The 137,113-nt window shown below is 52.9% G+C and overlaps 7 protein-coding genes and 1 long non-coding RNA gene across 26 annotated transcripts; 4 read left to right on the forward strand and 4 right to left on the reverse strand.

Annotated features, from left to right (window-relative positions):
- The first annotated feature begins 6,561 nt into the window (after positions 1–6,561).
- WNT2B (Wnt family member 2B) lies at positions 6,562–27,516 on the forward strand. The gene is made up of 5 exons (XM_075174104.1): positions 6,562–6,725; positions 20,394–20,614; positions 22,288–22,565; positions 22,983–23,247; positions 24,326–27,516. The coding sequence occupies exons 1-5, from the start codon at positions 6,562–6,564 to the stop codon at positions 24,553–24,555; spliced, it is 1,158 nt and encodes a 385-aa protein (XP_075030205.1). The 3' UTR covers positions 24,556–27,516.
- Positions 27,517–33,317: 5,801 nt separating this feature from the next.
- Positions 33,318–56,999, reverse strand: ST7L (suppression of tumorigenicity 7 like). 7 transcript variants are annotated; one of them, XM_075174097.1, is made up of 16 exons: positions 56,727–56,949; positions 55,502–55,584; positions 53,762–53,921; positions 53,161–53,215; positions 52,440–52,555; positions 50,755–50,833; positions 50,077–50,231; positions 49,424–49,521; positions 48,687–48,801; positions 46,809–46,881; positions 46,053–46,155; positions 42,782–42,932; positions 42,540–42,632; positions 39,618–39,676; positions 34,082–34,160; positions 33,318–33,850 (listed from the first exon to the last, which is right to left on the reverse strand). In XM_075174097.1, exons 1-15 carry the CDS (start codon positions 56,923–56,925, stop codon positions 34,107–34,109), a joined length of 1,593 nt encoding a protein of 530 aa, XP_075030198.1. In that variant the 5' UTR covers positions 56,926–56,949; the 3' UTR covers positions 33,318–33,850; positions 34,082–34,106. The 7 variants fall into 7 exon arrangements, with proteins under 7 accessions (XP_075030198.1, XP_075030196.1, XP_075030195.1 ...); XM_075174095.1 differs by having other exon boundaries at positions 39,618–39,757; positions 56,727–56,940; XM_075174094.1 differs by lacking the exon at positions 34,082–34,160 and having other exon boundaries at positions 39,618–39,757; positions 56,727–56,940.
- A 260-nt stretch (positions 57,000–57,259) lies between these two features.
- On the forward strand, positions 57,260–69,310 carry CAPZA1 (capping actin protein of muscle Z-line subunit alpha 1). 2 transcript variants are annotated; one of them, XM_075174103.1, is made up of 10 exons: positions 57,260–57,345; positions 62,140–62,203; positions 62,463–62,514; positions 63,363–63,426; positions 64,674–64,880; positions 65,296–65,375; positions 65,822–65,900; positions 66,403–66,474; positions 67,112–67,174; positions 67,710–69,310. In XM_075174103.1, exons 1-10 carry the CDS (start codon positions 57,307–57,309, stop codon positions 67,731–67,733), a joined length of 744 nt encoding a protein of 247 aa, XP_075030204.1. In that variant the 5' UTR covers positions 57,260–57,306; the 3' UTR covers positions 67,734–69,310. The 2 variants fall into 2 exon arrangements, with proteins under 2 accessions (XP_075030204.1, XP_075030203.1); XM_075174102.1 differs by having other exon boundaries at positions 67,752–69,310.
- LOC142093179 (uncharacterized) lies at positions 58,861–71,405 on the reverse strand. 10 transcript variants are annotated; one of them, XR_012677323.1, is made up of 7 exons: positions 70,987–71,405; positions 70,729–70,848; positions 69,583–69,761; positions 69,245–69,468; positions 62,443–68,308; positions 61,300–61,635; positions 58,861–60,873 (listed from the first exon to the last, which is right to left on the reverse strand). It is a non-coding gene; the product is annotated as an uncharacterized LOC142093179 (long non-coding RNA). The 10 variants fall into 10 exon arrangements; XR_012677317.1 differs by having other exon boundaries at positions 61,300–61,760; XR_012677315.1 differs by having other exon boundaries at positions 61,300–61,940.
- Positions 71,406–71,471: 66 nt separating this feature from the next.
- Positions 71,472–78,555, forward strand: MOV10 (Mov10 RNA helicase). Its single transcript, XM_075174537.1, has 22 exons — positions 71,472–71,706; positions 72,858–72,954; positions 73,076–73,209; positions 73,303–73,541; positions 73,621–73,861; positions 74,089–74,211; positions 74,318–74,471; positions 74,552–74,706; positions 74,849–75,025; positions 75,103–75,250; positions 75,340–75,501; positions 75,596–75,699; positions 75,910–76,007; positions 76,100–76,219; positions 76,305–76,407; positions 76,614–76,737; positions 76,817–77,008; positions 77,139–77,213; positions 77,328–77,453; positions 77,641–77,729; positions 77,906–78,027; positions 78,275–78,555. The coding sequence occupies exons 1-21, from the start codon at positions 71,573–71,575 to the stop codon at positions 78,018–78,020; spliced, it is 2,910 nt and encodes a 969-aa protein (XP_075030638.1). The 5' UTR covers positions 71,472–71,572; the 3' UTR covers positions 78,021–78,027; positions 78,275–78,555.
- A 625-nt stretch (positions 78,556–79,180) lies between these two features.
- RHOC (ras homolog family member C) lies at positions 79,181–89,407 on the reverse strand. Of its 3 annotated transcripts, XM_075174538.1 has the most exons (6): positions 89,153–89,338; positions 87,839–87,911; positions 81,038–81,195; positions 80,644–80,764; positions 80,220–80,350; positions 79,181–80,035 (listed from the first exon to the last, which is right to left on the reverse strand). In XM_075174538.1, the coding sequence occupies exons 2-6, from the start codon at positions 87,843–87,845 to the stop codon at positions 79,862–79,864; spliced, it is 591 nt and encodes a 196-aa protein (XP_075030639.1). In that variant the 5' UTR covers positions 87,846–87,911; positions 89,153–89,338; the 3' UTR covers positions 79,181–79,861. The 3 variants fall into 3 exon arrangements, with proteins under 3 accessions (XP_075030639.1, XP_075030640.1, XP_075030641.1); XM_075174539.1 differs by lacking the exon at positions 87,839–87,911 and having other exon boundaries at positions 89,153–89,407; XM_075174540.1 differs by lacking the exons at positions 87,839–87,911; positions 89,153–89,338 and adding an exon at positions 82,268–82,705.
- A 1,776-nt stretch (positions 89,408–91,183) lies between these two features.
- Positions 91,184–100,633, reverse strand: PPM1J (protein phosphatase, Mg2+/Mn2+ dependent 1J). Its single transcript, XM_075174112.1, has 10 exons — positions 100,398–100,633; positions 98,905–99,031; positions 98,057–98,380; positions 97,393–97,505; positions 95,781–95,865; positions 94,082–94,200; positions 93,802–93,865; positions 93,516–93,623; positions 93,186–93,337; positions 91,184–92,893 (listed from the first exon to the last, which is right to left on the reverse strand). Exons 1-10 carry the CDS (start codon positions 100,631–100,633, stop codon positions 92,746–92,748), a joined length of 1,476 nt encoding a protein of 491 aa, XP_075030213.1. The 3' UTR covers positions 91,184–92,745.
- A 15,421-nt stretch (positions 100,634–116,054) lies between these two features.
- TAFA3 (TAFA chemokine like family member 3) lies at positions 116,055–128,196 on the forward strand. Its single transcript, XM_075173991.1, has 4 exons — positions 116,055–116,169; positions 124,506–124,655; positions 125,694–125,818; positions 127,203–128,196. The coding sequence occupies exons 1-4, from the start codon at positions 116,055–116,057 to the stop codon at positions 127,212–127,214; spliced, it is 402 nt and encodes a 133-aa protein (XP_075030092.1). The 3' UTR covers positions 127,215–128,196.
- The last annotated feature ends 8,917 nt before the right edge of the window (positions 128,197–137,113 follow it).

Below are 137,113 nucleotides of genomic sequence, written 5' to 3' on the forward strand. Positions count from 1 at the left end.
CGCTTATTCCACCTTCTCTTTCTCCTTCCAAATTCCCCGCCACGCCGAGCTGCAAAACTGCAAGCAGTTCAGCGGAGATTCATCCGGACTCGGTGACTACAGTGGGGCTGCAACAGGGAGCAGGCAGCCCGACACAGTCAGGTCTGTGCTGTTCACAGCAGGCCTGGGGAGGCTTGGCGTTACCTGCTTGGAAGGGCAGAACAAAAAATGTGGGAATTTTGATCACAAAAGCTGCTGCGATGCTGCCGCCAGCCCGCAAGCAGCTCCTCTGCTCACCCCGGGACCTGGCAGAAGGCCCCGGGGCGGCTCGATCCCGCAGGGCTGCACGCGGTGCTGGCAGCAGAACGGGCTCACAATGTAAAAGAAAAGGCAACTCACAGCTGCCGAGCCGGCACTGGCTGTGCCGAGTGAACCAGCCGCGGTGCAGTCGGGGATCTGGTGCCGCACGGTGAGCCGGGCTCGCTGTGTGAGCGCAGCTCTGGGTCAGCAGAGCCGGGGGGTTCCCACCTCCACCCGGGCAAACGTGAACTCCTTGTCTGAGAGCCCCGGGAGCGGGTGAGCGCCGAGTGCGGGTTCATGACAACAGCAATAAATTGTCATCACTGTCGGGCACTCGTCCGAACGGCATCAGCGGCTCGGCAGCATCCCCCTCGCTATCAGCTGCGTAGGATAAGAAATTTGCCTTACATTAGTGAAATGATTATTCTTAATACTTAGACACCAATCATATTCCCGAGGAAAAGGAAACATAAATCCTTCCTTGCACTGACAGCGACAACCCACATCCCTAGATATGAGGGAACCAATTAACCCTGGTCTTTCCAGCCAAAGCCCAACCAGCGTGTTTGTACAAGCTTTGCAGTCAAAGTATGTGCAGGATTTGGCCCTATTTCCCCATTTTTATTAATCACAGGAAAAATTCTCCATTTAGAAACAATGCTAGAGATATACCTGATAGATTTTTTTTCCCCTTGGCCACTTACCACTTGGCAACAGCGATGAAGTTCTGCCTTTGCAAAACATTTTAAAACCTGTTTTTGTTCCAATTCCAAATCACCCACCCCAAAGCTTTCCAGGTTATCTGTAAAAGAAAACCTAGAGAAATGGATGGCTTGAAATGCTTCAACTGATAAACTCTAAATATATTATTTTAACTGTAATTTTGCTTTGCATTATTAAGTAGAATGAAAATGTTAACAACCACAGGACAAAAAGTCATCGGAAATGGAAAAGGTTGTTTTGAAAATGAAGAAACGGAACATTTTTGCGCCCTTGGGACCACCTTCCCTTTCCCCCAAAGCTTGACAGAGTTTCACAAAACATTTCAAGTTTGATGTGTTGTGTTTTGGGGAGAGCCAAGCTGTCCCTGCTGGGGAGGGTGAGGAAAAACTCTGGGAGCAAAGAAAACAGCTGGAAACCCAGACACGGCGCACCAGTGCCGCAGCGGTACCGGTCCCTCCAGCCGGGCTCCAGTGCTCCCGCGCTGGTTTAGGCTTGGCTTCGGCGCTCCCGAGCCCCGTTTCAGCCTCCCCAGCAGTGTCCGGAGGAGGTGGAGGTGTCCCCGCCGGCGCGGGAAGGCAGCCGCTCCGCTCCGCTCCGCTCCCGTAAAACCCACCTCAAACCCTTGCCTGGTTATAAATAAAGCAGCCACCGACCTCGGAGATTAATCAGTGGGCCGGTGTCTCTGCGTGATGTCACCCCGTGTTTTTCCACAGGCCTGTCAAATTTCAGCCCTGTCTGATCTGCCGATGACAGCCGGGGCTTGCGCCTGCCAGACAGCACCGGGACGGCTGCGGTCGGTGGGAGGGAGAAGCTGAGAGCGGAGGCCGGCAGGATTTATGGCCGGTTTCTCCCCGGCATGCTCTCCCGCGCTCCCCGCCGCACACACAATACACAGATGCCTCTGGAAGATGATGGAAACCGGGGCTGCTTGGTGCAGCACGGGTATTTTTAGGTGTTATTGCACCATTTCTGGCCTTTGGTGACTTCTGTGACTAACGCAGCTGGATTTGCAGCAATCAGTCTGAACCCGGTTGCTCGTGCACACCGAGCCGCCTTTCGCCGGCCGAGAGGAGCCCGTTGGGCTGGCAGGCGGGAAAGGGAGGGATGGAGCCAGGTCCAAGCTGATGCCAGGGTGCAGGATGGGTCCCGCAATGGGAGATGAGCTCTTCCCAGGGCACCGCACCTGGCAAAGGCCTCTGGGAAGGCACAAAACCTCCTGGGTGGAAGCCCGCGTCTGACAATAGGCAGGGTTTTAATTTCACTGTTCAACCTTTACCCCTGCTTGCAGCTGGACCTGCTGCCCAAACGCCTTCCCACACTTACCAGGCAGGAGTTGCCCATCTCTGGCTGGGCACCGGTGGGCACACAGGGGAGGGGAGACTGTCCCCACATTGTGTGTGCCCAGATATCAATGGAGGCCAAAGGGTTATGCAAAGCCAGGCACTGCATGTCCACACAGGAATTCATCAATTAATCTGAGAAGGAACAAAGCAATTAACAGGGGAACCAGGGGATAGACTAACAAAGCATATGCCATCGCTCTCCTAAAAGGGCTGGCTTGTGCCTGTTTGTTTGGCTGCTGTTTCTATGGTGGTGGAGGCCGTTATGAAGGGTCAATTCATTGTTCTGGTTATTTGTAGCTATCCAAAATGTATTCTTAGCCTCTCAGACCTCGGAGAGATAGCGGGGGCTAACTGGGGACTGCTCGGCCGATGGAAGTTGTCGTTCTTTTGGGGGATAAAAGACCTTCCTTTCATAACCAAGCACTGAAGTCATCAGGGCTCGGCGTGCCCGAGGCTGCGGCTCAGCGCTACCCACATGGTCTCCTTTATCGAACCAGACAGACACGGTTTGCAGAGAGCACTCGGCTCTCATGGCCGTTGTGTCCCAGTCCTGTCCACCAGCAAGGAACCCCCGATCTGCCTCCAGCCAGCCTGGGACAGCTTCTCCCCGAGCATCCTCCTTGGTGCAAGCTGGGGGACGCGGGGCCCCGGGGCCAGCTCTGCTGGCAGCGGCAGCGCCGCGCCCAGCATGGAGCAGGACATGCTGCCGTGAGCACAGCTCTCGCCTGGGGCTCCGCTGGTGCGGCTGTGCTGGGCGGTGACAATGTCCAGCACCGTGTCCCCGCGGTGCCCAGGCCCTGCTGTGCTGTGGCCGGAGAGGAGACGAGCACGGCAGAGGCTGTGCCCAACGTGCTGGCCCTGCCAGCATGCAGCCCCTTCGTGGTCCCTTTCGCACAAGTTCAGGAGCTTGGCTGGGCCGCAGTGTCCATCCCAAAATAAGTTCCCAATAAATATGTTTATAATGGGGCTTTGTTGCCTCAACAAATAGGTTTACCATGAGGTCAGCAGGCCTGGCACTGAGGGTTATCCCAGGACAGTGATTTTTCCCCTTGGGGTTCCAGGCGGCTGCGATTATACAAGGCTCCGAGTTATTCCTGGGGCTGCCACAGGAAAGGTTAGCTTCCTAGCTGTGCCCAGCACGGGCATTTGGAGGTGCAGCAATCCCTCTGCAATCTCCGCTAGCTCTGCGCGCTCCTGGCGCAGCCCCAGCACCTGTGCCTGCACAATCAAAGCAGGAATCCGGCGCCACGGCGGGGGAGACAGCTGGGGAGGGAGAGCCACCTCCCCGCTCACGCCGCCAGAGCAAGCCCTGCTCACCCTCACCCTCACCCATGGGAAGACAGCATGGGCAGGCAAGACCACGCTGCCTTCGCCTCCGTGAAAAGATGGGGAGACTTCTACAGAGCAGGCGCGGATCTGGTACATGTCCCTGGCTTGCAAACCCTGCCCGATGGTGCCCCGAGCACGCTGCAGGCTGGAGGCTGGATGCCACCTACGGGGCAGCTCTTCGGGGCAGGGAATGCCACAGACCATCCTCACCTGCGCATTGCCTTACCCTGCACTCCTCCCAGGGGTAACAGGAACTGTGGATGTCCCTCTGTCCCTCCGTGTTGCACAAGGCATGACACCGGGCACTGCAGCGGCTGCCCCGGCTGCCCCGCATGAGCAGCCGCCACCTTCTGCACCGGAGCGAGTCTCCAGAGTGACCGACCTGCTAAGAAAATAGAGAGCTCGTTCCTTTGAAGTTAATGAATTGTGAAAGCTTTTGAAAGCAGAGCCTTGTTTATTTACTCACTGCAGCTCATGTGGACGAAGCACCCAGACATCCTGAGTGCACTGCTAATTTGAATGAAAGATCAAATGCGAGTCTCTGCCCGGCTGAGCGGCAACTGGAGGAGCGAGGGCTCCCCCAGCCTCCCCACGCTCCGCTGCGAGTCACTGCTGAATGCAGGCAGAGCCTGACACAAACCCAGGGAAGTCCAGCGGACAGTCCATGGGCTGTCAGTCAGGTCCTGCGGAGAAGAGCATCAAAATAACCAACCAGGTTGACAGAGAAATTCAGCATGCTGGGTGCAAAGCTCTGTGAAAGCCAGCCCAAGTGTGCCACTTCCACACCTAAATTCAGCTGCGACTCCCCACTGCAGACACCCACTGCTCTCCCCTCCCAGGGCTGGCACCGCTGCCTGCACCGACTGCCTCTTGCCTTCATCCCAGAGCCGGTTACAGCCCGACCCAGAGGTCTCCTGCCCAGCACCACGTCACAGTCAAGACCTGCACACCCAGATGAACACCGAGGAATGTGGCACTTGTCACCTTCTCCCCTCCCTTTCCCATAAGAGCAGCATACAGAGAACTCAGCCTCCTCTCTCTGAATGAAAACAACCCAGTAACAGAGAAAAGCCCATGAAACAGCAACAGCAGAGACCCCAGCACGCTATCTGCTATGATGGGTCTTCTAAACAAATACACAGCCTTCCACACAAGTCTACAAATATCGGCTTTTTCAGTGCAATCGCTTCATGAATAACCTGTAATGCAATATTCCATTTGGGCTCTCAGACAAAAGGACAGCACCCTACCAGCACCAGCTTTCTGTTGCTGCAGTTTTCAGATGTATAATTGGATTATAACCAACTGCGAGTTTCTAGTCCTGGTTTCTCTCGGGCCGGGGAAGACGCTCTCTGATCTGCAACAACAGGAATGGGAAGGAAAGAGCAGAATGAGCTGAGCTGGGCAGAGGGGAGGGGGCGGCTGGGGGCTCCGGCAATGCAAAAAGCACTTTGGTGGATAATGAGGTTTGCAATCCCAGTAAATAATTAGGCATATTGGGAAGTGCCAGCAATGAGAGGTTACCCATTGCAGCCTAATGCCTGCTCATCTCCAGGGTGTGGAAGGACCAGCCAGCCAGGGACCACATGGGGAAGAGGGAGCTCCCAGGTAAGGTTGGTCTTCACCAGCTACCAGCCAACACTTTCAGGGCGCCGAAGGAAGGAGAGCCTAGAGCCAAGGGCAGCTCGTCCGCCAGTCCTCCCTGTCCCACAGCCACAGGCGGCAGAGGCACGGCTGAGGTGGGAAACCACACAGCCACTCCAGGCTGGCACGAAGGGGTGCGGCGGATGCTCAGACACCGGCTGTCCCAGGGGAGGAAGGCGGTGGCCCTCGCCCCAGGGAGCGCATGTCCTAAGAACTGTTCCCCCGTCCCCCAGGCCGCTGCCTGCAGGTCCCCGTGCAGTTGCGGGTCTGCACCGCCCCCGACACCCGCGCTGAGACCCACCAGCGCCGGAGGCGCCGGCTCCCCGCAAGCCGGCCCGCGGGAGCGCTGCCCGTGCTGCCTGCTCCTGCCCGCACCGGGGCCGAAGCAGCCCGCGGGCGCTGCGCGGGACGGCGGCGGAGGGCGCGGGAGAGCCGCGGAGGCGGGCGGGCACAGCGCGGCCGGCGGCCCCCGAGCGGGGCGCGGAGCTCCGCGCAGCTCCGCGCAGCCCCGCGCAGCCCCGCGCAGCGCGGCCGGCGGTTTCCCACCCTGCAGTGACACCTGGCGGGGGCGAGGGCGGGAGGAGCCGGCGCCGGCCCCGGCCCCGGCCCCGAGCATCCCGCCGCGCCGCTGCGCCCCTTCCCCGGGCGGAGCCCGACGGGGCGGCCGCGGCCGGCGGCCCCGCGCCGCGGCCCCGGGGGTGCTGGCGCGGCGGTGGGAGCGGCGGCGGGGCGGTGGCAGGGGCAGCCCCGGCGGCGGTGGGCAGGAGCCCGGAGGGGGCTGTCCGACGTGCCCTCGGGGAGGTGGGGGTCGGTCCGGCCGGAGCGGCGGCTCCGCGCCTCTGACTCTGCCCAATGAGAGCCCGCAGCACGGCGGGCGCTGTCAATATTTGGCCGCGGCCCCCGCGCTCCCATCCCCAGTGCGTCCTCGCCCTCCGCGCAAGGACCTCTATGGCCCGGCCCGGCCCCGCCGCCCGCCCCGCGCCGCTCGGGGGGCGCCGGCCCCGCTGAGCGCGCCGGCCCGGGACCCCTCGGGGAGCCCCGCCGCCCGGCCCGGCCCGGCCCTGCCCTGCCGCCCCCCGCGCAGCAGCATGCGCCTGGGAGCGGGGGCCCAGCCGGGGCTCGCTCAGCAGCGCGGAGCCGGCAGCCGCGCCGCGGGGCCGTGACGGGCAGTGCCCTCGAGGGGAGCGCGGGCAGGACCCCCCTCCCCGGTCATTTCTCCGTCTGGACCCCGCCCCGGAGAGATATGCTCAGCCCAAACCGCCTGGAAGCTTCTCCTGGGATTGCCTTGGCCCCCGGGCGTACGGAGTGCGGAGCCTTCCCTCGGACGGCGGGCGCGGCCCCGCGGCTTTGCCTGCCCCTCGTCCTCCTCCTGCTCGCCCTGACGCCCCGCGCCGACTCCTCGTGGTGGTGAGTCCCCGCGACGGGCCCGCCGCCCCGACGGTCCCCGGGCTGCCGCCGGCGGGAGCTGCGCGGGGCTCGGCCCGGGACGGGGATGGGGATGGGGAAGCCCGGCCGGGGGCTGGGGCAGCGCCGGCGGGAGCGCAGCGAGCCCCGCAGCCGGAGCGCGGCGACCGACGTGCGGCCGTGGGAGCCCGGCGCGGGGCAGCGGGAGCCGGCGGGGACCGGCCGGGGACCGGCCGGGGCTGCGCGGGCTCCCGGCTCCCCCCGCGCCGCCGGGCGTATCGCGGGTCCCGGTCCCGGCTGGGACCCCGCGGCATGGCGGGCTGGGGGCTTCCCCCGGCTCCACCTGCGCGGCTCCGGCGGCGGCCCCGGCTCCCGGGGAAGCGCGGCGGGGGCCGGCCGGAGGGGGAACGGCCCGGGCCCCCAACCTGCCGCGGGGCCGAGGCTTTCCCCGGGGCGCAGCCACCGCCGTGCTCCCCGGGCACCCCGCGCCCCGAAAGCGCCGTCGCCGCTCGTCTGCCCCTGGGGCCGGGATTTGCCGCGGGGACCCCCCGGCTCCCGCCGCGTCTGCCGGGGAGCCGAGCCCCACGCGCCGTGGCCCCCCGAAAGCCATCCCTCCCCAGGCAGGGCAGGGAGCGGGAGTAGCACCTCGGTACGGTCTAGCCCTGGGAAGCGGCAGCAGCGAGCAGCTCCCCGATCCACCCTCTGCAATCCGGAGATCGCGCTGGAGCTCCCAGGTCCCGACGGGCTGCGGCGTTGCCCCGCGCACTTGTGTTATGGCTTCTCGTAAGCTAAGAAGTTGCTGTTCTCCCTCATTTGGGTAGGATGAGGCTCTGTAACAGATAGAAATCATGCCATAGAAAATACCAGCCTTCTAGAAATTAATCTCCTCCTGTCCCGATTCCTGTAACAATGAAAATTCATGTATGCAGAATGAGAGTAATTAGGAAAACAAGGACTGTGAAGTTCTCCAGGCGACCCCGTGCAGCTTCAGTACTTCAGTAATACTGGAGAAAAAAATAGTTTGCTGCAGAAGAGTTCTCAGTGTCCCCCACCCTATAAAAGTCCTCTCTAATCCTGTGGAAAACACTGTTTTCCACGCCAATCTCATCATCATTAGCACATCGCAGAACTTAATCAAATTCAACCCAACTGGCACCGAAAGAGAACGGTGGTTTCTGGAATTTCTCAACTACTGTGGAGCACGTTGCAAGGGGCCAGGAGCACTTAATAGTCATGCCGGTAACACAAGTATTCCTAGTGTTTGAGAGCACGTCTGGGCGTGTGGCAGTCGTGGCCACGCTGGCAACCCTGGGAGAGCGATTCCAGGGTGAGGAAGGCGAACGGGAAAGCTGCGGCGCTGGGAGGAAGCGGGGAGCCCAGGGGACGTGCTGCTCGGGCAGCGGGTTGCAGCCAGGCACAAAAGGTGGATCGTGTGAGGAGCAGCTTCTTCCAGAGGGCAGCGCAGGCTTCGGGGGGCAAGTATAATGCAAACTAGCAAAACCAATGCTGTTCCTGGCCATGCCCGGAGGTGATCTCCTGCAGCCTGATCTGCCCACGGGGAACTGAAATCACTGGGCGAGAAGATGAGTCACCGTGGGTGAGTATCAGGTCGATACAAGCGCTGGCCTGGCTTCCAGCCGCCAGATCTGCTCCCATCAGGGCACGCGAAGACAGGACAGCATCTGCGCGGAAGGTGATGTTGCTGATGTGCTAAAAGCTGAGAAAGGAAGAGTCTTAGGGCAGTGGAGAAGTTGGATTATTTCACTTGATTATCAAGAAGGCAAGAGAAGGGGAGGCTCGTTAGAGCTGAGGAGTGGGTGCATGGGGTAAAGAAGCTGGAAAAAGACAAGGTATGGTGTAGTCACAGCCTCCTCTGCCCAGAGCTGGGCAGTTCTGGTAGCCAGCTTGGATGCTGGCTGAAGGGTGAAAATTCTTTCTTTAGGAGGAGTGTGAAAAACACCTATTTTCCTGGCTGTTGTACCCCACTTCTCCCCACAATGACTCCACCGCGGTGTCTGCCCTAATTCCAAGCGCACGTCTCTTCCCAACAAGTGGGAGGAAAACCAGCCACATTTGAAGCCTCGGTAGCTGTGGCTTATTTGGAGGAAGCTAGATTTAACTCCCGCAGCAGTTTGTGTTAGCTTGCAGACCGGCTCCCCGGCTGGCAGCTTCTCGTTCGAGGGAGAAGGGAGAGCGGGGGCAGCCCCGGGGCGGCTGGGGCAGGAGCCCAGCCTGGGGCGGCCGGGCCGGGCAGCTCCTCCGCACAGCTGGCTGGCTCCTCGGCCGTGGTGCCACCAGGCACGATTCCTTTGAACAGTGTCGGCAAGCAGAATTAGTCCTAGGGACCTTAAGTATGTGACTTTAAAAAAAGAAAATTAGAAACCAAACACGTTATACTCTAAATTTCACATTTTCGATCATACTTTCTCTTCTGTAGACCAGAACATTCCTAAGAAAAGCTTTCACTGAAGCGAGCGTTGTTGTGCTGGACGTGTCAGTTCTGATAAAATAGCATGTTTAGATGAAATTGTGTTTTACTGAAAATGGTTTCAACCAGCTGTGGTTTGGGAAAAAGTTATTCAGTGATTTACATAGGTTTCCAAGCACATCTTTAGCACTACTGATATTACAGTAAATACATTTGGTGGTGCATCATCGTTCCTTATTTTTATTATTATTGCCAAATTCTTCTAGGGATTCACACACAATAAACTTGTGGAAATAGAGGAAATGCTTCTCATTTTCAGAGTTGACTTTTAAAGTAGATTAATAGAAAAAACTGGGTCAGTTCTGATCGCAGTACATGGAAAGGAAATATCAACCAAATGTTTCTTCTAAACAACTGCAAATTATTAATTTTCAGTGACGTCAGGCACGGCCTGCGCCGCCTCACAAAAACGCCAGGAATTGGTGAACTTTGGTGCTCGAAAAAGTGTCCATGGGTGCGCGGGTGTGTGCATGTGCTCGGAGCACGTAGCGGCGAGAACAGCGTTTGCACGGGCAGAGGGGACGGGCTCGGGCCAGTGCGGTTGCGGCTGGCGGCGCTGCCCGGGCTCCGAGGCTGCCGTGACTAAGAGCGGCAGCGGGATGGCCGTGGCTGTGGGGAGCAGCATCCATGCAGAAATGCTCCCAAATTGTACAGTGTTACTTGGCAACAAAATACCAGCTGAAACACAGACAGAAATTAAGAAGGAATGCAATGGGAAAATCCCTAAATCCCATTTACACTTGAGTGCGCTCGGGTAGGGAGAACAGCGTCGCCCGGGGTATGGCAGCTCTCCCCGGGCAGGCGCCCGCCTGGCAGGGCTGTGCCCCGCGTGCTGCGAGAGGACATCGGGCCCCAAAAGCGGCCTCTGAAATTCCTTCTGAAAGATTTGGAAGATTAGACAAATGTTGCTTATAAACATAAACTGTGCAATAAACAAACTCGGTGTAAATAACTAAGTAGAGTTTACTCACTATTGAGAGCCCCGCTGGCTGCTCTGGTGTGGAAAGCCATTTTAAATTGAAGGTTTGGTTAAAGAAAAATGTACACAAAGCCGTATGCACACACACCCCTGCACCCCACCCTCACACATACCCACTTGCCTGCAAGCCCACATGAGCCCCCCCAGCCCCCAGGCGCACCAAATCCTCGTTAGCTAACTTGTTTATTGCTAACCACAGCCCTTGGAAACTACAAATATTTAATTTCATCTGGCATTGGAACAGATGGGAGGCATCAGGCTCCCAAAGAGATAAAACAAATCTGTGGAAGGAAGACTAACGCAAGCTTGGGCGCGGGTCGGGGAGGTGCAGGAGTCTGGCGGCCACGTGGGGCTCCTCAAGGCATCGGTGGGTTTCAGGGGCTCCCGGGGGAGCTGCTGCACCCTGGGGCACGATGCCCGGACGGGCACTCTTAGGGATGCTCTAGCCGCCGTGGTCCAGCTCCCTTCCTTGGCCAGGGAAGGAAGTCTGTGTTCACGGGCAGGGGGAACGCACCAAGGGCAGATCGTGAAGCAAGAGTGCCCATCACGCCCTCCGTGCTAGAGCAACCAGGAGCTGGTGTCAAGCCCTTCCCGAGGGCTTGGCAAGGACACCCGCGTTGCGGGTGGAGAAGGGGATGTTCCCACCACGCCGGGTAGGAAGGAGCAGTGCTGCTGCAGCCGTGCCTTTCCGGGGTTTGCCGTGCGTTTCCATCGTGACACCAGTGCTGGGTCCTGGTCCAGGCGCAGTGGATGGGCACAAAGAGCGATGGAAAAATCGAGCCACACGTACGCGTGGATATAGGAGAGAGGGGCTCATTTAAACAGGCATCACACTGAGGTGTGTGGGAGGGGAAATAGCATCAATAGGAATGTTTGAAATTAAGCCAAGGGAAAGACAGCTGCATGGAGGAACTCCACAGCCAGCCAGTGTAACCCCTTGGGGCGCGCGGGGGTGTCGCTGCCTCCCCTCCGTGCCAGTCGCAGGAGGGCAGACCCGCAGCAGCCCCAGGAGGGCTTCGCGAGCAGAGGGTCTGGCAGCTTACGCGGCGGCTCTGAGGACTGCGTGTCCGTAGCTCCCGATGCCATCCTGCACCGTGGACAAACTGTTTCCCTCCTCCGCGCGTGCCCCTGCTGCAGAGCAGCTCCTCATCCACCCGGTCTCGGCCCCGGGGCTGTCGCAGGCGAGGTACCGGGGGGACTCGCCATCTCAAAGGGCGGACGACGTGCAGCCCGGCAGCGCTCGGGGCACAGGGGCTCTCCGGGGAGTTTGCACCGGCTGTACGTTTGCTGTTGCAGAGCGCTTTGCACGGCAATAAAAGCAGGAGGTCAGCGACCAGGAAGTCTTTATCCCGAGGCGCTCCACAGCTCCGGCTGTCCAGGCAGCCGCGCTTTGAAAAATAAGTTTTAAAGTAACGTCAGACTGATGGAGAGTGAACCCTGTGGCCTCTGCAGCAGCCCTGGTGTTCTTTGTTGGGGCGTATTGAACAGATGGGTTCTCTCAATCACTCTGCGCCGTTATAATAATCCTAATTGTGTTTCTTAGTTCATTTTTCATTAGGGTCACTTTCACCTATAGGAAATCTTTCTTACAAAGAAATGCAGAAGAAAAAATCCTTCTGCTCTTCCAAACTCATTAGCTTTTGCTATTATTAATACCGATTTCAGCAGTGCCTGCAGCCCACTGTGAGGAGATCTGTGCTGGGCTAGGTCCTGTAGAAACACGCAGCCTCTGCTCTGAGCAGCTCGCACCCAACACACAAGATAACGCCATGGACAAGAGAAGAATCCTCCATCCTACTTTATCCCTAGAGACTGTCTTACTTAGACACCTCAGCAAAGTGCTTTGAAATTTTGGGAGGAAAAAAATTGATACGTAAAGCATATTTTTGATGAGCAATTTGTATTGTACTCATACATCGCCAACAATGCCTGGAAGGAATAGCTTTCACCCAGCGCAGAGCGAGATTTTGTCCACTGTTGCAAAAGGCACCGGAGTCCTTTTCTCCCTGTGCTTTTATAACCTCCCACCTTCACCCCTCCTCTGGCTCTGCAGCAGCCCAAGCACTCGGGGGCTTTGCTGCTCACCCGATATGTTCTGCGCACGCCGTATCTCGCCTTTATACCACAGCAAGCAGAACGGACCTCGATTTCCAGGTCACTCTCGATACAAGGTGCCAACGGCAAACCCTCCCACGTCAGCCGAGGGGACGGCAGGGCGGCGCTGACCGGCGCAGGGCAGGGCGCTCGTTTGGGTCCAGCTCCCCGGGGCTGCAGCGTTTCCTGGACTTTCAGCCCTTCCCACAGAAACCGCATCCCACTGACTGCACACGGGTGCAGGGAAACCGCAGAGAGGGGACTCCGACAAGGAACCAAAGGCACACAGCTGGAGAAAAGGTGACACACAAGAAAAAATAAAAGATCATAGTGCAGAAAATGAAAAGTATGTACCTGGAATGGCACTGGTAGTGGCTCAGCATTATGATATTAAAAATTATTCAAGTGAGACTAACGCTCTCAACATACAGAGTAGTGGCTCTAAGTGAGGAAATTAGGACTATTAATCATTCCAAGGCGTTAACAATTCCAGCAGTCCAGGATGGCCCCGTTCCCAGTGGGGCTTAATAAAATACTCAGGGTTTATAATAATAAAATAATATCTCAAATGTCTATAGCACCTTGCAACCCAAAGTGCTTTGCAGTTGGCTATAAATTGTCTGCCCACAGGCAGGGAGAGCAGAGGAAGGAAAGTGCAGCATCCTTGGGAAGTATGCAAAGAACTTGAGGAGGTGAGATGCTGCCAGGCACGTTGGAATTTGCTCTTTATCAGGCAAGAGGCAGGGAAGTTGGATTTGATCCTATCTGAACGAGGTGTCTGCAATAGCTGCCTAGGGCTTTCCAGCCTCCCACCAAAAGACAGATTTCGAGTCGATTCAGTGGGATGGGAAGAGAAGAGAAGCCGAGGTAGTTTAGCTCCCAAGCTGATCTTTCAGGACTATCAAAGTAGTTATGAGAGCAATGGGGAAGTGAATCAGTTTTCCCAGGGGAAGGACTCCAGGAGCCTCTGATACCACCAAGAAGGCAGGCCACGCTCTCATCTCAACCTCAGCAGCAGAGCTCTTGGAGCAGAAGTCAGCGGCGACAAGGCTCTGTGCAAAACAAGCTCACGGCCCCAGCCCGTGGGACGGATTGCACAAGAGGCTGAGCATCTCCTGCCCGAGGAGACAGGGACCAGGGCTTCGGCAGCTGCGGGGCAGCACTGCCTTCCCCCAGCGCTGATCCAGGAGAAGAGGCTGGAGATGTCACCACGGGCACGGTGCTTGGGCACACGTTGGGTCAGAAAGGCACGGCTGGACCACACTTCCCCCGGGCACGGACAAGGGGAACTCACAGCACTCTCTTTGCAGAAAGACCTAGAGAAACCCCCAACGCTGTAAGTGATTTTGGAGCCTAAGCCAGCGCCACGCCACCCTCCCAGGGCTGTTTTCGGGAGCAGGCAGCGTTCGTGGTTGACCACAGCACGGCACGCTCAGGGGCAAGAGCAGAACTGGTGCCGAGGGGAATGTCCCAAGCTGGCACTGAGCCCCAGTTACAGCTCAGCTCACGGGCGTCTGATGGCACCGGCTGGAGCTGTGGAGGGGCTCGAAGCTCAGCATTTCTTCCAAATGATGCTGAGGTTATTTGCCTGAGTAATATTAGGTGGGAGAGCTGCATGTGACAGGCAGTCGGTGGCCATCAGAGGATATTGGGTTGAGAGGCATGCTTAACGTGGCCAGGAACAACACCTTGGTGCTTTTCTTGCTTGCTTGCTTTTTTGTTTTGTTTTGTTGCTGTTTTAAATGTGGTTTGGTCAAGTTCAGAGCCCCCGGGTGCTGCTCTGCACAGCACCACGCAGTGCGAGGCTGCCTGCATCTCTTTACTGCCAGTAGCAAAAGAGAGAGCCTGTTAGGGCCCCCCGGGAGCAGCTGACATGGCTGGGGGTCCGGGGATTTAAGCTGTCCGGATTGCCTTGAGCAAGTTGAGAGCACCCTGCACGTGATGGGGAGAGGCAGTACCAGGAAAGGCAAATTCTCAAGCTGAAAACCTGTTAGGTGGGATGTCAGAGCCGAGCCTGCCGCCGTGCCAAGACCCAGCTTCAGGTCGGAGGAGCATCTCTCGGTGATTTCAACGCCATCGAGCTGACAGGCTTCAAGGTGCTGTGTCCGGCCAGAGCACCTCCTGCCCCGCCGGGCGCTGCATCCCCCCCGCGCTCCCGCCCTGCTCTGCCGCCAAACAAGGAGTTACAAACGGTATGCAAAACATTTTTGGGATCCTCGGGAAGAGAGAAGCCACAGGAAGGAGAACTGTTAACCTGCCATCGTTTTTCAGCCATTAACTTTCTCTGCATTAACGGGTGACAATGAAGAAGCCTCGTGCCTGGGCTCTCCCCGTGCCGCAGCGGGCGGGCGGCAGCGGTGGCCCTGCCGGGGAGGTTTGCCCTGCGCCGGGGAGCAGGCGGAGGCACCGGAGCTGCCCTGCGCCTGGAGCCTGGCTACTGCATCACCATAGCTGCTTGCACGGACATCCTTCTCCCAACGTATAGTTAACCTACGATACCTATTTTAGTTAAGCTCATTTTATATTAATCTAATTTAAAATTGGGCCTTTAATGCTATTGGTGCAACCCCAATTTCCCCACAGTGGAAATGTCCAACGTTTCAGCAGCTGTTTTAATTCTAAAGCAGAGCACAAAAAAATTAAGATTTTGCGATTTGTCTAAGAATGGCAATTCCAAAAATTTCCCTTTTGAAGGAAAGTAATGCTCAAATAGGTTTTTCAATGCCATATAAAATACCGTAAAATGAAATATTAGATACAGCAATGTGTCTAGCATGTCTTTCATTAGAAACTGAATCAGCGCACTAACATATTTCTCCACAACACCTTGGCATTACGGAAAAGCGACAAACGAGAGCAAGTTCCGATTCCACTTAATTTACACATTCCTATGAAATGCTTTCCTTTCTTCAAAACCTCTCTTTCCAAGAGACATTTTCCACCCGATGTCTACTAGTGAGTCCAGAACAGTGGCATGACCCCAGCTAAGCCTCCCCTGGTCTCGGATCTCACCACGTCGCCGCGATGCGGCAGGCAGCCAAGGCAGAGCCAGGGCGCGTGGTCGGCGCCGGAGGAGAGCAGCCCTGGATCCGGGGGAGCCACAACTAGAGCTCCCCGCACCGACACGCCTGGGCAAAGGCCGATACCACGCAGCGAGGCAAGCCCTGGGCTGGCACCGGGAGGACACGCAGAGCTTTCCCTGGCCACCGCAGCAACTGCAGCCCCGCAGCGGCGGGTATCTCCTTGCAACGCTCGCCCCAGCCCTACGCAAAGCTAGCCGGGCACGCTGCAGAGATACGAGGCTTCGCCTCTGCCGGGCTGACTTACCGACTCCCCGGAGAAACGCTGTTGTGGCGGGTGACGGTCGGAGCACACAGGGGCTTCGCTGCCGTTGCCTCTTCGGGCCTGGAGAGCTGCCCCCACAAACGACTGGGTCAGCCAGTTGGGCTTTAGCAATTAAGCAAAATATTACTGCCGACAGCTCCGAGTGACAAAAAAAAAAATCTGGAGCTGCCCCAGGTCTGTATTGCAGGTGGCTGGTTATTTATGAGAGGAAACTGCATTCCCCTTCGCAGCATCTTCCTACTTTGATCTTTAGAGTCATGGTTCCCTCTGACCGCTGGTTTTGCAGAACAGCCCCCAAGCTCCTGTAAACGCAGCGTGGTGCTCCCGGGAGCCGGAGAAACCCCTCAGCAGCCGCACAGCGGGTCTGCTCACCGGCCAGGCTCAGCCGACACGGTTGGGGCAGGCTGGCTGAAGTTCCCACCTGCCCATTGCTAAGGTGCCTCAGACTCTGGCCATGCTCTTGGTCTCCCCACTGCCCCACCTGGGGTACGGTGCTTTTCCTGAGTCTTTTGGTCTTTCCTATTAAAGAGCTCAGCAACTGGGAAGCTGCATACACTGTGTCAGTGCCAAAAGCACAGTTTAGTGATCCAGAAAAAGATTCCAGCACGGTGAAGATGGAGAAGGAGCGAGGCGTGCTGGGATCTGATCCTTGGGACAAGATGCAGCGGATCCCAGGAACTCGCAGCCCACATGCAACTGCGGAGATCCCCTCCCAACCCGCGGGGAACTGCACGTACAGGGAGGAGAGCCGCTGTGGATAGGAGAGCTCTGAGCTGTTGAGACTTTCACCAGAGCTGAGGGCAGAGACATGACATGGGCCACACGGTTCTGCGAGAGCACCCTGAGGAGTCTGCAAGTCCTTTGGGAAGCTGGGCAGGCTGTCGTGGGAAGCGCGGGAGCAGGACACAGACAGCACGGAGGCAAGCCGCGGAAGGGAGTTAGCACAAAATGCCTGCTGCCAAGTAAATAGATGCGTCTGCCTCTGATTTGCATGTTTATCTTAGAAGCAATTTAGGTTTCTCCTTGTTTACAAGAGTCGAAGTCAGCAGACTCTTAGAACAAGAAAAACAACTGGGAGCCAACATGTGACAGTTGTCTCCTGTTCCCCCAACGCGTCGGGGCGGCCGGCGCTCCGGGGCTGTTGAGAAAGAGCTCGCTTCAGCTGCGCCGGTGGATGTGTCTGTGCAGCAGATCACTCGCAGAGAGGAGAAGGGCTAGCAGGGAGCGAGGAGGGCTTTGCCTCCTTTACCTCGCAGGCTCTGAAGGCGCTTGCCTTTGTAACGTGAAGTCTCTGGTCTCTGCTGCTGCTGCTGTACAAGTTGCTCCTTGCAGGGAACGGGGAAGGCGGGAGGCAGAGGTCCAGCGCCACGCGTGGTAGCGCAGCGTTTCCCGCAGCACTGCGGCTCACACCCACCTCCTGGCAGCTGAACTCTAGGAGCAAATGGGAAATACAGCAAGCTTGATTGCACGCTGATTTGCACGAAGTAAATGATGCAGCATCACGCAGCCAAAGGCCGTCGGAGGGGTCGGTGCCAGCCCCTCTGCCTGAGCTGAGCAAACAGCTCTGCCCTTAGCAAGAGGGCGATGCAAGGGCTCCATGGGCACTACATGAGGACCTCGCAGGAGGCAGCATCCCGTGGAACCCCATTTGACAGGGCAGGGGATCATTATCTCCACATGCACTTAATTATTAACTCCCTCCCAGCTCCTCCTCGCTGCAGGCTGCTCTTGCCTCTCCTGACCATGCAGAAGTCCAGGCCCGAGCCGCCTCCAGCATCAGGAGCAGTTCCCTCTCACAGACTTTTCTGAACTCAGGGCTTGGGGTTTTTTTCCTGCTGTAAAAATGCAGATTCCCCAAGAGTACAGCATTTCACAGAAATTTGCCACTTCCAGCACAACTTCATTTTTTAAAAATGAAGTTCTGATAAGGCAGCTGGGGCCTTCTCAGAACATCCATTGTCTTCCCTATTTCAATGTTTTTAAAATGGCATAGATTTTTAGAAATAAGATCGGAAGGGATGCTTTAATCAATCCAAAACAAATGTTTGGGTTTTTTCCCTCCCAAAATTCTGCTTGGCAGAATTTTCTGATGTTCCGTGTCTCGCTCCATTTCAGAGTAACTGAATGCGACGGGAGCATTTCTGATGAAATGGAAGATCTCGGTCCCGCCGAGATAACCGCAGCCTTTGCAAGACACGTGAGGAATTTTCCCCCCGTGTTGTGCTGTGCCACTTTCCAACACCACAGCGATCGTGGGATGGATTTCAGTACGTAATCTCAGCTGGAGGCCTGTAGGTCCCGCAGCAAATATGCTGCTTGTTTGCAGCCACGAGCAGAGGGAGATGCAGCCACCGACCCCGGCGGGGGTCTGGGACCCGGCCCGGCGAGGTGCTCCCTCGGCGGTCGGTGCCTTCGCCCTGCTCTCCTTCCACTTGCTCCTGCTGATAGTGTTTGCTCTGAACTGGGTATTTGGCAGGAGAATTAACGAGAAGTAATTAGCTCACAGTGTGAAAAAGGGAGTGCCTGGTGTTTATCTTGTCTGGAGGTTTTTCCTTGATCTCAGTCTCCCAGGGGACGGTGTTAGTGCTTTATCTGCCGGCTCTCCCGTCGCGGAGGCAGCTCCGCTGCCAGCGTGTCTCCCCAAAGCCAGCCCTGCTTACAGCCCGCCGCCGTTACCAAAGACCAGTGCCGCAGCTCAGCAGCGGGAGGCGGACAGGGGAAGGGGTCCCCGCAAGGTCCCTGGTGAGGTGGCCCATCAAAGGACATTTTACCTCTTCCAGCTTTCCCAGCATTTCTTTCCCCCAGTGAAGGGGAGCTTTGGCCACTGCCGCGTCCTCCATCCTGCCACACCGCTGCCTCCCTCCCAGCTCTTGGCAGCGCAGGCAGGGACACGTCAGCGTCCCCATCCTCGCTGGGGCCAGGCAGGCTGGGCAGAACAAATTCAGGGCCAGGGTACCTGGCCATGCTTCCCCACGGCATCGCTGCAGCCCCACTCGAGACCGCTGGCCTGTGCCATCGTCCAGCTGGTGGGATGCTCCTCATCCTGCTCACCGCGGGAAGGAACCGGCCGCTCTCGCAGCCCAGCGTGAGCGAGGCAATTAAACGCCCACAGTCAGCATTGCTCAATGAGCTCCTGTTGGCTTTTCTTTCCTAAACGGCTTCTGCCATCTCCCTTGTCCCTCTGCTGCAGGATGAAAGGCTGACGAGCAAGCCTGTGAAAGTAATGCTCGCTGGCCCTCGGAGTCGGGGCTTGCAAAGCCATGGGGAGCCGGGTTTATTATCCTCAGCTCCAGCCTGAGATGACCTTGTGCTTCTGCCAGCATTTAAACAAAATATTTTAAAAGAGGGAACAGATCCCATTGCTTTCTGTGCTCACAGGGCTTTCCTGAGCCTGTGAGCTCTCTCTGGGGCTGATAGAAGTGATAGAACATGGCCAGAGAGAGACAATGAAATATTGCCCAAGCTTATTGCTTTTTATTATTATTAAAGGGAGGTTCTTCCTTCCAGTCTAGGGGGGTTGAAAAACTTGAATCTCACCCAGACCTCATCCCTTCCAGCCAGAATCACAGCTCTGCGCTCTGTGGCAAACATCGTCCTCCGGCACAAGCAGCCGCTGCCTGGCTGGGGCGAGCGGGCAGCGCAGGCAGGGGCTGACCGGGGTGGAAAATTCCACGTTGCCACCATTGTCCGGGCTGGTGCGAGGCTGCGGGGCAGAGCACGGAGTCCCTCCCTCGTGTCCGTGGAAAGCTGCCCGTGGGGCTCAGCCAGGCTCTACCAGACTGTTGTCTGCGCATTGTCTTTCTGCTCTGCGCTCCCGCCCTCTCCCCACTGCTGCAGGGAGGGGACCGGGATGCAGGCAGGGTACAGGCAGCTCAGGAGACACAGCGTAGTTCTCCCAGTTACCCAGCTTCAGGGCATGATCATAAGCATTCACCAGTGCCAGAGGTGCACAGAGAACTAGACAGCCAGGGGATAACGGTGTGAACGAGGACTGCAGCAACAAGAGGTGAAGCCTGCTCCTCTTCCTCCCCAAGCTGAGCATCGTGCGGGTACCTGTGCCACAGGCCGTTGTCCCCACAGCGTGCCCCAGCCAGTGCACGGGCAAGAGGCATTGCAGAGCCTGCGCCAGCTCCGCTGGTCTCTATCCTGCTGCGTTCAGCAGGGCCGGGCTGCAGAGTGGGGCTGGGATGTAGAGAAGAGGGTGGGAGGGAGGTTTTGCACAGCAGCAAGTTCCTCCGCTGCTGCCCCAGGAGCTCACAGAGAGCCCAGGCTCTCAGGGGCGCGGGCCCCACGACTTGCAGCACCCATAGCTGGCTGTCTCCTGGGGGAGATGGGCTCCACAGGGCCCCCTGCTCCCTGCCGCAGCGATGCACACACAGAGCAGAGCTTTGCCCGCCCTGGGCTGGTGCGGCTCGGGGTTATTTTGTTAAACACAAAGACCAAAGCCCAGCGGCTGCGATGGCTCAGCAGTGCCCTGTCCCTGCATCCTGTCTGTCTGAACCACAGCACCGGGCAGGTCTCGCCGCGCAGCCAAGCAGCGTGCTCCGCGCCTCCCCCGGCTCGCCCACGCCGAGGGGATGCCGCACGGAGGGCGCTGCGGGGGGACGCCCTCGGCAGAGCCCAGAGCAGCTGTGACACAGCTAGAAAGAAAAGAGGGAAAGGTGGGCTTCAGTGTAAGACCCCCCCCAGCAGGGTGAGGACCTGGGGAGCCAGAGCCCCGCACCTTCCCCCTCTGTGGGTAACGCGGCACCCTTCTCTCTCGCAGGTACATCGGCGCGCTGGGCGCGAGGGTGATCTGCGATAACATCCCCGGGCTGGTGAACAAGCAGCGGCAGCTGTGCCAGAGGTACCCCGACATCATGCAGTCGGTCGGGGAGGGAGCCAAGGAGTGGATCCGGGAGTGCCAGCACCAGTTCCGGCACCACCGCTGGAACTGCAGCACCCTGGACCGGGACCACACCGTCTTCGGCCGGGTCATGCTGCGAAGTAGGTGCTTCCCCTTCCCACCGCCGCGTGCCTTGTCTCCCTGGGAGAGTCCCTCCTCTCGCTAGGCTGCCGTGCCCGGTGGCTTGGATTACTCCCTCAGGAGAGCTTTGCCTTTCTCTGTAAATTAATCAAGCAGTAATGGGAGCGGAGCACTGCGTTTGGAATAGTTGCACCAGATGAGATGGAGAAGGGGGAGCACTGGGGGAGAAGGGGGAAGGAGGAGACACCTCCGGAGAACAGGCTCATATGTAAACAGTAATGGGATATATAAATATTTGGAGAGCAGGATTGGCCAGGACTCAGCAGTTCACGTGGGAACTGGCTGTTCCCTTGCATGGCAAGGGAGGCAAGGCAGAGCCGCGGCTCCAGTCCTCGCTTCAGGCTCCAAGGTGGAGGAGGATTACGGCTTCGGGGCAGACGCCAGCCCTGCACCAGTGGCTGGGCACAGACCCTGCCCGGGAGGGACCTTCCCGCTCCAGGTGAGGGACGGATACGACACAAGCAGGGACGTACCCAAGGAGTGAAGAGGAAAGGCGCGATGGGGACAGGGACAGGGACGGTTCCAGAGCAGGAGCAGCATCGTGGGCGCCAGCCGCCCCTGGGAGGGCTCCGGCAGCGAGCGGACCCCGGGAGCCGGCATGAGTCCCGGCGCAGGCAGCGGCGCTGCGGGACAGATGCTGCTGCGCCTCGTGACGTGCCAGGGCGCATCCAGCCACGCGGCCTCCAAATCAAAGGCATCTGGGAAGAGCCTTTCCACTCACCAGGAGCGGCTCATATGGAGGACATGTGAGCGCCCGCGGAGGCAGCCGGGGAGCGGGGGGCTTGCTCCCAGCTGGCGGGGGGATGGGGCAGCTGCCCGGCGGGGCGGACAAGCAGCAGCGCCTGCAAGCCAGGCCCCCGGAGGGGAGCTGGCTGGAGGGAAGGGGGCTGTAAGCGCCGGGACGCAGCACTCACCCTGCCATGCTGCAGCCTGCCTGGTCTCAGCCTCTCCATCCCCGCGACGGCACCTTTACTCCCACCCGCATCCTCTCCTGGCAAAGGACGAGGAATGATGAAAGCTCCTCGCCACAGCCCCATCCTGCGAGGCCCAAAGAGAGCTCTGCTCCCTTTGAAGTTGCTTTCAAAGGCTCTCAAAATGAAGACGAACATGGTTTTGATTTGCAGCTTCTTTTACAGCATTATAAAAACAGCTGCGAACTTGAACCAGAGACATAAAATAGCAGGCAGCATGCTATGCTGCGCAGGGAACGCCGAGCCCGGCCAGAGCTGCCACCAGCTCCTGCGCTGAGCATCACCCCGGGAGGGCGGCAGCCCCGGCCGAAGGGCGCTGCCTGGGTCCTGCAGTCTCAGCACCGATGGGCACCCGCATGGCCCCTGAGCCGCAGGTCAGCGCGAGGGACCGGTCAGGCAGCCCCGAGAGCAGCCCAACACCCCGAGCTACCGAGCCCTGAGGCTCAACGTGAAATTCCCCTTAGTCTGAAAGGTGCCAGGGAAGCGGAGGCTGGGCTCGGTGGCCAGCAGAGGTGGCTGGACTTGGCTTACCTGTGTGCGGGATGGTCTCGCCCCCCAGCCGCGAAGGTGCTGCCGCACGGTGCCCTGCTCCTTGGTGGGCTGCGGGCGCCCAGCGCAGCCCGGCGCGCTCACTCCCATCCCCGTTTCTCTTCCCGCGGCAGGCAGCAGGGAGGCCGCCTTCGTCTACGCCATCTCCTCGGCTGGAGTGGTCTACGCCATCACGCGGGCGTGCAGCCAAGGGGACCTGAAGGCCTGCAGCTGCGACCCGCTCAAGAGGGGCCGCTCCAAGGACGAGCGCGGGGAGTTCGACTGGGGCGGCTGCAGCGACAACATCAACTACGGGATCCGGTTTGCTAAAGCCTTCGTGGACGCCAAGGAGAAGAAAGTGAAGGACGCCCGGGCGCTGATGAACCTGCACAACAACCGCTGCGGGAGGATGGTGAGTGCAGCCCCCGCAGCCGAGCCCTGTGCCCGGCCAGCCGTCCCACCGGGACCTCCCGGCAGGGGAACGGGCAGCGGGAGCAGTTCGGGCATAGGAACGGGACCCTGGGTGGCCACGGAGGACGGGGACAGGACGCTGCCCTGCCTTCCCGGTGCCCCCCTGCACGCTCTGCCCAGGGAACAGCCCTGCGGGGATGGCAGGACCCTGCTTACCTTTGCCCGCAGCACGTGTCCTTGCTGATGCTGGCATCCGTGACCATGGGAACGCATCCTCCGTACGCAGCACCCTCTCCCGTTGGGAGCCCCATCCCGCACAGGCGAGGGCTGATAAGCTGTACCAGGGACAAGCAGACCCAGGCACGCTGTCTGACACCCAGGGTGACCGCAGGTCCTCACGGCATCCCTCTTCCCACAGGCTGTGAAGCGTTTCCTGAAGCTGGAGTGCAAATGCCACGGGGTCAGCGGCTCCTGCACGCTAAGGACTTGTTGGCTGGCAATGTCAGATTTTCGAAAAACGGGGGATTACCTAAGGAAGAAATACAACGGGGCCATCCAGGTGACGATGAACCAGGATGGCACTGGCTTCACAGTGGCCAACAAGAACTTCAGGAAGCCCACAAAAACAGATCTGGTGTATTTTGAGAACTCGCCTGATTACTGCGTGATGGACAAGTCAGCAGGTAAAAACCAAAGCTCCAGTCGTTGCCCAAAAGCAGCTCTTCCTCCCCTCCTGACGGGCCAGCAGCTCCCGACAAGCCCAGCCTGGCAGGGCTGCTTTGGGACGTCAGCTCCCCCACCGAACCCCAGTCCCTGGTGGGGGGGTTGCGCTGTGGGGGTCACCCAGGGGTGCACCCAGGGCGGTGCTCACTGGAGCGCTGGGTCCCCACAGCACCTCATGCCTGTGCAGACAGGACTGGGTTTGCCCAAAATCCCCAGGCTTAACACCAAACCCATTAGGCCTCTTGTAATGAATGTAGTGCAGCATTTCCTCAGAGCCTTTCTCCTGCAGAGCAAAGCTCCCTTAAATAGGCAATAAAGAGTGCATTTCATGCAGCGGGCTGCCGGCTTCTCCTCTGAACACTGCCCGAGGCTGGGATGAGAGCGGGGAAGGCGGTGTCAGGGCTGCTCGGCTCCTGCAGAGAAGATCAATGGTTTCCAGCCTGGAGCATCCCTGGGTTGGGGGTTCACAGTAGCCGTGGGGGCTCGGTGGGGAAGGCAGCATGTGCTCCTGCCATCCTTCAGTGAGCCCTGAGCCCAAGCAGAGGGGGCATTTCTAGCTTTGCCAGCTGCAAAGCCTGGCTCGGCGGGCACACACTGCTCCGGGGCCCCCCCGGGCACAGCGGGGCTGCACAGAGCCCGTCCCCGTCCCCCCCTGCTCTTGTGCTCTGGGCAGCAGTGGGTGCAGGCTCCAGTAGCGGGTGTGGGCAAGGGGCCGTGCAGAGGATGACCAAAGCTGCATCCCTGGCCAGGTTCGCTACCCACGCTGCAACCCGTGCCCTTACAAAGCAAGCACAGGCTCCGCAACCTCTTCCCCGCAGCCTCTGCCCAGCCTTTGGAGGCCACGCTGTGGCACCACGCTGTGGCAGAAACAGCGGGATTTCACCACTGCTGAGGCAGTCGTGTCCGAGGTCTCCATTGCAGATAGTAGATAGATACCCAATCTTACCACTGCCAACAACCGTGGGGCAGGGGATGGGGGAAGCATTTGAACAAGATGGAGGAGGAACACCCTGACCCGCTCTCGCTTCCTTCCTGCAGGCTCCCTGGGCACAGCCGGTCGCGTGTGCAACAAGATGTCCCGTGGGACGGACGGCTGCGAGGTGATGTGCTGCGGGCGGGGGTACGACACCACGCGCGTCACTCGCATCACCAAGTGCGAGTGCAAGTTCCACTGGTGCTGCGCTGTGCGCTGCAAGGAGTGCGAGGACACTGTGGACGTGCACACGTGTAAAGCGCCGAAACGGGCCGAGTGGTTGGACCAGACCTGAAGAGTCGGGAGCACAGAGGGAAGAATCCACTGCCACCCCCCCTTGCAATTTTTTAAAACCCTGTGCCCTGAGGGCCATGACATTCTGGGAGCTGTAGTTCAACTGCATGGCTTTTATTTAATTAATTCTGCAAAGCACTAAAGAAAAGACTACATTTCCCAGGAGGTACTGTGGACCCTTCTATTTGCTCAGCAAAACCAATCCCCTGCCTAGGAGGAGTCTGCAATCCTTGCTTAAACTGTGAAACTGCTGTTGCCCATTGTTCTTTTTGCAAAGGGATGGTGCAACCGATATGGACTTGGAGGACCGATTGTCAGGATGCGATGGCTGAGGAAACCTGCACCTCCCCAGAGAATTTACGTTGCAGTAAAGTTTCACCAGCGAAAAACACTAGTTCAGAATAATCCACTCTTGCAGAAAGCATTCTTGCTTTTACTTTTTTGCAAGGCCAGAGGAAGGGTGTTGCAAATCCGTGATCCCTGCATTTCCCTCGAGCAGACCCGGCACACCGCTCCTGGCCACACTGCTGACCCCCCTGAGCAAGAGCAACCTCTGCATGAGGCTTCTCCCCATCTCCCCAGCGAAGGTGACAAGCGGAGCTGTAAATTGGAACTGAAACCTGAATGACTGCACAAAGACAAGGGCCACCCCTAGATGCAGACAGAGAGGGCTAGAGAAAGCAAACAAAATCTGTGAACTTACTGGTAGGTTCTGAAGTCAACAGATACAACAGCGTCTCTGTAAAACTCACTTGTATGTTGTGTATACTGCTTATTATTTTAAGTCAAAATTCATTATAAACCTATATCAGAAAATGATGCTCTTTGCTTTTTGAATTCCTACACCCTGAGTTGGGCACTTCCCCCGGAGCGGGAATCAGCCCACAGCATTTCTTCTACCTGCTTGCCTGCAGCTCCCACGGTCCTAAAGCACAGACCTCCCCACCCCGGGAGTTATCTGTTGTTTCCCACAAAGCAGAGCCATGGCATCCAGCGTCCAAAGCCCCAGGGGAATCCTTCATAAGCAGTAGCACGCTCCAGAACATCTAATGACATAGCACTGGGTCAAGCAGGAGATGCTAGATTAGCTTCCAAACTTTTCCTGTTAAAAAAAACCAAACCCAACACCCAAAACTTAAACTATCAACTAAAATTGAAGCTGATGAGAGGAGGGGCAGGCAGGTGCAGAGCTGCCAGTAGATAGGTTACAGAGATCAACCTCTCATATCTCTAGAAATTTCCTCATTTTTTTTTCCCCCCAGCTTGGGCAAGCAGTCATTACAAAGATGCTTTATTTAGTGTACAGATATTTTATAGAGTCTGGTCAAAAGGTACCAATCCACACAAACAGACCTAATGTACAAGTAAGACAGCTGAACCTGCAAACTAAATTGACCCAGGTAAAAAAAAAAAAAAAATTACCTTAATCGTTGCAATTCCTGAGCATAAGCTGAAGCAGATAGGGGAGCTTCTACACTTCCCTCCCAGAGCTCGGCTGCCCGTTGCCCCAGGCAGGCTGTGCTTTCTCCCTGACCCAGAAAAATGTTGTTAGTTTTCCTAATGTTGATCATCATCGTGCTGATGGGCAGGTAAGGATGTTTCACACACTCAAAGCAAGTTTTCATGAAAGTTATAAGCTTACATCAACAACGGGAAAGGACAAGTCAACAGTAACATTCACCTGTAAATACTTCTAACTGGGGTCTGCTTTCACACTGCTATTGCTGCTAGAGGGGCTGTTGAAGCTCTCCGAGGAGGAGTCGGGGTTTTCTCCTGGCTGCAGCAAGATGTGTGGGCAGGGGGAGCTGAGCAGGCTACAACAGTGATGTCTGAAGGAAGGTCAAAGTAGCAGGATGGGATTAAGGCAAAGAAGATTATTCTGGTCCTAAGCCACCCATTGGCTACTGCACGAAAAGCATCTCTGAACGGGGATTTTACCCAATGGCCCTGGGAAATCTTAGTTTAAGTGGTGAGGGAAAACCACTTTGAAAACTGCTTTGATGGGAACTGCTCAAAGAATTTAAAGAGCCTGCCATGGGCCAGCTGAGAGCACCTTACTCCATGCCAGACACTGAGACTGCTCAAGCAGAAAAAGGACCTTCAGCAGAGCTGCTGCAGAGCCACGGACAAGCAAAAAGGTGACATTTTAACAGAGCTCTTAAAACAGTTACAGGAATCCCACCTCCCCACTGCCTAACCCGTTTCTTACAGAATTAAACCATCTCCCTTTTGAATTCCGTACTGACAGCACGAGAGGGCTGAGCAGCACCTTTCACCCTCTCTGCTCTTGCAGAATGTGCACTCAAGCTGGTGTTTACCTGGGAGGCTGCCGCGTCTCACCCCAGGCCCTTCGAAGCCCTCTGAATTTCAATTTCCCCGAAGATTTGCTCCGTCTCGGCTGCGCCGAGGAATGCTGGCAGGTGAGCGGGAGGTCTAAGCCAGGCCAAAGGCATTTCAAGCCTGCCGTAGCACAGCGTCCGTCAGCGCACAGGCTAATCTACCGGGAAGAGCTCCCTCATTTATCTTCATTACTGCTCCACCTACCATCAATTTACGACAGACTTTAAGAAAATGCTGCCCCCTCGGCAATCAATCCAAGCCTCCCTCCCAGAGCAGGACACGCTCCGTGGGCTGGGAGGGACCCAGTGCCTGGGGACCCGGGGTCAGCCGTCAATAAACATTTCTTCCTCTCCAGAGGACCCCCGGGAGGTGTCTTCCAGCAGAAATACGGCTCCGTAGCAGATCTGTAGGCCCACCTGATGAATGACACCTTAATCAATGGCTGCTGCCAAAATATGTCTTCCCTTTGAATGCAGATGTTCAACATTTTAAAACACAGGAGAAAACTCCCGAGGACAGGTTGTCTTGGGTTTGTTGGCTTCCCCCCTTCCCGTATCATCACCAAGATACTAAAACTGGATGCCTTCAGCACTTTGTAGAATAACCATAGCTGAGAAGGCAACGCTCCATAGCCCTGCCGGGTCCACTGGCACGATGGGACTCCCTGCCCAGCTGCCTTCCCCTGTCACAGCACAGAGTAAATCAGAGGAGTAAAAATACTTGGAAACAGGTACCATTATTACAGAAGCACCTGGAGAAGCAGTCGTGGAGACAGCCCGACGAGCTCGAGTCTACCCGACAGAGGAGGTAAGCAAGACTACACTCACTTCTTGTTTATTAACAAGCAATTAGCAAAAGTACAATGCCTGGGGATCAGAAATACACTGGTTAGCTACAGCTAACTCCCAGTGTTTGTGCAAGATGACGTCCCATTGTGGGCTGAAGGAAATTCAGACTGGTCTATGTCTTCCCGGAGATGAGCCCTACCGAAGCTCCCCTTCAGCACACTCATCCTCAGCAAGCAGATGTTTTCCATCTATAAACGTTTATGAAGGCTGCAGTCTCGTCAGGGAACACTCAGTTCCTCTCACAAGCCCCTCTTAAGTAATCTGCCTAAAATGTGCAGGGAGCCTTTTTTGCAAGATCATCTTCTAATTATCCTCCAGTCAAAAGCATGTCTGAACTCAAGACAAGGAGCAGAATTAATTGCTTAATGAGCTTCTGAATAAATCACCTTCCCTGGAGAAGCTGGACAGGACACACAGAAGGCATTGGAAACACGGGATCCACACAAACTCAGGGTATTCTCTCCACTGAACCACGTGCGAGTGAGAGCGTGCCTTAGCCCAGGTGACACCACCGTTTTTCTGGATGGATATAGTGATAAAATTGATTAAGTTTTTGACGCCCAGTAATGCAGAGTGTATTGCTACACTGCTCAGCTACACCCCCGTCCTAAACCCTCCTTGTCGCTGCCGTGTGCCCTTTCTGTTCACCGTCACGTTCATACTCACACAAAAGGCTTTGCTCGTGTACCTGTGCCAGCGACAGCGTGCTCTGTGGGGGTCACCTGCTGTAACAGGTCCAGCTCTCAGGGACAGATTTATTGGGGTGTTTTAACATTTGCGTAACCTGTCAAGATCTGTGTGGGAGCTTTCACATCCCTTATTACGGAGGCCGAGTCACGGAGGGCTGCTCCAGCTAGCAGCAGGGGGGTTACTGCTCTGGAATCTCAGCTGATGAGTCAGTGCAGGAGAATGCAATAGTCACATACTGTGTCACACTGTTTTATAACTGATGATAACCTACAGCCAAATTAGAAAAGAAATCGAGAGGTTCTTAAGAGAAGGGTCCGAGCTGATGAGGCCACGGTATGATTGCACAATTCAATGCATCCAGAGTAAAAGGAAAATGTCACTGGCCAGAAATAACCAAAGCAAGAAGATCCCCAATGGAGAAACATACTCATCTTCGTGGATGCACCCTTACTGATGCAATAAGTGTGGGTGTGTTATCTAGCTTTCCCCAATGACCAGACTCACCGAAGGGCCTACCAAAAAGCACAATACAACAATCGAAGCTGGAAATGAGGAAAATTCCAAGCACATGAGCAGCATCCCTGCTCACTGTCTTCTTCCTACAGTGCTAAGGGCTGGGGCATGCAGAGCACGCCCCACCTAGGAGGCTCAAGAAAGGGAGGAGGGAGCCAGGAGACTAGAGTAGAGCTGGAAACTGAAGCTGCCTTTCCTCTCTATCCACCTTCATTAAAAGTTGGATGAATTCAGACCACAGAAGACTGAACACAGAAGCCCACTATAACTACTACTGTCAATTGGACCTGATGTTTAGAGGAGATTTTTGACCCATAAGTAGATCAGAAGAGCTCGCATGTCACCTATGGAACCATATAGCCTTAACTGCAGAAGAGAGAAGGGAGGAGTCTGTCTGTCCTTTTTAACAGCAAAACAGGGCAAGCTGGGTTCTACTCAGAGGCTGGTAGAGTATGAACCCCATCTGCTCCCTCTGCCCTTGCTACCAGTACTGTCCTCTGCTAAGAATAGAGCATCAGTGCACATCTGCTCCCCACCTCCACAGCTGGTCCCATTCTGAAATCTCAGCACAGCCTCATGTGGCTCCCAACCACACACCCCATATATTAGGAGTTCGGGAGGTGCATCTCCCCTCAGTGTGTCATCTCTGGGCAGGGGGAAGGGCAAAATTAATTTATGTCTGTACGAGCCCCATACGTACGTCTCCTTTTCTCTAAGGGAGTTCTTATTAATAAGCTCTCTTATTTAACCTCTTCATCCTGCTGGCACTGGAGGCCAATGATGCAGTTTGTAGAGAGGTGCAGGCACTTCACTCTCCCCCTCCCCCTGGAATCTTCCTCTCACTTGTGGTCCTTGGGATTCACCCAATGTTTCTCAGAAAAAACGAAGACCTCAAGACAAGTATGCATTTAATAAGCAGTGAGACAAATAAGCTCCAGTTATCCCAGCAGAATTACAACACCAGAGAACAATTTTCTGCATTCCTCTGAAGGCCTGAAGGAACCCAATTGCCTGCTCTCAGCCTAAATAGGTACCAGACACCAAGTGCTCCATAAGCAAACAGAGCCCCCAAAGTGCAAAAATGAAATAAGTAAAAAGCTTCACATTACATATAAACCAGCCGTTTGCACCTTGTTATTAATGGTCTTGACTATGACCTTTAAACCCTGCCTTGCTCAGAGTCATGGATCTACAAGCCTTGGCACCCTCACAACAATTCCAGGACGAGGAGCAGGGAATAAACAACCCTGGGCCGCGCCGCAGGAGATGCGGGAAGGGAACCGGCCTGCGACAAACCTGGACCGAGAACCACCCCAGTGCAGCAGCCGGGGCTAAGAGATGACCATCTCCACTGTGAATTTGTCAACATAACCTCAGTGACCAGTGACTTTCTGACAGCACGAAAAGTCCTGTTGCCACATATATACACGCATAAAAGCCAGTAACACACGCATCTATCCCCGGTTTCAAAGAACAAAGGGCTCACAGCAGAGTAAATAACTGCAAGAGGGCTCACTCCCTAGAGGATAATTCTGATGTGGTTTTTAAGCCCACATGAACTGGAGTTGCCCAGAAATATTTATTAGTCTGAACTGCCTCACTGCTGCTTTAAGGGTTTATTATAATAGCGCCAGTAGCCAGTGGAAAATTTTACCCCTTGAAAGCTGTTCAGTACAAAGTCACCACCTCTGGAGGAGACGACCCTGCAGCACCAGTGGCTGGAGAGCGCTCTGGAGACCCGCACGTGCTGGGCTTGCTCTTGCACCCTTCCCTGGGCAGCTGGTACCGGCACTACAGAGCTCTGGCAGCACCCGCTGCACCGCTGCGATACACTTGTACAAAGGGGCCAATTACAGACTGAAGCCATGGCAGTCACTCTTCCAAACTGATTAATTCATTAGATAAAGTAGGTATATAGGAGTGCTACACCTGACGACATTTGTCAGGCCCAAAGGGTTAGTGTGTCTAAATGACATCAAATAGCCAACAGCATTTAGGTATTAACTTCCAAATACTTCATTTAAGGTCAGCCAACATTAGAAAGTTGTTTCAGAAACAAGATAACAAATCACGCTTGTGTGATCTCTCCAGATGCATATGCAATAAAAGTCCTGATCCACAAAGATCTTTAGACACTTTTCATGAAAATCAGTGGTAAGATAGGGCAAATTCACACAAGAATTTAATTGCCCAATCGCCTCACAAACAATAGCTTCACTATCTGTGATAACACTTCCCTCTTTCCTTCCTTTCCTGTCTTTTTTGGAGATTACTTCTGGAAAAGCAAGAGGTTGGCAGGAAGAAAGGCAGCATTCCTCTTCCTGGACATTCTGATCAAAACTAATCTGTCGTGACATGGTGAGACACCGTGAGCAACAAAAAAAACAACCAACAAACCAAATCCAACCCAAACTCCAATCCTGCCTAAATGAATCAAAGAGACTATAATTACCCTGTTTTACAAAAACACGTATTAGCATCAGATATATAAATAAATGCTGATTTTAAAGTTCCTTGACTTTCACTGGCTACTCTGAATGAAATGAAAATTTGAGAAGTCCACTAACATCACATACAGCCTCGTGGGAAGGCTTTTGCCATCCCAATGGCTGTAAGGTCACCCTAGTGCATGTTTCAGGGAAATGGCAACAATCAACGCTTATCTGTCCTAAGTCATAATTGTCTTTTTTTCTTTTATATATATATACACACACACACGCATGCAAGTTAATTGCATGTGGACTGATACAGTATTACTGTGGTATGGATCAGCTGGTAAGTCCCTGCTCTTAAGTGGCAAATGAACGTTCCTATAAAGCATGAGCAATCCCACAAGGAAATCATACCGAGAGCTTCTCCTTCCTCAAGAATTACTGGTACTTCTAGAGAGACAGGAAGATTTTCATTACATAGCCTGTTGCCAGCTATACTTTCAGCATAAGCCCATCCCCTTTCTGTTACTGTTATGTCAGGGGAGGACAGTGAAAGAAAGCAGCTCTTGGGATGATACATGGGAGGCAGTGCTTCATTTATAACCCCACACAAATGCTGGAAAATGTTCAACTCTAAAAAGCATTAGGTTGGTTACCTTATGGGCCCCTGTGGACCAAGAAGTGAAATTACATGAACACAACATATCTATTAATCACCACAATGATTCCACAGTGAGAAACAGCCCCAATGGCATACATCCAACTGGAAAGAAAGTTGAGAAAATTATCTACTAGTAGTTAGGCAACTCAAAAAAATTTGGTAGTACCTTTCTGTAGGGCTCTCCTCTTGATTCCTCAATGAATTCAAGTATTTAACTTGGATTAAAGCCTAGTCAATAGAAATACATAGAAATGGCATTTCTACCTAAACATGTGTTTCCTCTCAGCCAGAGTTACAAATAAGCCACACTTATATGAGATGCATAAGTGACTGTCCACAGTACTTTGTTTACAAGGTAAAGAAGGATTTGGGGGGAAAAAAAAAAAAAAAGAGAAAAAAAAAACCATTCTCAGACTTCTGCATCAAGATAGATTACAGGTCAATTTGAATTGATTTAGGTATTATTTCAGAGACGAGAGTAGGCTACAGCAAGCTTCTTCCATCCAGGATTTAGAAACTAGAATAATTTACATCACCTTTGAATGAAGCCATCAACGTCATGGCTTACATCAATCCTTTAAAAAGATCAGTGAAGATTAAACATGTAAAATCTCCCCAGTTATTATGGGTAAGTATACGTGTGTATCTGTAAAATGTAAGGTGATGGACAACTTTTCATGTGCTCAGAATTAGCACTTATCCACAAGCCTGTGCTATTTTTATCATTTCCACTTTCAAGAAGCCTTGGCTAACACGACTTTGCTTCCTCAACGCGGAGCAGCAGACCCAAATGTGAAAAAGTAGACATCTTCTCTAACGGGGGAAAGTGGAAATGGAGGTCACACCAATTACCTCAAAACACTTGGCTGCCACAGCCATCTTTTCACCCTTGCAGTAAACAAACCCTTGTGTCTGGTCCATACATGAAGCAATTCCTTTGAAGAGTGCTCCACATCTCAGTTCTCTTCAAGTCTTGATATCAACAATGACAGTACTTCAGAATAACACTTGAAAGTTCAGGTCTCCCAAAAAGACTCCCATGCAGATATCACAATCACTTTTGGCAGTTTCAGAAACCATCCTGTTCTTCAAGGTAAAGCGGTTTGAAACACAGAAGATACACAATTAAATCTAAAAAAGTAATAATATGAAATAGAGGAGTTTATACTACCATTTCCTTGCATAATGCAAGCTTATAGGATACAGAAGAAAGAAATCTTTGTTTGCACACTATAATCTATATTAAACAGACGCTTAAGAAGTCAACAAATTCAATGTGTTAAGAAGCAACCTTTTAATAAAGAAAGCAGAACCATACTTTGCTGTTAACAAATATTTTGAAAAAGGCTTATAAAATTAAATCTAAGCCAATTATCTGGTGCATCTGCAGCTGAGAAGGAAGTGTCCAATACTCCAAACATCTGTTCAGTTTGTGTCCTCTCCTTTCTTACAGAGGAAGTATTAGCTTCCAGTTGTACAAGTGATTAAGAGAGCAATAAGGTATTGCCCAACAAAAACTATTTTCTTAGATGATTACAGACTAAGGCCAAAGAAGGAATTCATACGTTAAGCACCTTTACCAACATGGAAGCCCGTCAAAGATACCAGTTTGAATAGCACAGCTGTCTTCCTTGCCCCCCACGTCTAGAGGTCAGCTAACCGCCGGGGGTGAGGCTCGTGAGAACAAGGAAATCGAACCGTCATGGAAAGCACACTCCAGTCACACTGAAGTCAGCGGATGCCAGAGACTGGACGACAGGAGGACCTCAATGTTTTCCATAACGGAGCTGAAGGGTGAAGAGTCCCAAAGCACTGGAAGAAACAGAACGCAACAACAAAAAATCAGCCCAGTTTCAAAACCAACGTCCTTTTACAGGCTCAAGGTATGAACAAAGAACCACCTGCATCTTTGCCTCAAGGCAACAGAGTATGATCTCCTCAACGCTGACGCCATGAAATAGGCTTGTAGTAATCATTAAATATTAGCCAAGACACACAAAAGAAGAAAAAAACTCTGGAAGCCACGGCTCCTTGTCCACTCACCCCCTGTGCCCCCGGCACGGTCCACTCAGCTGGAGGCCAGAACGCTGGGAGCACTCACGGGCCACAGCACCCGCAGCACCTAGGCAGAAGCAGCATGGGTTAGGACGGCGTTTCTCTGTGCTACGACTCTTCCAGCTGCTCTGAGCACTGCGCCTTCAGTGTTGAACAGACTGGGGAGGAGGGTAGCGTATTTTCTTGGAAATTCAGGCATGGATTATTTATAAGTCATCGACTCAAACGTGTGAAAACTGAACAGACCATCCACCAAAACCGGCCCGTGCTTCCAGACAGGATCCATATTCTGGATGCCATCTAAACAGTTCCAGAAATAAAGATTAGGCTAAAACAAATGGTGCAAACTCTCCTGCACCTTCTCAACCCATCCCCCAAGTATTCCGCTGGGACTCGTGTTATCCTCGTACAAACACTCTTTTCATGAGGCAGCAATGACAGGACTCATTTACTTTGAGGGTTTTACTTTGGCCCTCCTGGCTTCTATCATAACCTCAAATATTACATTAAAAAGGCTTTTAAAACACAACATTCACAGCAGCGCAGGAGCTTTTCATTGCAGCTAGCTTCTTCCCTGCCTGTTTGCGTGTGGCACCTTCACATTAAGTGCATGAGTTAAGATGTAGATTAGCAAGGCAAGAAACCTTTGCCCTTGGCATCGACACTCAGCTGTGACAGGAAACTTCAGGCTTTTTTTCTATGAAGTGTAGAACCACTCATTACACATTGGCAGGGAAGTGCACATCTCCAAACTATACACATTTTCTCTTAGATAAGCAAAAGACTCAAGTGTTTATAAATATGAAAAGTTCAGCAGCTGGCTAAAAAGTTAATTCTTCAGTCTCACTTAATGAGCTTTGGGGAAAGCAGTAGGGGGATTTGTTCAGAAAGTAAAGCAAAGTGTCACAGAAAGCAGGACTTGCCAGACGGGGCTCTGTTTAGTCCTATTTTCTGTGTCTAGATGGCTGCTATCAGCAAAATGGCAAGGAATCCTCTAATGGGGAGCAACCAGAATGAGAAATGTTTTCTCCTAATCTTGCAATCATAAAAATTAGCCCATTTTTAATTTAAGTCCCATGACTTCTTTCTTTCAAGCAATCCGTATCAAAACACTTTGGAACATCGACTGTCTTAGGATTTTGTCCAATTCCCTGAACAAGGAAGTTGTTTTCAGTAGGGCTCAGCAGGAATACTGCTGCAATATTTTTTCAATACTTTAATATTAACTAATACTTGTCTATTCCAGTAGCATAAGGTTTGGACGTAAAAAATGGGATTGATTTGCTTGGAAGGTAAGCATGTTGGTTGTTCTCAGGAACTTCTGAGGCAGCTATTTACAGTGCCTGCTGTCACTCTGCCTCTCTAGTTTTCTTGAAGGCAGACTTCTCGGTGTCTTTATAAGGTATTACAGAAGGAATTATGCAACATCACTTTTGCAAGATGATACATAGCTACCCAGTTCTCCAACTATGTAATTTTTAAAAAATAAGAATTCATACTGAATGGAAAAATAATCAGACCCTTTTGTCTGCAGTTTCAACAGAATTTGTTTTATGTACCAGAATATTTTTCAGCTTGCTCCGTGAACTGTCTAGATGATTGTCATCCTTTTTGTGTACCTCGTCCCTTCGGTCACTTATTGAGAAAATTCTGAACAGCAACTACTTAAGAAACAGAGCGTCTCTGATGTTCAAGAACAGAGTGATTCTCCAAGAGATCAGAAATCTAGCTGAAACCAACAGCAAGGCTGAGCTCTTACCCACTGAGAGCGCTTGCACTCGTACTGCAGGTCATACGGAGCTCTCTACCACTGCCTATTCCCCTGTCCTCTCCTGCACTGACTCACATGGTACATCTTTCCTTAGTCACAGAATATTAGAAGTCCAAGTTCAGGAGAACTAATAAGCCACAGTCAGCTCTAACTGGATGTGCTGGTTTTGGCTGGGGTATATTTTCTTCACTAGTAGCTAGTACGGGGCTCTGTTTTGGATTTGTGCTGGAAACAGTGTTGGTAACACAGGGATGTTTTCGTTCCTGCTGAGCAGTGCTTGCACAGGGTCAAGGCCTTTCCTGCTCCTCGCCCCACCCCACCAGCGAGGAGGCTGGGGGTGCACAAGGAGTTGGAGGGGACACAGCTGGGACAGCTGACCCCAACTGACCCAAGGGATATTCCACACCATATGACGTCATGCTCAGCATATAAAGCTGGGGGAAGAAGGAGGAAGCGGGGACGTTCGGAGTGATGGCGTTTGTCTTCAGTGATGGAGCCCTGCTTTCCTGGAGATGGCTGAACACCTGCCTGCCGATGGGAAGCACTGAATGAACTCCTTGGTTTGCTTTGCTTGCGTGCGCGGCTTTTGCTTTGCCTATTAAGCTGTCTTTATCTCAACCCATGAGTTTTCTCACTTTAACTCTTCTGATTCTCTCCCCGATCCCACCAGGGGGGAGTGAGCGAACGGCTGTGTGGGGCTGAGCTGCCTGCCGGGTTAAACCACGACACTGGATCTGTAAATGCTAAGCACTTCTGCCAGCACCAGTCCCTAGTGCCTGCAAACTCTTCCACCTGTGCAAGACACAACGAAAATCCCTCTGGCGCCTGGCCCCACGGCCAGGGAGCGCAGAGGCAGGACTGCCTCCCATTCCAGAGGAGCCAACTCACAGCCGGTGCCAGTGCTCAAGTCTCCGTTGATGGTGTATTACGCTGTATACATTGGAACTAGTAAATGCTTCATTGTGATTTTTGGCCACTTGGAATATTTTTAGCAATTTGCCAAGGTTTGCCCTGTGATTTATTATGGAGGAAACAAACTCAAGCACTAACAAATGAAAATATGTAAACTCTGCCTTTTCAAGTCAATAGAAAGGTATTCAACTTCTTAAAACCCTTTAGAGGCATGCAGTCCGCTGTAGATTCAATTGCTGGAAACAACAGTTTGATTAAAAAGCAACTGAAATGTAATCTAAGTAGTCATATTTAAGTCACTTAGAGATTCATAGTGAAAAATTCCATATACACAATAGTTTCCAATTGTCATTCCTAAAACTGTGTTCTAGATTTGTTGGAAATTCAACAATTCAACAATTTGTTGGAAATATATTTTCTATCGTTTTTTCACTAAGGCCAAAGCACTCCAGGAACTGGAACCATCTGGAACTTTATTATCTGAGATTACTATATTTAATAAGTTAAAACACAGTATCATGAAAAAATACTTAAAATAATGAAATACACAGGGAAAAATATTTCATTTAGAAAGCTTAAAGCACTGGAATTACCTGCAGATTTATACACTAAACACAGCAAATAGTAATTGTGTTATTACTATTGTAATTCTTGGGTGGAGAGGCAGGTGTCATTAAAGAGAAGGTAAACTTCCATTTTCAGTACAAAAATTCAACTAGATGCTACTGCCACATACCTCTAGAACACAAGACATAACGCTTTATAAAGTGTTAGCAGCCATCACAGCATTATCCACAGTTAAAATACTGAAGCAATCCATGACTAAAATTGGAAATGTTAGTTTGATATCGAATATCATTGTTTCTTACAAATTTTCTGAAAGCTTCTGAAAACATCAGGAATGGGATCAAGAGTACAATAATCTAATAATTAAAATAAGGAGGAATACTAGTCATTAGAGTATGATTGGGAGTTAACATTAATTCTATCTAAAATAGCAGAATACTGGATGATGGTATTTCCTTCTCAGCTGTCAATCTCAAGAGATTAATACAGAATTCACTTCTTGTCTGTTTATCTCAATACACAGTTTCCACTTTTGCCAGTATTAAGCTAGCAGTGAGTGGCAAGAACTCCTTTGTCTGTGCCTGCCACCACTGTGACTTGGTTGGTGGAATGATGCAGCAATATGCATGCTTCTTGATCATCTTTTCAGCTGAATAGACACTATCCATCCTTTCCTATAGAAAATAACGAAATAAACGCACTGCCAAATGACCAAACCCTGGGAGTTTTTTCCCCACGTTTGGACATGTCACTTGACATTCAAAATGCCATTATGCAAAGCCAACTAACTCGTACAAAGTCTTTTTTTGGTTCAAGAAACCCAGCAGAGAGAACTTCACCAAGCAATTCTTTGTTAGCATAACACTTGACCTTGTATCTCTTTGGAAATCATACAATTTTGCTAATGCAGTCCTTACAGAATTAATCAAGCAGATAGTTAGACCCTAGTTACTATGAACCCAGCCAATTATGAGCAGCACTGAAATTTGTCACTGGCATGTCCAACTACATTTTCCAACATAAAGATCAACAGAACTGTGTGGAAATGAGGCCCCACTCGCAGACCTGCATGACTTGGATGCGGTAGACTAGAATCGCTAGCAAAGCCAATGCTTTTAGGAACAAAGTATTCTCAAGAAAAAAGGCTTACCTCCCGGGTCTCCATTACCTGCTGCATTAAAACAGCAAGAAAGCATAACACCTTTCACCCTCTATTTTGACTAGCAAGGCTAGAATAAATGATTCACTGAGAGTACAGAGCTCTTTATTTGCCACTCCGCTCCACTGCATGAGATCCACAGTTCAATAAAGGCCAAATATACTGCATGGCTTAGTTTGAGAAGTGGGGAGGGGAAGCTGCCTATGCAGTTTCTCCCTCTGTCGAAGCAAGACAGCACAGCTTTCAGCGTCCAGGGAAAGATGACAAGGTTACAGCCAGCAGCAATATTAACAGATAAGCAAGGAAAAGAAACCCTAAAAAGAGCAGGGCAGAGAGAAGGAGAAAGGAGATGGACACAGAAGGCACCCATAAGAACAAATGGCTCAACAGCAGGCATATTTAGATATATTTAAAGCAGCACAGATTAGAAACATATCTAGGTAAAAGCCTGATTGCCATTGTCAAGTCCAATTTCTATCCTTGAACAGGTACTCAAATGAGAGAACTGTGGTCACTGAATACGTTCTCCACCCAGTAACTGGAACCAGATGAGTTATAAAACCATTGGTCTACTTCCCAAAAGGTAAGTGACAGCTTACTAACTTCTGAACCTGGCTTGGAAGTTAACAGTTACTTTACCTCTGTTTTCATCCGTTCCATTCACATCATGCTACTAGTTTCCAATGATCAGCAAGAGACCTGTTTCTCCTGCAGTCCAGCCTGCCTTTTACTCACTTCTCAAAATCTCCAGTCAACAAATTTATTTTTTTGAGGCTCTCACACTGCAGTCTTCCACTTCTATGAGAATAAAATCCATACTCAACACAGTCCTCTGTGGCAAAATTTCTCTGGTGCTGAAATGCTGCTCTCTCACCATAAGAGTGCAAATTAAAGTCATGGTATATTATAGTAACAGTTCACCTTCTTGTCAAAATAGACATTTTGCCCAAATGTCAACAAGTGTTCGTCGCTAACTAGATTCTTACAAAAGGAGGTAAAATAATTCATGCCCCGCAAGCATGAGACTGACTAGAGCCTACTTCACCATGGACCTCAAAACTCCCAAAGATCCCACAAGTTACCTAAGTAAGCCCCATGATAGAGACAATACTTACAGCTTTAGCAAAAATGACCATCAGCTCAGGGAACTGGTGCGTGAGGAGGGCAAGCATTGCTGAAAAGGAACATAGGCCTGCTGTGAAATGGATGAAAAAGGGAAGTTCCTTCTGCGGGTAAACGGAAACTTCATGAAATGCTGAAAGGAAAAAATGAAGAATATTGACATTTGATGATCGAGGACAGTTTTATGAATTATTTACACAATCTTGTAACTCTGTTCTAGACTTTCAGAAGGAGTAAGTGTGGACTCAAGACTATTGTGCATTACATGTTAGGTCCCAGTACTTAACCTTCTCAAAAATTTTTCCCCTACATTAAATGTTTGTCTTCATTATTAACAGTCATTACATCTTTCTCTTCCTGATCTTCTTTTTCACTTGCATAGGCTTTATTTTTGAAGCATTTCATCGGACTTAGTTTTTGGTACCTACTCTTTGAACAGGACAGAGGGAAGAACTGTAAAATTCACAAGCTGTCAAAATTACCTAGACCAATTTAAACAATTCAGGTGTTTTCAACCCTCTGAAGCATTAATCCTGTTACCTGAAGAGAACAGCACATCTCCCCATTCTGTAAGAAGCTCAGCAAGTACAAAACAACCATCATGTTATATATACATGCAAGATAGCTCCTTAATACTTTTCAAAGATTTCTGCTTGGTAGGCTACAGTAAATTTTTTCAGAGCAGCTGACAGAGTAGACCTCAAAGAAAACAGTACCAGGACTAGGTTATAAATTCCGTACATAGCAGCTCCTCACAATTTCCAATCTATGGTAACAAAATCAAAAGAAGGTGATTAGACAGGCTAAGGGCTGGCATATGGAGCTTTCAGCACTCAAGACACTACTACTGGTTACTAGCTGAGGACCTGTTCCGTGAATTTGCAATTACTTACTGGCTCTGAATACCTGCAGCTCTGACTTTTATCCAATGATTTTAAAGGGTTTTTAAATGAAGAAAAAAATAGTTTCTATAGACATAAGTAATTATGAAAGGGCTGCACACTTCTTGACAGGCGTTTTTAAAATCTAACAAAAGCCTCAAAATTTAAGTAAGCCTTTTCGTAAAACAAGAAAATACAATTGCATTCATTTTTAAACTGAAGTCTGAGGAGGAAAAAGACACTTTACCCTCACAGTTACTGTTTCTGAATGTGGCACATGAAAGCTACCATTGTAAGAGCAAGCCCAGCAAAAGTGGCTTGTGCTGTTGCAACTCTTTTATGGCAAAGTGCTTGGGTTTTGTTTTGCTTTTAAGTATATGATTTTGGAGCACGACTAAGTAGAACATTTGGAGTTCCATGTCTAAAGCCCATCAGAGATGTTTAATGTTACCCCAGAGATTATCAGTTCACCTTAAGATGCAACCAGCCCTGCTAGGCCACGATGCGTATGATAGTAACACACTCCTACTTACTGAGCAACCAAAGAAACCACTTGTCTGCTATGGAACACTGTTATGCTCTCATACCATGTAGAAACTCACCTGATTTTTAAAACATGGAGCAAAATAATTTAGGAAAGGTCCCAACATAAGTTAGGAAAATGCAAAAAAATATAGGAAGTATTCTTTTTGCACTGGTTTTTCCCTACATTGGGAAATTAAAATCAAATCCGAAATAGATAAGGACAACTAAAGGTAATTCTATACATTCACAGCCATTTGAGAATTGTTACTAGTCAGACCAATACAGGATTTTTGAATTATTAATTTGGTCATCATTACTTTAAATAGATAAATTTAAAAAAATTAAGTGTCAAGATTTCTCGAGGAAGTACTGCAATAAAAGTGTTAAGATGATTTTATTTATGGGTAGTTTTATATTTAAAACACAACAGGAATGCGTGAGTGATCGTGTTGAAATATCTGCATGTGTTGGTGTTTAATTATGTTGGGAAGTCTACAATTTAGGGTTAGTCGCTAACCAAGGAATTCCTTGTGCAATATCCTGCATAAGTGAGAAATGAGTAATTTAAAGCAGTCTGGGGGCAAATTTAAATTACACATTTTAAATATAACTTCAGGCTTTTAAATAGAAACACGTATGTCTAGTTTTCCTTTTCACAGCTGTGGTCTCAGTGGGTCTGCTGGTGCTTTTGCAGTAGCCCTTTCAGCCCTGTGGGACTTGCATTTCTTCATGATGTAGAAATTCACTCCCAAAGGAATTCTATTAACATGTACAATTAACAGTCCAATTCTAATCTAAATTAATGCTATTTTTCTAAATATGATGAGCATGGACCCTAATGATTTAGTTTGTTTGCCTTACCTAAAGAAAAAACCATGTAGGCTCATAATTGCATAAAGCAATCTTGAAGTAATCGGCAGCTGGACAAAACTTACTTTTCAGTGTCAAGTGTTAGTATAAATGCATAAAAATACCTACATGGATAACAAGTTCCAGGAAGTATACTGTCCAGCAGACAAGTATGTACCAATGAATTAATGACAGAAAGCAATACATATTCTATGAAGCTATAGATTAACCAAGGATTCTCTGTAAGATCACAGACAGGTTCTGCTAGATACCTGAATGCAGGACTGGAACCATGCATTTATTCCTTGCTAGAAAGAAACAGCTCCTCTACAACAGTAGTCAAATCCATGACTTCTTTCAAAAGTAATTTAAAGAACTGGTCCGTTTTGTTGTTCTCAAAGTTGGCCAAACTTAGTCTGAATGTACCACACACAGACTTCACCTCTGAAGGATTTATGTTATTACAGAATCAAGCTAACATTTACCACACACACACATCAAGTGCTTCAGGATCGTTTGGGAGGGACATCAACAAATAGCTGAATCCCCTTCACAGGAAGCTCAAACTAAAAAAATCACAGTAAGGTAAATACAGAATACCAGAAACTGAACTGTCCTTAGCTTATGTTTTATTATCATTACTGCTTAGAAACCACTTACTTGGCAACAGTTCTCTGTCTGCTGTTTCTGTGCAACTTGGATAGGGATAGAAAAGATGACCTTTCTCTAACGGGTATGGGATCATCCTAAATGCTGAAAAAAGAGCAAGTGACATTAGATCTGTATTTAAACCAAGCAACCAGCTTCTCACAAAGAAAACCAATTGTGTTTGAGGTGAATAAAGGCAGAGATTAGTCTACTGTACAGAAGGAAAAAAAAAACCAACACGGAGAGATACTTACTGCCTTCCCACGTACAGTGTAGCAGATTTAGAGCCCCTTCTATCCTCTTCCAGTGCTGGAGGTGAAAAAAAGCATATGCTACTGCCTCACTGTCTCCTCGTTTCAGAATGTGCTCTGGAGGTAGCACTAAACTTTTCATTTCTAGTAAATACTGAAAGTAAAAATGGAAAGCACACTTGGTTACATGGAATATTCCAAAAATCTTTAATTGTGAAACACAAATGATCATTTGAGGCATAACTGACCATATCACACAGGAGCCAACTTCTACCTGTTGAAGAAACAGCCCAATCCTGACACAGTGCATAGAGCCTGCACTCACATGGGAAATAAAAAACGGCAAAACACACATCTGTGTATAAGACTCTTAAATTGGGCGTTTCACACACAAAATATCAGGGAAAAAAAAAGCATCTTCAGTAAGGCAAAATAAAAATACATTCTTGTGGAATATACATAAAGTGTAATGCCACAGGTACAATGTCAATGAGCTACGCGTTTAGGCTAATAAAAAAAAACCACAATGGTATTTTTGCTCATCATTTAATCACTGAGAGTTTCAATGTAGGAAACTATGTACTTGTTAGCTCTCAAGTATGAGTAGCAAACCAGAAAGTGTCAGGATGCTAACCAAAGGCAGAATAATAAACCAAACACAGGAAAATCTTTTTTTAATGTGGTATTGCTGGACTACCACAATGTATCTCTGTTTTCAAATTTTTTTCAATTTCAGCCTTCTCCCTACATCAGCAGAATATCTCATGCACAGAAGGGTCAAAGAACACAAGAATTAAACATTTTCCATCTCCCTTGAAACACAGGACATGCAATTTTGTTTTCTGATGGTACATTAAAAAAAGACAGGTATTCATTTGAATTTAGCTTTTAAAAACAGATGAGTATTTTTTACAAGAATGAAATGACAGTTTCAGCTCTAGTATTTACCTGTGAGTTGTTCTCTCCTAGCATATAGTGTCTCATTCAATAACAGCTAAAGTTAATCCACATCTTTGATCAACGTAGCTGGCAATTCCTTTGACTGTCTCCCTAAGTGTAAGAATGCAGCTGACTCGACGATTTATTTCAGCAGATGCCACAAACTATGAGATTATTTACTAATCCAGTTTGAGGACTTAACTTTTCCCATTCAGATTCTTGAAGGAATGTAGGAGGGGTTGTGCCCCGGCCAAATAAAGCACATTTACTGCCTGGCTAGGTTCTTCTCTTAGTGCCTTGGGCCTACACTCCAGAGGGTAATATTCTTGCTAATCCCCTCTAATCCTCTTCAATTTTTTTTTTTTAACACAGTAAAGGATCACTCACACAGGGCTGCTGTGGGAAAATGGTCTCAAATATCTGACCCTTGACCTGACTCCTCATGCTCTCCGCAGTGCCCACTTTTCCATTGCACTAACTGCGCAGAGAGCAAGGGAATATCAACGCAGTGGTGATGATGAAGCCCCACTGCAAGTATTGCCGCAACATGCCAATGTCGAACTCCACGCTTTGGCTGTCTCTGCGCCCATGTTACCACATAAACAGAAAAATTCCACAGTCTGGTAGGTTTTCTTGTCTGTTTAACCAGAAGACAGACAAGGTATCAGTACTGAAAATACCTTGGGTTTTGCAGATTTAAGAAAGTCTTTCTACACAATAAAAATTTGTAAGGTATTCAGAAGATGATTGGAAAAGATTGTTTCATATATTACCAAATTGTAGTTACAGATCTCTAATATGAAATGGCTTCAGAGCACCAGTTTTCTAGCACTGTAAAATGCCTTCCTAACTTTCCAAACAAAACCCATCCTTGTAACAGCATAACTCAGAACAAAGAGAAACAAACATTATTTTATTTTCCTTATGCAAAATGGTGCTATGTGCAAAGAGAACCACTTTCATCAAATGCGAGAACAAAGGGATTTCTACTTTACATACTCATTTATTTTTAGTCCCTGGGACAGAACAGACTGCAAATTCAACACCCAGATTTTCTTCCCCACTAGTCCACTGTAACCCATTGGGCAAGTTACTTCACTTGTTTATGCCCTTGTTCACTTGTTTGCTCTGACTATGAGCATTTCAGAGCTCTAGATAGCCAGCACCAATAAAATTCTGCCCTGCCATCTAATAAATTGGTGTTTCAAGGCAATACTGTAATAAAAAAAATCATGAAGACGACTGGATAGGTATACAATCAGAAGAGAAGATCAAATTACTGAAACCAGGAATCAGTTTCCGTGATTGTCTGTAGAACATATTTTGCAAACAGCCTGTTTGAAATGATATCTAACTTCTTTAAAAAGGTACATGGGGCTCCTGAAACAACTGAAGGATATACAAAATAAAAGAACTTTTAGATAACGATAATGCGTTATAATCTTCTTCCCCTAAAGGCAGAGGCTAAAGAAAAATCTGTCTGAGACTGTCTGAAATGAACTTGCTACGCTCTTGATCAGTCATGCAAACAAGCAGCAATTTCTCCCAGCAATTAGCTTTCTCAGTGCACATTCTATTAGATTGGACAGGCAGACAGAATAGAGCGGCTGGATAATTCGAGCCTTCACAGCAATAGTCATTCGGACTCCATGATCATTTGCAGAGGATTAGGTCCAGGACTAAGCCAACCTTCTGCATTCAAGGTTTCAAAATGAATGCATCACAATACTAGTACAGTAAAAAGCAACATAAGATTTTATTTTCACCCAACACTCAGTGGAATCCATATCTTGGCCACTTCAAGTAATGCCAGACACTAATTACACCCTGTCGCAATACTGACTCTTAATCTTGATTACACGTGGATGAAGAAAGTAAGTGATTGTAGATCTTTCAATAACCCAAGTTCTGGAGCCATGCTTGGAAGCACAGCAGAAAAAAGTATTTTGAAATGCTATGAGTGGTTATTGTTTGGAGAACTTAATTTGGCTTCAGGGATTTTAAATATCTAAATTTGTATTTATTAATGCTTAATCTTACCCAACAAAGGGCCTTCATTAAGACATTACTGGATTTTGCAATGAGTTAGAAAATTCCGAGTTTAAATTTTCTGTAAAAACCCCAGTTTAAACATCACCTATTGCAAACAACTAATTCTGGCCACCAAACATTTATGATACAAACACTAGTGTATTGAACAACTCAATGGCTGGAGTTATAACCACCTTCAAGAAAACATGGGGCTAGAAAAGCTCAAATAACAAGATGATAACATAATATGACTTCTTTCAGAAGACAATAAAAAGTGGTCCAATAGGAAATAAAATAAACTTACCTTTGGAACATGAGGGTTAAATTCCACAGCTCTGTGAATCGCTTCCACAGCATTAATTTCTGCTGTACTGAGCCCTCTTTTGGAGGCAGTTTCTGGGGAGAACCTGAAGGGAAAAACCCATGCTGAGCAAAAGTAAATAATAAATGCTAACCAGGTGTTTATTTGCATTGTAAGGTTGGAGTTCATTAAAAATTGACTGATTTATCAAGAAAGATAAACAAACCCTTCTAGGAGACAAATATTCATGTTAATTTAGGTATCTTGACTGTCATCCATGTCCATATGACAAAGTTATGTTTAACTTTTTGAAACTTCATGTCAATCACGTAAGGTAATTGAGTACCCAGTCTTTCACCAGATTGTTACATCACGTACTCAGAGGTAAAGCTAAAATCAGCTGTGCAAATAGACCAGAACGAAAGTGAAATGCCAACATGAATTATCACAAATATCCTGTACCCAATCCACAAAACAAAGAACTGCTGAACAGCACAAGCATGACACTGAAAATAAAATTTATACAAAAGCATGTGTGCGTACATGGGCTCTTGAAAAACATCTTCACCTGTATTATCTTTATGGATGCTTAAAAGAAACTTTAAATTACATCTAACTACACACACACACACGTATATACTTAACTTGCTCTTAGAAATGTAACTGCTACATACTGGATTTAGACCTTTTTAGTTCATATTTTACAGCATAACCCAAGATAAGCAACAAACCACTGTTTTCACAAATGTGCTTGCTTACCTTTCTGAAACGGCTCTGGCTTTTAACAGGGCTGCTGTGTAACATATTGCTGCCGATTTTGGAAGACTGATATCTATGATAAAATAATTAAGATGTAAAATTCTAAGGCAAGACAAACATTTTAAACCCACATCCTTTGAGCTTAAAGATTTTTACTTGGGCTGACAATGAATGTAACATCTGGAACCTTTCAGCTATGATTAGAAACTTTGAATTTCTTTGCATAGTCTTCTATCTGGTCACCAGTCAGTCTTAGATTAAAAACTCAGAGTTGTAGTTAGGTGGTAAAGAGTAGTTTTTTCTTCTAAACATACCAAGACACTGAAACTGAATTCAAAAAGAAATGCATGTATAAATACACACTTAAGAACAGTGTACTTTTCCTGTATCAACCCATGAAGGTTTAAAATAAGCTTCTAATTTTTACCTAATTTTGCAACTGTACATTAACAGAGTTTTACATAAGACTTAAAGAGAGACTGACTAGAAGCTGACCAAAAAAATTACATTACAGACAGGTAGACAAATTTTAATGAAAATGCAATTTCCATTCTTTTCCAGTTCCACGGGGAAAAATTCTATTAGTTGTAGGTTTTGTAGAATATCTGAGGCCAAGTTTGAGCTGACAATTACAGATTAGAAGGTTAGCACTCCACAGTACAAGTTTACTTTAAAAGCAGACAAAGTCTGGGGTCTAATTCCCAAGTACCATGTTGTGTATAGTCAGATGGCTTTTGCTTTTTTTTGTAAATCCCATCCTGGGCTTGTCCATCACTTACTAGAAGTCTGGCTGTCGTGTCAAGCAAAACACAGGGGCGCTACAGAGAGTTTGAAGCTCGTACTCATTTTTCCAGATGTTTAGAAAAAAATAAGCAATCTTTTCTTAAGAAAGTGTCGCAATTCCTGATGTTAACATAAAGAAGCACCAGGAAAAGAGTAAATGGTTTTCTTAAATTAATAAGAATCCACACAGAAGAACATGGACGGTCAAGTAACAGGAGCAGGCTGCTAGGGCAGCCACGGACAAGGGGGACAAGGGGCAAGAATATCATACTTTCGATTCCCTGAAGCAATAAAGAACAGAGACACAAGAGAGAACATACCGACTTCTCAAGGGCAGGGAACGATTGCCACAAAATACTGCTTCTATGTCCCTCCATTCTGAAGATGATTTAAGGGACAGCTTTGACAGCAGCACTTTGTACACTAATGATGTGGGCATTATCTAGGTGGCAAAACTCTGAGGACAATAAGAAAGTAAGTATATATTTTATTAATTTATTTATCTAGACTTGCACAACACCTGAAACGTATTAGTTGAGATGGAAAGTGAAAGCAAACTGCCGCCATTTAATGGACCAAAGCTTGCATACCGCTAATCCCTGGCAAGCAGTATGCTTGCACGTTGCTAATCTCTGGCAAGCAACCTCAGTATTACAGAATCACGAGGCCAAACCTGGAAGACGACAGAAGGGAAAACTACCTTTTCCAGCTTATTTACATCAATTACTTAGGGGGCTATGTGCTGACTGAAAAAGGCTGATGAATTTAGGCATAACTAGGGATGTAGAGAAATTAAAAAATTAAAATAATCCTTGAATTCAAGCAAAGTGAGCTCCAAGATTTCTTTACAGATTAGAAGTAACTTAAAAACATAAAAAGTAATCTGTATGCAATCTAGCTTGCCTAAATTTGGCCTCACCATTCAAAAGAAAAAACTTGACTTGCACTCTGGAAGCGCCTATTTGTTGCCGATGAGGGTAATCTAGTCAACTAGCTGAGATCATGGGTAGACATCTGCTTTTGGACAGGCACACCTTGCCCACCTCACCTATACTCATACAAAACCACCAATATTTCCCAGTAGGCATAACTTACCATCATACTTTGCTAAAACTGCCTGGACATCTGCATAAGCCTGTAACTCCAGTAGTGCCTCCAGGAGGTTTTCATGAATATTCAGCATGCTGAGAAGTGGAAACTCTTTCATCAACTGCAAATCAGTAAAGAGAAATAAATTAAGCACATATAGAATTGAATCCCTGAAATACTTAATAGAAATCAGTACAATACTTGAAGCTTTTTCAATGTTCTGTTCTTTCACAGTGTTAGAAACTGGCACATAAGCAGCATGCAAAGAATCACATCATTTCTACCTTACTTTTTTCCTATATTCACCTGCTGGAAAATAAGTATACTTAGGTTCCCACAACATGCTCTCAGCCCAAATTTGCAAAACTTCCACAGTGAGCTGGTTTGGTTAGTAATATTTTCCTATGAAGAAAGAACTTATGATACACCCTGGGCAGGTGAAAGAAAAATTATGATGAAGTCTGAAGTTGGCTATTTTGACAAGTTAGTCGCTGAGTCAAGCATGAAGCAAACTGGACACCAGAGCTGTGAACATATGACATTATATAATATAAAAATTTAAAACGTACACGTAGGAACCAAAAAAACTGTCCTCAGAAAAAATCATGAATCATGATGTGCAAATCTTATTGGAAAATAATTCAATTAGATTCACTACGATGCCTAGAAAGGAACTTTAAACCATCAATTTGGACAATATGACTGAAAACAACAGTTGCTTACTTTTTTTTATTTTTACTTACATCTCTCATCATTTTTACTGCTTCTCGTATTCTTCCAAGTTTTCTTGCACACATAGCTAATCTCCTTTTCACATATACCAATACATTGGTATCTCTTCCTGATTACAAAGACAAAAAAAAAAATTAGTCTATCAGTTTCAATCCTTACCTCTTTTTCCCTCTCTCTCTCTCAAAAAAACCCCAAAACACCAAAAACCCCACAGCCTTTTTCCTAACCACATGTAAAAGCATAAAATAATTACTATTGCTATCCCAACCAAGGCTCATCTAGACGAACACCAGTAACTTCTAACTAGGTTAAATGACAAAAAAAAAAACGTTTTTTTTTTCAAAATGTTGGGTGGACTAAAAGAAGGTGCTACTGACACACACTAATTGCTTCATTAGTCTACTCTACCTATCCAACTTTCCAAAACAATAATGTACCGAGCCTCAGCGAGACAACCCACGATGAATACACAGCATAACTGCCACTTCCTAAGTTTCATTTGGGTACTACAAAAGACCACACAGCACACCCTGCATACGCATAGCTAAAATAGTAGGAACTGCCTCACTGAATTGGGAATCAAACTAGAATCACTAATTACAACTTTAGTTTTACATTTCTGCTCACACAAAACCAAGAGTTTATGTGATTCAAAAGTGCTTACTCAGCTGTGCTTCGTGCTGGGGACTTTGGGAATGGCAGTTCTGAGACTTTCTGTAAATCATTTCTCCTGCTTTCAGAGCCTGCTTGAAATACTTCTCAGCATCTACAATAGTTGTTGCTTCTTCCTCAGCCAGGAGGACATATGCAGTGGCACAACTGTAACAAGGAAAAAAAAACACTAATTATTCTGAGGGACAAAGTTTAGCATTTTTTGAATAAGTGTTAGAAACATTAGAAATGGTCAGTTTTCACTTATGTTTAATATCTAAGCATTGACAATATTAAAGTACCAAAATATTGACTTGAGTTCAAATGGTGAGTGTCAGGAAAACAGAAACCTTTTCCATTTTACAGAAAAACACCACACATTTGGAGAAAGAATAAAAGAAAGAATTGTAACAGCAAGTCAAACTATTTTCCTTGAAATATTAAAAATGCTCTGGTAATTGTCTGGAGAGGTTTTTTTGTGTTTGGTTTGGTTTGCTTTTTTAAAACTAGGAGGTTTTTGCAACCAACAGCCTCATGTGCAATTCTCATAGTCACAGATGTCCCCCTTAAGCTATTCAAAACTTTGCTAAAAGTAAACTATTAGAACAAGAAACTGATAGTGTGCTCAATATCACTCCGCTTAATCTTTCACACTAGAAATACAGCAATTGAACTTATACTCTAAACTTACTCATTGTTCAACTCTAAAGCTTGATATGCTGCTTTAATCCGGGCTTGAGGGTTTCTCTCTCGCCATGCTTTCTGCATAACTGTTGCAAAAACATTGAAAGGCTGGTGAGGGACGGAGACACCGGCGAAACACCTGGGAGCAAGGAGGCAATGCTGGCTGCTTATGCCTCAGCTCTACATTAACATTTACTTCCATTTTACAAATTCCTGTTTGCTGTATAATTGTTAGAAGGAAGAGTAAACAAGTGTTTTAATTCCAGCATGAGTTTCTACCACAAGCAGCAGAATCTTGCAACTTCTCATTACGCCCCAAATTTAATTTAAGAAAGCAACACCAACAGGAAGATTATTCACTGACCATTTAAGAAATCCTACACTGAGAAGCAAAGACAGCTTACATAACCAGGCAGATGTACAATTTCTAAATTGCTACAGATTTTTGGAAACATTTCCCAAGACCTCTTGGGAGCAATTGTTAAACACAGGCTCTTGCACGGACCTGCACAGAATTTTAATTTAAGTTTTCAAACAGAACTTCAAAGAAAACAGTGATAGAGTAAGCTGCATCTTGCAGAGGTATAGAGTCATACTTAAGTATTTAGACAACTACCAGATCATAACGGGTTAAACAATTTCTTTTTAAATTTACAAAGCACATTTGAGTGGCATAACATGGCACAGACAATTCAAGATATACTATAATAATTTATCACCTTATTAGAAAGTGTTCCAGGAAACAATTAAAAAGGGTGAAATCTATCTATTCAAAAAGGTTGTTTGCATTACAACTTGTATTCAAAATTACGGTCAGATAAGGAGCAAACAAAAGTTCCATGCAATGACTCTAAACCCCTCTCCACTATGCTTCCATTAGGGAAAAATGGAAATCCCAAAATGAAAACCAACTTCTAGCAAAAGAAAAACAACGCACTGGGAGCTACCATTTTCTACGCAGAACTAATAGCTTTCACACTAAGGAACAGTTCTGAAAGAACTCCAAAACCTTAACGTTTATGGAGTTACATATCTGGCCTATCTCAAGTACGATAAGAAAACTGAAGAATCTATACATGTTTCTTTTGGAACAAAACCTTCTGCTGTCCAGCAAGAACAACGTGGAAAAATGTTTGAGTTTTCTTTTGGAAACAAAATATTAGTCTTGGCTTAGTAAGCGAGACAATACACTCCATTTGTGAAACAAAAACACATCGTTCATATCAAGCATGTCACAGCCAGCTGACAAGTAACACTTCCGGAACTTGACAAATTGACAATAGTTTGCACCCACTCTGACAATAACCAGGTAGAGAATATTTTCTGCACTAAACATGTGGAACACAACGAAAAAATTCTGGAGACTGCACTATTCATGACTAAGGTTTAAATGAGACCACATCTTTGGCTGTTGAGAATACAATCCAGATTTTCACTACTGTGTTGTTCATTATTTGAGAAGTGTGAGATCTTAAAATACGTCAGGATCCTGACAGCATCAAAGTCAGCAGAGAAAGCACAAGGTAAAAAAACATCTTTTCACTAAATACATCTATTAAACCTTAGTAGTTGAGAAAGGCTATCATTTCACAAAATATTTGACATGATAGCTTGCACTACCTTGAAATATATCAAAAATACCCACTTTACACTCTCCAACAGTTATATACCTTACGCAGACGACATTGGTACCTGTATCTGAAGGCCGAAGGGCATCTGTATCACACGTGAAAAAGTTCTGATGATCTTGAGCAGACAAATTCATGTCATAGTATGTAAGAGGCTCCTTCCCAGTCACCCACATGTATCTTTAATGGGAGAAATTTCAGTAAGAGACACTCCTAGTGAATACTAATGCTGATACCAAGGGGGATACCTGATGTGCCTAACAACTGAAGCTAGTGCAGAACAATTTTATTAATAAAAGACTGGAGCTACTAACCATAAGTTTTCAAGTACTACTGTTCCACAATCTGTACAGGTTGCCACAAGGCTTCCTGCAGAGGGGAAAAAAAGTCTTTTTGATCTTAAAGTTCTAAACAACTTGGGAACTAGCTTCCTAGGAAGCAGCTCTTCCTATGAAATAACACAAGGAGACTTACAATACAGCCATTACAGTTTAATAAAAGAGAATTCAGATTCAGAATCACTGTCTCAACCTCTGAATTAAGTTTTTCTCCTATTTTACTCTCAAAAAAACTGATGATGTTGCAGTAGTATTTGCATTCTTAACATTGAAACTGCCAAAGCTTGGATAGGTGCCTTTTAAACACGGGATTGGCATCAATCACCCCTATAATCTTGCAGGTCTCAGCTGTCTCCTGATATTACTAGTGCAAGCTCTGTGAAGAAGTCGTGTGCACGCTCCCGATTAATTTTAAAAATACGTAATGGAAAGTAAGATTATTAATACCTGCTATACTCTGCCCCTCTGAAAAGATTGAGAGGATTTCGCCACACTTTGCACTCTGGGGGGAAAAAAAAGTACTTTTGGAATTAAGAGCACAGGAAATACCACCTTGACTTTAAAATGCAGTAATGCAAATGCAGTTTTACTTTCAAAAGCTGCTTTAATTTTATTGTTATACAACCTGAGCACAATCATACCATCTTCTCCTTCTCCCTAAACTTCTGCTATCTCATAAATATTTTTGCTCCCCAACATTGCTGGGATACAAAAGCACAAGGTGAGAAGATTAAACACTACCATTTACATTCATGCAATGTTTATCTTGCACATATTCAGAGTAGTAAATATCTAATGTTACTGAAACAGTTTTAGCTAAATGTGTAATGTAGTTTCTAAATCATATTTTAATAATGAATGTTTTAGATCAAAGATGTGTTATTATTTAGTTCATTTTTACCATTATTAATAAAATGCATCGTAAGATGTAGGCCTTCCTCCAGTTCTTACAAGCACTAATGCAGAGTCAAAGCCATTTAAAAGCCAGTTCATGTGAACCTGCTGCCTTGAAGCTTAAGGGAAGCTGCTGGGACACATTAACAATCACCTGGCATATTCTGCCTGCTAGTCTCATTCTCTCCAGCCGAGAATGCTGCTGGTGCTGGAGGGCTGTTTTCTACGCCACCGATGAGGGGCCTCAAATGACTCACAGAAACCTGCTCAATGAAAGACGTGCCGTATTTTCGGAAATGCCACCACTCAAACACCTGTCACAGGAGAAAAAAGCACCAGAAATTTCCTTAGGCAACACCTAACTTAAACATCAGAGATGAAGAGCCAATTGTTCACAGCTAGTACATCCCCTTGCAGATGACTATAGATGGTACTCATCTACATACAAATTAACACTAATTATCTGTTTTGGCCTGTCTTGTCATGCAGGATCACCCACATAACATGAAAGAGACTGAAAAAAAACAGTAAAATTTAGGCAAACATATGATCGTCCCTCCCCAAGTCATTAGGATAACTTCTAAACCCTTTCAGAAAGTGCCTGTATAGGGAAACCATGCATAGAGGCAAGAACCTCAAGACAGGTGTAGTTTTTTCACTTCACAAAAATAATCTAAAAGAATAAAGCACAAAATGGATAGTTAAACTGACATGTTCTGCCATTCAGAAAAGTCCAAAGACGAAAGGCTGAATTAACAGCAAGCAAGTTCACTTACCAGAAATTTTGGGTCAAAAATATTACCATCTCTCTCTTTGAAGCTATTAAAAATACCTGCATATCACAGTCATCAAGAACTATACCATATAGTCAGCCCTGGACCAACTTATCTGAGTATTTTCACTAGCACGCAGAAAGATGTGATGTTTAGACAAACTGTGTTCTTTGTTAAGAAGCATTACTATAAATACCGGCTAACCAATAACCACTTTTTTCTCTTAAGAGCAAACCTACGTAAAAGACCTAACATAAGCAGAATCCATCTTCTTATATGACTTTCCTGAAATCCTTCAAAACCCAAGCAACGTTACTTACAGCAAACAAGTTGTTTCTACCACATAAGACACTTTCTTTTTTTAATATTGGCTACAAAAAACCACTTATGAAATAGATTTTGCACATTCTGCTAAATAGGTTTAATTGATGAGAAGATATATTTTCTGTAGCTTTTAACACTGAACGTAAAGATTAACCCAAAAGATTTGTATATAGTAGCACAGTCTGAATCAGGGTCAGATGATCATCACCGCAGAAACAGCTGCGATAGCAGAACTGACCACGCAAATGTGCCCCATTCATTTCGTGCAAAGTCAGCCACATCTGTGCACACTGCCGTCTGAAGATGAGCTGAATTATTGGCTCATTTTCACACCAAAGTCGTTAAGATAGTTACATGATGACAAATGCAAAACCTCCCCCCAAAATTACTGTGGGAAGCTAAACTCTTAACTACCTAGTTTAAAAGAGATTAAAATCTCAGTGTTTTCTTTACAGAGAGGTCTGCAGAGTTTGCATGTATATTTTGCATTTTTTGTGTATCTATGTACATACACACATATATAAATACATACATATAGACACGTAGTACCTCCTTAAAACAAGCTTGAGTTTCTAAAACAGATACAAGTCATTTTCCTTAGACTCACCCCAATGTACAACGCACATAGCAAAAGCGTATGTACAATACATCACAAAAGCTACTAAATTAACAAGTTCCTTCCTAGTACAAAGGCACCCTCTAGAGTCTGACCAAAAAAAACCCGATTGCATTTATCCCTAATGAAAGCATCCTAGAGGTGCTAAAGTTGTTTAAAAAAATAAAAGTGGACTACTTACAAATATCAGTCCAGATATAAAAGACGAAGTCACTGTCAGGGCAAAGTAGAATTTTGGAGTCAAAGTGCTTAAGAACACAGTCACTGTTAAGAGAAATGAAAACAAAGACTTAACAAGCAGAACCAAAAAACACAAATAGCTTTTTAATAAACAATGCTGAATGAAATATTATGCAAATATATAATACAATATAGCCCTAGTAATTTTACAGATAACATTACTTTGTTAGAGAAACTTTCCTTATATTATTTTCCGTTTGTAACCATCTGTGGTTACATAACCAATCTAAAAAATTCAGTGTAAGTCCTTAGACAAAGCAGCCCACAGTTTCAACCACCTCACGGCTGGTGGACACCAAGAAGGCAATTTAACTTTTCATGGCTGGCGGACCACAACAAGCCAATTTAATGTATAATGTCATTTTAATCTGAAACAGAAGCGTACTGTTTTGATGCAAGTTTATATTCAGCATTAAGAACATACATTTTCCACAGACCTCTCCTTCCTGGTATTTACAGCACAAGGCAGGGAATGCAGTTTTCCAGTGCTACTCTGACCGTGGTTTTGACCCAAACTGCACATCAGCTTTGTTACCCGCCAGGCAGCACGGGAGGGACGCTGGCGGCAACGGGCACCCCGGCTGGAGCGCCAGGCCCGGCCTGGGGGTGACAGAGAACTCGACTGCCGCAGGCTCGCCCCGAATTCAGGCCTCTAGCCTGAGCAGACACCCCCGGGCGGGGAGCGGGTGTCTGCGGTGACACCCAGCCGGACGCGACGTGACAGGGTGCGGGCTGGGGGCACAGCCGGGGCATGGCTGGCATCCCCCGGGGCACCGGCCGGGCAGCAGCGGGGAGCACTCGGGCGGCACCACGAGGCCGCCTCGATGCTTCCAGCTGCGCCGGCGCCGTTACGGGGCCCTCGAGGCCGGGGCTGCAGCCGCGGGGGCGGCCTCGGACACCGGGGTGTCCCCAGGCCCAGAGGTGGCGGCACAGCGGGAGCCCCGGGGCCGGGTGGATGCGGTCGGTGTCTCGCTGCGGGAGGTCCGGGACGCAGGACCCGCCCGCAGGCGGCTGCCGGGTGGGCCGTCCCTGTCCTGCCCGGCCCGGCCCGCACCGGCGTCCCCGCAGCCCTCCACAGGAGCCCGGCCTGGCCGCCTTCAGAGCGAGCCGGGGCAGCCTTCCCCCGGCGAGCCCTCAGCCCCCCGGCGCGGCCCGCCGCGTCTCACCGGCCGCCAGGCTGTCCCGGAGCCGCAGCGGCACCCGCAGCACCACGTAGAAGAGGCCGAGCCCGGCGGCCACGGCCAGGAGCCCGCGGGCCCACGGCGCCGCCGCCGCCGCCCGCCGCCGCAGCTGCTCCCAGCGCCGCAGCGCCGCAGCCGCCCCGGGGCACGGCGGCCCCCGGCCGCTCCCGCCGCCGTCCGCCATGGCCGCCACCGGGGGACGCCGGGAGAGGGGCGGGCCGCGCGGCGGGGCGGGGCCCGGTGGGCTCCGCCAGGGCGGGTAGCCCGTTCCCCGAGCCCATCACCACTCCCCCGCCGGCGAGGCGCGGCCCGAGCGTCCCCCCACGCCGCGGCCGGGGGCCCGGGAGCCCCGAAGGCCCCCGCGCCGCCCCCGGCCGCTGCGGCCCCGCCGGCGTGGCCTCCCCGTCTGGGGCGGGCCCGCCCGCTTCTACGATGGCCGCCGCGCGGCGTCTGCCCGCAGCCAACATGGCGCTGGCCGCGCTTCCGGCCCAGCCCGGCGGCGGCGCCCGGTCCGCCGCTCCCGGCATGCTCCGCGCGGGGCCGGGCCGGGGCCAGAGCTGCCAAAATGGCCGACTTCGAGGACCGAGTGTCGGATGAGGAGAAGGTAGGGAGGGGGCCGCCCCTCCGCGGCAGGCCGGCACCGCTGCCCCCGCAGCACCCGCGGGAGGGCAGCGGGTGGGGGGTGGCGGGGAGGCTCACCCGGGGCCGGCCTGCGGCCCGGCCTCCCACTGCCTGGGGGCGGGCGGGCCCCCGAGACCGGCCGGGCCGCCGCTGCCCGGGTGAGAGGCCGGCCGGCCAGGGATCAGCGGTTACTTATCAGCGCAACGCTTTGCGTTTCGATTTCCTTATTGCCTGGGTGCAGCTGAGGTGCCTCGGCGCGTCTTTGTGCGTGAAAAGACCTTTTCTGCTCTTCGGCTTTCTTCTCCCAGATCCACAAAGTTAGCAGCGTCTTTAAAAGGTGGAACCTGTACAGTTCCAAAACACCTTCAGAGCGTGTTTTCACGTTTTCTGCTTGCCCCAGCTGCTGACAGAAACTTTGATGTAGGTCCTACAAATTATAGTGGGTGGAGGGGACTAAGCAGGAGCAAACTGAGGAATATTTATTTTAGGGAATAGAGAAATGAAGAGATTGTTCCTCTTGCGTAGGAATGTGCAAGAATGACAGTCTTACAAGCAGCGCTGCGTTTCATGTAACAAATTAACACATAGCCTTTTCTGCAAGTCTATAGACACTAGTTACCTATAAACGGTACTTAAAAAATCCACCGCTACTCCTCCTTACATCATAAAAATATTACACGTAGCTTTTTGCTTTGTTCTTTAACGTTCTGAAGTGGGGCATTAAGGCTTATAGATTTTCAAGGACCTGCTTTCATTTTTCCCTTAAACTGCCAATTTCAGCTTCATTACAGTGACATTCATTGTGAAACAAGCAGATGGAGCTTTAAAGGTGCAATTCATCCTTTAGTTAATATTTTAGATCACATGAGCATTGTTGGAAATGAGTACTCCAGAACAGAATTCATGTGGTCTTTAGCACATTACTGAAATCTATGCAGTGCTGCATAAAATATTTTACTCTATGTCATTTGGCTGAATTTCACTTGAACTCCTAAAATCAAAGGCATTGTTACATTTGGTGTGAAAATTAAAACAAAAGTAAAGCTCTATTATGTTGGGGGTTATGGTGGTACAGGTTTGAGAGCGAAGGAGGTGAAGCAGATTGCCTTTGGTAATCTAGCAAGTCCTTAACAGAGCTGGAAGGAGAACTGGAGTCCCTGTTTGTAGGCTGCACCTACAAACATTTAGTCTGGGAATGAGAGTGTTGCAAGAACCTGGGGTCACTAGGTTTTTTTCTCCCCCTCCCACTGCATTCACCTGAAGCCTCCAGTTCTTTCAAAGCACTTGCGGGTCCTTCAGGAAGAGGCCTTTCAGAACTATGTGTGCCCAAGTACTTTGTTTGGTGGAGTAGATGGGATTTTGCTTGAAATTGGAGCCTACATTCTACTTCACGTACTGGCTCAGGCACCCTCGATTCAATTTAAAGTAGCTCCATGCCTAGCACAGTAGAAAAGGATAATGTTAAGCGAGGATCTGAAAAAGAAACATGCAGCAAAGATGTAGTATAGTATCCATTTTATAACCATTCAGGTAGGCGTAGAACTTTTACATATGTTTCCTTTTTTCAGTCTGAGTTTACCAGTGCTTTAAAATAAAGCAAAGAAACAAAAAAATCAATAAAGCAACAAAATTAATTCATTCCATCCCCCCCAAGCCTCACTTCTTTATTCTCTATAGGCATATTTGAGGTAAGCTAAGGGATTCATTTTAGTTTAAAATCTACGGCAATGTACCCCATTGCCTACTTAAGTTCATTCTACTGCCATTTTGCCAGCTTAAACTAATGGTTGAGCAGCTTCCCTCTCAGACACTTTCCCCATTTTAGAAACGGGAAGTTCGTTTTGCTAGCGTGCTGCGAGCTACCTGAAATGGCAACGATGGCCAGGAAGTAGGTCGGTTTGCAGAAAGTTGTATTTTTGAGCTTCTGCAAATGAACATCCTGCCAATGTGCTGACACCACTTTGAAACAAGTCAACTCTAAAAACAAACAGCGATTCAAATGCTTGATATTTAGAATTAATTACTCTGCAGCCCGTTTTCTGCACTCCACTCCTGATCTCAATAGTTTGACTTAAATGCTTTGTATTTAATTGCTCAAGAAGAAAGGCAGGGCTAGGGATACCTTATAAAAGTGAATACTTTTCACTTGCGGTCTTTGCTTTGTTTATGGCTGGTTTTGTGATAACATTTGATTGAAATGCAGGGTCCTTTCTCTGTTGATTTAATTTTGTTCATCCTTCCCAATGGAAGACTGTAAAAATCTCTCCTGTAATATTTGTTCTTTTCATGAGGGTCTGTTTCTGAGAATCCATTGATCTAAAAGTCAACCTATTAAAACAGTGGTCCCTTTTATGAGGGTTCCATGTACAGTACAATTCTGCAGCCACAACATTGTTGCACAAATTTATAAGATACTAAATTTTATGGCTTTTTAGGGGCCTTATTTTTCCATATTTTGAAGCACCTTATAAAAGGGAATCTGTTCATCTGGGGAGTTAATTTGCAGGATGTATTCCAGTGCAATCCTCCCACTGAAAGGCATCATGGCGTAAAGCAGTACATATTTGTAAGTGCCTTAGCACAGTCTGATATACCTGTACTAGTGCTTACGCTTGCACTTTCTTAGAAAAGCACATGGTGTCATTTCAGAAGTCTTTCAGCCGTTTAGGGCTGGCTCTCAGCAAAGTCCACAGAGGGTATAAAATAAAATAAAAAAATGTCCCTCTTAATTACTGCTAGGTTATCTTCATCACCATCCAAGTTTCTGAAAGTGAAATGTAACAAGATTATGGCAGCAATGTGTCCTAATTACAGTTCTTTAAATAGTGAAAATTTTCAGAGCTGCATTTTTAGGATTGTTGTATACTTTCCAACCTTATCTAAAAAGCAGAAAATTAGGAGAAAATGGTTTGACATTCTGTATTGTATCAATTACACAAGTTACAGACTTTTTAGTTTTTCATTTACATTGCGTAATTATTTAAGGCATAAAGAATGTATATATATATTTTTTTAAATAGATGCTAATTTGGAAAATGATCTGTTTTTATCTGAAGCTCAATCCAGTTAAGGCAGAGTTGTTACTTGATACTGTTGGAATAAGGCAGTATACCCTTTGTTCGGAAAGGTGTTTATTTCCTTTTATGGCTTGCTTTAAATCATTATGCTACAAACAATACAAACAACAATTTCTGATTAAAAGAAGGAAGAGTGTTGAGAGAAGCAAGTTATTTCCAGCTCTGGCAATAATTCAGCTGAAGTAGTTGGATATATACACACTCCTTTGTTTTACTGCTCAATGAAAAGTAGAAAAAGTAATCAGAGTTGTAATGAGCGCTGTTCTGCAGTCATCTTCAATAAATGTCTAGTTGAGCAAGAAAGGCTTATTGCACAGCTTCGTTAGCTATGCTTATTGGAAGAAATGTGACATTTTTATTATTCTAAGGGAGAGGCTTAATTTTGTGACATTTCCTGTTTCAACTCTTCCAAGATGATTCTATTCCCTTTGGTCCTGTAAAAACCATAAAAGATTTGATTATGAAAACCATAAACTCTTACTAATTTCAACAGAATCAATACCTAGACCACCTGAATTCTGACAATCCAAGACATGTATATTGGATTTCAGAACACAGTGCAGTTTTATTACTTTTTAGAAGAGAATGGGTTTTTCTTTTCCACTTCAAAGTTTGCAGACATTCAGGTATTTTCCTTACAGTTGGCCTTTTCAGTTATTTATTGTATCATTCACAGTTCCACATGCCTTAGTTCTTCTACTACTGTGACACTTCAGGTCTGGATTACAGTACAGTTTCCAATAAAATACTACTTCAGGATAAGAGGAGTAACATGCCACAGAATGGCACAGGTGGTGTGTCTACAGCTCATGGTTAGAAGTGACCAGCATTAGAGGATCAAGGGGGGGAAAAAAAATCACCTGCTGAAATGTGGATGGTTTCCTCTGGAGGCTCTGTCCACTTCTGGGTTTGTTCTGGCGCTTTCCATCACCTCCTCCGTTTCTGTCAGTTCCCAGCTTTTCACATTGTATCTCCATACCCCTTCTGCACTCTGAGCACACCAGTGGCTTTTCAAAGTCCGTGAGGCATAATTAACTCTGGAAGCGGTCCCATGGCAGTTGATGTAATTGATTTACTGCTCCATTTCTAGAGGGATCAACCTCTCATCCTTCACACGCTGTTTGCTGTGAAGCAGTGGCATCTCCTTCAGCCAGTCATCAGCAACAAACAAGTTGCATCACAGGGAATCAGAGTGTCTTGCAATATATCAGACACTCCTTAGCTACGTGGTTGTGCTGTAGCTTACCATCTAGTTACAGTGTCACTTTTACTCCACTGATTTCTTATTCTTTATATACCTTGGCATTTAGGTTTCTGATTACTAGCAAGGATCAGGAAAAAACATTGTTTAAGAATGTCACCAAGCAGAGTGGCTAGCCAGCATTCATATTCTTTAAATAGGTTAGTACTATGCAGGTTGAACAGTTCACATTTTTACAGGTGCCCATGTGAAGTTTGCACTTCTTCCTGAGTACATTTGGAATTCTTCTGCTCGGTGACACTGAGAAAAATCTGGTCTTACAAGACTGACTATTTCCATTTTGACAATGCACGCCTAGATTTCTCCCTAAATCTGGCACTTCCTATCACCGTCAGAGTTGGTTTTGTTGGTGAACTGCTTCAGTGTAGGTTGCAGTATGTACGAACTCAGTAAATTTATCTTTTGTCTTTAGTTTAATTACTTTTCTGCTTCATTGTAGGTGCGTATAGCTGCAAAATTCATCACTCATGCACCCCCTGGAGAATTCAATGAAGTATTCAATGGTAAGTAAATAAGGAAAAATGATCGGTGGTGTTTTCTTCACATTTCATCTATTATAAGTCTAAGGCTGTGTCGCAACATACTGCTTTTAAGATTAAGAAGTTGTGAGGGAAAAGCATGCTGTCATTCTGTGACTGCATATGCTTAATGAAATTATTTAATCATTTTAATGTTTGCATTTGTACAGTTGAAATTGAAATGCATAAAGAGAAACATTTGATCAAAAAATCCAATAACCTACCTGAACACTCTCTTCTCCAGATGTCCGATTATTGCTTAACAATGACAATCTTCTCAGGGAAGGAGCAGCACAGTAAGTATTAATATTTCAAACACAAGTCAAATTATCATCAGAGAGGCATATATTTTCTTACACTCATCATTCTGTGACAAAGCCAGCCATTTGTTGAATTGAGAGCAATCTTCTGTAATTCTCTATCCCCCCAACAAAATACATAATGGAAGGCATGGATGATTCTTTTTAAAAGCCCTAAATTGGAATTTGTGCTGTAGAGGCTGTATAAAACTGACAGGAAGGCACTCTGCCAAAAAGTTTAACTCTGCAGCAGCAGGAATGTCTGATCTTGTTGAAGCATGATTTGTAAAGCAAGTGAAGCCTGAAATACTGAGTAATCCTTAGCTGAAGTTTAGAAAAAGAACCGCCCTCAAAAAAAAAAAAAGCTTTCAAAATATCTTGTTTACTTTCACAGTCTCATCAAAAGGTGCTTAAAGGTTATGCATACAAGCTTTTTGATGCTAAGATTTTACTTCAAGCTAGGTGACATGTCAGTCAGCAGGTCTTTACATAAGAAAATTGTTGTAAATATTAGTCTACTCATTTGTTTACCTTGCTGCTGTCTAAATTGTAGCTGGGGTGTTCCTGTTTTGCCTTGGCTTGCTCATATTCCCCCAGGCTGCCTGCTGTTCTACTTTTGAACTCTGTACTTTCCTGGTCATCACTAAATAAATCTGTCTTTAGACCGGGTTTTTATAGCTATCATCAATAAAAGGTATTGAAAAATCCTTTAAGAGTGCTCGTGTGTATTATTTGCCAAATTAAGTTGAAGTTTTCTTTAATATAAATCACACCATGTACTTATTCTTGAGTCAAAATAAAAGTGCATGTACAGCTAAAGCTCATGTTCTTTTAATTCTTAACAGTGCATTTGCACAGTATAACATGGATCAGTTCACTCCGGTGAAGATAGAAGGGTATGATGATCAGGTAAGAGAAAACTTTTTACACTTGAGGTTTGTATTACTACACTGTGCAAAACAATAAAAATATTGTTTCATCAAAATGTTGACTAGTTTCATTCTACTCACAAGTTATCACCTCTCCTCTTTCCCCCACACATTATTATATTACCAAACTTTTGTTCTTATAGAAGAAGCATAGGTGAAATGTTCTCTTAAAGTATTGTCTGATACTACCTAGTAACTCTAATTCATTGTTCCTTAAGTAAAGCTCCATGCTGAAGTCACTGGAATTCTACTTGGAGTATGAATGATTAAAGATTACTGTTTATTTAAAGCTCACTTACAAATCCTTATGTTGCTACCTGCTTACAGTTCCTGCTCACAATCGATAGTAGATTCTTAATTTTTTTTTTTTCATTTTCTGCATTTTTAATCCATTCCCAGCTACCCTAGAAAACATATTGTATCTTTGATGATACTAATCTAATACTATCCAGTCTATGCCAGCAAAACAATTTTTTTTTTTTGAGAACAAGTAGCAAGTCCTACAGAAGATAGAAAGCTGGCCTGACCATCTGTTCTGTTCTCTGAATCAAGTACTGACCTAGCTTTTCTGATGTCGCAGATATGTTCATGGGAGGCAGATATTTTTAAGAGGGCTGTCCATAGGAATAGCTTTGACAAAAGAAAGTTACAGTACAACCTGCAACAAAAATAATAAAGTCGATGTTTGGAAAGCCAGAGAATTACAGTGAATAATACAAAGGAGAGGGAAGGTACAGTGCTGCTTTGCTGTGTACTTTAGTTTGTGTATATTAGAAGTAGCCACATCTATATACCCTTCTTCACCAGAAGGAGAGCTATTGCAACATGGAACATGACAATAAATGGTAAATTCCAGAGTAAAATTCTTTGTTTCCTTTAGAAATGGTAAAGGAAAACAGCAAAAATAACTTTAAAAGCAAAACCACCTGTTTGTATTTTAAGGATGCCCAACTTTAAGCTAAATATATACATTATTATAATACAGCCATTTGTGGGACAGAAGACTAAGTGCAGTATTACTGTGAAGAGCAGAGAGTTTACCTACAGCCTCACTACAACTACTCTTAGTTGAAATTATTACTGAAAATCCTTGTTTCTTTATGTGATATTATAGCTCAATGAAAGAATCTATTGAAACATTGATATCTATTCAAATAGTCAGGGAAAAATGCAAACCAGCACGTTTACAGCAGCATGAGTGTATCTTAATTTCAACTTCTTTTACAGGTCTTAATCACAGAACATGGTGATCTGGGCAATGGCAGATTTTTAGACCCAAGAAACAAACTTTCTTTTAAGTTTGATCATTTAAGGAAAGAAGCAAGTGATCCCCAGCCTGAGGACACAGAATCAGCTTTAAAACAATGGAGGGATGCCTGTGACAGTGCATTGAGAGCTTATGTGAAAGATCATTACCCCAATGGCTTCTGTACTGTTGAGTATCCATCTTGTTTCACTGAAAGTTCCTTGCTCCATGCCAGTCAGTATCTTGAGTGGAGTTTGTGCTGAGCAGTGCTGTTTGAATTTTCCATCCTCACTAGCGTTTTTACTAACTTTGGAATAACAAGTTCCAAAGAGAGTGCAAATATCTTGGTATGCACACAGTGGTAAAGATGTATAAGCCTTATTTTTCATAGTCATGACTGCCAAGCACCTTAACACCTGCAATTAATAAAAAGGAGGCATTATGTGCACATATGTGCAAATGGAGGTGTTGGGCAATGTAATTAGTGGTACATGTTCCCAGTGAGATACCACAATAGCAAGCCTCCACAATGCTGCCAAGAACAGAAATTAAGAATGGCTTTCCTCAGTTCTTGGGCCTTTTTAACTCTTTTTCTAAATACAGGTTTATGGTAAATCTATAGATGGGCAGCAGACAATTATTGCCTGTATTGAGAGCCACCAGTTCCAGCCCAAAAACTTCTGGTAAGACTATTTCAACATAGTGTATTTTCTTCCTTTACTAGTCCTCAAACAAACCCATCCTCTATGTCTTCTGACACAGTCTGAAGGGCAAGTAGTCTTGGGCTTCCCAAGAAGTTCTGCTTCTCATTCAGTCCGTTTTCCTTGCAGCCCCCTTGGCACTTCCCTAAAGTCTTCAGTGTGGCTTAATGACCTATCCAGAGAGAAAGGCCTTAGCAGAGCTAGATAGATACCCCCTTACGTATTCCAGAGCACAAGTGCACTGGAGCTAGTCTGTACTGAAGCTGCGTTGTATTCAGCTGTGCTTCAGAAATTTAATTGAATGCCATATAAGGCACTGTAATGTGGGTCATAAGATGACAGCAGAAACAACTTGCTCATGTTAATTTGGTTGTTTTTGTTGTTAGAGCTTTTTGGAAATACCGTTTTCATGCTTTGATTGTTTTTAGGAATGGTCGTTGGAGATCAGAATGGAAGTTTACCATCACACCACCAACAGCTCAAGTGGCTGCAGTGCTCAAGATCCAGGTGAGTTACTTTTTCTGGCAATAACGGGAGAAGCTGCATTGTGCTTCTCTTACACTAATGCATTCAACTCAGTATGAGATGTTGAAATACAGCTGAGATGTCCTTCTCAAGTCAAGATGCTATTAAATTACACAATTCTTAAAATTAAATTAATTCATAAAGCTAGTGTTTCGGACATCATCTACAATCTGGCCTGTGGTTTATTATATAGCATTACCCTATATGCCTCCAAGTCTGCTTCACTTTATAGGGCTAAAACCTATACCATGAATTCTTTTATAATTGCTCTTATTTCAACTCTAGGCGTTTACTGCATTAACATAATCTTGAACAGTCTTGACAAAGAATGAAACCTTTTAGAAAACCCATCCTGCTTTTAGTCTCCACGTAAGCAGAGAAGACTGGCACAACAATGCTGTTGCGCCATTCTGGTAGCATTTGGGGGCTCTAGGGATTATAAAATGAGTGTTAGTGATAACCTGCATTTTGTCTCTTTGTTCAGGTTCACTATTATGAAGATGGCAATGTTCAACTGGTTAGTCATAAAGATATCCAGGACTCCGTACAGGTTTCAGTAAGTATGCGAAAAGATTTTTTTTATTATAAAGCAACTGTTTTATTTCTTAAACATCGCGTGCAGCATACACTTCTATGACTGAATTCTCTTGACTTTAAAGTAATGTAATTTTAGAGTGACTAGTCAGTGTAGTTGTAGCGTTTAGAGTTACATGGGAAACCCAGGTTCTCAATTGCTTGAAGTTAGACTGTATTAGAAAGTACAGTCTCTGTTGGAAAGCTTATCTTACGAGTTTCAGTTAAAGAGGGCAGAATATGCTTTTCTGTGTATATGCAAGGGAAACGAACAGTAAGAGCAGTGTACTAAGGGAAAATAAGAAGTCCTGTAGTACAGTAGAGGGAGCAACAGTCACAAAATCTCTAATCTGTACCATGACGGTCTACTTCCCTTTTGCTCACTAGGGTGCAGTCCTGTTTCAGTTTGGAGCACAAGCTCTAGCCAATACATAACCTCTATCTTGAGCCTCACTGAGACATCCTTCATGAGTGAAAGGAACCCAGCTACAAACATGAGGCAGAAGCTGCTGGTGTTATCCACTTCATCTATACTCAGCCTATCATTTGAGGAGAAATCTGTTGTGTAACTTTTGTGAGTTGCTCTTAAACATATAAAAATTTATTTTTCTCCTTTGTAGAGTGATGTCCAGACAGCTAAGGAATTTATTAAGATAATAGAAAATGCAGAAAACGAGTACCAGGTAAGATCAGTGGTTGTTAAATAAATATTACGGAATCATGTCAGTCTCCATTTATAAGTAATGGAAACATGGAAAATTGACCTCTTATTCTGTTGCTGGCTGAGTCTGTTATTGACTGTAAGAATTACTTAGAAAAGGGCAGTAGTATCTGTTTAAAGAATATAGTTGTAAAGCTATGTGTAATTAATAATCAAGTTTACTGTATAGTTATTTTAAAGGGTTACAAATGATGCCTGGAACAAGCATGGAAAGGGAGTGGGCGAGTCTAAATGTTTTCCTCCGTGACAGTTAAAAATACTGAAGAGGAAATGCGTGTGGCAGCTTTTTGCGTTGTCCCAGCCTGTGTGCAAGGAGATTCAACACAGATAAGTCAGTGAAACACCTAAGCAGCTGCTACTACGTTCACAGGGGAGTTCAATAGAAACCTTTTTACTTGCACACACACCGGTGACTGCGTTATTAATTTAGTTAATAGTATGCCTTCGCCTTGTAGAAAGGGGTTTGTGTCTTTAATACTGAGTCATGCTTTTTCAAGGTACCTTATTTCTGCTGTAACTGAATCTACTTGCCATTGCAGACAGCAATCAGCGAAAACTACCAGACTATGTCAGACACCACTTTCAAAGCCTTACGCCGGCAGCTACCTGTCACCCGCACCAAGATCGACTGGAACAAAATCCTCAGCTACAAGATTGGCAAAGAAATGCAGAATGCTTAATGTGGAAATAAGGAGATTCATGAAATGTTTGTGTGCAAAAAACAAATGTGGTCCTATGCCAAGTAGATGGTTTCTAAACCAGTGCAGCATTTTTCTAGGGCTTTCAAAGTTAACAGGTTTTCTAGCCTCAGAGAGAACTGTGGAACAAATAGCGTTGTCTTTGTGTTTTGTGTTTCCTGCCGCATAAACTTCCTGTTGTGACTGCATTTACTGATAGGTCATTTTAATTAAGCCACATTCATGGTTCAGAAGTATAGCTGTTTTCAGTCACTGATTATACTGGTTGGAAAACTTCCTAGCTGGAAAAGCCCTATTATAAATACAGCTGAGGGTGCAGAGCATTCCCTTCACCCGTATACAGCACTCCAGGTACTCCAGTAAGTTTGTCAAATCTGCCAACAGCTCAAGGCGCTATGCTGCAAGATATAATAAATGCAAAAGACAGTGAGTCCTCATGTATCCTTATTACTGACCTCCACAAAGCAAAAAGCCTGCAGGCCTAGATTTTACTATATAAAATGGGTTTACAAGATCCTTTACAGAAATCCCTACGCAGCCAGCTCTTCCAGGGATGTAATAGATTTTTTTTTTTTAAATCTGAAGATTGGAGCCATGTTCCCTAAAAGTGAACATTTTTGCTCTCCCCTCCCTCATGTATGTACGGTTATCAGACATCTGCATTTTTACAGAACTACTAGTTCCTGTGTTGAATCACTGCTGATCCATGTAGGCTGGATAGTGACTAAAAATGCAAATGTCTACAGAATAATAGGTATGTTGTGCTTTAATGCTTTGTGGCAGGTTCATAGAATTTGTATCACAGGTGTATGGATGGATAGTGTACAAAATAAATAAACTTGCACCAAAGTGAGAGAAAAAAACCTTTCCGTTTTGTCTCAATTGTGGCCAGTTTCTTGTCATACTTGAAGGGGATTTTGGAATTAATCTCTTCATTGCTCTCTAAATGCTTGCTCTATGTTACTTTGTTTTTCTGTAAAATCAAAAATAGCAGTCCTACCGGTTTCTCTTAAGGGGAGGTTGAAGGGGCATGCATATGGCTTTCTTAGAACTCGGAACATGGATTCGCTGCAAAATGAAACCCCTTTGGTAAACTCACTTTGATTTGTTTGCACTTGGTTATCACTGGGCCTTCTTGTAGGTTCTGGTTTTTAAACTGGCTAGTGTCTTCCTATTTTTAAATACACAAAGAAAGGGGTTGGGAAGATAGGGATGGGACTGCCTGTGCATTAGACTTAAGGTTTTGCACAGTATTACCACAAAACAAGTGTGTCTATCCTTTGTGAGAAGTTTTGTCTAAATAAAATATATTTGTATTTGTTGTTGAGACTGACCATTCATCCTGCAGGCATCCTCTGTATCAAACAGTCTAGTAGAATTACACGGGTCTTTGTTTTAAAGCCATTTGTGTCTGTTCTTTCATGGTCTCACTTCTGTTAGCTCCTAATGAAGGCAGGTCCTACAGGTAGCAGCCTGAAAGCAGGGGTGGTATTGCTTGCAAACCCACAGGTGATGCTCCCATCCTGGTATGCAGACCAGGGAACTGGAGGTCTAAGAACTTTCAAATAAAGAGAAAAACAGTCACACAGCTCTAATGAAGCACTTCACCCCAGGGAAAACATAGCAGACAAGGTTATTCCACTCATCATCTGTGTCTTACTGTAACACCTACCTCACCTCTTCTGCTCAGCTTGCGGAACACTAACGGCTGGACGCGTCCCACGCCGGGTGCACTGGACAAAGCAGGACTGTCTTCTGGAGGATTTGCACGCCGCTGTGCAAAGAGCTCCTCAAGGACAGTGCTTCTGCCAGCGGTGTTTGTAGAAAGGGTTTCCTCCCTGGCCGCAGTGCCTAGAGGAGATGAAAGGTTACGTGGACAAGCACCCAAGGTGCTGTGGTCTGTGGCTGTGGTCCCATCCAGACAAGCACTGCAGCAATTCCAAGAATGTGAAGCTGAAGCAGGGCCCAAGATAAGGCTGTGCATACAACAGAGCCTTTATCTGCCTCAAGGCTAGTCTTCTCCTGCCCTGGATTACTTACACTGCAAGTAGTTCACCGCCACTTGTTCTAGCCTTAAGACCATTTCTATCTCTTTGTCCTTCTCCAAATCTTTAGCTAATCATCCTTTAGGCCGACTCATTCCCTGCCTGCCTCCTGGCCCTTCTCCCCCACCAGCCTTCCCTACAGCAGGCTCAGCTATCCTGGGCCTAGCCCCTTCCCAGCTCCTATTTCTTCCTTGGAAAAGCAACACTTGGCATGACTCACCAAGTCATGTGCCAGCAAGTGCCAGCCCAGTGGTGACACATGCCCTTTAATCCTTAAATCCTCTGCTGGAGACCAGAGGCTTCAGCCGAGACTGAGGCCAGTTCCAGAGCAATGTATATCCTGGGCTGCCTCTGTTAAAGTGTACAAAAGTCAAAGCCTGACCCCAGATGAATCACAGTAAGCAGGCACTGAAGCTTGACTGAGCCAGGGAAGGCATAGCCAGCCCAGCCCAGCGCTGCAGGATGGGTCCTGCCAGCCCAGGCAGCAGCTGAGCTACCCAGCTGCCCCCATGGAAAGAGCTTTCCTATCTGTTTGCAAAATCAAAGCTTAAAGCTCCAGGATTCTGCCTGCAATACACGACAGAAAGACTTACAAGCAACTTCTCCAAAGGCAACACCCCCTTTTTTTCAAGCCTCAGAGCCCTCCCACAACCTGCAAGGGGCCCTACACCATCACAGGCTACCAGCCACCTCCAGAGAGGGGCAGGTCATTAGCAGAGCTTGGGCCAGAGGAAAAGCCACCCGAGCTAAGGTGGGGAAAACAGCAGACTTACCCCAGCGCCCCTGGGCCACAGACAAGGCAAAAGCAGCAGCCGGGCAGCACCGTGAGCAGTCCCAGGGTCTTGAGCCATTTTACAGAAGCAGGTCAGGGATCACCATCCTCACTGGGCAGGCTGGAGGGTGAAAGCGCAGGAAACCAGAGGCAAACATAGAAACCAGCTCTCACTGCTGCTGCTGCCCTAGTTATAGAGCAGCCGTGTGAGCTCGGGGAGCTCTTGCCCCTCGCCATTGGATGCAGCGATGCAACGCACCTGGGCACCTCTCCTGCCCCGCAGCAGCGCGGCTGTGAGCGGGCAGCCTCTGCTCTCCCTCCCCGGGGGCAACTGCCGCCGGGGCTGCAGGCCGGGGGGTGACAACCAGCCCAGACCTTTGACACTCAACAGCTCGGCTCCCCCCAGCCCTGCAAACACCGCCTGGTTCGGGCACGTGCCCGTCACTTCTGGGGTGGCCCTGCGCGGGCGGTGTGCACCCCTCGGGGTCCCGCGTCCCGGGCTGGGCCAGCCCCCGCCCCTCCGCAGGCAGCCGGGGCAATTCCCGCGACCGTGTGGATCCCGCAGCCGGGACCCTCTGTGGGGTGCGGGACCCCGGGCGAGGCTCTCCCCTAATGGGCACGGGGCGATGCTGCGAGGCCAGAGGCACCGGGCAGGAGCCGCCCCCCGACCCTCCCGGCCCCCCCCAGTCACGGGCGGGCGGGCCCGCAGGGCGCACGGCCCCTTTCGCTTTCGTTTCTCCCTGCGGGGCCAGCCCCGGCTCAGCCCAGCCCAGCCCAGCCCAGCCCGGCACGGCACAGCCCGGCACGGCACAGCTCGGCACAGTTCGGCACAGTTCGGCTCAGCCATGCCGCGGTTCAGCATGGTGGAGACCAGGCAGTGGGGGCATCAGTTCGTGCAGTTCCTGCGGGACTCGGGCCGGGAGCAGGAGAGCCGGCGGGACACGCTGCGGAGCATCTACACCCAGGAGTTTCGGGGCAGGTGAGAGCCCTCGGCCAGACCCGGGCAGCATCGCCTGGGACGGTCCCCCCAGCCAGCATCATCCATTCCCCTGGCCAGCATCACCAGTCCTCGGCCAGCATCGCCCGTCCCTGGCCAGCATCACTGGTCCCTGGCCAGCATTGCTGGGGCTTCACGTGGGGTGTCAAGCCAGCTCCGGCCAGGAGCTGGGTGTGCGGGTAGCACTCGGGAGCAGGTGGGGGCTTCCGGGACTCTCCTTCATCACCTGCTGGGGTGGGATGTAGTAGCATGTGCTTTCCAAGCAGTGAGGACCACCTGAACCAGTTAAACTCAGATGCAGGGGCTCCGCTCTCTCCAGGCATGGAGAAAACAGAGCAGCATTGCTGGGGCAGCCTGTGTCCCACTGGGCTGCAGGTGCAGCAAGAGGCAGAGCTGCCTCTGTGGACACCAGCCCCGCATGCCCCTAAGCCCCTCCATCTCGCCATGGCCCTGCTGGGATGTTCCCCAGCTGCAGGACCCCCCGGCAGCTGCCTGGCACGGCTTTGAACACCCGCTGCCCGCCATGCTCCCCGCCTCACCCCAATGACACCGGTCATGCTGGCCCCTGTGCAATGTCACTGCTGTTAATCATTGGCAAAGCCGGGGTTCAGCCCACCACAGGCTGTGGGATGTGCCCCAGGGTGCGGGAGGAGGTGCCTGGGGAGGCATCGCTGCCGGGAGCGCTGTGGCTGTGCCTTGGAGGAGCCCTCATCTGCGCCGGCTCAGGCCCTGAAGGGTCTGGGGACAGGGACGTGTCCCTGCCCCGTTGCCGCCTGCATGCTGGCAGGGACAGGGACTGCACGTCCAGACAGTGATGTCATGGCACAGCTGGAACGGCCATGGCACAGCTGTAACGGCCATGGCACAGCTGTAACAGCCATGCCACAGCGTGGAGTTGCTGGAGCATCCTGCAGGGATGTAAGATTTGCATGGGCCAGTGAAAAGCCCCAGTCCTTCCTCTCCCGGTGCAGAGGGGGGTCACCAGAGTGCCTGTCACCCCAGCCTCAGTGCCCCGCTTCACCCTCCCTTCCCGCTTGCCTCCTCTCAGCTGCCTGTGTCCGTGGCAGCGCAGCCGTGCTGCAGCCCAGCCGTGCTCCATCCCGCGCGGAAACCTCTCTCCCTTGTCTGTGCAGGACTGATACAAAAACGCCCAGCTTCTCCTGCATCTTGTATGCGCTGAGGGTGAACCACCAGGCGCAGGTGCACGGGCAGTCGGTGCACTTCAAGAAGGTGAGGGAGGCCCCGGGCTGGGGCAGCGCAGCGGCTCCTGCACCCACCAGGACCGGCTCCGCAGGAGCCCCCAGCCACAGCAGGACCCCGGGGCCACACTGACGCTGGCTGCTCCTCACAGGAGAAGAGGCGCGTGGTGGTGGCAGACCAGTACCGGAGACCCAGAACGAATGCAGAGGTGTTAGTGTCCGCGTCTGCCTCAGGGCAGCAGCCCAGCTCTGGTCCGCAAGTGCCCCAGAGCCGTGCCAAGAAGTGGTACGACCTGCAGCACCCTGCCCACGCCTGCCCTGGCACGGCCCCTGGGATCCCCCATCCCAGCTGGGAAAGCCTGACCCTCCCTTCCCGCAGGGCTGAGTTCATCCGCGGGAAGCATGGCGTAGAGATCGTCTCGGAGCACGACCAGGGCAATGGGCACATCCGTTTCCCGGTGGTGCCCGGCGAGCCCCGGACAGTCACCATCCTGGTGCAGAACTGCGGGGCGGAGGCCGTGACGCTGCAGCGGTGCCAGCCGCGCCAGCAGTCGCGGGAGCTCTCCTTTGCGGACGAGCAAGGGGCGACGCAGGGCCAGTCCCTGCTGCTGCACCCAGGTAGGGCCCCGTCCCCTGCCCTGCGCCCTGCTCTGCCGGAGGAGGTGCAGGACCCAGCTCTCGCCTCTTTGCCTCGCAGACGGCACGTACCCCATCCAGGTGCAGTGCCTGACCGCCTGCAATGGGTACTTCCGCGCCGTGGTGGTCTTCGAGTTCACCAAGGAGCCAGACGAGCCTTTCAGCATCGGGCGCTGTGTCGCTGCAGTCGCCGAGAGCCAGCTGGCCAAGGACCTGGGGCCCTCGGCGCCTTTCCAGCCTTACCAGGCCAACCTCCGGCGCCCTGTCACTGTCGTCACCGAGGACGGCGTCCCCCCTGACAGGTACGTGAGGGGCGTCACCTGCTGCCATCCTGCGCAGAGGGCCCTGGCCTGTTCTCCGGCTGGGACAAGGCTCAGCTCCTTGGGACGCGGCTGTCCAGCACCCTGGGACCGTGCTTCATCCCCGTGCGATGGCTAGGGACACCCTGCTTGCTGGGGCCATGGGTGGTTGCAGCCCGGGGGAAGCCCAGCCCTGCAGTCCTTGCGTCATCGCTGTCCCCTCTGCCCAGCTCCCTGAAAAACGAACTGGAGAGGGAAATCCCTCTGGGCACCTACCAGTACCCAAAGAGCCTCAAGGACACGATCCTGCTCGGACCCAATGCCTGTGCCAGCTCCAGCTGGGCTGCCATGCGGTGAGTGCCAAGGGGTGGGGGCAACACTGCCCAGCCCTGCGCCTCCCACCCGCTGCCCCTTGGCCGAGGTGTCCCTGGGGCACGGTGACCTCCCTGCTGCCCACAGGTCCCTGCTGGAGGCCCCTCTGCAGGCCGGGAACTACCAGCAGAAGTTCCAGCTGCTGCTGCACCTGGAGGAGATCCAGATGGAGGTGGACATCCGACGCTACGACATGCAGGACGTGCCCATGGTGCAGGACAGGGCGCTGCTGGTCCTCGAGGTGCGTAGGGGGAGCCGGCGGGGCAGGAGGGGTGCTGGGGCTCCTGGGGTGCCCGGCATCACGCTGGCCATTTGGCACAGGTGCCTGGCGTGGCCGAGAACCGCCCGTCTGTGCTGAAGGGGGACCACCTCTTTGCCCACCTGAGCAGTGAGCGGGACCACTCCCCGCTCGTGCAGTACAAGGGCTACGTGCACAGCGTGGAGCTGGAGAAGGTCAGGCTGGGCTTCTCCTCCAAGTGAGTGGTGTCCGGCCCTGGCTGGGCTGGCAGGACCCCGTCAGCCCCGCTCGGACGCGCCGCAGGGTGGGCGTGGGCTGGGAAGGGCCAGGGAGGGCGTGGGGGAGCATCCCTGTGCCCTGCTCACACCGCTCCTTCCCAGGCTGCAGAAGAAGTTTGTGAACAACCTGAGGTTTGATGTGACCTTCACCTTCAGCCGGCTGCCGCTGCAGGTCCAGCACCGGGCTGCAGCCCTGGCCATGCAGCGCGGCTTGTCCAGCCTCCTCTTCCCCTCCGCCTCCTGCCACAAGTCCCTCTTCACAGGCGCCTTCCAGCCCCGGTGAGGCCCCGTGCCTGCAGGGCGGGAGGGGACGGGCGAGGACGGGGACCCGGCATGCTCAGCCTCTGCTCCCGCAGGTGGTTCGACCGCAAGCTGCAGGCGAACGAGGAGCAGTGCAGAGCCGTGACACACATCGTGACGGGGATGTCCAGGCCAGCCCCATACCTCATCTTTGGCCCCCCCGGGACTGGCAAGACGGTCACCCTGGTGGAAGCCATCAAGCAGGTGAGCGGCCGGTGCCAGGTCCAGCCCTGGGCACTGCTGCCCTCCCCGGCCCGTGGAGCTCAGTGCCATCGCCCCCTCCTACCACCTAGGTATGGACGTGCTTCAAGGACGCCCGGATCTTGGCCTGTGCCCCTTCCAACAGTGCTGCAGACCTGGTGTGCCAGCGCCTCATCAAGGACATCGCCCCCCGGTACGTCTACAGGCTCATCGCCAGCTCCAGGAGCTACCAGGAGGTGCCTGCGGATATCAGGGTAGGTCCCTGCCCCTCCGTCCCAGCACCCCGTGGCACATCTGGGCTGGCAGCCCCCGGGGAGAGCAGAATGCCGCCAAACGCCTGTGTTTCAGCCCTGCTGCAACTGGGACAACGAGCAGAGCTGCTACGTATATCCGAGCAAGGAGCACCTGCGGCGCTACCGGATCCTCATCACCACGCTGGTCACAGCGGGAAGGTCAGAGGAGCTGGGATTGTCCCCACCACCCACGGCGGGTGGACCCAGGGGCTGCCTTGCAACCAGGCTGTGAGGGCAGCCCTGCTGGGGTGCAGTGGGGAGGGGGGTGGAGGGGGGACCCCTCCTCTGCAGGAGGACGAGGGCAAAGGCAGGAAGGACAGCCAGCCAGGGCAGGGATGCTGAGGCAGCCTCACTCCACCTCTCCCCCAGGCTGGCGTCAGCCAACTTCCCCCCCGGGTTTTTCTCCCACGTCTTCATCGACGAGTGCGGCCAGGCGGTAGAGCCGGAGAGCGTGGTCGCCATTGCGGGTGAGTGGTGCCTGGCTGCCAACTCGGGGACCAGCATCTCTGCGTGGTCCGGGGACCCCCTCCATCCTCCGCTGAGCTCTCCCTCTGCCCAGGGCTCCTGACTGCCATGGACCAGGAGACCAACCCCAACGGGGGGCAGCTGGTGCTGGCAGGAGACCCCCAGCAGCTGGGTCCCGTCCTGAGGTCGCCGCTGGCCATCGAGCATGGCTTGGGTGAGCGGGGAGAGGGGTGGGAGCGCTGCCGGCACCCGGGGGCCCAGCAGCCTTGCGGGGAGCCACAGGGTCTCGCTGGGCACAGGCACTTCGCTGCTGGAGAGGCTGATGCTGCACAACCCCCTGTACAAGAAGTCGAGCAGAGGATACGACCCACAGTTCGTCACCAAACTGCTCTGGAACTACAGGTGGGGACGGGGCCAGCATGGGGACGGGCACGGGGGGGGACGGGGCTGCTCTGCTGAGTGCACCTCGGGCTCCGGCTCCCCAGAGCCCCGAGGTGCCCCGGCGGGTGCGGGAGATGGGAGCGCACCCGCTGTCCCCGATGCGCAGTGCCCGGGAGGGTGCTGGGGCCGCATGGCATCTGCCCTGGGCGCTGCCCTGCCTCCACCAGGTCCCACGAGGCCATCCTCAGGATCCCCAATGAGCTCTTCTACGACAGCGAGCTGAAGGCCTGCGAGAGCGACGAGCTCGATGTCCGGAGTCTGTATTGCGCCTGGGAGGAGCTTCCCAAAAAAGTGAGGAGGCAGAAGAGAGGGGGCCTGGGGGTGGCCCCCAGCCACAGGCGGAGCAGAGCCCAACGCTCTCCACCCCCAGGGCTTCCCCATCATCTTCCACGGGGTTTGCGGGGAAGACCGGAGAGAGGCCAAGAGCCCCTCATTCTTCAACACGGCTGAGATCGAGGTGCTGGTCCACTACCTCAAGAAGCTGCTGCAGAGCCGGGGCAAGGGGGGCTGCCCCAGCGTCTCGCCCAAGGAGGTCGGCATCATCTCTCCCTACAGGAAGCAGGTGAGGGGCACGGCTCTGCAGGCAGAGACCTCCCCAGGGGGCAGGGGGCACTGGGACGGGTGGGCAGCCCCGGGGCTGGCACGCGAGGATGGCTCCATGGGGGTGGACTGTGCTGCGTGCCTCTCCCCAGGTGGAGAAGATTCGGAAAGCCATCACCTCCCTGGACCCTGTCCTGCGGGCACTGCCAGACATCAGCCTGCTGAAGGTACGGTCCCAGGCGTGGGGGGGAGAGGAGCCCACCCTGCTGCGGGTGGAGGGAGCCCTGCCAGCCCCAGCCCGGGGGTGCTCCCCGGCCCCTCACCTGCTGTCCCTGCCGCAGGTGGGCTCCGTGGAGGAGTTCCAGGGCCAGGAGCGGCGCGTCATCCTCATCTCCACCGTGCGCAGCTGCAGCGAGTACCTCCAGCTCGACCAGAACTTCAAGCTGGGCTTCCTCAAGAACCCCAAGGTACCGCGCTGCCCCGACCAGGGCCCTCTCCCTCGGCACCCCCCGCTCCCCTCTGGTGCCCCGCAGGCAGGCAGAGCTGCTCCGGGTGCTCGGCAGGCACCAGAGCTGCTGGCACCCAGGTGGGGCTGGGGAGGGGGCCGAGAGGCGCTGCTGCAGGGTAAAGCCCTGGCTCTTGTTCTCTCTTCAGAGGTTCAACGTGGCCATCACCAGGGCCAAGGCTTTGCTGATCGTGGTGGGTAACCCGGCCGTGCTCAGCAAGGACCACCACTGGCAGAGGTGAGCCCTGCCCAGCCGTGCCTGGCCGCCTCCGCAGATGATGCTCGCGAGCGCCTGCCTGCCCTTCCCTGCCGCCTGCGGACAGTGCCCGGCCATGCCCAGCGCTATGGAGGCAGCAAGGCCAGTGCTGCAGGCCTCAGCCCCCTGCCCACAGTCCCCTCGGTCTGTGCCCGCAGGTTCCTCAGGTACTGCAGGGAGGAGGGCGGCTACACAGGCTACCCCTACGAGGACGAGAGCCCGGCAGAGGATGGCCTCGCTGCCGACCTCCGCGCGCTGCGCCTCAGCCATTAACAACCAGGTGAGCAGGGCTGGGAGCTGCCGGCGGAGCCCCCAGGAGCGGGGTGAGGAGCGGCACAGCCGGCCGTGCTGCACCGGCGCCCCGGGGCAGCAGCGTGGCTGGGCCTGAGCTAGGGCGCGGGTTCACGTGTGCGAGGGGCGCTGGGAGGCTTCTCCTGCAGCGACAGGGCTGAGGACGGGCTCTCACTTGGGGGCTGCCTGGCCCCTCCCGAGTCAGGGGCTGGCTCTGCCACAGGGTTTCTCTACAGAAAACCTGCCCGGGAAAGGAGGAGAAGCCCTGTGGAGCTCCAGCACCCCTCATCCTGCCCCTGGCCTGCAGCAGCCGCCTGCTCTCCCCCTGCCTCGCTCCCGGGGTGCTCAGTGCACTGTGCATCCCTGTGGAGACCGGGCTGAGCCCGCCGGGCAATGGGGTCTGGCCAGCCTTCGCTGCCAGCCAAGAGCCCCGGCTCGGGCCGCGGGGCAGCCTGGGGCAGACACCTCCCCTCGCAGAGCGGGACTGCGCTGGCGTTGGACTGGGACCACTCTCCATTTTAAACAGTTTTTGATGTGGCTGTGGAAAGCCAGTTCTCTGTGACTGGTCTCACCGTTCAATGACTGGCTTAAGCGAGAGTCCGGCTTCTGAGCATCACTGGGTGCGCAGGGGAGCAGGAAGGGACCCAGACAGCCGTAGGGGGGCTGGGGTCCCCCGCCGGGCAGCTGCCTGGCCCGAGAGCTGGCACGGCCACGCAGGCACACTTCGTTTCCCTGGAATAAATGTTTAGAGAAAAATGGTGTATTGATGTCGAGTCCTGGACCCTGCCGCCACAGCTGGGGCTGCCGGAGCAGGGACGGGTTTGCTGCAGCCCTGCCCTGCCCTGCTCGAGGACGGTGACAGAGGAGGGATGGCTCCAGCAGCGACCGCAGCGCCCGTCGCACCAGGGACTGGGTACGGCTGGGAGCTCCCGCCCGGCCCTTCCCGTGTAAGCTGCTCCCAGGGTCTTACCCAAGCACGTGGTGACAAGCCCTGATCCTGCACCAGTGGCTGAAACAAGAGGGGCTGGGGGCTGAGCAAGGCGAGGGCCTGCAGCACGTGAACCCCAGCCCTCAGGCAGCCGCCCGGAGCCGCGCAGGGACACGAAGGACAGCCAAAAGGATGCCACGCAAGGAGAGTTACAATTACTGAAATACCAGTTTGCATTTATTCTCCCAATTACGCAGTTCAGTTTACTGGTGCTAAGTCCATGACCAATGCAGACTCGAAGAAGGCGTTACTGGCAGAGCTGGGCAGAGGCGCTGCCGCAGCGCGGGTCCCGGGAGCAGAGCGCTTCTGGCAGCAGCCGAGCACGGCTCCTGGGGGAGGCGGCTGAGCCCGGCTCTGCACACAGACGGGGCTGAAAGCTGCCCTGGGCAAGTCTGTATAAAACGCTGGTGTGTGCTGCCCGCACGGCTGAGGGGAGTGGGCAGAGCGCCCGAGGACCCTGCAGACCCCGCACATGAGCTGCGGGCAGCAGCCAGCGGCACCTCCCGCTTCTGCGGCACCTGCCTGGAGCTGGAGAGGGAGAGCAAACACCGCGGCAATCCCCCCGGGAGAGGCAAAACCAGGGAGATCGGTACAAAACGGGGCAACACGGAGAGCTACACAAATGCCCGGCCATAGAGAGCAGCGGGGACTGAAGGCACTGGCCCCTCACGGCCCCAGGGTCATGCAGGGACACCCCACGGGCTTGGGTGACAGCTCTTGTGCGGAGGGTTCGGGGCAGGTACTGGCATCATGAGGTCCCGCTTCGGCCGTCTGCCAGCGGCGCAGGGCGGCCGGGTGCCGGCACAGGGAGCTGCCTCCTGGCCCACCGGGCTGCTCACAGCAGCGGGCAGCCTCTGCGCTTCTTGTTCTTCCGGACCTGCAGGCCTGCACGCGTGGCCATCTCGAAGACCTCCCGCACGCCCTCCTTCGTCTTGGCCGAGCACTCGAGGTAGCCGAAGGCGTTGATCCTGTTGGCCATGTCCCTCCCCTCCTCTGCCTTCACCGGCTCCTAGAAAGCATCAAAAAGGGGGTTCAGGAGCATCACCAGAAAACAGCAGCAAAAGCACAGTGACTGCCCTTGGGGCACCCAGCCCGTAGCATCAGGATGTGGCACGGCAAAGGGGAGCCCCACGAGGCGGCACGGGGAGAGGCGGGTCGCTGGCCGAGGCAGCGGGACCCAGGGCTGCCCCCACCTGCTTCATCTTCGCCAGCTCCCGCCGCGTGTGCTCGTCGTTCCGCAGGTCCTTCTTGTTCCCCACCAGGATGATGGGCACGTTGGGGCAGAAATGCTTCACCTCCGGCGTCCACTTCTCAGGGATGTTCTCTGCAACGAGCACATGTGGACCCCCCTGAGCTGCGGGGCCTTGCAGCTGCGGGAACCGGCGCCGGGCTTTTTCCACGGGAAGCTCGCCCCACAGCATCCTCCTCTCCCACCACCTTCACCAAGCCAGCAAGTTCCCAGCATCTTCCTGGAGCGCACGCAAAGCCAGGAGATGGAGGGGAGGGACTGGCATCCCCCAGGGGGGTGGCACGGGGGCTTCCCAGACTCCAGAGGGTTTAGCAGTAGCACCCAGTCCTGTGGGAGCCCCAGGTCCCCCCTCGCTCCCTGGTCCCTACCGAGGCTATCCGGGCTGTCGATAGAAAAGCACATGAGGATAACGTCCGTGTCCGGGTATGAGAGGGGCCGCAGCCTGTCGTAGTCCTCCTGTCCCGCCGTGTCCCACAGGGCCAGCTCCACCTGGGAGGGGAGAGGGACACAGCTCAGCAGCTTGCAAATGGCTTGGCAGACCAGGAGTGAGCAGGTTTATCTTCCTCAGTTATAGCTACAGTCTTCCTCAAACTGGGGCAGGTTCAGGGTGACCCAGAAATGCGGGAGTGCAGGGCATCCCAAGCGCTGCATCCGAGCCGTGCGGACCAGCCCACATGGCAGCGCCGGGCGGTGGCACTGCCCGCGTGGGACCGTGGGAGCGAGGGGACGGGAACAGCTCCAGCACCCCGCGATGGTCCTTACCTGCTTCCCATCTACCTCTATGTCGGCAATGTAGTTCTCGAACACAGTCGGTACATAGACCTCGGGGAACTGGTCCTTGCTGAACACGATCAGCAGGCACGTCTTTCCGCAGGCACCGTCTCCCACGATCACCAGCTTCTTCCTGATGGCTGCCATCGCTGCGGGGACAAGAGTGGGTGAGCGGGACAGAGCAGCTGCAGGCAGCCCACGCTCCCAGCCCCTCCTGGCCCCCCGTGCCCCGAAGACTCTTGCACGACCGCCCAGGAGGGTACCGGGCACGGGCACCTGGGCACGCCCCAGCGTGAGCAGCCAGTGACCGCCAGGACAGAGGCTCTCCCAGCCTCTCGCCGGGCACACTCCAGCTCCCGCACACAGCCCGCACGGGCACCGGCTCACAGGCACTGCAAGAACCAGCCCGACTGGAACCATTTACATCCATCACCGCAGCCGCAGCCAAGAGAACCGTCACACCGATGCTCCGGCAAGTGCCGGCGGCTGCACGCAGGGACCTTGTGCAAGAGGATGAGCCGCTCTGCCTTACCCACCCCGCCAGGCAGCAAGGCTCCCGCCCCAGCCATCCATCCCTCCCGCGCTGGGCTTTCTCGCTGTGCCACTACCCCAGGCAAAGGGGATTTTTGACAACCTCGGAGTTGCATACACACACTGGTTTTATTTTAGATTATAAATTCTTCAGGGCAGAAACTGTACTCCGGGTTTCACCTGGGCATGCTCACCAGCTCCCAAATAATCCGGTCAGCAGCTGGAACGCGTCAAGCCGAATTCTCGGAGGCCCGGGCAAGCACGACCTGCGTGCCTGGCACCCGGCGCCGGGCTGGCCCCGTCCCAGCCTGTTTGACAAAGGAGCCTTTCCCACATAACTCCAAGAGCCAATGCTGGCACCGGCAGCAGGAGAAGCTGCCAGCCATCACTCAGCAAACAGAGCTGAAATCCTGCAGGAAAGCAGGCTGCTTTCTGCCCCAAGAAAAAACGATGCAGTCCTGCAAGTAAAACTATGCTTTCGCATCCTTGAGTTTCAAAAGGAGATTACAGCTGAGCCTGGGAATCGCCCAGGAGGACGCCATGAAATGCCTGCTGTGGCGTCTGAAGGAGGCACGAGAAAATCAGCCGTGGTGGGATCACATCCCTCCCCGACCTTGGGCCCAAAATCTCTTTCCCATCCCCAGCTTCCCAATGCTTCAGTCCAAAGAGCCCGACCCACTCCTTACGCACCCGCAGCACATCACCAGCAATCCGTCCCTGCAGAAATCCCGGGCGAGACGCACACTGGCAGCGCAGGGTTTAATCCCTGGGAAGGTGCATGCTGCGCTGCGGGCTGGGGGAAATTAGAGGCGACCAGAGAACTGCTCACGAAGGCAGGGACGCTCCGTGTCCTCCAGCCAGCCCTGCCCCTCTCCAAGCCCCCTCTGCCCGGGGGGCGGCAGGACTGGAAGGGGCAGGTTGTGCTTGGAGCCTTGGGGAGGTTCAGCAGGAATAGCCGTGCGGGAATGACGCACACACCTATGCTAATGCACCGAGCTGCAAGCGCTGGGAGCGGATCACACTGGGACGGCCCGGCCATCGCAAACTTTGCATTTAACCAGGGCACTGACACCGAGCCTTAACGAAGGCCTGGCGCCTGTCCCCTCCCGCGGCGATCACACCCGCACCCTGCGCCAACAGAAAAGGGAGGAAAAGAGAAAAACCCGAGTAAGGCTGCATCATAATTAGCTGCAAGGGAAGGATTAAGAAATTAGACTCAGTGGCTGACTTGCATTCCAAAAGCAGCCTGAAGAGAGCTCCTCTCATCTGCATGCTTAGCAGGTCACCGCTAAGCTCCTGCCTGGAGGAAACCTCCCCAGGGCTGTCACACAACCCCCTGGGAAGTCTCGGGGACCACCCCAGCTCTCACAAACTAAACTGCCCAACCAACCATGCGGTTGGGGCAGAAGAGAGAAAGGTTTCACCCAAATCCAGGCCAGAGCCTGCTATAGCCCCAGGTCTTTGCAGGTTACAAGCACTTTGGCTTACAAGCCGAAGCAGGAATGGTTCGTGGCTGCTGAGTGCTGTGGAGCCGTTAATAAAAATAGTAAGCTGGCACTTGTAAGGTGAGAAGAGCGAGGACGAAGGGCCCCATCCGGCAGGATCCGGCACTCCTCAACCAGGAGCCTTGGCATTATGCACACATCCCAGCAGAGCAGCATGTCTATACAGAGGGTGAGCACATTTGTGCAATACTAAAGTTGAAGAAAAACCCTAAAGTGCCCAAAGGGTCCCAGTACCGGGGGCTGCGCGCGGAGGGGAAACCCTCGGCACGGCTCCCGTCCCCTTTCCTCGTGCCCTTCTGCTCCCGCCTGCCCCAGCTGGGCCAGGGACGCCCGCAGCCCCACGCACGGGAGCTCATCCCGAGGAGACACGACGTTTGTATTATGGAGACAGATAAAAAGGCTGGAGGAGTCTGCTGTCTCCTGCCCACTTGAGGAGGGAAAGCTTTCGAGGACAGTGTATCCCTGGGGACGCAAGAAACACATCACCCCTGTTGCAAACCATCCTTCTCGTCTGACCAAAGGCTCATCCTCTCTCCAGCCATCATCTCCACAGCACGGAAAAAGGAGAGCTCATGGGCAAAAAAGTCTATTTACTTAGACAGAAAGTTCCTTTGCCCACAGCAAAATGTGACTGGCTGCTTTGCGACTCCGTATCTCAAAGACGAACAGAGGAAGAAAGGTGGCGTGGGACGCGCTGCTATCTAATCCACAGAACACAGGAGACACATCTGCAGCGCAAGGAACAGCAGATGCCCAGGGCGACAAACACCCGCTCCCAGACAGACATTGAGACCTGCCTGTGCCCGGTCTGCCGGACATCGCACCTAAAACAAAACCGACCAGAGTGGCGGAGCATGGTGCTGCAGCCAGCCCCGCACGGCTGCCGGCTCCCCTCCGCCGCTCCCCTGCCTGCACGCTGTCCCAGCGAGGAGGGCGGCAGCTGCCCGGACTCCTGCTGCAGAGGCAGCCAGGCTGGGATGGGGCGGGAGGAACCAGAGATGATCCAAACCAAGAAGAGTTGCCGCACCCAGAGCTCCTTCCCACGGCCTCCGGCGTCCACCCTGACCTGGGACGGCTCCGGGCCCCGGCAGCTCCCGAGCCCGGCGTGATGCCGAGCGGTGACTCAGTGGGCAGAGGCATTGTCCCCACCCAAAATCTCAGCACAACTCATTCCATTACTCACAAGAGCGGCCCAGAAATAGCCCATTACTAATCCGGAGCTGGCATGCAAAGGCGAGCGGGGCGAGGAGGGTGTGAGCACCACGCTCCTCAGCAGTCGGCTGGGCTGCCCCCGTCCCCATGAGCCAACTGACATGACACCAATGCCAGATGCTGGTGGCACTCTGCTCGGGGAGCGATTAGCTCCTCTGCCAGGGCGTGCTCTGTCACTCAGCAGGCAAGGCCAGTCCCTGGGACAGGGCTGCCCGATGCAAAGGACCTTGCGCTGTTCCCAGATCGCAAGCGGGTAAAAGAGAGTGGAAAACATGGACACAATTTGAGGATAGCTGTACTACAACTGCCAGCAGGCCAAATGATTAAAAGGACACAGTCACCCACATCAGACATGGAAATTCAGATTTTAAACCCTGCCAAGTGTTAATCACCCCGAGCTACAGCAAAGGGTGCCCAGCCACATTGGCAATCCGACCTGGCCCGTACAGCAACCACGGTTTTTGGGTGTGAGCAGCACTTTGGGTGCCTCACTGGAGACACCTCCTTCTCATTCACGGAGGTAACAAAAGGGAGCAGCAACTTTGTGCCAGCACCTCCCGCAGAGCGGCACTGCCAAACCCCGCAGGGCTCCCGCGCCCGGCCCTGCACCCGCTGCTGCGGCAGGCTGGGGTGACACCAGGACGGCCGCGGGTTTAGTCTGTGCCACCGCTGCTGGCAGTGCCCGCACTGATGGCACCAGCCTAATCCTGAGCAGGCAGCTCCTTCAGCACACCAAGAAATTGCAAAAGGGAACCAAATTGCTCTGCTCTACTTTCCAGCAGTTATTCTAAAGCCATCACCATAAAACCAGCCAGGGCTCCAGGACAGCCCTTTCGTTATTGGCCTCTCCCAGCTTCGTGCCTCAAAATGTGAAATTCCTGCTGAGCAGGAAACGGGGAATTCCTCTGGCAGCAGGATGCGTCCATCATCCAATGTCTGCTACGGGATCTCAGGAAATGGCAGAGAAAGATGTTAACGCTTTGAAGAAGGAATTGCAGTAGGGACAGAAATCTTTCAACGAACCTCCTTGGCGAGACTCGAGCTCCCCGAGCCAACAGAGGGGTTTTGTTCTAAAGCAGAAATTCCCAAGCGCTGCTGCTGACGGCCCCACCCCGGCCGGACCTGTCACACCACCTATCAGCAAAACCAGCTGAATTTCTGTTCTGCCCACAGCCCTGGCCAGAGGCACAACACTGAAGCCCGGGCAGGGCTGGGCTGGCAGGGATGGAGCCCTTTCACGGGGACATCCCCAGCACTGCCTGCACGGCAGGGCCAGCTCCCCACAGCCCCCGGGCCTCGCAGATGTCCCACTCTGAACGAAACCTCCTCATCCTGAACGAGCAGAGGAGAGCGAAGCAAGGAGGAGGGTCAAGCCTGCAGACAGTGCTCACGCAGCCCCTAGCATTGCCCTGGTGATCTTCTCGGCCAGAGATGGGAGAACAGACCTGGGGCTCGTGTCCCTGCCTTGCAGAGCTGTCACCAAGCATCTCCTTACAGGCTGCCGGTCGGATGATTAGAACATATTTCTCTGCCCTGGCAGCTCTCTGGTCGCTCCCCTCGGACTGGAGGCTCAGGGAACAGCCAGCCCAGTGCACCCCACAGCCCAGGCACCCACCCGGACCCCCCGGCACCACGACACAACCACAGAAGGAAAACCACCTCTTTGAACAAACCGAGATCTTCCTGGCATTGCTGTGTCTTCAGCTCTGCTAAACTTTCCAATGGTTTAACAAACAAAAGCATCCAAGTGCTCGGTTGGACTGTTTTGATTTAATTCTTGTTTGGGAAGGAGCTGGGCTAATGCAACACAGACCGGGCTCAAGGCTAGAACCACCACAAGGCATGTAACTGGATTTCAAAAACCCAAAGCACACGCCTTCGGCTCAGGCTGCGCAACCTGTAATACAGACCTAAGGGAGCTCGCAGCATCCAGAGAGCACGAAACACTAGCAAGGAACACAGAAAATGTTTTCTAACCAGTGCAGCCAAGGACAAGCTGTCTCCACTTCTAAACATGGCCGTGTGTGTGCACAGGGCTGCTGCCACCGCCCAAGCACGCCAGGCGAGGGCACCTCAGGACAGGACCCCGGAGAGGTGCCACCGGGCAAACAAGAGCCGCTTTGGACAGCCCCAGGCCACCACCGGCACCACCAGAGCCCGAGGGGCCGGGGGCACGGGGGGGGCCTCCCTCCAGAACCCCCCGGGAGCAGCTCTCCTCCCGCCCCACCAACAGGTCACGGCTCCGATCAGCACAAGCAGGGAGCCCCCCAAAAGTGTGTGTCAAGGCAGCAGCTGCCCCCAAATTAAAGGAATTGGAAGGGGATTGAAGGCGTTTGGGGACAGAATGACAGGTCACTTGCATGCATTACTAGCTGAAAACCCCGCAGTGGTGTTTCACAACAGAAATGGTTTTAGCTGATAGGACTTGCTGGCACAGCTGGTGCAATGAAAAAGAAAGTAAACTTCCAAATTAAAATCTGACAGGTATGCTCATCGAGGGGAATTTAATTTGCTGAGACATCTAAATCACAGCCAAGGTAGCACAGGACAAGTGTCCTGGCAAGTGTCTCGGGTACCAGAGGGACTCTTGTACAGAAGCAGAAGAAAGTTCCAAAAAGGGCTTGAAGCAAAGAGCTATGCCGAAGGGAAACGTAACGGCCAGGGCTCCGAGCTGCCGGGTGGATCGCAGCTTCGAGATGATCAAGGCGGCGCTGGTTTTGGCACAGCAGCATCTGCAATTTCAGGCTCACGCAGCCCCCGGGCAGGCCAAGCCGTGCATTTCTGTGTAGCACAGAGGAGACCGGCCTCCAGCCCTCGCTCCCACCAGCAACCATCGCTGACACCCAGAGCACGACCCACACCCACCGGCAACGCCGGCTCCTGCTGCTCAGAGCCTCCCCGTCCTGCCTGCCACCACTGCCAAAACTACCCTGCACTGAGCACCAAGACAGTGTCTGTATTTACCCCCTGGGAAAGCTCCCTGAAGCTCTTTCTTAAGATCCAGATCTCCCATATCCAAATGATGAGCGATCATCAAAAGAGGAGCTCAAACTCAGTGCTTAAGTTTTAGCTCTTACTAATTTTTTTCTGAAGTTGTGAGCTATTCTTTAGGCATGATCAGACAGCCTGGGTTTACAGCACACTGCAGCATAGCAGCAAAGGGCAACTGCCCAGACCCGGCCCTGGAGCAGAGAGGCCAGGCTGGCTTGTTTTCATTGCTAAATCCCACAAAAACATCCTCAAGCAAAACAGAGAAAGGGACTTGGAACGGAAGAATTTTAAAGCCTAAACAAAGCTTGAACCACAAGTGCTTGTGCTTTGTGGGAAAAAGCTGCCTGCCCGTACCTCCTTTTCCAAAGGACATCATGCCATGTTCTTATTTTACCTCCCGAGGAAGTGACAGCCTTCCCAGACTCACGGCAGTACAAGTGTCTTGATGAAAGCTTCAAATAACATGCCACAATCTCAGCAGATGCCTGTACTTGTGCAATGCCTAACTTCCACTGCCGCAGAGCCAATCAATATTTGCTAATACATTCCTTACTTTTCATGTCAATACGCCTCTCCAGTGTAAACAGCAAGTTAGGAGGTGAGCCTGGTTAAACGCTCCCGATAACCTGTTGGAAGACAGTGACTTGGCTTATTTTCCACTTACAAAAACGTTTCCCTGGAGAAGCTGTAGCTGTCAGGAACATGGATTCAATTTAAGGTCCATAAAATCCCACACAGCCTTTAGCTATACTGCTTGTAGCTGAGAAGGAGGAGCTGAACATAAATTGAAACTGTTTGGACACCAAAAGCACTTGGAAAAATGAAAATAAAATGCAACTGGTCTCAGTGAAATACAGACAGCCAAAGCCGCTACCTCCCCATCTCTGGTTTCACGACCTGATCACTTTGCTGGGGACGTGGCAGTGCTGCTGCCTGGCCCGGGCAGCTCAGCTAGGTCCCCGCTCCCAGCCCACCCCCCGCACAGATGAGCCCTGCGAGGCAACCCGGGGATCGCGCTGCCATTTTCACGGGGGGTGTCGAGAGGCTGAGGCTGGATTTAGGGGGGTTGGCGACCGCTGGGAAAAGTTGGCTGCCAGATTGTTAGTGCTGGAAAGGGCCATGCAGTCATGGTTTTGGAATGCTCCCTTGCTCCTAGGACATTACACAATTGTTTCTCCTCCCCCGCAAGCCCCTCTAATATAAATGTTTAAAAATGAGCTCAGCAGTAAGCGAAGGGAACTTTTTTCCTTTTTCTGAAAAAAACACAGAGTGGCCGCTCTGCGACCAAGGCTGCACGCAGGGATGCTGCTAGAGCGGGGGGATGTGAGGAGGGATGGCGGGATGGGGCAGCAGCCCCTGGGCTCTCACCCCAGCCCAGCCCATGTCAGTCACTAGCTGGGGGGCAGCGGGAAGCCAGGCGGTACCCTCAGGTTGGGACCCACAGCCCAAGGCCACCCTTGATGGACAACCCATGGTGGCCAAACTGCCCGTGCCACATACCCAGGGACCCCCATCCCATCCCGAGCACACCCATCCCATCCCGTTCCGCTGCACCCCACCCAGCCCGGCTGGGGCATCCGCCCGGCTGGGGCATCCACCCGCCGTGCCCGGCTCCCCCAGTAGTGCCCCAGACCCCACCCCAGCACCGACCCCACATCCCACCAGTAACCCCAGACCCCAGTTCCCCCAGACCCCACCAGTAACCCCAGACCCCAGCTCTGACGCCACACCTTACCAGTACCAGTAACCCCACACCCCAGTTGCACCAACTCCAGCACTGACCCCAGCCCCCCGCTACCCCCACCCCAGCACTGACCGCACGGCCCCAGCCGCCCGCACCCCGAGCGCTGCCCAGCCCAGCCCGCACCTCTCTCCGTCGCTGCTCCGGCCCCGGTCCCGGTCCCTGCTCCGGCCCCGGCTCCGCAGAGCGGCTCAGACGGCACCGCCCCGTCCGGGGCCGCCCGCGGGAGGCGGGGCGGGAGCGCTCCGAGCCGAGTCGTGCTGAGCCGAGCCGTGCTGAGCCGAGCCGTGCTGAGCCGAGCCGAAGGGCGGTGCCGGGGCCGTGCCCCTTCCCCGCGCAGCCCCACCGCGGGTCCGGGGCCCCCAGGACCTGCCGCCGTTTCCCCGCGAGTGCCGTCCCCGCGTTGCTCCCAAGCCGCCGGGCACGGCCGCGGGTGCCCCGGCCGGGCAGGGAGGTGCTGCAGCCTCAGCCGAAGGGGCTCCCCGAAGGGCTTTTTCCCGTTTTAGGTGACTGACGGCAGGCAGGGAGAGGGGCGATCCCGGCGCTCGTCTCCGGGAGCAGCCGGCGCTGCCAGGAAGGGCTGAGCTGCTGCTCCCAAACCCGCCTTCCAGGTAGGACCAACAGCAAAGACCACCCCGTGCTTTGCCCCCTAACCAGGAATCCTCCACCATCAGAGCACCTCTCGAGGAGACACCTTTCCCCCCATGAGCATTATTTATGGCAGCAGCAAGAGCCACCGCTAGCGAGAGGCAAGCTCTGCCAGGGAAGGCAGATCCCAGCGGCGGCAGCGGGGGCCAGCAGCCGAACCCCATCGCACCCCTCCTGCATGCCCCGTGTGCTGCTCTGTCGGCTGCTCGCTGCTTGGGGAAGGCCCTGTTTCCCACTGTAACAGACGCTGTGGGGGTGCAAGGGACATGCCCTGTCCCCAGGATCTCGAGTCCCCTCCGCAGGAGCGCTGGCAGAAGGGGGCCGTGGTGCATCGGGCCCCGCACCGAGACGACCCCAGTGCTGCAGGCAGGCCTCAGGCTCTCCTGAGCAGGGTGCTCCTCCTTGCAACGCCCCAGCTGCAGGGCTGAGTCCCTGCCGCTCAGCCAGGGAAAGGCAGCCCCAGGGTCCTGGCCCAGACCCAGGCTCATAAACTGCTGCTATTTTAAGGTCTCGGAGACAATTTTTCTTAATTTATCAAGCCCCAGGCCAGGAGCTGGTTCCAAAGGAAATGTTTCCTTAGTAAAAAAGGGAACCACAGAGGAAGCTTTAAATGCAGCCTCTGCCTCCTTGCCTTATCCAGCAGCTCTCAGGCAGTGACCTGGAAAAGCAGAGCCAGTTCTCAGCCACCGGCATGAAGAGCACCGCACCAGGGGAACAGGGCTGTGCAAACAAGTGTGGGGGGAGCTGGGGGCGTGGGGAAAACCTGTGTGAGCATCAGGAGCACCAGGGGCAGCGGTGGCAGTCAGGGGACATGTGACAGCAGGGACGCCTCCAGCAGACAGCCCACCCTAGAGGCAGGGGGCAGCTGCTGCTGGGATGCCCGAGGTCCCAGAGAGGGGTCCTGCCTCTGTGGCACAGCCACATCCCTGGGAGCTGCAGCCTGCAGAGCTGTGCCTCCATCCACAGCCCACCTCGCTCCCTGGAGGAGGGACCCGACCCCACGAGCAAGGAAAACATCGGCCTTTCCTCCACTCCCTGCCTGCGTCCGGGCGCTGCCTGCAGCAGGGAGCAGCCGGGGGGCCCAGGCTGCTGCCTGCTGGTTTTCAATCCTCATCCAAGCCCAATGCAGCGCTCACCAGCCAGGTCCTGTTTTGGGTTACTGACCCACCCTGCAGCCCTTTCGCTGCCAGGCTGGCCATCGCTCGCCGCAGAGAGCCGTGCCCCTGCACCGCTGTGCCCCTATGCCAGCCCCGGGCAAACCCAGCCAGCAGCCCCCAGGCAGCACCGCGCAGAGACCGGCAGCACGGCAGCAGTTCCCACTCCCCGTGGGCATGGGAGTGGTACTCCACAAGGGTCTGGCCAGCGCCAAGGGCAGAGGGACAGCAGCTCACATGGCTCTGTCTGGGCCTATTTGCTACCAAGCCTGCCTACATAAACTAATCAGAGCTAATTGGCTTTTAGGTAAGTCGTCTTTGCAGGAGCTCTGCAAGAAAGCCTTTGAAGTGGGACTGCAAGTGGCAAAACCTTTATTTAAACACACAGTGCTATGCAAGGACAGTAGCCCCAGCCCCAGTATCACTCCCTGCTCCCTTCAGCACAGAAGATGCCAATAGGTTAAAATCTCGCTGGATAACTTTCACTTCCCATTAAGTGCACCCAGTTTATTTACCTCTCGCTGATTACAAGAGACAAACAACATTCACCAGAGGTGACACTTGACAAGAGCTGGCTGTACCCAGTGACAGCAGGACACAAACTACGGGTGCCACAGGGCCTTTCCAAAACAAGGGACCACAGCCCAGTTCTCCCCATCACCACACTGCCAGGATGGGATCACCCCTCATGTTTTGGGAGGATGCAACACTCTGCACAGATCCAGGAAATGCACCCTCCAGGTATGTGTGATGCAAAATAAGATACTGTGCAGAGATCAACTGCTGCTACAGCTCTGCGCAGCACCAGCTTTGAGATTATTACGAAAAAGGAGGTAGTAGTCTCCCCCCGCTCCAGTCACAACCAAGCTGCTTTTATTGTGGGTTTCCAGCCCTCAGCTAAGCAGATGCATGCAGCACCTTTAAGCTGTTAAGCTTGGCTGAATGGGGCCGCTCTGTGTGCAACTGCTGCTCAGCAGTGGCCAACTTAGAACCGCTCAAAAATATAGACATATATTCATACAGACTCCACACAAGAAGAAAGGATTTAGACATTTTCCAGCTCAGCTCCTCAGTTAATAATAAATAATTGGCTCCTGAAACACAGCAGTGATCCCAGGCATGAAGAGGGGTGGGGGCAGAACCCGTGGCACAGCCAGTGCAAGTGCAATAGCTCATTCCTTCCCAGGGACTCTTGGTGCGCCGCAGTGACCGGGCACTGCCCCATCCTCCCAAATTCCAGTTTGGGAGACTAAGACAAGGTGCGTGGCTGGGATGAAGGCGTGAGGGGCCAGAGAGGGCCAGCACAAAGCTGGGATGTCAGTCATGGGGCTCGCCCACCACCATGCCACCCACAACCGGACTTCTGCCGGGCTGACCATTGCCCGGCTGCCAGCAGAGCTTCACCCCAGGCCACAGCCCTTCCTGGCCCCAGCACCCAGCCCCAACAGCAGCTTCGGTGTCACTGATCCAAGTGTCACGGGGCAGGGGAGTGGAGATGATTGCAGCAGCAAGCATACACTTCTCCAGGTACGAGTGCCCCACCAGCCCAATGGCCGCCGCACACTGCTGGAACCAGCACACCCAGGCCCAGGACGAGGTGCAAAGGACACACCGAGAAGCCAGGGAGGATTTAGGCTTTTCACAGCAATCAAGAAAGTAGCAGCACAAAAAACATCCCTCGACCCCAGTCCCCGCTCTCTGTCCAAGGCCGTTCCCTCTCCGCCCAGGGCTGGGATGCAGCAGGCGGAGGGGGATGCTCTGGGCAGGGGCACAGACAGAGGCTCCAGGTTTCTCACTCTTCTTGCGGTCGGCTCAGGAAACAAGCGCTCGGGGGAGAGATGGCCCTGAGGCAGCACCGGTGTCCCACTCGTCTCCATCCAGGCAAGGCGAGCCTCTCTGCCCCGGGGTCTTTGGGCATCACGTGTAGTTGCCCGGGCCGCCCAGAGGGATCACGAAGACAGAGATGTCATCGCCAGAGCCCAGCTTGTCGTTGGCCAGCCGCCAGCCGCGCTCCTTCAGCACCCCCCTGGACCGCACCACCAGCTCCTGGGCCACCATGGTGTACCTGGGGGCAGAGCACAGCAGCTCAGCAGCAACCCCAGACCCCGCAGACTCCCTGATGCAGCATCCTGCAGTCCCTGCCAAGGAAGAAGCTGGGGGACTAGGGGTGCAGGAAGGGTCCCTCGGAGAGGAGAGAGCTGAGCTCAGATACGCACATCCAGGGGAGCACTGCATGCTGCGGAGCAACAGCACCAGCCCTGAGGCCAGAGGGATGAGTGGCCACAACACTGCTCCAAGGAGCAAGGAAGATGTTACAGAGCAGGACACGCTCGTCCCCCCGCCCACTCTCAGCTCACCTGCACGGGTCGTTGGGCTCATAGCTCGTCAGCACCTCCATCACCACGCCAGCCACCTCTTTGTCGTTGGTGACATCCCAGAGCCCATCAGTGCCCAAGACCAGAACATCGTCAGGGCAGTGCTCGTACTGCGTGAGGTCGTAAACCCTGACCTAGCAAGCAACGGGGCAAGACGCGAGGGTGAGGGGCAGAGAGGCAGAGGAGGCTCCTGGAGAGCCCAGGCTGCGCTGGGCGCACCAGGGATCTGGTCATCCCAGGGATGTGGTCACCCTGACTGTCTCCAGCCGTCGCCGAACCCCTGGGTGCAGAGCGGCCAGCAGCCAGGCTCACCTCCGGGAAGCAGGACAGGAAAGGCTTGATGTGGATGTTGGAGCTGAACACCTTGAGGTCATGGTCTCCCAGGCCCCGTGTGACTCCAATCGTGGCCATCACCCGAGCCTGGGGAATGACAAAGCCAAAATAAAACTTTAAGTCGCTTCATCTCTACCTCCATTCCCAGCTGAGAATTGGTGGCACTGGAGCAGCAACAGCACTAGCAAAAATGGGCTGGAAAGCCCCAATTCAGCGAGGGCAGGCGGGAAGCGACCCCCGCACAGCTCCTGCTACAGCACTTCACCTTTTTGCCTTCCCCATAGATAAGTGGAAACTTCAGGTCATCCTCTTCTATCTTTTTGTAAGCCCTGGTTAAAACAAGCCAGAGACATGTCAGCAGGTGAAGGCTTCCAGCACCTCCCCTGCCCGCTCAGGACACGGCATCCCCCGGGACAAGGTCCCTTCAAGACCCAGCGTGCCAGAGCCCCCGTCCCGCGGGAAGGGATGCTGGACAGGGCGGCCGCGCGCAGCGGGACCCCAGCGCCGCCCCTCGGCACGGAGCCTCCCGTGGGTCGGGGGGTTACCAGCCGTTCATGCTTTGGTCTCTGTACAGCATCTTCTTCCCCAGCTCCTTGGGCTGGATCCTGCGGGGGAACTCGAGGTGGGTGAACTCCTTCCCCAGCAGCTCGGGCCTCAGGAACGCCTGCGGGACGAAGCGGTGGCTCAGCTGCAGGGCTGGAGAGCGGGACCTGCACAGCGGCTCCTGCCCCACCGGCCAGCACCGCCCGCAGCAGCTCACTGGGCACCGCCACCGCAGCACGGGACCCGCCAGCCTGCCGGGAATTATGCTACGGTGTTTCGTGGTGGGGATAACATCAGCTGCTCTGCTGCAACTCGAACGGGTGGTGGGAAACCAGCTTCAAACCACCCGTCTGTGCTATGCCCAGAGGGGAGACAAGAGCTGGGGACAGCCATGCCAACGCTCAGCAAGAAGGTGAAGCCTTCGCATGGAGAGTTTTGGGAAATAAGGATCTCCAAGAGGATCAAAACCCAGCAAATTCTAGGAGAAGCTGGAATTTGCCCAGGAAGAGTCAGAGCCACAATCCTCCCGGGGCCCCCGTCTCAGCACAGGGCACGGCGCTCGCCCGAGGAAAAGAGCCGATGGGTCTCTTCAGAAACTGTGTCCTGGCTGCGGCCGTGACGAGGGACGAGAAGCAGCACAGAGCTCCTTCCCAGAGCACAGCATGCAGGCGACTGGGAATAGGGACAGTGCTGGAAAAAGCAGATGGAGGAAGAGCGAGCTGAAAGAAAGGAGGAGAGCCCTCGGGAACATGGTAGGGTTCAGTGCAGAGGCATGGAGAGCCCTGTCCCGCTCCGGGGGGGGCCCTGACCATGGCCTGGGCACCATGCAGCAGAGCAAGCGTGCGCCTGGCCCCTGCCTGCACCCTGCCCAACGCAGCCGGCTGGAGAGGATCCCGCTCACAGCAGTTTCCTCCTCTTGGTCATTCAAAAATAGACTCAAGAAAAAAAATGCTTCAGTGTTTTTCCAAGTACATTGCAAGCCAGGAAATCGCATCCAGCAAGACCTCCTCCCACACAGACGCCTCCTCCTCTCTGCTGCCGTCAGAGAGGTCTTTATAACCTTAAAAAGTCTCCCAGTGTGGCACAGGGGGGTTTGTCCAGGCCAGGCAGGAGAGGGAGCTTTCAGGAAGAAAGCTAGAAACCCGCTGGCACACGTCAGCTCCCTGCCTCCCCGCGGAGCAGCCGGGGAAGAAACTAGGACTCGGCGCGAGTGCTGCGGCTCCTTCGACCGTGCGAGGGAGATGACGGGTGGAGGGAGCAGAGCCGCGCTCCTCCCGGTCACTGTGCAAGCCAGCCCGGTGCTCCCGCAGCCGCAGGCAGGTGCCCACCCCACCGGGCAGGAGCAGGACAAGATGAACTGAACTGGCTCCATGCAACCGTACCAAACTGGCCCCATGCCGAGAGCCCAGGATCCCCAGGTCCTGGCCGGGCTCGCAGGCACAGCCCCTCACGCTGACCCCGCCGCAAACCGGGGCTCCACCAGCCACGAGATGCCCCCACGCCAGCACGCAGTGCGCTGGGACAGCTCCCCACATCCCAAACACCTCTCCCCAACCCAGCGAGCTGGCTGGGATGGACAAGTGCCGTCAGCAGGTCCCAGCCCTGGGGCTGCCCTCGGCCCCCGGCAGGCAGCGCGGGGGGCCGGGAAGGGGCCAGGAGGTGGTTCAGCGGGAATGAGGTTAGAAGAAAGGTCTTTCTTACTAAAAACTGCAGCCTCTGCCTCTCTGTCTCTGGAGTAAACTCCCTGGACATTGGAATGATTTCCCCGTTACGGATGATAATGGCCCTGCAATGAAACATGGAAGGATGAGATTAGAGAGGAGGAGAGGAGTCGTGGCAGGGGAGCCAAGCCCAGCTCTGCGGGGCTGATTCCCCGCACAGCTGCCCAGGCAGTGCAGCCCCTTCCCCTCTGCTGCCTGCCCTCTTCCCAGCCCCGAGCTGGGGGGCTGCCTGCTGGCTCCACTGCAGCTAACCCCCCCCAGCCCCGCAGCCCCCGGGCAGGCAGGGCATGCCTTCCTCCGGCAGAGGACAGGGGTGGGGAGGAAGAGAAAATGGAAGAGAAGCATGGGGCAGAGGGAAATGAAGCAGAGCAAACCAAAGGACAGGATATGGTTGGAAAAGGAGCAGCGCAAAGGTGGCAAACCCTCCTTTAGAGGGGAGCTGCACACAGGACAGGCAGAAATCGCCAGCAGCAGCACACGGGTGCAAGTGCCTGGCCCACACCAGCACTATGGCTCGCTGCTGGGGCCGGTCTGATTGTTTGATGTGTTAAAAAAAATAAAAGTCTGATTATGAGATGTTTCTGGATGTCATGGGGGATCGAGGATCTCCAGCACTGGTGGCCCAGCTGTCCCACCTGCTGTCCTGCCCAGGGCTGCGGGTCTCCTCCAGGGACGCAGGGCCTGGCTGAACCCAGCTCTGGCAGCGTCTGATGCCCAAGAAGGGAACACAGACCCTCACCCAGAGGCATGGTTACAGCCTTGGGATCCTGTGCATGCTGCCATCCTGCACGGCCGGTGCCTGGCCGCTGCTGCCATGGAGGGGCCCTGCACCCAAAAGCAGGAGCACGAAGGATCTCCTCCTCTGTCCCAGAGCTGGAGGCACATCCTCCAGCCACAGACAGTTTACCAGAGCCTGTATTTGCTGGCCTGACACTGCTGAGGACAAGCTAACCCTGTCCCTAAATACAGGGCAATTCAAACCAGCTTCAGCCTCAGCATAAGGTGGACTTGCCTTCCTGCCATTGCTTGGGGGGTATGAACACACCCAGGCGCACTTACAGGAACGCACCCAAGGAAATGCACATATCAGCCAAAATCCTTGGGCTCCAAGCTCCCACGGGACTTGTCTGCACATAGATTTGCGTGTCCTTCTCCTGAAAAAGTTCACTGGTATGAAGTGTGCCCTAAAATGACTTCTTGCACATTTTTGAAAGCTTTGCTGAGGGCAATTTTCACTCCCCAACTCGCAGCCCAGACCAGCGCTGGCAGCAGGGGCCGGAGTGTGATCCAGAGCCAGGGAAGCAGACAGGACGCTGCCAGGAAGGAAGGGAGCAAGTCCCAGATTTTGGGAGGTGATTCTGGGGTCCCCTCTGTGCACTGGGCAAAACACGGAGATCATGGCCGGGCACGCTGTCCCCGGGGCGTACAGGCAGGCAGGGGGTGGCTCTGCCTGGTCCTGCTGCCTCTGCCCTCTCCAGGACAGCCCAGCTTCAGGGATGGAGCCGGGTCCTCCTCACCAGCCATGCCGCCAGCTCTTCTGGGGTGCTCCCCGATTCTGGGCAAAAGGCGGGGGCTGCCCAGCTGGGCCGTACCTGCTGTCGCCGGCATTGGCTACGTAGAACTTGCCCATGAGGTAGACGGCAGCCAGGGCGCAGCAGCCCCCGGCCAGGCGCTGGGACGCTCGCTCCCGCTCGATCTGGTCGTCCTGGGGAGACAGAGAGCAGCTCCAGGCAGGGCAGGCAGGCGGCCCCACGCCAGCAAGCAAAGCTGCAAGCAAAATAGCGCCTGGCTGCTCCGGCAGCACCTCAGCTGCTGGCCGAGCCGCGACCCCGCTCCAGGTAGGGAGCGGCGGCCAGCCAGAGCCCGGGCACCTTTCCCCATGCAGCCCAGGGGTGGTTGCAGGGCTGGGGAGGCAAGAGTCCTGCCGGGCAGCCGGGGACACGGCTTCACCGGGGCAGTGGAGAGGGCAGGAAAGAGCAAGACAGGAGGGGAGCAGCTGGGACCGCTGGAATGAAGTGCAATGAAGCCCTCTGCACCCACAGAGGTCCAGAGCCCAAAGCCTCTGCATCCTGAACCCCCAAATATGGGAGACCATCGCCGTGCCCTCTCCAACACGTCCTGCTAGAAGCCCTCACTGCAGCCCCCTCCTTGCTGCAGAGCTGCCTTTTGCCAGAGGGGACAAGCCGATGCTGACACAGACAGCAGAGATGCTCCCAGGGGATACCTGGGCATGCCCGCAGGCGGGGGCTCGCTCACCATGTGCTTAAAGGCGTTCTCAATGGCGCCGATCACCAGGCTCTCGTGAGAGACCGCTTTCTCCAGGTGAAACCGCGGCACAGCATCGTTGGGGACCTCCCCGATGTCCTCTGCGAGGGGCACCCGGCTCAGCTCCACAGGCCCAGCCCTTGCATCGTGCAGGAGGCAGATGGGAGGTGGAGAGGGATCCTGCAGGATATCCACGAGGTCTCGGAGCTGCTCGCAGATGTGCAGGTGGAGCCTCTTGGATGCCATGACAGCAGCACCGCTGCCCGCATGGCCGTCAAACAAGGCCCAGTAGTGGAAATAAAAACCCTTCCTGCCCTGCGGGGAGAGACAGGAACATTTAGCGAGCCTGTGAGGAAGCAGATGGGAGGGGGAATTCGGAGCAGCTGGGGTCACCAGCTGAGGACAGCGACACAGGGCTTTGCCTCCAGCTCGCAAGCCCCAGCCCAGCACGGGCAGGAGCAATGTGGGCAACTGATCAAGGGTGTCTAGACATGGCCGGTCCCTGGCTCGAGCCCAGCCCTGTGTCAGACACCTCATGCTGCCAGCAGCGCGTCTCCGGCAGCTGGCTCCTCCGAAGGGGAGGCATGACAGGGCCACCATTGCAGCCACCTCTGCAGCCCGCCAGGGCACACGGGCCAGTGGCCTCCCCGGGCCAGCCAGCCCCGGCGCAGGCCAGCGAGGACGATGCCAGGGAGGGAGCAGAGGCAGCCGGTCTGGGACCCGAGGAATCCCTGGGAAGGAGGCAGTGCGCACACATCGCCACGTGTCCCATCTCACATCCTGCCGCCGGGCATCCTCCCTGTCGTGTCCCTGCCTGCGCACGCCGCCGCGGCTCTCACCCTGTCCAGCTCCCCGCCGCCTTCCCTGGACGGCAGCCGGCCCCTCGGGCTGGGCCTCCTCTCCACAAACACCACCTCGCAGCACGCCTGGTCCTCATTGTGCTGGCTCTTCCCCGCATTTATCACCCTGCCAGGAGGAAACAAGGTGTAAAGGCTCCAGCAGAGGCCACCCTGCAGCACCTCATCCCCCCCAGTCCCATTCGTGTCCCCGAGGAGGCTCTCCACAGTGCTGCTGCCCTGTCTGGGACGGTAGCAGAGGAGGAGACATTCCAGACCAGTTGCAGGGGTTGATCTGGGGCCGGCGGCAGTACTCACTCCCACCAGCACAGCTGGGTCCAGGGGAGAGCGGCCGCCCAGGCATCCACCGAGGGAGGTGACCAGAAAAATGCGGGGGGTTTGCTGCAGGTCCCCAGCACTGCCCCAAGCACAGCAATTGCCTGAAAACCTGCACCAGCCTCAACACACACCTCCAGCCAGGACTCACGGACACTCAAAGGGATTACAGCCTCATCCATGTCCCATCACACCCAGCACCTCTCAGAGGGAGCAGGTGCCTCAGAGAAGGAAGAGAGAAGGCGTTGAAGATGAAACCAGCAGAACTTTTGCAAAAAGATTCACACTAACTTTTCACAGCCCATGCTGGCAAAGCAGATTTCAGGTCTAGATTGCGAAACCTGCTCACGGGAGGAAGCTGTAAACATGCACAACAGGACGAGCTCTTTGGGCAACAGACTTTTCAAGTGGTTTGCAGAAAGAAGTCTTGGGAGATGGAAGAGAAGTCTTGCTGCTGAGCAGAGGGTGGTTTTTACTCCAGGGGGTTTTTACTCTCGGTGCTCCTACCCCAGTATCTCCCAGGGCAAATTAACATCTCAAAAATCTCCCTAGGGTATCAGGAAGATCAGCTGGAGCAAGGGATGTGGGAGTGAACTGACAGCACTGAGCAGCAAAGGTGGCCTTCAAAGCCTGACCTTCCCCACCTGCCTTCAGTCAAGGGTGAAACTCACAGCAAGTAAAAAGAGAAGAGAATCAAGCCCTTGAAGGGGAAGTCGAAATCAGGTCTCACTTCCAAGACAGCTTCAATTCCCTCCTCCCCTGCGAGAGCCGCAGCAGTTCCTTCACCCCTGGGTGTCAGTTCCCCATCAGTGACACCGGGTATAGTGCCAATAAGTGCAAAAACCAAAAAAAAATCAGAAGAGCTTGAAAGCCTCGGGGATGCGTAAGAGCATAAACCCGCGCTGACGGCTTTCCCATCAGCAGGCATTTAACGAGCGGGCTTCCTATCTGCTACTTCTGAAGAAACAAACGCAGCTCACCGCCGGCTGCCTGCGACCCACTTTAGTTCCTAAGGATCCTGCTCCGGTGCCGAGCGCTGCCAGTCCCACCCTCCCCGGGCTGCAAAGCCCCCGGCCGGCGCGCGTCCAGCTGCGGGCAGCCCCGGCCCCGACGGACCCGCGCCCCCGCCCCGGCCCCCGCCCGGCCCCGGCCCCGCTCACTCGGCGTAGCCCGTGCTCCAGGGCAGGCGGCGGCGGCCGTCGCGGGGGCTCTGCACCGCCCGGCCCGCGTGGTCGTCGGCGCGGCGGAGCTCCTCGGGCGTTAGCTGGAGGAAGGCCGGCCGGCAGAAGGAGGCGCCCGCCGGCGACCCCCCGTCCCCGCCCCGGGGCTCCGCGGGGGGCTGCCCGCCCGCCCCCGCCACCAGCTGCGCCACGGCGGCGCGCACCCGCAGCAGCATGCCGAGCCGAGCCGAGCCGAGCCGAGCCCAGCGCGCCGGGCCCGCCGCCCCGCCCCGCGGCCCGCCCCGCCGACCCGCGCCTTCCGCCGGCCGCCCCGGCGCGGAGGGACCGGGGGGGCGGCCGCCGCAGCCGCAGCGCGGGGGCGCATCGCCCCGCAGTTCCTCGGCAGACGAGCCGGCTCCCAGCCCGGGCGGAGGGAGAGCCCGTGCGGGGAGCCACCCGCAACGCAGCCGGAGCGCCGGCGGGGAACCGCCAGCCCGGCCATAGAGGCCGAGGCAGAGCTGCGCAGCAGCGCGGCCCGCGGGACGCAGCTCCGGGACAGTCTTTTACCGGCCGCAGGAGGCAGAGGGGAAGCGGGGAGACGGGTCTCTGGGAGAGACGGGCTGGCCCTGCCCACGCGTGGCTGTTCCCCCTCCTGCGCTTTGCCGGCAAATGATCTGGCTGGATCTTCCCAGGGCTCCGGCAGAGCCACCGGCTCTGGTACAACATCCCCTTCCAGTGACAGGTGCTTTGTCATTCTCCCTGCGCTCATCAATGAAACCCAACCCACTCGCAGCCATGCCAGGCTATTAATAAACACCCAGCCTGCAGAGGAGCAAGGAGTTAACGTGAGAGGACTGAGAGCTGAATCTCTCCCTTCCACCCAGGCTGCTGTACTCGAGCGCTGATCAGGATACAGATTTAGTTGACCCAGAACACCACATTCCCACTAGCTGGGAGGGGGAGATCTGGCAGTTTAAACAGTATCACCCACACAGCCCGACCTCAGCACCTCCCTGGCTCTGAGTTCCTATGACAACAAAAAACCTGCTTAAAAAACACAGTATTTGCCTACTGCAAAGTAAAATTGAGGCTATTTCCTAAGACTTGTGTGCCCCAGTGTCCTCAGCTCCCCAGAGAAACCATTTATTCCTTTCCAATGCAGGGCTTCTGCACTGCAAGGTCAGAGCAGAAGCATGGCTTTCACTGCCAGATCTATAAAGCTGTCTGTGCTTTTGCTGCCTTCTTCTTTGGCCAGAGCTCTTCTAACTGTACCAGACTATTAAGGTCACCCTATAGAAGTTATTCAGTACTCCCTATATTCCTATCTTCTAATCCCTAGCTTTAAGCTATTCAACAGCCTGCCTTTTTAAGGTCCTCCCATACCCACATCCCCTTTCCCGCTCTGCTTTCTGCTGCCTGCTCGCACACCCCTATTTGAAGCTGCTGCTTCATTTCCTGCCTTGTTTTGCACCCACTGCTGACCTGGGGGTCCCAGCTGTTGCTTGGCTCCAATTAAAGTGTTCCCTGATAAATATGTCCCTGCTCCCCCATCATGGGTGCTACAAGACTGAAAGAGTGAGCTAGAAGAGGCTCTGATCTGTAGCTCTTTGCATTAAAAGCCTAGATAAGATACAGGCAGGTTTATTAGCAGATATATGTGTGTTTCTTCGTTGTATCTCATGTTAGTGGGTCAGATTTTATCTTACCATTAATTGTAGCGATCCCTGAACTCCTGTATGAGCCGCTCTGCTGCCAGCACCGAGCTGCCCAGGTAAGAACATGCCCCTGTGCACAGCTTTTGTCCCCGTCTCCTCACAGGGCCTGTGCCCCCCTCCCCAGCAGGAGCTGTCTGTTCTTGTGCCCTGGGCGGGCTGCAGCTGCCCCAGCCCCCGCTGCTCCTCCAGCATCCCTCGATCTGGGGCCGGGGTCTGCCCGGGGGGGCGCAGTGGCCGCTCCCCCCGCGGCAGGAGCGGGGCGGGAGGCGGCTGGGGGAGCTGCAGGGAGCCGAGGGGGCGCTGGATGGCGACACAGGCTGCGACACGGCCCCGGGAGCCGGCCCGCCCCGAGCCCCCGGGGACGCCCAGACCGCGGTGGGTGAAAAAGCTGCTGGGGAGCGGGCTGCGACCGGCTGCAGCGAAAGTGAAGCCCGCAGCCGTCCTCCTGCCCTTCTCTTGTGAGGGGTGGCGAAGATGGAAAGTCTAACTGCCTTGGAAATAGCTAAGCACAAATTATTTTGGAATTCCCTGGCTCTTTCAGCTCAGTGCAGCACTCTCCAAGCTGCTCTGGGGTTTATCACAGTCGGGGGGCTAGGGAGCCCCGTAGTTTGGCTGGTTTGCAGCCCTGCACATGCACGGGTTACACAGCTTCCCATATTTTTGGCACTGGCTCCCCATCTTTTTCCTCATGGCCCTCTGGTGCCTTCTGGCTGTGCATGTGCTCTGGCAGCCTGGACCCCCGAGCGGCTGGGGCAGCTGGGAGCCCTGGGGCTGTCCCAGTATGGCCGGGAGCTGTGGTGGGCAGGGGGGCAGTGGGCCAGGGGCCAACTGGGAGCAGCTGTGCCAGCCCGGAGGCCAGCACCCCTCTGGGCCTTCTCCAGCAGCGCTGGGTGCTCTCTCTTTGCTCTGGATGCCTTCCTCCTTAAGGTATCTCTGTCCTGCTGCTGGATACACGGGGGGGGTGGGGGGGTGTCTCGAATATTATGAGTGCAATATCTTGCAATATCTTTTGTGTTATTAAGGTTAAAAATCACCAGATTCTCCAGGGAATGTTTCTTTCCCCTGTAGGGCTGCCAATCTGCCCCGTACTGCTGAGTCACCAGGATGCTTTCCTTGGAAAAAAGGAAATGGCAGTTTCCAAAATGACTTCTGTGTAAGGCTGATCCTGTTTCGTATTTGTTGTTTCCGTTACGCTAAGAACTGTACAGAAAGAATGGTCTGACATAAAAACATGCTGCAAGAGTGCTCCCTGAAACAATGCAATACTAATAACTGTTTGCCAAGAACTAGGGCTACATTTCCTCTTATTCACCCCACCTGCCAGTTCAACCTGAAGTTTCCTCCTTGTCTGCGATTCTGGCATTCCCGTTCACAAGGCTGTGCATGTGCCTGGGGACACAGACAGTTACAGACTGAGTCAGACTATGAGCTTGGGGAGGCAAATGCCTCTCCAAGGTAAATGGCCACTTCAGATGTCAGTGGCTCGGCCTTTTGCCCTTCCCACCCCTCGGAGGTTCCTGCCTGGGATGCCTGTACTTCCCCTGCCTCCCTGTCTCACCCAAAGTGTCCCTCCCTGCCTGAGCACAGGGCCAGGCACTCACCCTCCATGGGAATGGCTTCAGGTGAGCCTTCAATGCTTTATTTGGCAGACCTGCTGTCCTGTGTGATTCCTACCAAAGCCACCAGCTTTCTGCTTCTGAACTCAGCTCTGGAGATGCTTCTTCACCCCCGGGCTGCACTGAGCTCTTTTTAGCAAAATGAAATCGCAGCAACTCCCCTCCAGCAGGTGCAAAGCTGGGGAGACTTTCTCCTGCAGCCTCCAGAGCTGTTGGGATTGCTCAGGCTGATCTAAACCCAAGGTTTCTGTGTAGCTCAGCATCATTTGAGGGTTTCTGCTGGACCTGGATACTGGTGTTTCCTTCCCCTCTTCAGCTGGGTGCCTCCCTGCCCACAGCTCCAGGGAGAGGATGAACGTTTGGGTCCTCCCCCTCCCTCCCTAATCTGTGAGGGTTTTGCCTATGCAGGGTAGAGGGGATGTAAGGTTATGACATCTTTTCTGTTTCTGGACAAAGCTATGTGAAAATGGTAATGAAAATCATTCCTTTTAATTTCTAGGGCCGGGAACTGGAGGAACAATTTTCCAAAGCCCTTTTTAATGAAAAGCTTTATTTCAAAGGAGTGGAGACTTTAATTCCTTGAAGAAAAAAAAAAAAAACACAACTATTTTTTCTTTGAGAAGACCAGCCCTTTTGCTGGTTCTGCCTGTCTCTGTGCAGGGCAAGAGGAGCCGAGCTCGCCAGGGCAGCAGCCACATGTGCATGAGGAAGAATCGCTGTGCATGGGGATCCCTGGCATTGGGCCCAATAATCCTCTGCCAGCCTGCTGCCATGATAAACACCGATTTAAAAACTAGTAACACAGGAATTAGGCTTAAATTATGCTGTTTTCTATGATTTTTCCTGCAACTGCTTAGCATTAAAAAAGCCTTTCTAAGTTTCATTATTCTGCTGTGTTGCTGAGCCCCAAAGAAGGTAGGATGAAGCTAGGGGTATTTCTTTGTGAAAAAATGACATGTTGGTGGCATTTAATCCAGAACAGAAGTAAATTAAACATCTAGATCATAGAAGTACCAGAGGATGTTTTAAAATAGGCTCTTTGCAGCAGTGCGTTAGTTGACTGCACAGCTTTACTGTGTAATGAGCAATATATTAATTTATAATTAGTGTAATACAGTGAAGCTCAGAAAATAGCTCTGTGCACTCTGGATCATTCATCAACAGAAGCAGCAGCTCTTAATGGTTTCCAAGGTTTGCCTGTCCCTCGTAATTGGGGAGTTCAGAATTTATTGTTATTTCTTTTAAGGGATAATTTGATTGCAACCACACATCTTTATTCCGTGTCTGTTCCTGCTCAAGTGCCTTTGGAGTGTTGCAGCTCGGGGTATGTGACCTCTTTGCGGGTTGTTTTAGTCAGTGTTTTGCAGACCAGATGACCTGGTGTTGGTGCAGATTTCCTGCAGGCTTTTACCCTTGCCTCTCCCTGCTGCAGAGGGGGAGGTCAGCAGATTAACCTCCCTGGCTTTTCCCCCTCTGCTGTTACCAAAACCGCCTTATCCCTTTCACATCACCTGAGGGATCTTCATGCTAAATTCGTCTCTCAAAGGCTTCATGAGTCTCCTGTTCTCATATAACATCATCTGCAGTAGAAATACAGAGCGAAAATAATAAATGTGTGATAATAAGGCTAATTGGAATTTATGCAGCCTTTGGGGATTTCATTTTTCAGTTTGGAAGCTCAGACCACATCCCAGAGGATGCAGGGACCTGGAGCAGGACTCGTCCCCACCTGTGTGGCAGGTGCCCAGGCTCTCCGGAGAGCCTCCCACCTGCACCCTGGCTCGGCAGTTCCGTGTGGTCACCGTGTATCATCAGGCTGGGAATCTGCACTGACATTCCCTGTTGTCAGCAAAGTCTTCTGAAAAGGGAACAAAATCCTCAGAGTTGGGTATTTGGTGCTGAGACAGCCGGGAAGCACCGGTGCCTTGCCAGAGGAAGTGGATAAATAAGCTTGAATCTTAATTCAGTGACCCACTGAGAACGGGATGTGACAAACCTTCCCCAGGAATAAAATGTCAGGAGATATGCTTTTTCCAGCTTTAATAAAATAATTTGTATGCCTCTGCCTATTAGCAGCTGCAGATAAGTTGATTGCACTGAGGATTTGAAGTTGTCTGGTGTGCCCATCTGCCTCGGTATAACCAAGCCCTGGTCGTAAACCCTGCATTTTCTTCCTGAAAAGAAGCCAGTTGGTCATCTAGAGGGTTAGAGTACAGAATGGTTCCAGGTATGTCGACAGCCATCCAGTCTAAGGGGAAATCATTTCTTAGGTGGTAGCAGGAGTGTTCATCACTAAGATTTTTCTGGTGCAGTTCCTTTCCTTGCCAAACTTGTCTTGTTACAGATACTAACTCTTTTTTCCCCACAGTAAAATAATGGGCTCCTTGAAGAGTCACAACCAGGAGGAGAGCAATGCTGAAGGCTGCTGCTGGACCGTCGAACAAGAAATCAGGGGGAGGAGAAACTACCATGTTCACTTCCAGTGGAATTTAAATGAAATCAGTTTTACTGAAGTCTTAATTCTTCCCCTGCATTGAACTGCTGTGATCTGGAAAGCAGCAAGTTTGTATTTCTGTACCATTACATCAATAAAGAGCTTGATTTTTGTAGGCTCCCTTATTGAATAATCTGGCCTAATTTAATTGGAATTTGGTTGGTGTGAAAGGTACTTTTAATTGCATTTGCTCTTGATCATTTCCATTAAAACTTTGTGATCTGAAAAGTAATATGTTTGTATTTACTTATCATAGCAATGGAGACCTGAATTGGCAGGCTATCTATCGAATTACCTGATGAATATAAACAACAGATTTAATTTAGTTTCATATTGATTTTTGCCATTGTTATTAAAACCCTCTGATCTGAAGAATTAGATGCTTGTATTTCCTTAATATCTTATTACTGGGTTTGGGTTGATCTTGTAGAGCTTTTACCTTTTCTTTTGAGGAACCAAGTCTCATTAATTGGAATTTAGTGTAAGGCAATTTTAACTCTAAAAAGGGGGGAAAAAAGAACTCAGTTCCCTTAGACAAAATAGCAAAGAAACCTATTCTTATCATGGGCCTCTTAAAACCAGGAGTACTATGTGGATTTTGGGGTGGCTTTTCCCCCAGGGACAAGGCCAAGGTCTCGGGTCCCGCAGGAGCTGGTGGGTCAGCTCAGGGCATCTGCCATGGAGCCTGGGCATGGGGTGGCTGTGCTGGGAAGGACCCTGCTTAGGGGAGGCTCCTGGGGCCGGGCACTGGCTGTGCTCTGGTTGGTTTTACTGTTCTGAACTGGAGATGTTACAAATCAAACCAGGATTAAAGAGGGACAAGTCTGAGCTTCTGCTGTGGATGCATGAAGGGGAGAGAAACCTTTCTTGGTGGGGGAACTTCTCTCTGCCCTGCATCCTTTCCCAGGAAAAAAAGATGGAAACACCTCATGTAAGGTGCTGTGGAGGCACTGAGAGGCTGTGGTTCCATCTAAGTGGCTTAAAAAACCTGCCTGGATCAGGGGAAGGAAAACAGGTCAGATGATGAGGCTTGCCAGAGGAGCAGGAGACACGGCTCCGGGAAGCACCAAAGCCACAGGCGAGGGTGCTGGGTGACAGCGAGGAGCTCGGCTTCATGGTGGCCTGTGATGTCCCTGGGTGTGAAGGGAGCGAGCTGCTGCTCCAGACACGCTCGGGGCCTACTGGGCTTGTACGAGCCTGGAGGCCAGTGGGTGCCTGGCGAGGACAGCCTGAATGCGGCGCTTCGCTGGGGCTTTCAGCAGAGCCCTTTCCAAGGGTGGGGAGAAGGGATGCACAAAGGCTTGGGTGATCTCATGGACAGAAAATGGCTGTGAGATTTGCAAACTGCCCACATGTGGTTTGTCTGAACAGCTGCCATTGATCTGTAACTCAGACTGGTCCTGGAAATCATTCAGTGCTTCCAGCTGAGTGCTGGTTTGAAAGGTCTAGGAGTTAACTGTGAGCTGTCTTCAACAAAGGCTTTCATCGATATGCAAACAGTTTTGAGTAGAGCAAAGAAAATGAGTTATATGTAATTCCAGCCTCTCACCTCAGCTGATCTGAGGCTGTGGGACTAACTCCTGGCCCTTCTCTGTGCTACACACCGATGGCAGCAATGGTTGTGAAAATGCAACCCTTGCTTTTGCTGTTGGCATTTTACAGCCTGTTGCTGCCAGTTGTCACAGCAGCACACGCAGAGCTGTGTCCTGGGCCAGTCTAGAAGCTGCTCTGGGGAAACAGCCGTCCCAGGCTGGTGTCCGGGTCCCCTGTGCCAGGCCTGGGAGGATCCTGCAGGGCTGGGTCCAGGTTGGTACCGATATTTCGGTTGTTCTTGGCTCCAGGAAAGCTACGAGTTTTGGTGGGTTGACACTGAAGCCAGGCTCCCGCTTTGAGAAGGAGAGTGCTGCAGGAGCAGGGCCGGCAGTCTGTCCATCCGTCCTTCTGTCCCTGCACCATGCAGTACCACTCGTCGCTCACCGGGGCCATCACGCGTTTTCTTGGGGAGAAAATTGGTTTTCAGGCAAATTAGCTCTGACCAGTCCCCCCTGCTGGCTACATTAATGAGCACCGGGGCTAATTGGGGCGGGGCAGCCGTCTTCCAGGAGGGGCCGGCGGTGAGGTGGGTTGGTGCGGAGCCGGGTGTGAGCCCGGGATCGCCAGGGCCAGGGCCGGTCCTGGGGCGGCAGCGGGCGGCAGGCGGCGCTGCCCCCCTTCGCGGGCACCGGGGCCGCTCGGTTCCGCGCCCGCCGCCCCCGCCCAGCCCAGCCCAGCCCCGCGCCGAGCCCAGCCGAGCCGAGCGCTGCCGGCGCCGCCGCCGCCCGGCGATGCCAGCGGCCCCCGGCCGCAGCGGCCCGCGGATCCGGCGCTGACCCGGCGGAGCGGGCGGACGGCGGCCATGGGCAGCGGCGGCCCCGGCCCGCACGGACGGCACCGGCAGGTACGTGTGGCCCGGACGGAAAGTTTGGGGTGGGACGGGACCCCCGGGCCGGCCCCGGTGCCCAGCGCGGCGGCAGCGCCGTCGGGGCCCCGCGTCCCTGCCCGGTCCCCGGGGCGGTGCGAGGGGACGCCGCGCCCGTCCCACTGCGGGCTGAGCCCTGCCCGAGGTAGGGTCGTTACCGGCCGGGGAGCCGGGGCGGGGGGAGCCGCCGGGCTCGACGTGCCCGCGGGCAGCGGCGGCGCCGGTCCAGGGCTGCGAGGCGGAGCGCGCTCCGGGCCCAGCCCGGTCGCCGCACGTCGCTGCGCGGGTGCAGCGGATCGGTTCCGACCCCCCCCCGGGCGGTGCGAGGCTCCCCGAGCCCCCGCGCTGCGCTGGCCCCTCGGCGGCCCGGTGCGGCGTGGGGGGCTCGGGCGGGTTTCGCAGTAAGTTTCTCCGAGCCAGCTCCTGCCGGGTGCTCGGTTACAGGTGACTCCAAAAGAAGTCACCTCCGGCCTCTGTCCGCCCTGCGACCGGGGGGCAGTGCCCGCCCGAGGAGTGCTCGCCCTGAGCGGGGCCTGGGTCTGGCCCCTGGGTCTGGCAGGGTCCTACTGCAGGGGTGAGCTCTGGCCAGGGGTGCAGTTTATCCCTGGTGAAACGATTCTGCCAGCTCTGTGAAGCCGCTTGCAGTTTTGGGAGGCAAAGCACTGCAGGAGAGCGCAGAGGTTACAGCAGCCAAAAACACTTCTTCATCCTGGAAGAGGAAATCAAGACCAACCGTTGCCTTGGTGCAAGCTGTCCCCTGCAGCTAAAGCTTCAGGCAGGACAGGATGGGATGTGGGCTTCAGTCTTCCTCTACTTGGTTCCTCTCTGCTGTAGCTCCTTTGGCTGGGGTGGACTTTCTTCTGGTCGATGCCAGGCTGGAGTGGGGCAGGGGCGCTGGCATACTGCTGCCTCGTGGAGTGGCTCGAGGGGCGCAGGACGGGGAGCAACTTGCATGTGCTGGGTGTCCCCTTCACCTGTGAGGGGAGGCTCAGTGGTCCAGAGGAGAGCATCAGTTGTACCAGTCCCATTCTGGAGACAGGCAGGAGCGGATCCATGCTGTGGTGTTGGGCAGGGAGCAGGAGTCCCCTCCTTCTGCTGGTTAGCCATCCCTTTTGATGCCGTGTGAGGCTTGGGGGGCTATTCAATGTGCAGGTGCCCTTGTCCTGGGAGAGCTTGTCTGTGCTGGGGCACCCGCACCCCGGCAAAGAGCCTGCACAGGTGAGATGATGTGTCTCCTGGGAAAACAATTTGAGCTGTTAAGTCTTCTGCTTTCCTCCACTGACAAGACAGACTGAGCTGCTGTTGACCTTGGATTTCAACACCCCTGATAAGCGGCCACCCTCTGCCAGAGAGAGGTTCCTGGATGAGTCAGGTTCAAGCGGTCAGCAGAGCTGACCTTCAAAATGCCAGCGGCAGTGGGGTGGTGGGATTCATCAAGTGAGGGAGCAGGAACAGGCCCGTGCTTAGGCAGAATTCGAGTTAAAAACTCTCCCCCTCACCTTGGCTGGGAAGGAAATACTGCAGACGCTGGAGGAATGAGCAAGGAGCTGGAAATAAATCAGCGTAGAGGAGAGGAGGAGGAGAGAGCATGCTTGGGGGAAGGAGTCCTCTGCATTTCTGTGTGCTCCCCTGCCACCTCTTTGCCAGGTTGGAGGGTACGTGCCTCATGCTGCCCTTGCCAGCACGTCTGTGGGGCTGGACTGCTGTAAGTGTGCCCCGAGTAAGAGCTAAAATGAAGTGTGCAAAAGGACTCAGCTCAACCTGGAGCTCTGGGGCTTGGGCCAGGCTCCTCTGCGGTGGCGTTTCCCTTTGGGGAGGAGCAGTGCAGCGTTTGGAGCAGTACGGAGTATGGGAGGGTGCAGGAGTTACTGCGTGAAGCTCCTGTCAGTGCAGTTCCAAGTGGGCATGCCAGCCTCCTGGGCACGCCCCAGCTCTGTGGCAGCAGTAGCTCTGACTTGAACATCCTGAGTGCTGCGGAGGGAGCTAGGATTAGCCAGTCTGCTGGCCTGCACCGATGAACCCGAAGCTGTGGGCATGGAGATTGCTGCTATGTTCGGTCTGTGCTCAGAGGACGGCAGCGTCTTTCTGACCAGCCTCCCCCGGGACCCCAGCCGCGTTCAGCACTCACAGCTTGTTCCCAGGATGGGCAGCAGCAGAGTGCCTCAGAGGTCCTGGGCCCAAACCTCACAGCCTGTGTGTGTCTGAGCGTTTCCTCGCTTGCCCGGGGTGGAGGATCCAGCGCCCAGCTGGTTTTCCAGCCTTGGGGGAGAAGGGAGATGCCCTCTGCCAAGTCTGCCCTGCTGCTTTTGCACTCTCTTCGGCTGCTGGAGGCAGAGCCGTAGCGGAGCCTGTGCTGCACCTTCCCGGGGGATTGTGGGGGTGTCTCCTTGCTTGTCAGGATCTTTCAAGGAGGCGTCAGCTTCTGGGAGACTCAGCAGCCTCTCCGTGCTGCTGCCATCACCTGTTGTGCAGCCTACGGAGCTGTGCTTCGGGGTGAGGGAAGGACACCTTCCCTCCCGGCAGCGCCTGCAGGCTCGGAGCAGGCAGGGTGGTCTGGGGGTCCAGCCCTCCCTCTCGTATGGGGCGGGGTCGGCTCGGCCACTGCTGTCGTGAGGTTTGCCAGGTAGCCGTGCGGCACGGCAGGGATGTGCAGGGTGCTCTTGGGGCTGGGTGTGCAGCCTGTTCCCCGGTCCTGCACAGAGGGGTGTTTGCTGAGATGGTCTGACTTTTTGCTTCAGGGAAGTATTAAAACAAAATTGACCCCTCCAACGGGCAGCGTGACATCTCCAACATCGTGGAAAGGTTTCTGTGCCTGCTGCGCTCTGGCCAGGTTTCCTCCCTGTGTCGGGGCGTGGGGCTGCCCGACACTGCGGACCCCTGGATTGTGCTCTGTTGCACCAAAGCCTGCACCTCTTCTTGCAGCAAATGAAGGTGCCCAAGTTCCAAGAAGTGCTGAAACAGCAGGAGTATGAAAATAGCTTTCGGAAAACTGTAGGGCCAGATGCACACAAGGGTTGACAGTGTTGGAGCTGCAGCAGGGAGGGCTTGTGTCACTGGGCACAGAAAACCAGCCAATGTGCTAGCCTCCCTCACCTCTCTCTGTTTCTTTTTTGGGTGGAATTCTGCTACCTGTAATTATCCAGCTTACGCAGACCTTTGCAAACAACGCTCCAGACCGGCAGGACTTGGAGTGTAATTTGGCATGGCAGAGAGTCCCTCATTAGCACCGTGGGACGCCGGGCTGCATTCCAGCCGAGCTGAGAACGGAGCAGTCCTGGCTGGAGGATCACAGTTCTACATGTGGCTTTAATGAAGGAGGAGGAAAAAGTCTCTAGCTCCTGTGACCGGCAGAATGGCTTGGCTCTGGGAGGGCAGCGCGGAGCTGTTCCCGGTGTGCCCCTGTGTCTGTGTGCTGGGGGACCCTTGGGAAGCCTCCCGTGTGGGTGATGGCTCGTGCCCATGGGGAAGGACACGGGCCTGTGGACAGGAACAGTCATCTCTGCCACGCTAGCTATGACCGAGATTTATCTTCAGAAAGATTTGGGCACTTTGCAGTTACTTCAGGTCCCAGCTCAGACCCAAAAGGCAGAAAGCAGCTAACAAAACTGTTAATGAAAAATTCCACAAAATTCCAAACAGAACATAACAGAAGAGAGAATAGTGATATTTTCAATCAAAATTAAGTGCTTTGATGTGCCAGAACACCATTCTTCATTTCAAAATGACATTTCAGGCTGAAAAATTTCAAGTCAGACCAAACATTTGTAGTTGGAGTCTCACGACGATGGAGGTTGATAACTGTCAAAATAGCAGTTTCTGCAAAGCTGTGTTTTCTAATGGGAGTTTGTGCATGAGTGGGAGCCCTGAGTGCCTGTGCCGGTGTGGCTCCGGGGGGAGCATCGCTCCAGTGGCCGGGGCTGGCGCCTCGTGCTGCTCCGAACCCCGTGTGCTCTCCCCAGCCGCCAGCTCAGCTCCTGCTGCTCGGCGCGGTGGCTTCCCTTTTGAGTGCGGCGTGGATGGTGCGGGCTGCATTATTGATAACTCTGTGATTTATTTATGCTTCCTTGGCTATGGCAAGCAGCTCAGCCTTTCTGAGCTAAATATAGTTTGCACTGGGAGCGCGTCCCTGTCCTGTCTGTGATGGAGGCGGCCAGCGGTGCGCTTGCTTTTTGGTCCAGCCGAGAGGTTCAGGGATGTCTCCTGGAGACCTCACGGGGCTTGGAGGGTCCCACGGGCAGCAGCTGGGGCTGGGCTCCTCCAGAGGGGCTCCAGTGCATGCCGTGGGGCTCGGTGCTCATGCCTGGGAGCTCGGCTGTGCTCCCAGGCTTGGAGGGGAAGCAGGAGCTGGAGCAGCAGCCAGGAGACCAGGGACTCTCGGTGCGGGCTGACCTCCCGCAGGGGCCTGGCTGCTCTGCTGGAAGCTGCACGGGATGTGCGTTGGTGTCGGAGGCTCACCGCCGCAAGAAATGCAGAGGCTGGTGACAGCCTCGTGTCTGCTGTCCTCACATCTGGGCTGCCAGATGTGCCCCCTCGTGGGGCAGGACAGATGTGTGCTGTGGCACAGCTCCTCCCTGGCTCCCCTGGTCCAGCGTGGCTGTGTGTGTGTGCACACGTGCGGTGTGGGAGGGCATCGTGCCCCGCTCCCGGCTGGCTGCAGCGCTGAGTGCTGATGCACGCGCTGCCCCTGGATTTACATGAAGGGCTGAGCAGCTCTGAGAGCGCGGTTTACTTTTTCATTGAGGAAATAGTACGTGTTTTAAGCTGGCATCAATATTTACATGATGGGCTGGGACACCTCTGAAGGGACTCCGACAGTGCAGGCTGGTGTGTGAAAATCCCCCCTTTGAGGAAGCCTCTCGCAGAGCAGATTCTGCCGGCAGCCCCACAGGAGATTGCCTAAATACGGCTTTACACGAGGGAGTCGGCGCGGTGTTGTCACATCAGCTCATGCCCACTTCAAGGAGCGATGCTTTTCTTGCACATTAAGCCATCTCAGCTTTGTTCTGGCGATGCAGTGGCTCGCAGGGGGCTCGGGGCTGCCTCGGCCTGGGGCAGCGGTGCAGGTCTGCACAGCTCCTCCGGTCCCCGCAGCACCGGGTGTAGCCTGAGCGAGGGTCGTGCCAGAGCAGGATCAGTCCCTTGTCATCCGGCGGGCAGGGATGGAGCCAGGAAGGAGTGCGGGACGCCTGTGCCCTTCCTGACCACACTTTAGTCTGCTCCTGGCCAAGCTGATTATCCCACAGCGTTAATTAGGAGTATTTTCTTACCTCTAAATTCTTTTCTAGCATAAAATATGTGTTTTTGTCAAGATACCTTTCTTTTTTTTCCTGGGCAAATGTCAATGTTTTTGGTGACATTTTCTGATTTTTTTTTTTTTTTTTCCCCAGCTGGGAGAATCAAAATGGAAAATATCATTTTAAATCAGCATTTTGGAACGAAACATTTTTCATTTTGAAATGTCAGTTTAAAACGGAACAATTCATTTTGAAATGCTCCAAAACAAGAAATGCCCTTTTACCACCTCAAATCACTTTGTTTTGATTAAAAATGTCAGCGTTTTCTGTTCTGGCACTTCATTATATGAGTATGTTTCACTGTCTCAGCCTGGTCCAGGGCAGATAGAAATTTAGAAGATGGTTGAAAAGTAAAGATTTCTCCTCCCAGCAGCCCAGGTTTGCCCGGTGCCCCGCCGGCATCCCGCGCTGCCCTCGCTGCCGGCGTCGGCCCCGTGGGTGCGGGCAGCGGGGGCTTGTGCAGCGAAGCTGCCCGGGGAGGGGACCGCGGGCACGAGCCTTGCCCGGGGCAGGGGCAGCCCAGGCACCCGCTGCCTGGTCCTGGCAGCGCTCCCAAGCCTCAGCATTCTTGCCACTTGTCTTCATGGCCTCTCGTTAATAAATTATGATCCAGCACTGAAGTTTTACGGGGGACACGGTTATTTGCCCTGGACCTGGTTACATCTCAGCAGGCAATAAACGAGGCCGGGATGTTGTCACTTCACCTGGCAGATGCCGAGCGGAGACGTTGCTGTCAAAGCTGTTATCGCTCGTGCTGCTGCCTGCAGAGCCCCAGAGCTGTTTCCACCTGCAGGGCTGTGGCTGATAAATAGCACAGGGAACATACTTAAAGCAGTCAACAGTAGAACACAGAGTCTTTGGGGATTTAAATTTTTCCTTGAGGGCTCCAGATGATGTAAAACTCTGCTCCTTCCCAGCACGACCTGCGTGGCGTGGGAGGGGTGCCAGTGCGGTGCCGGCGGGCAGCAGTGGTGGCACATGGCCCTGGTGTGCACAGAGGTGCCAAGAGAGGTTACTGGGGGATCAGGTGCGCTCAAAGATAGCGGACGCAGTTTTGTGTCTGTGTGGTTTTATGAACTTTGCAGACGTACCGAGAGGAGAAGCACCCCAGAACAAGGCATTGCTCTGGGACACCGGGGTGCGGGTCCCGGTGCTGCCGTGGGCTGTGCGTGTCTGCCCAGGCATCGGCTGCCCCATTCCTCAGCACCCCGTGCAGCAGCAGCCCTGCAAAGTACCAGTTTGCAAAGTGCCCAGCCCACGAGAGCCAAACCTTGGGCGTCACTGCAAGGGACCTCGGTGACGCGAGGGCGATGACAGCACATAACCGCACGTGGAAAAGGTGATACCTGGAATGACTCACTGCTGATTTACTCTGGCTCTTCCCACACACCCTGGGTCTGTATTTAATATTTGTGATCTGTGTTAATAACATACTATAATGGGCCTGATTTTGCGCTCTCAGCAGTAAAAATCAGGAGCAACTCCTCTGAAGCAGATGGAGGCACGCTGGTGTTAAAGGGGGTGAGCAGGGTTATGGGCTGAGTTCCCAGAGAGGTTTTGGTGTGTGCGATGGGCAGGCGTGTGCTCCTGTGCACGAGAGCATGTGCTGATGTGGGGCCAGCTGAGCCCCGGGGTGTCCCCAGCCGCTCCCGGGGGACTCAGCGGTTCCGTACAGGTACCGTACAGCAGGTATCGCTACCCGTATTTCTCTCTCTCCTTTCAGATGCACTGATGTCTGCCCCTTGCAAAGACCCGACCTACCCGAGGTTGGCAGATGCGCAGGTGTTAGTGTGAAACCCCAGTAAGAGGTAACTATCGCTGGTCTGTGCTAATGCTGGTGTGGTTTCTTTCTGTCCTGCTGCTGAAGAAGTCTGAGCCCGTCCGAGGGCAGTGGGTGAATCCCGGGCGCGTGCTCTGACTCCCAGGGCTGTGTCCCCGCAGCCAGGTCACCCTGATCCCCGTGGCCACTCGTGCTCAGGGACTGCACCGCTGCGTGCAGCAGCGTTGGTGCGTGGGGACTGCACCTTCTAACCCGCCTCAGCCCCTCTTCCTTCGTGCATCTCTTCCTGTTTTTGGTAGAATGAGTGAGAGAGACATACAAAGCCTGAGCAAATGGGTTTTCGTGCTCACTCTCTGCCTTACCACGCTGTGGGGAAGACTGACGCTGGCCTCCACCCATCACAGAAGCCATTCAGGTAGGGGAAGCGACGTCCTTGCTATGTGCATCACTGTCCTGTGCAATCGCCCTGGGCCCCCATGGTGCTGGTGGTACCTTGGGGTCTCCATGGGACGCCCAGGGTGGGGGTTACATGGGGCCAAGATGTTTGGTGAAGGTCTGTCCCTCGTTCCTGGGTGGGAGGACAAGTGCAGGTGGTCTCCGGTCATGGCGCGCACCGGCTGCGGGAGCGGGCGGCTGTCTCTCTGAGGACCAGAGGCCAACAGCCTGGGGGACCTCGGTGTCCAGCCCCGTCGCTGGGGTCTGGGCGGTGAGGATGAGCGTGCCGAAGGCGCGGGGCAGAATCCAGCAAATGGACACCGAGAGGCACCGACACTTTCTCTCCGGTGCTGCGGGATTTGCACTTCGAGTGTCCGTGTGTGCAGGAACCTCCCTGGGCTGCTCCTCGGAGACAGGCAGGAACCTGCAGCCAAGGAACAGTAAGGCTGTTCCTTGCAGTTATAACTTGTAAATATTTAATATGGGGCATTTAAAAACTGTTGCTTGGTGAGCCTAGCTGGCCTGAGGAGCTGAAAAGCGATTTTCTTCATGTCTGTAGCAAAATCTGAGACACATCTATGTATTCAGGTAATTCCCGAGGTAATTCTTCATCTGTGAGCAGCAAGACGTAACTCCTTCCATCTAAGTTGCAATGAGTGTCACAAACCACGCTTGTTATGCGATGGACACTCTCCACTTTAGGCTTTCATTAGAAATACAAATTTTCAGCCCTCTGGTTGTAAAGATCATCTTGAAACATGGAACAAGTATAAACTGATGTAGAACTGAAAGTCTTGTGAGAAAGCGCAGCCTTGGCTCTGGGGTGTTAATTTATTCCCAGCGGTGGCTTTGAGATCCCCCTCTGTGCGTTTACGTTGGAATGCTGTTTTGTGTGATGAGTGTGATTTTTGGAGGGGTTACGTGAGCCCACGGTTGAAGTTTGTGTCTTGAGAAGAGGAGCGGCTGAGAAGTCGTGCTCAGCCCTTCGTGCCCGTCCTGCCTGGCGCAGGAGCCCGCCGGGCCACGCTGGAGGGGGGATCCGGGGGTTCCTCTCCTCGGTGCGTGGTGGGAGGATGGCGGGGGCGGGTGGGAGCTGCCGTTACGGGCGTGCTGGCAGAGTTGTGCAGCAGGGCGGCAGAGCCGAGTGCTTGGGGTACGGAGCAATGCTGGGGCACGTGCTGTCTGCCTCTTGTGCCTGTGTTTGGAAAATAAGGTATTTAGGGTTAATTTGAAATTGTTCTTGCTCTTGCCTGACCCCGCACCTTACTCTGTTCTATTTCTGTCATTTTTGCCTGGCAGTTCTAATCCGGTAATCCCCATCCTCGTTGCTTAAAACCAAAACGAGAGTGACTCCCTCAACCAGCTAGTCAGCAGTTGCCTGCCTTACCCTCTTTCTAACCTGTAGCAGGTGCACGAGAAGATAAAACTCCTCAGTCGTTTCTGGAATGACTTTTTGGCACCAGCCCAGGACTCCCCAGGATTCGGGCTCAGGCACTACCTGCAGCCGGGCACTCGCCCACCCTGCCCGGTCCCCGGGTTTGCAGGGGAGCTGCTGCTTCAGGGAAGAGTCAGACCTGGCATTAATAAAGCAGCGACTCACCCAGGTTTAAAGTGCAAATGCCCAAGTGTACTCGTGGGTGTGAATTATGTATAAATCTTGCTCCATATGTGAGGAGACCGGCTCATGTATTCGTGTGCTCGCAGGCAGAGAGCTGGGGATTTTCACTCACACAGACTTATCCACAGCAGACCAAATCTTGTACTTTTTATTCAAGCAAATTCTAACCCTCAGCAAAGAGGGCATACCAGGAGCAAATACTTAAAAGTTTGACCCCGCTCTGTGTCTGTATTAACACGGTTTCTCTCTGCACATCCTGGTTTCCTGGCACTGTAAGAATTTTGCGTGGCTGCACTGGCTGCTGCCCCCTCTCCTGGGCTGGATTTCCATGGGCTCAAACCAGGAATTCTTTGCCTGCTTGCTGAGTTCATGGGCTTTATTTTCCTGTTGTTTGCCCTGTGCTTTTGCTTCATTTGGGACAGTTTTCGGTAAAGGTTATGTTTGAAACGCCCTTTCATAAGGTTGCATTCTCAGTTGCAATGACATTTTTGTCCTAGGAAGCCCGCAGTTACATTTCTGCATGTGGAGTTGATCTGGAGGTGGGAGCGGGGATAGCTCTACCGCTGATGCCTGCCTGCCACCCCCAGAGTCAGATGCTGATGGACTGTGTGTGTAAAAGGACAGACACATCCAGAGCTTTCAGCAGTTTAGAGCATTGTGTTTATTCACAGTTAAAACCAGGTGTGGCACCTAAAAATGAACAATAGCAGAGGAAGATCTTTAATTGTGACAGTGCGACCACAAGGTTTCAGAGCCCCCAAACTCATGAATTTCTTGAACAGAGAGCCCGCGTGCAGACCTTCTGTTAGCCGTCCAGGGAAACACCGCACTGTAAACATCTGGCTGTAGAAATAAGATCTCATCACTGTTGCTCACCCAGCACATGGGGAATGCTAATGTGCCCAAGCAGAGTGGTGCTTCCTGGGGCATGTGGTTGGATTTAAATAGCCACATGAATCAAGTGCGGAGATTAAGTCATTTGGAAATGGAATAGGAGACTCCTCAGTGAAGAATGATTCACCAGCAATTTGATGTAATGTGGTGAGCTCTACGTGATGAACAAGGCTTGCTTGTCTGGATACAGCTCCTGCAAAGGTGGCCCCAGCATCTTCAGATAAACCCTTCTAATGCTGATAATCGAAGTGCCATCTTTGCCTTCGTTCACATTCATCACTCAACCCGGAGCAGAAGTAAAGGCATTTAGTCAGCTGGGATTTGCTTCCAGGAAATGAGGTTCTCTGAGTGAATGGAGATCACCGATTTCTGATTATCTTGTAAAAGAGATTTACTGGTCAGCGCATAGCTGCTCGGAGTGAAGACAGCAGCTCTGTGGCGTTTTTTTGTGAGATACTTCTGCAAGATTCCCTCTCGCTTGGGGAAGCGTTGGCTTCTCCGTCGTGTGCAGCCTTTATATCAAGATGGAATATTTTCCTAAGCCACCTTCTCTAGATGAGGCAGAAGCTGCTCTGGGTGTGTGGGACGCACCGCTCGGCGCCGCAGAGGAAGGCAGGTTGTGTGTGGGGAGCTGTATCCTCTATCCATCTTCTAGCCGCAGGGTGCCCGTACGGGTTCATCTGTCACACAACGGCAGAGCCCTTTCAGCTGTTCTCGACGCAGTCCAGGCATTTGTTTTCTGCTTGCAAGTGTGAAGTGGTGGGATTTGCACGAGCAGTTCATGGATGTGCACACGCTTGCACATGCAACAAAGGGGGACAGGGCATGATGTAGAGTCTTGAGGTGACAAGGTAGTAAAAAAACCCCAACTGACATGCAGTGATAATAAGCAATAAAAACAAGCCTGCTTCTCTCCAAAACCCTCTTAAATAATAAATGCATCTAAGGCAGTAGTGATTTTAAGACTTTAATTATTTAGTGAATATTACTAGTAGAGTTGTTGCAGGGCACGGCGTACAGATCGCTCATGCCACCGGCTGCCCGCGAGCCGCTCGTTCCCCCGTGCCCCCGGGGCTGTGCTGCCCTCCGAGCCCGCGGCTCCGCTCCCCACCGGGGACTGGACCTCTGCCTCCCTCCCGGTTCTGCCTGGGCTCTGCGGTGCTGCTCAGCCCTCCGCGGGACACCTGGACCCCTTTAACGGCATTTCAGTGCCCAGGAGGAAGGGGTTTTGACGCGGAGGGTTTGGGCATTGCCTGGCAGTTACATGCATTCAACTGCTCTTCATTTTACATCTCTCCACCAGCAAGCAGAGCGATATTTTACACTGAACATGTGGAGCAGTGCCCACGCCTTCCTGAGACACACAAAACGTGTCGTTTTGGGTTATGCCATAAAAAAACATGTTCTGCTGCTCACTTAAAGGTCAGCCAGAGCAGGACAGTGTTTTTATTTTATTTTTGCATGCAGGATTCAAAAGCCTTGTGCTCTTACATTGCTTTTGTGGTTCCATGAGATAAGATTTTTTTTTTTTTTTTTTTTTAAAAAAAGGATTCCAGTGGGGAAATACCAGTTAAATGGGAGGGAGAAGCATGACAGCAGCTCTGGAACTTACTCCAGGCTCTCTGGGGCTTTCCTGCTCTCAGTGTTACACACACCATCCATCTGATTTGCATTTTCAGTCCTATCTGGTTCAAAGTTTCCTGCTGCTCAGCAAAAGGAGGAGCACCCGAGGGAGCTCCGGAGGAGCCTATCGCTCTCCCTGCGCTCGGGCTCCAGCCCTCTCCTGGCTCTTCCCAGGCGTGTGACATAAAAGCCCGGCGTGGCAGGGAGCCCCTCAGCACCGCTCTCCTGCCAGCACCCCTTGGCACGGGGCTGTTCATCTCTTCTGCAACAAGGAAACAGCAAAGTCTCTTGCTGACATCCTGGGAATCACCGTATCTGATGCCGAGAGATTCATTTGCGTCATTATCCCCCCCAAAACTCCTGAGCTCGGATGTTGGGGTCTGTGGCACTCGTGTCTGGTGTGGTCCGTGCTGCCTGCGGTCGAGGGGCAGGGAAGCGGGTGAATCTGTTTGGTGTGTGGGGAGCTGAGATGCTTTACGCCATGCAGGGTGGCTCTTGCCCTGCTCCCTGTGGGGCCGTCCCTCCTGCTCAAATGCAGCCTGCAGCTCTGCAGCGAGGGGACGCACCGTGCCCTGCTGCTGTGCCTCCTGCTGGGGCTGGCGCCCGGAGGGGTCTGCACTGGAGAGAAGTGCCTGGGGCAAGTTTCCAGTGTAATTGCGTCCCAGGGCAGGATGTCGGATGCTCACAAGACCTTTAGGCAGATGAAAGTATTTCACGGCCCGAGAGAGGGCCATCAGCAGAGCCCTTGCTGCAGGGCTGTGTGTGCCCCGGGGGGACGTGGGGCTGGTGCCAGGAGGCTGCTGGACCTCCGTGGTGCGTCAGTTTGTCTTTGAGCTGTTCAGGGTTTGAATCCTGGGGCAGAAGCAGGCGGGTGAGCTGGGTCCAGCCTGGCTGCAGGCGGTGGGGCATCCGTCCCCGCGCGCGGCGCTCCGTGTAGGCAGCTGCTCCTGGCACTGCAGTTTACTGCCGGACCCCGCCAGCTGCGGCTGCCTGGGCTCTGACTGGCTCAAAGGAAAGCTGCACGCTTTCGTGGGAAGACAAAGGCTTTCTGAACCTTTCTCTTCTGAGGCTCGCTCCATGCTCCCTGCACAACCGCAGACCTGCACCCCCGGCACAGCTTGGCTAATCACAGCCCCAGGCTGGGTCCGGCAGGGCTGGAGCACAAAGCACGGTCTTATCAGCAAGAGCATCTCCCATCTGCCGTGGTTTTGCCTTCTCCAGGCGGGCTGCCCGGAGGGCTGGGGGCAAGGTGCGAGCTGGAGGTGGACGGTGTCTGTCTGTCCTGGTGGGAGCACCTTCCTTGTGTCTGTCTGCACACCTGCAGTCTGCTGGGACGGCCGGGGTTCCTTGGTGCGACTGGCAGGGACACGGCAGGTGCCCACGGGCTCCTGCCAGGGCGGGACGGGCTCCGAGGCTGCGGGTCCGGCACCACGCTGCCGCCGTGCTCAGCCGGCTGCAGTAAGGCAGAGGAGAGGTGAATTTTTCTTTATCTCCGTGCTGCACCTTTCTGAGCAAATTAAAAGAGCTTTGGTGTGTTAGCGAACTCTTATTGCACGGCTGTAATGGGCGATTTCTCAGTTCTGTCTGGCTCTCCCTTGGCTGAACCTTTTTAAATTAGCTGAAAATGAGAAGCCGGAGAGCAGAAGTGAGAGGGAGCAGAGGGGTCGTCTGGCCCTTCCTCCTGGGAAGAGCTCTGCTAATGAAGCTTTGCGGGGAGGCTTTTATAAAAACGAGTCAAAACCACAACTACGTGTGAGCGCTGAAGTTGGAGGGTATAAAATCCCCTGTTGGGGGGGCTATGTTGGGGTGCGCAGGGGGGGTGAGTGACTCCTCGTGGTCCTGGACCAGAGCATGGTGGGAATGTGGGTTCATAGTCAGCCAAAGCCAAGGACCTCTGCTTATTCCTCAAATTATTTGAAAAAATCCCATTAACTATAAAAACAGGGCAAAATAGACATGTTTATTCTGTAATGAGTTGCTTTCCTTCTCACTTTCACCAAAGTCTACCATTTCTGCATACAAAAAGAATGGAAATTATCATTAAAGCTGAATTATGATGGCATTTAAAAGGGAGGATAAAATTTATGGTCAGAGATGCTATTACAAAATACTTCCAGGATAGGTAATTGTGTAATTATTATGGGCAGAAATGAAAGTGATGGTTCATTAAAAGAAAATGACCATGAAATAACAATAAATAAAGCCATATTAAAGCCGTGGTAATTGCATGGCCTGCCCGTGTGCTGGCGGGTGCAGGGCACAGGGGTGCGTGGCTCCCGGCTGTGGCTCCCCGACAGAGCAGGCTGCGAGGGACAAGCAGCGTTGTCACTGCCCACGTTCACGTTAGGATGTGGCGTTTCCACGCAGCAGCGAGTGACTCTCTGCCCTGGCCCCAGGCTGGTGGCATCGCTGGGGAGAGAGTCCTGGGGCGGCTCCTCGCGTCCTGCCCTCTCGTCTCCCGGCCGGTGCTCGGACGCGGTGGGAACAGGAGAGGGGTGAGGACTGCTTTGGCTGGAAGCTGGCACAGCCGTGCCTGGCTGGCACAAGCAGGAGGTTGCACTTGGATCAGCATTTCCCAGCAGAGATGTGAAAACGCGGCTGCAAGGCAGAGGGATTTCCCCCAGCGCCTGGGGAGAGATCCCATTTCCCTGAGCTTTCATTTGAGAAGGTGAAGTGGCTGCTTTCCAAAAGCTCCTGGAAGGCAGGCGGTTTTTGCTGGTGAGCGTGGGTACGTGCTGCCTCTCCCCGGGAGCGCTTGCCATGACGCCGGTCAGCCACCCCCGGTCCCCCCCGCCGAGCTGGGCAGGGGACACCAGCACAAACCTGCGGCACGAACCCCCTGGGCCGGCCGCCTCACTTTGCAGGGCTGGGGGTGGATGGGGCCCCAGGACCCTCAGCAGGACCCTCCTGGCAGCTGGAAGCAGAGCTGCTGGGTGGGAGGGTGGGCTGGCACGGGCAGGTCCACAACAGCCGGAGCCGCGCATGCTGCGAAAGGGCTGACCGTGGGTACCGCCAGCAGCAGCACGCCACGCCGCTCCCCACGGCCCTGCATGTCCTGATTGCGCCCTTTAGCGAGGCTTTCCTCTGGCAGCTGCCGAGGGCTCCTGTGGGGCTCCTGCCCGCATCCTGGGGCATGGAAGGTGCTGAGCACATGCTCCCAAGCTGAGGACACAGAGCAGCCAGGTCTGACGGTGTGATGCGTGCCTGTCTGCATGCATTTCGGGATGGCACACTGCAGAAATGCAGCTTCCCCATCCTCCCTGCAGCCTGGCTCCTGCTTGCTGCGGACATAAAAGCCTGTTCCTGGTGACCCAGGGGATGTCTCGGTGCGTGGCTCTGCACTTGCTCCTCCAGTGCTCATTAAACAGGACCTGCAGGGATCACCCGCTCTCAGGTCATGGGAATGAAGTCTATCCAGCCCTGTTTGGCTAATTTGTATTGTGCTTGTGTGGGCCGTTACCCAGCGAAAGTCATTGATTTGCGATGCTAACTAGCTTCTAAACCTGGATCCCAGAGGTGATAAGCCAGCACATTAGTTTTCTTTCTTCCTTAATATTTTAGTGGCACTGGGAGGGGGAGCAGCAGAGCAGCCCGGATTTCTGATGAACACCATGACATTTCTGTGTCACTGCAGGGCAGAGACGCCGTCCTGGTCCTCCCGCCTCCAGCCAGAGGATGGTGCATGATGGCGAGACGGCAGCATTGGTTTTAGCTGGGGTCGGAGGTGGTGGTACTCTGTTTGAAGCCAAAGGCAGCACAATGCACCATCCCCTTTTTAGCAAAGTGTGCATCTCATTATCAGCTGCAATTAACTAATGTGCTCATTCATTTCAATAAAGCTCTTGGCTTGGCCGTGGCAAGAGGCTATTAATTTTGCTGGGTAGGATGGGTGTGAGGGCTGTTAGGAGTAAGAGCTCAGATGCAGGAGGTCTGGAGCAGGACCAGTGCTTCTCCTTACGGGTGGGCTGGGGAGATGCTGGGTCGAGCCGCGTGTATGTCATCAGCAGCCCCGGGGCGATTGCCGGAGGCCGGGACAGCGCTGCCCACACCGGGCTCTCCCGGTGCCTCGGTCGCAGCACACACCGGCAGCGCTGCCCGGGGTCAGTGAGCGGGAGGTGGGAGGTGGCCTGGGGGCTCCGGGGCGCAGCCCTGCGTGACGGCGGCTGTTTCTCCTCCCGCAGTGCACGTAGAGCCCGGCACATGCGAAGTCATTGCAGCTCACCGGTGCTGCAATAAGAACAAGATCGAGGAGCGCTCCCAGACGGTGAAATGCTCCTGCTTCCCGGGGCAGGTGGCAGGGACGACACGGGCAGCTCCCTCCTGCGTGGATGGTGAGTACCCCGTGGCCACAAGCCGGGTATCGTGAACCCCCCCAACCGCGTCTTCCCTGTCGGTCAGGCTGGTGCAGAGTTTCTGTGCCCCCGGTATTAGCAGAGGAGACCTGCCCAGGGCCTCCTGCAGCGGAGCAGAGGGGCAGAGGAAGCGTTTTGGGGATGCTCTCCATTGGTGTGGCTGCGTTTCCCCGCCCCGTGCAGCCCCCGCTGCGTGCCATGGGTGGGTTCGGGGGCTCCCACAGTTCAAGCTCCTCCAGCGTGTCACTGTGCTAGGACCAGGTGCCGCAGCATTGATCCCTGCGCGCCTGCTCACCGCGCTGCTGCAGCCGGGGGCAGGGATGTGCTGCAGCCATGCAGCACCATCACCTGCGAGGAGCACTAAGCAAAGCTCCAGCCATGTATATTTTATCGAATGGCATCACGTGGCGTCGCCGAAGAGCCAGCGGGAGCAGCTGCAGCTTCTGCCAGCGTGGTATCGATTCGCTTGACAGCCAGTGTCCTGCGAGCACAGTTGTGCCACACCAAGAAATGCCAGGATGAATTGTCAGGGAAGGCTTTCATTGTCCCAAACAGCTCGTGTGCGTCATCTTTCCCAAAGGTAGGGGAGCCCTCTCTGGTTACCCCCGTTGGAGGCACCAATTACAAGAGCCTAAGAGAGCCGAGCCGTGGTAGATGGTCCCTTTGCCCCCGTAAGAGGAGCCTGCAGTCGGTTAGTGAACAGCGCTTCTCCCTGCTCTTGTTGGGCGTGAGGACGGGGCTGTCGTCAGGCTTTTCACCTGGGGTGGGGAGAGGAGGCAGGGTGCTTCGGAGGCAGCTGGAGCGGTCGGGTCAGATGAGGCCGGGCAGCCAAGGAGCGGCTCCTCGGCAGGGTCTGCGCTGGAGAGAGGGGCTGCACCTCCTGCCCTGCCCTCCCGCAGCTCCCGCAGGCAGGCGGGGCTGGCACCCTGTCCCCAGGCACTGCCAGCCCAGAGCAGCCTCGCCAGTCCTCCGTGCCCCGTGCCGCAGCCCGGCCGCTGACGCCCTCCTCTCCCCCAGCCTCCATCGTGCTGCAGAAGTGGTGGTGCCAGATGGAGCCGTGCCTCGACGGGGAGGAGTGCAAGGTGCTGCCCGACCTCTCGGGCTGGAGCTGCAGTAGCGGCAACAAAGTGAAGACGACCAAGGTACGTCCCCTGGCAGGGTGCTGACGCGGGAAGCCTCGCTGGCCTGTCCCCGGCCTGCGGCAAGCAAAGCCCAGGAAAGCGTCCCCGGAGAGTTCGCAGGGGAAGGGGAGAGCCTCAGCTTTTCCAGGGCACGTGCCGTTTGTTACGGATGCACCTAAGCAGAGCAGAGGGTCTGGGCTGTGGTGTTGTCACCGGTGCTGGAGGGGTGGGCGGGGGTAGCACAAACCCCGAGTGGGTCCCACAGCTTTGCTGATCGATAACTCCCACGGTGAGGAGGGCGTTGCGTGGCTCAGCCCGCGAGCAGACGTGCTGGGGACGTTTCTGTACCAGTCCAGGGCTGCTGGGCCGTCCTGGCTGCTCCCCAGGGTCTCCCCGCTGCTCCGGGGCAGCAGGTTGCTCGTCCCAGCTGAGTGGCACAGCCCTGAATCCGTCACCGCTCTCCCGTCTGAGGCAATCATCTGTGACAGAGCACTACATGATTATTATTTTCATGGCTTGCTGAATGCCCCAAAGAACAAGGTATAATTAAAATTTTATCAAACTCATTAGTAATTACATATATGCCATGGTTAATCAGTTGCATAATTTTGTAATCATTGTTCATACTGTTGAGTGTAATTATTCCTTATGCTTTAGTTTTTCCCTGCCATAAAATTATCGTATTAAGTGATGTTGGGATTTTTTTCATTATTGCTATTATTTTTGTGCACTGAAAGCACTTTCATGCTCAAGTATTTTTATGGACGTCCAAGAAGGTTCCTCTGGCCCTGGGCATCCATTACTGACCAGTAACTGCAGCACTACAATTAGCTCATTGTCTTTTTCCCATCTTAATGTTGTTTGTTTATTTTTTCCCCCCAGCTGCTAAATAAGCCTAAAGCCTCTGCTCTGGCTTTGCTGTCCTGGGCTCTCCCTGGAGACCATCCCCGTCTGCAGGACCCCAGGGCTTCCGCTCTCCTCCCTCCTCCAACAGCCCTGACCTCCATGGCCATCCTCCTAGCACCCCTTTTGGGTGCCTTGCCCTCCCCTCGGGAGGCGGCGTTTTGGAAACGCAGACCTGTGTTTTCAAAAGGATTTTGGGTGTCCCGTTAGGAACTGCGCCGAGGGGGCTGGATTTGCCCCTCCCTGGTCCCCTCTCAGACAGACCCCCAGTGGAAGCTGTAGCCAGAGCATGGGGTTCACAAACAATCCATAAGCTGAAATTTGGAACAAACACCCCATTAAATGAATGCGAAGAGCAAATCATATTTGCATCTCCTGTGGCTGTTGACTGGAATTCGCAGATGGGGGAATCAGCTGGGTGCGTTGGGCGACTCGCCCGCTGCAGACAGGTTGACCGTTTCCATTAGCAGGCGCCTGCCCCACTCTTCTCCTCTGCCCGCAGGTCACGCGATAGCCTCTGTGCCGCTCAGCGGCGGCTGGCCAGCCTCGGCGCGGGTCCCCGGTGCTCTGCAGAGCCGTGAGCAGCAGGACGTGGTCCGGCCGGGCGGTGCCTGCGGAGGCGGGATGCTCCGGCGCTGCCGTCCTGCGCCTGCTGGTACTGTGCCAGGTACTGGAGCAGAGCATCCGCTGAGCCTCGGCTTCCCTGGAGGCTGCAAGTATGGGACCCCAGCGCAGCTGCAAGACTCTTGTCACTCCACGGTCCCCTCCTCCCCCGTGGACACACTCACCGACCAAGAAATGGGCTCATTTTCCCATCCTCTTAAATAAAATACTCCAATCATGTAAGAGCTGTTGACAATACAGAGACAGACGGACAGCGGTCCCCCAAAATGGGCTTTATTCTGAAATAGCTGAAATCATTGCTGTGAGTCGCCCTTCCCCATCTCCCAAGACGTTGAATCAGGGTCGCTGTCAGGAATTGGGAAGTCAGTTTGGGGGGTTGTGTGACGCCCTCCCCCGTTTGGCTCACGGCTCCTGGCCCGGTGGGTTCCCAGGAGCAGGAGCTGAGCTCCGGCCTGACCTCGTGTCACCCGGGGGCCAGGGACCTGCTCCGACCCCCGGAGCGTTGTGCTTTCCTGCCCCATGACCTGGCTGCTGTGACCATGTGTGGCAAATGCATCGGCGTGACCGGGGCCGTCTGACACCCCGTCAGCCCCCGGAGATGGTGAAATGTCTCCATGGAGCATGCTGCTGGTTTCTCCTTCCTCAGTAATTGCATTAATCAGGCTGCGAGTTTAATATCTGTTCTCTACCATGCAAGTCCCAGGCACCAAGTTACTGCTTGTGTTTGCAATCGAATTTCAGAATAACGCGCGGGGGAAGCCCTCTTCTGTCTGGGGGTCTGCTGTGCCTGACACCGGGCAGATGCCCAGCCAGAGACCCAGACCGAGCCAGGCTTCATTGCATTAATTCAAAATAAAGAAAAATGTACCATCTCCTGGCCGTGAGCTCGTGACCTTCTCCAGGATGCACCGTTTACCCTGGCATGGCAGCTCGAGGGGGAGAGGAACAGGAGCCCCGTGGTCCTGACATCGGCAGGGCGGGGGACCCCCGGGCTGCTGCACTGGTGGGGCCGGTGGCACACGGCCTGAGCAAGAGCATCGCTGCGGGGGAGCGGGGCCAATGCCTCCCTGGGCGCCCCAGCCCCACTCTGTGACCCGTGCGGGGGGGGACGTGCCGGCTCAGGAGGGGCCGGGGGCTGGAGCCGGCGCGGGGGCCAGCAGCACGGCGCGCTGCCCGGGGACGCTGGTGTGCGTGCAGCCGCCTGCCTCCGAGCTCCAGCTGCCTCCAGCGGGACTTGTTATTTAGACATTTTTGTAACGGGGTACGTAATACCTGCTCCAGATGTGATGTAAATACCAGACTGTGAAATAATAAATTCATTTTAATCTCTGCAGAGGATCTTTTCATTCAGCAGCAAAAGGAGGATTTAGGAGCGCTTCTGTTGCCAACTGGATCCGAGGCAGAGAGGCTGGGGGCTCTGCCCTGGCCATTCCAATCCTAACCTGCAACAGTGGCCGCTCTCATTACTCGTGCAAGTGTCTAATTCTCTGGCTCAATAAAATCTTTTGGCTGTGACTTACACTCTCTAATTACACGTTGCATTAAAAAGGCATACTCTTTCATTTAGCCGAACCACAGAGGAACAGTTCGGGCGATGCTCAACAGGCTGATTGTCATCTCGATTTCACTGAGGTTGCCGCACGGATGAGTCTGCCCGTGTCTCTCCATTTCTGCATGCTGAGATCTGACCGGCAACAACCTTCTCCGGCTCCGGTGGGCAGGGAGCTGTGCCTCGGGGCCACGGCCGCTGGTGTGCTGCCAGCGCTGCCGGAGCACTTGTCCCATCATGGGCGCTGCGCGGCTCGGCTGCTGGGTCACCCAGCAAAGGGCTTTTGTGTTTTGTCAAGTCTTTAGATGTGTTTTTTGTTATTATCTGTTGCACTGGCTGGAATGATTGGAGGAGCAGCAGAGGGCAAAGCCCCGCAGAGGAGGAGCCGTGGCTGCCCGGGGCCATCCGGCTCTCCTCACGTTGCTGCGCTCCTGGTGGGACAGCCCCGGCTGCCCAGTGGCTTTCTGTCCTGGCCCGGGATAGCTGAATGACAGAAAATACCCTTGAGATGGCTTTCCTCCGTCAAAGGAGTGAGACGAGCCTGGGCCACGAGAAGGGATGCACGGCAGGAGCCACCTTCCCCAGAGAGAAAAGACTAAGATGGACAAAAGATACAGAAAAAACCACCATCAGCTCCTGATGCAGAGCCATTTCTGGCAGGACATCTTATCAGTTAAAAACAGCAAATGGAGGGGAAAAAAAGAAGCAAATTCAGAATAATTGGCAAGAGATTCCTCACCATTGAAAAAAAGAGGATCTGTCCTCGCAGGGGGATGGCAGGACTCGTCCCCCGAGCACGGGGCAGCGCTTGCGAGGAGGGCAGTGGAGGGCAGGGGACAGGACAGGGCTCCTTGTGCCCCGCTCCGGGCCAGGGCACGGGGAGAGGGACAGGGCTGCTGGGCTGAGCAAACAGCCGGTCAAGCTCATTTATCGAGTGTTGTTCACAGCATGAATAATTTACCCCGCTGCTCTCAGATGACAGCTTGGAGAGGGCAGGGGCTGGTGCGGGAGGCAGGGCTGGGCTCCATAAACCAGCGTTTCCCTCCTGCCTCTTCGCTCAGCCGAAACCGGCCCAGTGGAGCCCCAGAGCCCCCGGGCTTGTGCCTCCAGCCCCAACCCGGGGTTTGTCAGCAGAAACTGCTGCTACCCCGAGGTGAGGAAGGGGCAGGGGCCAGGGGAGCCGTGCACCCCGTGAGCTGGAGGGGAAGGGGCCAAAGGGTGCCATTCAAAGGCAGCTGGGGGCAATAGGCAATCTGGCCCCAGGAGAGCTTAAATGAAGGATGCAGGGTGGTGGGTGCTGCTGCAGGAGGGATGCTGCTGCTGCAGGAGGAGGTACTGCTCTTAACTTGCTGTTGTTCCACGCAGAAGCTGGGCTGTCCCTGCATCTCTCTGGGGCTGGGTTGAGGCTTCCCTCTCCTGCCAGCTGTGTGCCAGGGCAGTTGGGCTGGGGAGCAGCAGGCGCTTCAGCTGCTGGTTCTGCTCTTGGGGCTGGGGTGGAGCAATATGGCTCTGAGAAGGTGCTCTTGCTTTGTGCTTTCTTAGCAACCTTCCTGTGTCTCTCTTTTCCCAGTTCTGGCTTGTACTGGGCTGCCGGGGGCTCTGCAGCGCCCTGCTCCGGTGCCCTGGGCAGTGGAGGTATCTCGGTGCCCGGGCACGCCCCTCTCCTGCAGGAGAGGGGAGAGCAGCTCCCTGCTGCCAACACCCAAATGTGTGTGTCTGCTCTCCATGCCCCGAGGCTCAGCACAGCGGCTGGAAGATGGCACTTGGTTGCTGTCCTCTGTCTCTGAAGGGCTTCTTCGCTCTGCTCCTGCTCTGCCCTTTACAACTGCTAATGGGCTGGGAGCTTTAATTGATTCTGTTCCACTGGTCGGGTGCTGACTTCACTGTCTGCACCAGCGCGGGGGGTGCCTCCCGTCCCTCCATCCGCTCCCAGGCTCTGGCGGTGTTATTCCTTGGTGTTATTCCTTGCTGTGGTTCCTGCTCTCAAGTCTGTACGTGAGTGAGTTCTGTCCAGGGAAGTTTAACCAGAGGGATGCCAGAAATGGGTGATCCCATAGCAGATCTGGAAAGCAGCAGTGAGGGCTTGTCAAGGCTGCAGAGCTCCTCGTTAGGCTCCTCATTAGACCCCTCTCCCTGGGGCACAGGCCGTGGGAAGGCGAGCAGCCCGGGGCTGTGCGGGGGTACCAGTGCTGGCGTGCAACTGCTGCAGCATGCACGGTGGCAAAGGGCACTTGAGCTGTGCCGCTCTGGGAGCAGATCCCTGCTGCATCCACTCGGTTTTGGTGGCAGAAGCTTAACCACAAATAAGCTGCACCCGGGAATGCCCAAATATTCCCCACCAGACCTGATCCCTGTCAGTTCAAGCAATCGCTGGGCTGGAGAGCTCTGGCTTAATACTTCTTTCCCTCCGATATTGACTGCAGCCTGTGTGAGTGTGTGCTTGAGAGAAAGAAAAATGCCTGGCTCTGGAGGAGAGCTGAGAGCCTGTTCTGGCCAGCAAAGGCTAATTAGCTCATAGTGATCCTAGAGCAATGTGCATTAGTTTCCCCAGGACACTTTGCTGAGAGCTTCCCCTGTCCTGTCCCTTCTCCTTTGCACGGTGGCTCCCACTGCTCTAGCATGATGTCCCCCCAGATGCCACCCCTCCCCAGGGGCCAGGGCCAGTCTCTTTTATACCGTCCCCACTGAGAGCCCTAGCTGTTGAGTGCAGAATGGAGGTCTGTTATTTCTAATAACAAACACTGGGCTGCTGCTGGGAGCATCCCTGCTTGGCTAAGCATATTCGTAGCTGGCTCATAATGTGAAGGATCCACTCTGCAGAAGTGTTGAGCTTGACACCTACATTGATATAAAAACATTTTATCGTCTGCATAATAGCCACCCTTAAAGCTTATTTTTCACTTACTGCAATATATGGTTTAGTGAGGAAATAGCTCCTTGGTGTCTCTGCTGAGTGCTGACCTCGCCTGTTGTACACCTCTATCACAGTAAAGTACACAAATACGGAAAATCGCTGCTCCCCTCCTGGCAGGTAGATGCTTTTCAGAGGCAAGCGCTGCAGCCTGAGGTAGTGCTGGTTTTACCTCCCGTCTCTCGGGGGGAGCCGGGGAAGGACGCTCTGCCCTGGCTCCTCGCACTCCTCCCTTACGTCTTTTTGTGTTGTCAACGCTTTCCTTTGGCCAAAGAGGCAGAACATTTCTAGCAGGAGCATTAAGCCAAGGAAGAGGGAGATGGAGATGGGACCGTCCCTGTGCTGTGGCTGCCGGACGCCTGCTCCCGTGGCAAGGACTGTGTGCGATGCCCCTGTCTTTGGTCCACGGTGCCATCCCCACAGCCCCCAGCTGCCTCGGACACCCCGTCCCCTTCTCTCTGAGTAGGACCATGCTGCTGGTCCCTGGAGAGCAGAGGAGCCCCTGCAGCCGCATCGGCAGCTTAGAGACCTCGAGATCCCGGCCTAGGAGCAGAACCGTGCCCAAATCCCCCTAAGCTCGGTCTTGGCACATTAGTGCAGTAACTGATGGGGAGCTTGCGCAGCCAAGATTTGCAAGTCGCCGAAGGGGCGATTAGTCAGAGGAAACTGTCACAGTTAAGATACTTTCAATATCATCTCCCTGGGTATTATAATTACACCCCATTCAATTAGTCTTCAGAAAAAAAAGCCTTTTGTATTGAGGCTTGGTGGAGAATTATTAGAGAGTGAATTAAAAGACAAGAATTCCATTTTACTTCACAATAATAAAGGCATAATGTATAAAATACCCCAAAATTACAATCTGACTAAATTTAGAGCTGTGCTAGGAGGTGAAATGAAAGGTAAAATGAAACCCTTTGAGCGGCTACGATGTGCAGTACAAGGTGGGTATTATCTGAGAAATAAGATGGAAACATAATTAACCACCCGGCATTATGCTGAAAGATGGCAAATTGAAATGGGAGACAAAATTAGGTGAAATTGCAGAGCAGACTCATTTATTTCTGCTTTATAAATCAGTGCTACCTGTCAGCAGTAATGCAAAGCTGCTCTGGAGCAGGAGCTTTCAGGGGGATGCTGCTGGCAGGGACCTCATCTTGTCCGGGCCAGGGAGGCTGCGCACACCCCTGTACCACGAGCCGTGTGTCGCCCAGTGTCACCGAGGAAGAAGCTGATGCCTCCAAGAGCCGAGTCCTTGGTGCCCTTTCCCTCGCCCGCCTGCGGTGCATGCTGGCCGGGGCTGGCCTGTGTCCTTCCCCAAACTCCGGCTTGCCTTCCCTGATGTTTTGCTGCTATAACTAGTGCCACCCGTGTGACTTCTGCCAGTGTCGCTCCTACATCATCTCGCCAAGGACTTGCCTTCGGTGGCCTCTTGCAGCCCCAGTTTAGGGCTGGAGGAACATTTTCTTTCACTGCCTTTAAATTTCCTCCTCTCAGACTTAATTGGCTCCCTTTCCCGGTAGCAGGAAGAGGCAGAAGTAACCTCTGCCACCTCCATCCTACTGCTGTCACTCAGCTTGCTCCCCTCTGGCCATTTGGGTTATTGCTGCTTTTACAATGAAGTCAAACAAGGACAAGCAAGTTTTGCCTTTTCCAGAAGCCGCAAGATTTTTGCTAGAATCACCTCAGCTATGGGAAAAAATTACATGCAGCTTCCCATGCCATATTTAGGAATATAGAAAACCAAAACTGGCATCTCAGATGAGAAGCAGAGTCCATCTCGTTCAGCTTATGCGATTCAAACGGGGGGAAGGTGCATGCAGCAGGCCTGGCCATAATGTGTGTGTGTGCTTGCACATGAGCATGTGGTTCAGAATTTTTCTAGTTTGCTAATACCTTTCACTAAGAAACTCTATGCATTTTTTTTCTCTCTGTCATGCTCATAAATAGATACATCCCTGTTTGACTGAGGGGGCTGCAGGGGGGTGAAGCGAATGGCTCCAGCGTCACACGCGCTGCACCGTCCCACTGGCACTCGCGGCCAGAAGCAGAAGGCAGCCACAGCCCTGGCTGCTGTCAGGCCCCGCCGCCAGGACATGGGGACACGGGGCTGTGGGCACCTTCCCCATTGCCTCGCACGCGGTGGGACTCCATTAGAGTCACCGAGATTAAAATACAACTGCACAGTGTTTGCTCTGGTTAATAAGCTATGATGGGGCTGTTTGAAGCATTAGATGGCTCTTCCAAAAATGCATCCTCATGTTTTATTAGAATGTGCATTGTGGAGATGTTCTTAAGGGAGTGAATAAAATATTCATTTAGATGTTACTGTGCGATAAAAGCAGAGTCAGGGCGCAAACTACGCTGCTGGGGGTCACCTGCAGACCTGGCCCCGCTGCAGGCAGCCTGGCTCCTGCTGTGCCCCAGGAAGGTCCTTGGGGACGGTGGCCCTTGCTGCCACCTGCTCGGGAGACCCCAGCCATGTCCAGTGGCTCTGGCACAGCCCTCCCTGCAGAAACCCCTTGCTCTGTCTGGCCCTGGAGCAATCGGTGCTGAGCGGGGCTGCTGCCTGTTTTCCTTGCGTTGTCTCTCGTCTGCCCCTGTTCTGTTAGCTGTGATCTGGTTGCTCTCCCCCGGGAGCGACTGCCCGCTCCGGGGCTGCTCCAGCAGCCCGGTGGGTCTGGGCAGGAGCCGGCAGCAGGAGAGGCCCGAGGTGTGAAAGCCAGGAGAGCACTGGCAGCACGGGGCGGCCGGCATGTCCTTGGCACTTGAGTTTGGGAGACCCGCAGGAGGCTTTGGCTTGTCAGAGGCTGTGATTGCTCCAGATATCAGCCCAGGGCCTGTCCCTTTGTCCTGTATCCAGGCAGGTGATGTGGGACAGCCCGGGGACCGCTGCAGAGGTGGCACCGCACCGGCGAGCAGTGCCTGTGCCCACCTCACTGCAGGCGAAGCCCCGTCCCCGACTCCCCTCCCAAGCCGGCAGGAAAAGGCAGGAGCCCGAGCACCAGACGTGGTCATTGCTGCCGCCGCCAGCCTGGCAACGCTTGTCCCTCGTCTCCTCTCCCTGGCACAGCTCTATCTCCAGATTTCGATCCCTGCACGTTTGGAAAAGCCAGATGCTCTCCCCTCCCCAGGCGAAAGGCGCACAGAGGGGCGGGTTGCACGGGCATGGGCTCGTTCTGGGCAGGCTCTGCTTACTGACTGCATCGGGGATTAGAGTCTCATTTTTATAAAGTGATTTCTAACCTTGTTTTCCTGCTGGGGGGGCTGTAGTGGCCAGAGCAGAAACAGAGCCGTTGGCTTGGGCAAAGCAGCGAGGGAGATGATTGCAATTTAATTTGTGCATTTCCCAGCTTGTTGTTAATCTTCCGACTTACTGCTGGTATTTGATTTCTGTAGCATTACTTCATCATAAAGGGATTAGCTAGGACCATCGGTCTTCTCTTTGATGCTCATCTGCTGGGGATTACTGAGAAATTTTGTAGTTAGTTAATGGGTCAAATAGGTAAAAATGAAAATATGCATATGATTTTGTTGACATTTGCAGGAACATTTGATCAATGATGTAGCACTTGCTCTCCTGGCCTGTTCAGCATCCCCTGCTGCCTGTCCCATGTGGGTCCCAATCCTCTGCCGTCAGGTTCAGAGCCCCAGAGCCATAAAGCAGGAGCTGCTCTCCTGAAAGGGTCTGCTGAGCCGCGCTGCTGCTGCTCCGGCAGCTCTTTCGCCCGTGGGGGCCAAGGCCACTGAAAGATGCTCTTGGGGGATGAAGCCTGTGCTGGGCACGGGAGGACTCGGCCACCTGGGCAGCTCCCGTCGTTGTGGGACAGACTATTTACAGCTCTGTGAAGCCCATGTTGTGGCACGGAGGTCGGTGCAGCTATGTCAGAGGGATGCTAGTGGCACTGATGCAGAATCAGGCCCCGTCTCCGTGGCTGGGTCCCCCGGGCAGGACAGCCTCCCCGGTCCCCTCTGCCAGCTGAGCCGACCGGCTCCCCGGGACATGCCTCCTGCAGGGCATCTGCTCTGCCCGCCCCTGCCCGGCTGCTCGGTCCGGCTTCCCATTCCCCTGGAGAGGCCCTGTGGTTTCAAGCAGAAGGGATATTTTCCAGTTTTCGTCCAAATCAGCAGGGAAAGGCCGATGCCAGCTCCCACTCTCTCCTCGCTGGCTGTGGGGCTGGCGCCCGTGGGCTGTGCTGCTTGGCCATGGCACCCCTTGGTGCCCCCATCTTCTTAGAGGGTCCCTCTCTCCAGGGAGCATCAGCCCTGTAACCCCGACCTGCCCAGCTCACACTGGTCGCTTGCGGCAGCCCCAGTCCTCGGGAAACGCTGTTTCCCCGCCACGTGCACGGGCCTGGGCAGGGCACCCGGGGCCCCGGCATCGTTCAACGGCCGGGCTGCCGGGCACGGCGGCGGGCAGCCAGCAGTGCCTCCGGCCGGCAGCGCACTGAGAGCGGTCAGGAGATGCCTTGGGGGGCATGTAAAATCCCTGCGAAGTGTGGTTTGAATTTTTCCTGTGCACGTCAGTGGCGACAGAAGTTAATATAATACTAGCAGGTTGACCTGAATATGAATGTCAGACATCCCTAATAAATGCCTGCTAACTGAAAACATGGACAAATTAGCACATGCTCCATTGCCTTCTAATGATGTGCTTTTCTCTGGTGCCGGTTTCCCCACGTGTGTTGGGAGCTGGCTGCGTCTTGGGTCCCATGGAGCAGGACTGGCCACCTCCCTCGCCGCCACCTTCTCCACCTCCCCTCCACGCTGCTCCCCAGCCTGCCTGGCCCCGACTGGTCCCACTGAGCCAGCGGAGAGGTTCTATGAGCAGAGATGCGCATAATTGATTTATTGGTAACACGATACACTGCACGGAGCCAGGATCAAGTAATGATCCAATTAAATACCTGTGGATGCATTCATATTAGTAAGCTCTAAGTCAATCATTTATTTAAATACACTGGGAATCATGTCCTGTGATTATTAAAGGGGCTGAAATCATGTTGCATTAATAACAATAATAATATATATTGTAGATACTCAGATCTTTAAGAAAATGATTCCATGAGTTGTGAAATCTTTGCAGGAGCTGCAAGGCTGGGAGGATATGAATATGGATCAGTGAGATTATTACACATACCAGCACCAAGGGACAAAATTAAGAGTGTTTAAAATTCTCTGCAAAGACAAAATGTAGAATATGAAAACTTTTGCAATCATTTATAATAATGAAATTTTGATTAGAGAGGCAGGATCATGCATAAGTTATTGCATCAGCCCTCCAGGCCAAACAGCATGTAGAATCAGTGAATTCAGTGGAAACACTCTG

Source organism: Calonectris borealis, chromosome 26, assembly GCF_964195595.1.
Source record: "Calonectris borealis chromosome 26, bCalBor7.hap1.2, whole genome shotgun sequence".
Taxonomy (NCBI): Eukaryota; Metazoa; Chordata; class Aves; order Procellariiformes; family Procellariidae; genus Calonectris; species Calonectris borealis.

Excerpts from the sequence above, each read along its gene's own strand:
- WNT2B (XM_075174104.1), top strand. The coding sequence starts at position 6,562 with ATGCTCAGCCCAAACCGCCTGGAAGCTTCTCCTGGGATTGCCTTGGCC. Across the intron at positions 20,615-22,287 it reads CGGCCGGGTCATGCTGCGAA|GCAGCAGGGAGGCCGCCTTC; the intron begins GTAGGTGCTTCC and ends TTCCCGCGGCAG. Across the intron at positions 23,248-24,325 it reads CGTGATGGACAAGTCAGCAG|GCTCCCTGGGCACAGCCGGT; the intron begins GTAAAAACCAAA and ends TCCTTCCTGCAG.
- ST7L (XM_075174101.1), bottom strand. The coding sequence starts at position 56,925 with ATGGCGGACGGCGGCGGGAGCGGCCGGGGGCCGCCGTGCCCCGGGGCG. Across the intron at positions 50,232-50,754 it reads GCTTTAGAGTTGAACAATGA|TTGTGCCACTGCATATGTCC; the intron begins GTAAGTTTAGAG and ends TCCTTGTTACAG. Across the intron at positions 49,522-50,076 it reads CCAGCACGAAGCACAGCTGA|GAAGAGATACCAATGTATTG; the intron begins GTAAGCACTTTT and ends CTTTGTAATCAG.
- CAPZA1 (XM_075174102.1), top strand. The coding sequence starts at position 57,307 with ATGGCCGACTTCGAGGACCGAGTGTCGGATGAGGAGAAG. Across the intron at positions 62,204-62,462 it reads ATTCAATGAAGTATTCAATG|ATGTCCGATTATTGCTTAAC; the intron begins GTAAGTAAATAA and ends TCTCTTCTCCAG. Across the intron at positions 66,475-67,111 it reads AGGACTCCGTACAGGTTTCA|AGTGATGTCCAGACAGCTAA; the intron begins GTAAGTATGCGA and ends TCTCCTTTGTAG.
- MOV10 (XM_075174537.1), top strand. The coding sequence starts at position 71,573 with ATGCCGCGGTTCAGCATGGTGGAGACCAGGCAGTGGGGGCATCAGTTC. Across the intron at positions 76,220-76,304 it reads GGCCATCGAGCATGGCTTGG|GCACTTCGCTGCTGGAGAGG; the intron begins GTGAGCGGGGAG and ends CGCTGGGCACAG. Across the intron at positions 76,738-76,816 it reads GGGAGGAGCTTCCCAAAAAA|GGCTTCCCCATCATCTTCCA; the intron begins GTGAGGAGGCAG and ends CTCCACCCCCAG.
- RHOC (XM_075174538.1), bottom strand. Across the intron at positions 80,351-80,643 it reads CGACAGCCCGGATAGCCTCG|AGAACATCCCTGAGAAGTGG; the intron begins GTAGGGACCAGG and ends TGCTCGTTGCAG. Across the intron at positions 80,036-80,219 it reads AGCTGGCGAAGATGAAGCAG|GAGCCGGTGAAGGCAGAGGA; the intron begins GTGGGGGCAGCC and ends GATGCTTTCTAG.
- PPM1J (XM_075174112.1), bottom strand. The coding sequence starts at position 100,633 with ATGCTGCTGCGGGTGCGCGCCGCCGTGGCGCAGCTGGTGGCGGGGGCG. Across the intron at positions 97,506-98,056 it reads AGAACGCCTTTAAGCACATG|GACGACCAGATCGAGCGGGA; the intron begins GTGAGCGAGCCC and ends CTGTCTCCCCAG. Across the intron at positions 93,338-93,515 it reads TCCTGTCCTGCTTCCCGGAG|GTCAGGGTTTACGACCTCAC; the intron begins GTGAGCCTGGCT and ends GTTGCTTGCTAG.
- TAFA3 (XM_075173991.1), top strand. The coding sequence starts at position 116,055 with ATGAGTGAGAGAGACATACAAAGCCTGAGCAAATGGGTTTTCGTGCTC. Across the intron at positions 116,170-124,505 it reads CCATCACAGAAGCCATTCAG|TGCACGTAGAGCCCGGCACA; the intron begins GTAGGGGAAGCG and ends CTCCTCCCGCAG. Across the intron at positions 124,656-125,693 it reads AGCTCCCTCCTGCGTGGATG|CCTCCATCGTGCTGCAGAAG; the intron begins GTGAGTACCCCG and ends CCTCTCCCCCAG.